At 38.6% G+C, this 110,129-nt stretch overlaps 3 protein-coding genes across 7 annotated transcripts; 1 reads left to right on the top strand and 2 right to left on the bottom strand.

Moving 5' to 3' along the window:
• Nucleotides 1–2,838: 2,838 nt before the first annotated feature.
• On the bottom strand, nt 2,839–16,238 carry BPNT1 (3'(2'), 5'-bisphosphate nucleotidase 1). Its single transcript, XM_075088844.1, has 9 exons — nt 16,098–16,238; nt 12,704–12,828; nt 9,551–9,655; nt 9,207–9,314; nt 8,637–8,685; nt 7,561–7,652; nt 6,360–6,557; nt 4,830–4,935; nt 2,839–3,480 (listed from the first exon to the last, which is right to left on the bottom strand). Exons 2-9 carry the CDS (start codon nt 12,818–12,820, stop codon nt 3,332–3,334), a joined length of 924 nt encoding a protein of 307 aa, XP_074944945.1. The 5' UTR covers nt 12,821–12,828; nt 16,098–16,238; the 3' UTR covers nt 2,839–3,331.
• Nucleotides 16,239–16,339: 101 nt separating this feature from the next.
• IARS2 (isoleucyl-tRNA synthetase 2, mitochondrial) lies at nt 16,340–45,967 on the top strand. Its single transcript, XM_075088843.1, has 23 exons — nt 16,340–16,705; nt 17,149–17,271; nt 18,314–18,470; nt 19,644–19,792; nt 19,879–19,928; nt 20,027–20,136; nt 20,222–20,312; nt 20,673–20,788; nt 22,429–22,598; nt 23,500–23,590; nt 23,801–23,952; nt 24,954–25,114; nt 32,742–32,844; nt 33,735–33,828; nt 39,346–39,454; nt 40,226–40,328; nt 41,360–41,485; nt 41,885–42,016; nt 42,655–42,761; nt 43,644–43,789; nt 43,959–44,143; nt 45,311–45,455; nt 45,599–45,967. The coding sequence occupies exons 1-23, from the start codon at nt 16,463–16,465 to the stop codon at nt 45,748–45,750; spliced, it is 3,015 nt and encodes a 1,004-aa protein (XP_074944944.1). The 5' UTR covers nt 16,340–16,462; the 3' UTR covers nt 45,751–45,967.
• A 226-nt stretch (nt 45,968–46,193) lies between these two features.
• Nucleotides 46,194–93,917, bottom strand: RAB3GAP2 (RAB3 GTPase activating non-catalytic protein subunit 2). 5 transcript variants are annotated; one of them, XM_075088841.1, is made up of 36 exons: nt 93,591–93,617; nt 84,057–84,124; nt 82,746–82,833; nt 80,596–80,719; nt 78,943–79,024; nt 76,720–76,767; nt 76,528–76,603; nt 76,279–76,380; nt 75,078–75,177; nt 72,408–72,506; nt 71,405–71,553; nt 70,372–70,451; nt 70,172–70,261; nt 69,205–69,344; nt 68,015–68,231; nt 67,556–67,699; nt 67,222–67,304; nt 66,610–66,674; nt 66,079–66,169; nt 63,762–63,889; nt 62,823–63,036; nt 61,245–61,342; nt 60,316–60,421; nt 59,147–59,307; nt 57,443–57,659; nt 56,900–57,073; nt 56,663–56,769; nt 55,546–55,612; nt 54,647–54,717; nt 52,502–52,537; nt 51,856–51,930; nt 51,393–51,611; nt 49,558–49,647; nt 49,255–49,473; nt 48,418–48,576; nt 46,194–48,134 (listed from the first exon to the last, which is right to left on the bottom strand). In XM_075088841.1, exons 4-36 carry the CDS (start codon nt 80,633–80,635, stop codon nt 47,988–47,990), a joined length of 3,894 nt encoding a protein of 1,297 aa, XP_074944942.1. In that variant the 5' UTR covers nt 80,636–80,719; nt 82,746–82,833; nt 84,057–84,124; nt 93,591–93,617; the 3' UTR covers nt 46,194–47,987. The 5 variants fall into 5 exon arrangements, with proteins under 5 accessions (XP_074944942.1, XP_074944938.1, XP_074944941.1 ...); XM_075088837.1 differs by lacking the exon at nt 82,746–82,833 and having other exon boundaries at nt 93,591–93,917; XM_075088840.1 differs by lacking the exon at nt 82,746–82,833 and having other exon boundaries at nt 72,408–72,500; nt 93,591–93,917.
• Between the last annotated feature and the right edge of the window lie 16,212 nt (nt 93,918–110,129).

Here is a 110,129-nt window from a genome sequence, read left to right as displayed (position 1 = left end):
GCCGTGTGGGGGCTGCGCTGCCTCTGGGCGCCCCCCGCTCCTCTCTCGGGCTGGCGCTCACGGCGGGCACAGCCCGGCGGCTCGGCAGAGCCTTCCCGGGAGCTGCGCAGGAGCTAGCTGTCAAATCACCTGAGCTTGGTGTTTCCCAGCTGGGGTAGAGGTGGCTTCGCTCCTTTTTCTACATGTAATGATATGAACAAATCAAGCAGTGCAATCTATACTGGCCTATTTGAGAGCAGCTTCAACGCACTTGTTTTCGTAGAATGTCACTTGCTACGTTCCTCACAAACATGCAGATTTTGCAGTGGGTCAAGCTAGTCTTGGAGTGAATTACGACAATACTGTGTCAGCAGTTTTTCCCAGGAGACGCTCCAGTTCACATTGTTACAAGGACAATGCGGTGTCACTGTGCTGCTTTCCCCCCCCCCCCAGTCTATTTTATAGGCGGTACTATAGCGCCTACTGTGCTTGCCAAGAAATTCCCAAATGCTTGATTGGTGGGCTGGTGCTGTTTTGTGCAGTGGGTGTAGTGGTGTAGCCAGAGCACGACTGCATCTTATGTGCTGGCTTGTATCTTTGAATGCTGCTGCCGGATTTTATCTCAACTTTCCTTAATGTTTTCCTGTGTTAGCAGTTTTATGGTTTCTGTGAGCAAGGAAAGTGGTTCCATACATAAGCTGCTTTATGCATCAGGTAGAAGCTGGTGCATGCCATGTGGCTTCTGCTTTCGTTGAGGTAACTGTAAATGAGCAGAGAGATAAATCACAGCAGAATTAGAAAGGGGCTTATGCTGAGGAAATTTTCAAGTATATAGCAAGTTTCAGATGAAAATAAGAATATAGAGACATAGATGAAGATTACTACCAGTGGGTTTTGTACTTGACTTTGTATTTTAATGATTACATGAGAAGACTTATTAAGGCAGGCTTTGTGTTGTCTAAGCCTTCTACATTTTATTTCAATGTATTTTGCAAATTCGCATGCAGATTTTGATGTGAATACCAAAGCATGCATATCCAAGAATTCTGCAGAAGATAAAGGTGAGATGTATAATTGAGGTAGTGAAATTAGATTATCTTTTACTCGCTATGTGGTTCAAACTTCAGTCACAATGAATATGTGGAATGATGAAACTTGAAATGGGTTAAAATATGAAACAGACTCAAATTAAAGCAGGCTGAACCTGTCTTCCATGTTCTTCCTAGTCATGCTCTTGAGGAAGAAGAAGGTAGGCAGGCTATAGATGAAAGGATTAGAAGCATGCTTTGTTCGTATATATGCAGCTTTAATCCAGTGTCATGATAGCATTAGGGACTGGCTGATGATGATAGAATGAGGCAAGTGATAATCTTTTATAATTTACCTGTAAATGTTATGGTAAGATGACCTCACTAAGGAAAGAGCTTTCTTAGATCCTTTTCTATGTGTGCACGTGGAGGGACTGGGAACATTTTAGCAATAATTGCCTCATTCATATCTTTTGGTGTCAAGATGTGCCTGCTTGCTGGAAATAGAGCCTGCTTTAAGACAATGAAGTCACATTAGTGTTACCCTACTGTGAGGAGAGGATCTAATCTAAGGACTCTTAAGTAAATCAGATGTTAAATACCTTGTGTGATGAAAGGAGAAAGAAATAACTTGAGCACAGTGTTGAAAACTGAATTCTGACATTTTTTTCTGTATGGAAAACAGCTTTTTGTATCTTGACGTTCAGTGCTAGCTTAAAGATGGTCTGAGTGGACCAAGAGTTTAGTTGTTTGTAGGACTTAATCTTGTGAGCAGGGAGGAAATGAGAACAGGTGCAGTGCAACTTGCAGGCTACTTTGCCATTCATAGTGTCAGCAGGGATAAGGCAAAAAGAAAAAATCATGCTGGGAGAGCTTAGGCATTCAGTCTTTACCTAAGCAAGCAGCCAAGTTCAGGTACCCTCCCTGACACCACAAGCCCAAGAACCCCACATAAGCCACTCTTCTATCCACACAGAGAACAGGAAGAAAAGCACAACTATGTGTTGTCCTTTGAAACTGGCATCTCTTCATGGCATGCCTCAGTATGTGTCACATTGTTAGGGAAAGGAAGTCCGTAAGACTCCTTAATTTGAGGGCGAGAGACTTGGGTCACAAAAACTGGAGAAAACAAAATATGTAGGGGCCCCACTTGTTCAAGGCACTCCAGAATCCCAAATTCAGCTTGAAGAGACTCCATCTATTTTGGCTAAGGTTGCCAATTTTAGCATCATATGTAATTTACTACTTGTTCTCTTTTGTGTTCAAGTGGACTGAACAGTTGAATGCTGCTATTCTAACCCCCACACCTATGGGAAAGCTGACTGAAACAGGCTCTCCAATTTTTAGGTTTATTTTAGGTGATCTTGTCCCCTGCTCTCTCCCCTCCCCTGTTCCTGTTCCACAGGAAGGGGAAGTGTATCAGGTTCTTCAACTCTTGGGGCTGTTGGAAAGGCACCTGAACTTTGTGGCTTTCAAAATTTGGACATGAAAAATTTCAAGTTCTGGCATTTCTGTTGTCCCCATGTATGACAAAGTGACCTAGGATGCCTAAAGCTCTCCAAGACTGAGGTGGCATAGATGCTGACAGAGGCATTCCAAATAATCAGAGAGGAGCTGGAAACTCCTCCCCCTGTTGCAGCATCCTTGGGTTCTCTTCAACTGAGGTGCACTGAACCCTGCCAATGATCCAGGAACCCCTATTTGAGAGGTCAGCAGCCCAGGTGGACTGTGTCCTTGCTCCTGCAAAACCCAGGCAACCTAACCCACCACCACAAATAGCAATCTCTGCCATCCCAACACTCAGTGCAGACCAAAAAAACAAGAGATTCACTTCTAAGAATCAAAACTGTCAACTTTATAATAAATGGGGTAATCCATCCAGGCAAATTCTTAGTCCATTTGTATTTAACACAATAAATCATTGTTGACTACAAACAACAAGAAACATCAAGCAAGATCAGGTAAATGACTGAACATGATTTTGTGCCCTGATTATTAAGATGATTTTTTGGATTGTACTGTTATGATTAGCAGTATTTGAGCACAGTCACACCATCTGAAAAATGAATACTCCCAAAGAATATAGAAAACTACTAGGGAAGCAACGTGACTTTTTTGATGTTGTCTGCTAAACACAGCAAAACAATCTGATCCATCATCACCTAAAGATTCTGCATGGAATTTTGAAATTACTGAACACCTTAGTGGAAGAATTCAGTTCAGATTCTATAAAACAAAATTTCAAGCTCTGTTTACTTCTTTCTTTCTTATTCTCCAGGGTCACTTTCTCAGCCTTCCAGGCCAGGTGAAAATGCTTTACTGCTTTAAGGCATAAGAGATTGTTTAACGGTGTTAGGAATACGACTGGCATAATAGTCATAATTTCTCAAAGTGGCAAGGACCCCAGCTGAATTCATGTGTTTCACTTCCTTGTTATACTGAAATGAATTTCCATGGATATCAGTTATTTTACCTAAAAAAAAAAAAAAGAAAAAAGTTAATCCAGCAAACAAGATTTGGAGAGAGAATTTATTTTATTAGTACAAGGGATATAACTAAAAACCGAGACAATCTCTGGGGTACACATGTCTGTCTTCAGATGTCAAGTATCTTTGCTCCCAGTTTAAGTGCAACAGTTTTTTATTGACTGAAATCAAATAACTAATGGTTTCCTTTTCTTTCAGCAGTACTTAAATTCCTTGTGTTTCAGGAAAAGGAAAACAACATCTCTCTCTTATGAATTAACTAAAATGCTTCCTGAGTAGTTTATACATTGGCCGTTGACAAGAAGGAAAAAAAATCCTCAGTTCAAGTAAAAGCCAGGGCAAGTCTATACAACAAACACTAACATAATATAGAAATACCCCAGCTGGTTTTAAATGAGTTTCTAGAAATCACTTAGCAAAAACAACATAGATCTTTATGCAAGCTTATTTAACCACGAGATTCCTATATAACAAGGAGGCTAAATACAGCACTGTGCTGCCCCAGATTGGCTATTTTTTTGTGCCTGAGCTAACCTGTTTAAAGCTATCCCAGTTATCAACACTAGAGACTGCAGGGGAGTTAAATAATGACATCATGAAGCCTGTTATCCTCACTTGACAGAATTTAGGAGATCAAAACCCACAGTTTTAGCACATGATAGCAAAAGGTCTATCAACGTGATCAGCAAAGTAAGTATAATAACAACACCTCTATTCAGATCCTTGTCAGGGAGACTTTTCATAACTTCTCTAACCCCTTACCCCCTAGAAAGGTGAAGTAGCTTAAGTTGGCTGGAAATGACTAATTTTAGTGAATTACATGAATGGCTTAGTTGTGGAGTTTGTACATCTAAGAAACAACTGCATGATTTGGCCTATTTTTGTTGCTTTAAAGAATTCAATGTCTATTTATAACATATTACATAATACATTACTAATAATAAACTACTATGTTCAGATAGTAGGACAGCGTGATTTTACTGTGAAATAGTAGCCAACAGAAAAAAAGCCATTTGTTTTGAAAATATTAAAATTAATATACCCAAAATTTTGGAATTCCACTTTTTTCATTATTTGACAGTTATTGACTATATTAGTCCAGGGCAAAACAGATCATATCATGCTTTCCAGAGCATAATTTGCTGTGCCTTTGGAGTCACTGTTGATTTCAGAGGGCTCAAAGCTCATACTGAATTGTGACTACTTAAATATATACGTACTGTAATTTTTCTTTCTAAAGACCTGTTTGGAAATTCTTTTTTTCTATGAAAAGTATACACAACTTTAAACTGCTGCAGTTTCACTTATCTTGGCATTTTGAATGCTATTAACTTACCTCCCACAGCATGTAGAATAGCTTCAGGTGCACATGTATCCCATTTCTTGCACCCAGGACTGGCAAATACATAAGCAGATGCCTTCCCTTCTATAAGTTGAATGATCTGTTGTGAATAGAGAGTGGCAATTATTGCAAAGGATCTGGACATTTAGAAATGGATAAAAATAACACCAGGAAACAGGGATTAGATCAGTTTATTCCATGTACTTACAGTCAGAAAAGGAACACTAGCCATTTCCTTTCTGATATTACATTAAATTATATTAATATTTAGAAAGCTATACTGTATTACCTTTCCAAGTGATCTGGTTATGATTGTTATAAATACAATCTTGTCCTGGTTTCAGATGGGATAAAGGTAGTTTTCTTCCTAGTAGCTGATATAGTGCCATGTGTTGGATTTAGGATCAGAATAATGCTGATAACACACTGATGTTTTAGTTGTTGCTGAGCATTGCTTACTCTAAGTCAAGGACTTTTCAGCTTCTCCTACTGTTCTGCCAGCTAGTAGGCTGGAGGTGTACAAGAAGCTGGGAGAGGACACAGCTGGGGCAGCTGACCTAAACTGACCAAAGGGATATTCCACACCATATGATGTCATGCTGAACAAAAAACTGGGAGGAGCTGGCCGGGGTGGGCGTAGCTGCTCCTCGGGAACTGGCTGGGCATCAGTCAGCAGGTGGGAAGCAATTGTATTGTGCATCGCTTGTTCTGTACAGTCTTTTATCATGATTATTATTATTTTCCCTTCCTTTTCTGTCCTATTAAATTATCTTTATCTCAACCCATGAGTTTTCTCACTTTACTCTTCCGATTTTCTCCTCCATCCCACTGGGAGCGAGTGAGCAAACAGCTCTGTGGTGTTTAGCTGCCTGCAGGCTTAAACCACGACAAGTCTATAGGATGAAAATCTGCTTTTAGTTTCAGAAACAAGAATTCCCATCTTGTGCAAGTACTAAAAAAATAAAGCGGAAACTCTATCCATGTTGTCTTGGTGCCATTTTGGGCCTTGCACATGTCGGAGAAAAGAGATTGGAGGGTTTGGTCTTGACAGCAATGCCAAAACTAAGCTTTAAAACTGTAGCAAATGAGTATTCCCTGTATGCAGAGAAGTTTTGCACAGGAAATACCAGTATGTGCTTCTATTTTTATCCTTTCATATGTGCTGCTATATAGTTGGAACAAAAACTGTACTAACACTAATAGGAGGAAATGTCTAATAATTGTGATTAAATTGAATTCACATTTAGTCCTTCTGGTCTTATAACTTTTTATTTTCTCCGCTAGGAATAGAATACTGGGGAAGACAGACCTCAGCCATGACCAGCACGGCCACTGTTACAAACACATCTGTACCAAATTTTCTCTACCTCACAGCAGACTGAATGCTAGGAAGCGAATTTGTGCTGGGAAAGGAGGAGAAAGTCTCCTGTACATTCGTGCAAGTAAGCAAATGACTTCTTTAAAAAAATACTTTTCCAAAGGTAGCACCTCCCAGCAAAAGCAAAAGATTTGGAGTTTTCATACCTTGTTTCCTGCTCCTCCGACTCTGATGACAGTGTCTGGATTCAAGGCACTGATGCAGTCATTTACCAGGGTACTGCTGTGAGAACGGGTGGTAACGATGATGTGTTTCCCAGCAGGTGCTTCTGTGAGCTGAAATCCAAAGGCACCAATGCCCAGGACTCCCCAGATTGTCCTGCCCACCACAGCATCAGCTCCTGCCTACGAAAAAGGTACATGGGTCCAGGTGATGGTTAATCATAGTGATCAGCATTTAAAGCACAAATTGAAAGGAGTACCTAGAGACGTCTTTGCATATCAACAAGTATAATATTAATACTGGGTTATACATTTAAACACTGGCACTTAAAAAGAACTACTATAGAGCCCAGAGTGAGAAACTGGCTCTCTTTCTCTCTAAGGCAATGACATCATTTACCCTTTTCTGATCTGTGACATTGTGGTGGTATATTACATCCTGCCTCCAATGACTGACGAATTAGTATTTCTATATTCCTGTACTTCAGGCACAATCTGTAACTGAAAATATCTTGTCATTTTAAATGTTTCGTCATACATATCACATAGAACATATAGAATCAGCTGATGATGTGCATGACATCAGCTCAAAAGCTTTTTCTTTAAATTCTAGTAAGTTTAATTAATCAGGATGCATCAGGAGCTTTTTCTTCCCTCCTCACAGATAATACTGAAATAACCTCCAAATGTGTAAATGCCTGTAGGTTGGCCATCCTGGACTTACACCTGAAACCTGGCCTGATGCACTCTAATCCAGCTGTCAGTGACAGGTACGCTTGGTTTATTTAGGGCTGCACATTTATGGCAGTTACCACACATCACAAACACACCTATTGCATGGATTTACTAAAGAATTACTAGCAAAAATGCCAATCTGTACTTGTCTTACAAGATGTACTTTATAGGTACTGTAGTAATATGTACTGTACATATGTAATATATGCTGTATTAGTGTATCATACAAGCCTCAGGATTCAGTATGGCTGTTAGTAGGTCCCCAGAGATTCAGTTCCTGGAAACCAACATTCAAAATTGTATATATTTAATAAAAACACCACCACCTTATATTACAACATTAACTCCACTACACACTGCTTTTTGGTTGAAAGTGTGCTAACTGGAAATGGCTTAGAAGGGACAGTAAGAAATCACATAATGCTTTTAAACAAATCAACGCATTTAATACCTCATAGTTGTAATACGGCTGGTTAATAACTCCTGCTATGGCTTTGCCTCCATAAGCAATTCCAATAAGAACTGTTACATGGTCAAGGAGACCTGTACAGAAATAATATTAACGTAGTTATGCTTGAAAAAGTATATATAAAAAAATAAACCTTCAATAAAAGTCCACAAATTGATGTGCAGAGTGGTATCTTAAAAATGCAAATACTAATCAGGATTTGCAGGTGTAATAGGTTGGTTGATATAATTTTTTTTTTGTCATTTAGCCTCAAAGTCTGCCAAAAAAAAGTCCCAGATAGAATTCTCCTAATAGAACTATGCTATAATTAATATAAGAAGTTTAAAGATACAACTAAATAGCAGTAAATGATTACATTCTTCTGTAATTGCAGAGTGAATTCTTTAATGGTATTCAAAACTAGCAATTTGTTGACAGTTAAATGTATCTTTCCCTGAAAAGGGGAAAAAATCTGCCTAGAAGATTTTAACTTGAATCAACTAAAAAAGGCAGCAGGAGGCTGAAGTGAGGCTTTGGCATATTGTTTTTGGAGGTTCCCCCTCCCCTTCTTCATTTTAGGGTCTGTTTCTATGGACACAAATTAGTCTTTGCTGAAAACAGTTTCTGCCCATAACTTAAGAATTATGATTTAGGGGAAGATCTTAATTTATTTTGAAAGGGCTACAAATAACAGCTGTGATATTTGGGTTGTTCGAAGAGGAGTATGTAAATATAATTGAGCATTTTCCTGCACAAATGGAAGATTTCATCCCCCAATTCGAAGTATATGCAAAATTGTAAGTTTGACTAAAAACTCAAGACAACCTGCCAGCAATTAAAGGCAGCCCTTTGCTCCCTGAAACGATAAAAACTGGTAAGCACTCAGTAGCCTGTCAGGAATATTCAGTATTGGTTAGAACTGATTGGAATGATAAAAAAATTCCATAGAACTCAAAAAGTACAGAAACAACATCAGCTTTATGAAACAATATTGTATAGAACTTCTATCATAAAACTATTTAGATTTATTACATTGGTGTAATTTTCTTTGAATCAGCAGAATTAAAAGAGAAGCCAACCTTCAGTGTACTCCTTGGTTCCATCCAAGGGATCAACCCATATTACAAGCTTTAAAAATAAAAAAAAATAAGGAAAATTAATACACACAAATCATGGAAATTACCATGCAAAGTATACTTTAGTGCTTTTATTTCCTTACTGGAGTAATGAAATAAAAAGATTCAAATTTTTAACATTATGATATGACTGAAGCCTACAACAGTTTTTTACACAAAAAAGCTTAAACTGTCCGGAACTTCTCAGTGCAAATCTTAACAGAAGCATGAAGGTTTAAACTAAACATGGAAATGACATTACTTTCTTATGTCCAAAGTAGATTCCTTCCAAATAAATTTGAATCACAAGTTGTAAGAAGCAAATTTCCATTTCCCACTATTCCACACAGGGATATGCAGCATTTCCAGCTCTGGAGGTGTGATTCGCATGACTACATTTCCGTTTTCAAACCAAAAAGAAAAACTGGCAACATTGAAATAACCTTTTTTCTTAATACATTCTTAGCTAAAGTCAGTAAGTAATGCAGATAGAGTGTAAAATATTAAGAGATATGTATAGCATTACCACATTACCTCTTCCTCTTTAATTTCTGTGTACTGTGCAGGACAAGTTTTCTTCAGTATTTCTTCACAGTGACCATCTTCAATTAATTCCTCAGTTACCTCATCAGTGGGCAGTTCCTAACAAAAGGATTCTCAAAATTATTAGAAAAAGGTGTTGGAGTCACCTTGATTTTCCTTAGAATTGTGGATTTGCTTGCAGATTACTTGGCAAAGCTAATACAATGGAAAAATGAAACGGGATGGAAATAATTTAAAAAAAAAAAATCCCATGGTTTTCTAAAACCTGCAAAAGTAAATTCCACTGCAGGTTACAGCTAGTTAAACTGTTAGTATGAAATAAATCAGGTACGTACTTCTTCTCCTATGATTGTCACCTTGGGAAACTTCCGTGCCAGGGAAGCACAAATGCTCATTTGTACCAGTCGGTCAGCTTTGGTCTGCAAGTCATTGGCTCCGGTCTGTCAAAGGACAGATAGGAATTTGTGTATTTCAAAACAACAAAAAAAAAACCCCAGTACAATGGCCCGTATGTCACTCTGAACATCTACCTTGTAGTGAAAAAGAAGCCTGATTTGATAAATCGTCAACCTAATAAGTGATCTTGAGAAAGGCAGGCTAAGAACTGAAAGAAGCAGAGTTTCCCTGTACAACCCAGAGCTAAGACAGAGTGGTGCAATACTAAACAATATTTACATGCTGTGTTCTTCTCATGCACCGGTGCAATTCTACTGAAAATGTATTTGTGCAAATACTACACTATGGTACAGAGTAAATTAATACAAGTATGAACTCGGATATAATACAATTAGTGGACAGTTCCTTAGTCTAGCAGAGAAAGGCCAAGGAGGGCCAGAAGCTAACCAGTGAAATTGAACTGGACAGTAACACCCATACATTTTTTCCAGCAGAAATACCAGAGAGGTAACAGTGGATTTGGCATCTCAAGATGACACGAAACAATGAGTGAAAACCTTCCCAAAAGATGCAGTGTAGCCAAATATATGTTGCCAGATGGGTTACAGTGATTTCTTCTTAAACATTAATAACCTGCTATATAGTGAAGTGGGTAATTTATTAATACTTTTTCGCCTTAATCTTCATGTATCCATGAATAAAGGAGCCCTTTAGGTCTGGAGACAGAATCCCGGTAAGAAATACTTCTCTTAGCACAGAAATTAAGTTAGTTTGTCCAAGGATTTGCATCTTAGTTGAATCAAACAAAAATGTTATTTTATCTCCTTGTACCTTCTTTGGTGACAACCTAAAAACTGTTTTTTATCCAGCTGCACAAATCAGCCATAGAAATGGAATATTCCATTCAGAATCATGTTATGGGTTAATATATGCATGCTCAAAACCTCATCTGTCCCTTATCTAATTGCCTATTTTTATGAAACTTGGTGTTTTTCTTCGGAAAATTTCCCTCTCATCTCCTAATAAATTTGGTTGACTTTGGCACTGAGCGTAGACTCAGAAAGATCAAAATATTGCAGAGAATGTCTTTTGTTCCAGGACACCAACCTAATAAAACAGAATAAAGTAGTTCTTCAGAACAGTCATCAATAAGGTAAGAATGCGGGACAAAATGTCTACCTATCAATTGGGATTAAAAAAAAAGGTAAAAACCCTACAAGGAGAGCCAATATAAATGGAGAGCTTAGAGTTGACTGGGGGAAAGACAACACTTGACACCAGGAGAGGAGCTACCTAAAAATCCAACTGTCCGTGAACTATTTTTCTTCATCTAGATAAATGGTTGGGAGGTCAATGTGTTGAGGGAAAAGATGGAACATTGCCTTCTTAGCTTTTCTAAAGCTTTCAATAAGGCCAGGTGAAATTGGTCTTGATGTTTGCTGACTGCAGAAAGGGGATAAATGATGAGAAGCAGCACTTTTCTGTTCTTGTGCATCTCTTCCCTCCAGACTGTATAGCAGAGGCACACAGGTTCTCTCTCTTGCATTATTCCTTTCTTCACCAGCCACCTTTCACAAGAAGCTTGCAGGAATTCTGAGATTGCTAGTCCCTCCAGCAGGAACCTCTTCTGTTGGTCATTGTTTTCAATCTAATTTTGTCTGTAGTAGTCATTTAAAAAAATATTTATAACCAGTCTTATTTAAAACAAATATCACCTGTTACTTTTGATCATTTTTGTTATACTGAATTTACAATTAGTTACTTAATTGGTTACAGAGCTTAAAATGTGTTCATTTGCTTTTTTTTAATATTAGAAAATGGTTGAGCGATGCATTTCTGATTTACTGAGAAATAATATTAATACATATGCATTTTTTAAGTGAAACTGAATTAAATGGATAATAGCCAGCATTTAGTTAAAATCATTTTAGTTAAAATTACCTTAACCTTGATGGACTCTTAAAAAAGAAACTTAATGAAACTTGTTTATGCATTTAAAATTAACTGTTCAATCAAACAAAGTACAGACAGTGCTTCCTTTGTACCTCTGGATGCAAGTATTTTAAGGCTTTCTTGTAGTTAAGCAGCATTAGTTTTTCCAAGAACCTACAAGCAGGTTGTGTGGGAGAGTTTAATATACTGAGAATCCTGCTGCGCATCTAAGTACTTCTGAAAATACAGATCATTACTTTCTAGGGTTTTTAAAATTCTCTCCCCCATACACCTGACTTTAACTGCTTAGAAAAGAAGGGATTAAGAACAACTTGCAAATGTTTTTGCAGTGGTGAATATAACTGACAAAACAGGGAAAAAAATCTTTTTGCATCTACTGTCTGAACTGACAATAAAAGTCATAAAGGATCAGGCTTTTCTTCTCAACTGGCTGAAAGTGCTTATGATCAGAAAAATATAAATACCAGCAATTACTTCAATGTAAAAAACAAAAATAATATAGTTACTGCAGACCATAATATTGTGACATACCCGTAAAGCAAGAATTGACTCCAAAAGTTAATTCCATCTATTCCAGCACTGTAGTCAAAACAAAGATCCTGGCTCATCAGCGGAGCTTACTAATTTACAGCAAATTAAGAACTTCATGCAGGTGATTGTAATTTCATTTCTGTTTTCTATTTAGAATTAAATGTGAAGCTCCGAATTTATTCTGAAAACTGATTTACAATAAAATCTAATGTTCTTTTTTGGTTTAAGAGCTAAACACTGATTTATCCTAATCCAAAATTCATCTAGGGCATGGTACTTTAAGCTGTACTACAGGACATAGTGTGGAAATTAATGGGAAACATACATCATTAAAAATTCTGACATGCTGTCCTAAGCTTGTGTTTTGTGAGGAGAGTCAGGACAAAATTATGGTGTGTTTCTTTTAAGTGTCTGAACATTCTTTAGAAATACTGGTCAAAAGACAGTGCTCCAGCACTCTCTCAAATCTTTTAATATTTGTTGTATCAGAGTAGTGAGGACTCTATTTCCTTCCCCAGTTGCTGATCATCAAAAACACCACTTTGACCTGTATCTAACTCGGCATTAACAAGAGAAATTAAACTGAAACAAAGTAAAAGTAGTAATACCTTCTCCACTATCCCCAGATCTCCTGCAGCCAGTACATTTCTAACAATTGTTGCAGCTTTTTCCGCAACAGAATACGCAGAGGCAACCACACGCATGAGGAGAGCTGGAGAAGCCATACTGAACACTGAAAAGAAACAAAAAGCAAACTTGTACATTTCTCTCTTCAAGAGAAGACAAGAAGGAAAATATTTTACATAACATTCCAAACAGGTACAATTTAGGCTGAGTAGGAAGGGGAAAGTGGGTTACTGCCAGTGAGTAGTAATGAAGTGAGCTTTGACTTTTTTAAAAATACAATTAACAAACACAGGCATACAAAGCTATTTTAGACAAGATTTTTGAAATATCCGTGCTCTGTCTGACAGTGAACCTAGTTTTCCTCACTAAAATAAAATCTGGCATTAAATAACAACAAGAGCAGCAGAAATCATTATCATAAATGTTAAGAAAAAGTATAGTTTACACAGAGTACTCATTTTTTTTGTACATTTTGAACATAACTTCATTTTTTCAGACCTGAACCTACAGAGTTGGTTTGTGCCCAGACTCAAGTACAAGGCTACCAGACAGGATCACAACCCTTCTTACTATTTTTATTTGTTTAAATATAAAACAGGCTTTTGTGGATCGTCTAGTTGTGGACACAAAATAGGCTAATGATATGCAGATACTGCAAACACTGCACTTGTATGCAAAAGCCTGTTCGTCTAAATTTTACCCCCCTTTCTGTATTTCTTTAAATCCTCTTGATTGCTTTAAGGAAATCTATTACATCCTCCTTTCTCCCCCCGACACTGCATGTCCTGTCATTCTTCCTACTGTACTGTCTTCTACATCTGCTCCCAAGTGCACACCAGTGCAATTCCCTATGCCTTCGGTTCCCAAAGAGAGGAACAACTACCACTCCTGCAAAAGGCTAGCGATCGTCCATTCCTCCCAGCTTTTCTCTACCCCAGGAAAAAGTACTGATAGCGACGCTGTATTCTTTAAAATGCAGTGCTAATTGCTTTTTATGTTCTCCCGTCAGTTTCTTCTGCCTGTGTAGATTACATGCTTTTTGGGTTGGGCTCACATGTATGTGTACATCTATGATATACTTCCAAGTTAACACTTGAGCCCAGAGCTAGAGAAAATACAGAGGAACTCATTAATCACCACATAGAACATGATATATTAGGCTTTCCCCGCAATCAGTATTTGCGGCAATTGCAGCAAGTATTGCTTAAGTAGCAATAGGTCGTTATATGACACCTTTCCTTTCTTGCTTGAGAGATAAGTCTACTTGATAAAGTATAACATAATGAGGTGATAAGACTAGCTACTGTAGATGATATTGATGTGACCTCAAGTTCACATCTATTTACAGCAAAGGCAAAAAGTAATATTAGAGGTGTCAAAACCCCAAATTTAGCTGGTTTAAGAACTTTTTCAGTATTTTAGAAACACTTTACAGGTATATCTAAAGTCAGAGGATCTCTGAAGCTAAAAGAGTGATTGTGTAAGTACCTTTGCAAAGCACAGTTGCTACTGTTAATTATTATTTACTGCTCACAGATAGGAGCAAAGTGCTCTGGAGTCCCATAAAACAGCCAAGGTCCATACCCAAGGGGCACGAGGGCTGCCTTGGACTGGTAACAATGGTTTAAGGAAATTTTGGAAACACTACCTGTGGCAAAAAGCAGCTCTCAAACACAGCTGAAAGTCACGCAGCAAATATGGGAAGACAGATACTACTTTAAGTATATACCATCAGGTGAAACAAGTTAACAGGAAGGAAAATTGAATGTAGTTCATTCCATACTGAAAATATCTGGAATATGAGTACTTCTGAGAGTGAGTTAAAAAAAGCATATTAGATGGGAAGTTTGGGTTAAAGAATTGAGCTCAGAAGAAGATAAGATTTTATGCTCAGCTTCTTCTTCATTTGACCTCCTACTGCACATTTGATCCTGCTTTGTAAAACGAGGATAAAACTTCCTGAATTAAAGGCTCGATTTATTTAATGTTTGCATAAAGTTTCAAAAGACTCAGAAAACAATACAGAAATACTCTCTTGCATTCTTGAAGCTTGACCTGAGGCGTTTCTTGGGCACATTTTTCTTGGCTGTTCCTAAGGCAAGCAAGTATACTTCCTTCCTCTAGCAAACCTATACCTGCAATCTCTGAGCAAACCTTAAAACTAAGATATTCTTATGAAAACCAAGATTTATTAAGAGAAACTGAAATGGGAGGTTCAACACCCCCCTTCCCCAATATACAGTAACTAACTAATGAAGTCCAAGGTACATTATTACTGCAGAAGGAGCCTTGAATTTTTACAGGGCTGCATCTCCTGTGAGGCACATTTTCTGATGCATTGGACCTTTTTGGTTAGGTAAGTGCGTGTGCTAGTTGGCCATAAGTTTCTCATCTCTCTAACTTTTTGATCTCAAATTACCTAGTTTGTTTATAAGTTCATGGCATGTTCCTTCTGATGAGGGCAATGTCAAACATATAGTTCCACAATACATTGAAGAATATATTGCTTGCTTTGGACAAACAAGTTTGACTCTTACAAAACTGTACAATTTACAAAGATTGCACAGCAACTATCCCTCAGTTTAAACGTGTATGTTATTTTCAAAACACACCTTGTCCTCCAAAGACCACCCATCCTTTCTCTTAGCCTAGCAACCAACTTGCTGAATGGTCTCAGCTCAACAAATAAATCAGCCTGCTCTGATACCTACCAAAATAAATGAGTTCTCCAGTTCTTGTTACATATTTTAACTTTGAAATATTTAAATATTACAGGATAGTTACAATTAATTTATCAAGTATGAGGATTTGTTGATGTTGCTAGCTCAGTGCCTTTTCTGCAAACATCGTTTTCCAAATCTAGAATTTCACCTGATGAAAGGAGCAAAGGGACATCACGCACAGCATGCCTTCAAATGCAAGTGCTAAGCTAAGACTTCTGAACTCTTCACAGCCCAAGTGAGTAGAGCTCCCTATTTCTTTACAATAAATTTTGGCTGGCATTTAATCAAAGGTAAACTTTTCATCCTGCGTAACGTAAGGAAACAGTATTTACGCAGCCGAAGCGGGCTACGAGTGGGAGCGCCTGGGTCCCTCCGCTGTGGTTCACCTGCGGTCTTCCAGTGGGAGAGGGCTGCACTACCTCATCTCACCAAAGTACTTTGAAGCCCTCTAAATTTGTATTGAAAAAGAAAAATTAAAGCCTGTTCCTGATTCTCTCAACTAGGATTCCCGGTAGTAAACTGCCCGCCCGGCAGCCCAGGGCAGCGTCGCCGAGTGCGCTCTCTTCGTACAGAGCTGAGCGTTGCATAACGTAAAATAGGTGGTCGCAGATGACGGAAGAGGCTCTTCTGGCTGATGCCATAGCTAACTCACCGTCTCCAGCCTTGCCGCCGGTAGTGACCCTTTCGCTCCTCCGGCGACTGAGCTCGCCCGGCACCGCTCACCCGTGGCGTGCCGGCGGTGTCCTCGCCAAACCAGGAAGCCGCCCGAGCCCCGCCGGCAGCTCCCCGGCGGCCCCTGCGCCGCCTGCCTCAGGAAGGACCCGCCCTGACCGCCTCCGCGGGACGCCGTCGCGTTTGCAAAACAAGCTCGAAACGCCCCAAATCCTTCCGGGCCGAAGCGGCGGAGAGAATAAACGCGTTGCTGCTCAACGTGTCCCTCCTCGCCGCCCGTCGCCGCCGCCGCGCCGCTTGCCGTAGCGCCGGCGGAAGTGCCTCCTGGGCGGGCAGGCCGTGAGGATGTTCGGGGCCTGGCGGGCGCCGCCGCTGCCCCGGCTCGGGGCGCGGGTCGGGCTGCGGGCGCGGGTGGGCGCCGCCTGGGGCTGGCCGCGACCCGCCGCCTCGGAGGCCGGCGGGCAGCGGCCCGCGGCGGAGGGACGGCGGGACGCCCCGTACCAGGACACGGTGCTGCTGCCGCGCAGCCGCTTCCCAGCGCAGCTCCCGGGGCGGCTGCAGCCCGAGGCCGAGCTGGAGGCGCAGCAGGTGGCGGCCGGCGCCGGGGACCGGGCCGGTGGGGCGGGGGTTTGTGTTCGGGCCGGCCTTTGCTGGGGTTAACTTTGATAGGTGTGGGCTCTCGCGGGTGCCCGGCCAGGCCAGGCCTGAAGCTGGCTTTCGGAGGAGGGTGGGGAGCTCCGGATCCTTGTTTGTTTATTTACTTACAGTCTGGATGCTCCTGTTGTGGCTGCGTTTGGAGGAATGGTAACGGCCCTCCTGATACTGCAGAGCCAGAGTAATAATGTTAGGCTTGGTGTTACGCCCGTCTCAGGCTTTTTAATAGTTTTAAACTACTGGCATCTTCTGTTACAAAAGTTAATTCTCCATGTTTGTTTGTTTTCAAGATACGCCTTACCATAAAGCCAACATTCAGGCTTTTTGGAAGTGCAAAGGCCTATGATGATTTAGGTGTTTTCTTGTTGTCTCTTCAGAAATGTGGGTTTTCAGAACTGTATTCGTGGCAAAGGCAAAGGAAGACAAAGCAGGAATTTTGTCTTCATGATGGACCACCTTATGCCAATGGAGACCCTCATGTTGGCCATGCATTAAATAAAGTAAATATTTACTCATTTGTACTCTACTATTTTGAAGTGCTCTGTGTTCTCCCTAGGATAATAAAGAATATAATACAACAACACTTGGTATTTGGTATTTTGGTAGGCAGGGCTTTTAAAAAGTGAATGACACGGTTACGTAGATACCGTATGATACCATGGTGGCATAGATACCATACCATGACATAAATACTATATGCCAATGAATGGTACTGGCGTGCTGAGTGCTCGTTTATTTGACTGAACATTTCATTAAAAAGAGGACTTTTTTTTTTTTTTAGAGAAAGCATAGCCTTTGTTCCTAAGCACAGTTTACTTGTATTGAATATATCGCACGTACGCATGTGGGTGAGTGTATATTGCTATATGTGTATAGGTAGTATTGTTACTGCAATGCATGACAGCTGTGCCTTGCCATTGTTTTTTCCTTTGATATTTTCTAAGTTTGTTTTATTGCATGTATTTTATTTTAGCGGGGTATCTTCAATGGAACCACAATGACTAAATGTTGATGGTTTTTAAAATGTAACTTTCAGCTTCAGAATAATATTCCTAAATATGTATGGGTACATTTAGATTCAGTCCTGAGAATCACAGCATTACATATGCTACAAAGCAGGAAAGACTAAAATGTGACCCACAGCTTCTTAAGGTAATAGTGCTAAAGCTTGGACGCCTGAAAATGACAAGTGTTGTTAGGTGATCACTTATGTCAAAAAGCAATAATGTGCACTAGGCCAACACTGTAGATACAGCTCAGTGTTTAAAAATGAGAGCAAGTAGGATTTCTTTGCTTCAAGTCTTGCAAGTTTATGAACTGCATCTTTCAGTTATACTGAATGTGGATTCCTTTGATCAGAGATCCTTTCAGGTTCTGCCAAAATACGAAATGATGGGCAAGAAAAAAATCATAAATGGATGGTCTTAAATGTAAATGTATCATGCAGACTTTTTTTGTTTTTTAATAGGAGGATCTTAATTAATAATGTAGCTATTCCACACGGGGGAGCTAAAGTGATAACTGACCCTTGTGTCTGTTTAGATCTTGAAAGACATCACTAATCGTTTCTACATGATGAGAGGTTATAAAGTACATTATGTGCCAGGATGGGATTGTCATGGATTGCCAATTGAGTTGAAGGCATTGTCAGAAGTCAAAGGAGCCGAAAATCTTTCACCAATGGAAATTAGACAGAGAGGTAGACTACTGTTTCCAATATTTTTATAGAAGAAGTTGGCTTAAGTGTTTGTACATCCTACTTGGCATATTTTGAATTTTAAATGCTTTATAAATAGCTTTTATACTTTACTGGGTGCTTTTCTATTAGCTGTTGGTAATATTTTCTGGGATCACTCTATGTATTTGCCAAGCAGATTGGTTTCAATGTAATCTTATGAAGTGGGGGTGATCGAACTCGGGCTTAATTTGTTGCTGTAATGAACGTGCATAGCATCGACCCTGGGTTTAAAAAACCAGAAGGACTGAGGATTTGGATTTCTGCTTTGCATAACTCTGTAGGAGCATGAAACAGGTATTTGTCAGATCAGCACACCTTTGGGTTTTGAAGACTGAATTTGCTGAGCAGCTATACAGAAGCTCTTGATAAACTGGGAGTCCTGGCTTGAGCAGGAGGTTGGGCCAGATGACCTCCAGAGGTCCCCTCTGACCCCAACTATTCTGTGATAAAAATTGGGCTTCATCAGGGCACCGTGGCTCAATGTCATAATTAGGGATATATTTACTGACTCTGTTTCTAACAATACTACAAAACTATAGGGGTGATTCTTTCAAAGAAAGTTAGTCTGCATTATATGGAAACTGTTTTGAAAAAATAATTTCAAATACCCTATGTATTGAAAGACAACAACATTCAGCTGCAAAACTATTTGTAATGAGCTATTTAAAGTTTAGCTGGAAATTGCAGCAGTGAAATGGGCTAACTTATTTTCAGATGCATGTTGCTTTGAAGAGTTTGGATCAGCATCAACAGAGGTGGTTCATTTTCACTCTTGCTTATGATATTTGAGAATGCATTTTAAGAAATTTTCTTCATAACTAAATATACTTACTTTTTTCCCTCTTCCCTAAAAAGAAAATTTACATTCTAGAGACAGTTGTGCTTTATGTCCCCATATTAGTCAAAGTGTGCCACTCCTGGATCTTTTTACTCTTTGTAGTCATTTTATGTAACTACTTCTCTGAAATATATAGGTTTTTTAGCCAAAATAATCTATTTAATACACATCAATGAGTGCACAGTTTCAATATGTTTAGCCCAGACTTTAAAAAAAAAAGTCAATAGCATATTTTAAATGGTATTATGTTGATTTCTGTGGTCTAAACCATTACTTAATGGAACTATTCCCTTCAGCCAGAGAATTTGCAGAAAGAGCAATTGAGAAACAGAAATCCGCCTTCATTCGTTGGGGTGTAATGGCAGATTGGGATAACTGCTACCGTACATTTGATCCAAAGTATGAAGCGAACCAGCTGAGAGTCTTCTACAAAATGTATGATAAGGTATATGGAACTTTTGTTAGTGTGTTTTGTTTTGTTATGAATTTCAATTCCTCTAACTCTCTTTTTATCTTTGCTTTCCTCTTCAGGGTTTCATTTATCAGGACTATAAACCTGTGTTCTGGTCTCCTTCAGCAAAGTAAGAATCAACTTACTATTTTGTCTTCAAAATTTTAGCAAGGTTATCGATAGCTTTTCATGTTCAAGTGTGTTAACTTACATTTGCTATCTACCCAGAACAGCCTTGGCTGAAGCAGAGCTTGAATACAATGAGCAGCATGTCAGTCGTTCTGTGTATATGAAATTTCCCCTGTTAAAATCACCACCTAAGCTGACCTCTGTGATAGGTATGACTTCTGTATAGATTTTAAAACGGATAGCTTTCATTCTTGTTATAATAGAAAGTAAAGTACTTCTAATTTATATCTGCAGATGGATCATCACCTGCTAGTGTGCTAGTCTGGACCACGCAACCTTGGACTGTGCCAGCCAATCAAGCGGTTTGTTACATGCCAGATTCAGCGTATGTGTCTTTAACTTGGTTCAGTGATCTGTCTCAGTCCTTATCAATATTTATCAGTACAGTTAAAACGTTACATTTTATTTAAGGCATCTTTCTCGTGGGTGTTTGGGGTTGTTTTTATTTTATTTTAAGTGACACAATTGTAAGCTTTGTTCTATCTGTCTCAATATATTAATTTCTACTTTCTTTTTTTTTTTTTTAAAGTTATTTCTTCTTCCTGATCTTGAGATTTAGGAGTGAATTGGACATGTAGACCTTAAAACATATTTTGCTGTCTTTTAGAGGTGGAGCATTTAAACAATTTGTAGCTTTATGGTGTTTGTAATTATCTAGTATCACAAATATATATTTACGTTGCAGGTATTCAGTTGTGAAATGTACAACTACTGGTGAACACTTCATTCTAGCTGCAGATAGAGTTGAATCTACAGCTGCTGTTTTGGACACGCAGTTTGAGGTTATATCGACGTGTAAAGGTAGGTTTTAGTATTGTTAATCTCAAGTTTCCCAGAAATCTGCTTGCAGGTGTCTGAAAACTGCTTCAGTTTTGATGTATTACTGTTTGTTTATATTTTGAGAACACACTTCACTAAAATAATACAAAGAGGACTAGTAGTCTGTCAGATTTAGTATTGGTGTATTGTAGCTCAAATTTTCATCTGTAGATTTCAAAGTACTTTTTAAAATCTGGATTCACACTTGGAAAGCTTAAACACAGAGTTGGAAGTTCATTCCGTATCAAAACCTTAATTACACTAATGCTGTTTGTCTTTCTCTCTCATCCATTGCTGATGAGAACAAGGGGCTAATTACTGGTACGCTTGCTGATTGCTAAATTCTACAGAAAATATTGAAATTACCTAATGTAGCACAATCGGTAGCACTGTCAGCTGTTGTTGTTGTGTTCTGTTACTTTTCAAGTTTTTCATTATTAAGAAGTGTCTTAAGCCTTCCCCATGACCATAAAGAATATTTTGAGGTACCATAGGTGACTGTTGTCTCTGTGGGCAAACTAAAGCGGTTACGTTTCCATCCTAATAAAGTGCATAGTGGTATTTCTTAATAGACAGACTTCTGATTCAGTGTCATGAGTTGGGATTTAATGTGATGTTTGTGAACTTTATTCATTTGCCTTTATCAGTGATTCAGTGCTACAAATGTGCATATCTAAAGGAGGTGAGAATGGTGGTTTCTATGATTCTTTCAGGTTATTTTGTGTCTTTCCATGCCCTCTTTTTCAGAAAGGAAAAATTATCTGTTTCTCTGCTTAATAGTCGTGTCTTTACCTAATGATAATATTACCTGGAGGTGGTGCTCTCCCAGGTTCCACCTTCCTGAATCACATGATTTGCAGATAATATACAACGATAGATTTGGACTTTCTTGAAAAGAAATGTAGTATCAGAACCCATTCTTTTTATGTTCCTGAATATTCAGTAATTAGATCTGTTACCTTTCTGTATTTGTGTACCTAACTGTGTGACAGCAGTTCCTAAATATGTTCCTTCTAGGGAGAAAGTGTTCAATGGAGGCTGTTTTGCCATGTGAAATATTCTTCAAGCTCTGTGATTCTTGACTTTCAGCAAGGCTTTACTAGAAAGATTTCTTAGTTTTGTTCAGTCTTAAACTGTCACTAGCTTCATTCGTGCTGTAATCTCTTTATTTGTATGTAATTTTGGGAATTTAAATTAATTGTTCATTATGATATTGGTACTTAGTAGCAGAACTAGGAATAGCTCCCAAATTCAAGGTTTTTAGCCTGGTAAATCAGTACTGAGATCTGTTTCCGAAACACTGAGATAATGGTCCCCAAGAAATGGGAGTGTGTGGAGCATCTCTAGGTGGAATGTCACTACTAACAGAATACCATTGTCTAAGGTAGGAGAAAAGCTTTTTTCTACAAAATAAAAAAAAACGTGTGCAAGATTAACAATGCAGAGAATTTGAAAGCATTTGGACAGGGACCCACAAACAAGATGAAGTAGTAGTACATCTGAATAGTATTCTGTGCATACACTTGCTGATTAATTGTTCCATTTCTGCTCTCTCACAAAAAGAAGCTGAATGCATTAATGTTTTCTCTATTTTCTCTACTGTTTGTTTTTTTCACCCCCAGGTGTAGATTTGGCAGATGGTTCTTGTGCTCATCCCACAATTCCTGGCAGAATCTCTCCTCTGTTACCTGCAAATCATGTGACAATGGCAAAAGGCACAGGATTAGTTCATACAGCCCCAGCTCATGGTATGGAAGATTACAGCGTAGCTTCCCACCATCAGCTACACACGGTACTTTATTGTTTCAGCTGTTGCTCTTGATTTCCTGCAACTGTTTGATCACGTGCCACTAAACCAATTGTGATTTGTGCATAAGACTTGAGAACATTTTGAAGCATTCGGATAAGTGTATCACTAATGGCCTGCAGGAATGCAGGACTAACCTTAAAAAAGTGTGTATCAGAATAAAAAGTTGAAGTTTTTCATCCATCTGTTAATTAAGGCTTACAGGGAAGTGGTAGAATAGAATTGGATTTCTCTTCTCTGTGTGCTTGTTTTTGGTTTTTAAAGGATAACACAGACAGCAATTCCCAGAAACTGGCTCTCAGTACTCAGAATTGGTTTTTAAAGCTGTGTCTTGCACACCAGTAAACCACCAGTTATGTAGGTCGTTATAACTACTCTTTTTTCGCAAAGCTTGTTTTAAGCACATAAATCAATACAGTTCAGTTATGCATGATCACTTTGTGTTTGGTGGAAATGAAGATGCAAGGTATTCTTTTTTACCTCTTTAAAGAGGAAACTCTTGAGCTGTTCCAAAACCTGCTTATAGTCATGTTTCTGGGTCAGTTTTCTTGAGGGTAGGGTTTTTCTTGGGCTTTCATTTGTCTGTTTTTGGTTTTCACTGTTAATTTGGAAAGTCATTGAAATACTAAGCAGTGAGTTGATGTGAGGCAGCGGCGATGTATCTGCGGACATAATGGTGCTCATTTCTTCTGATAAGTAAAATTCTCTTGCCTGGTAGATTACTAAATTGCAGTTCACTAAATTCTGAAGTGTACTTAAATATAACTTACTTTGCTATTCAGAAAAGTAGTTACTCAACAGACTACTTAATTCACTTTGGAATACCAAAAAAATAATTAATTGCCACATGGTATTTTATTGACATGATTAACATATTTATTTTAAGGATTGCCTTGTGGATGAAGGTGGTTTTTTTACCGAAGCTGCAGGTCCTGAACTTCAGAATAAGAATGTCCTTGAAGAGGGGAATGAAGCTGGTGAGCATTTGATGTTTAGCCATTTGTTACTTCATCAGTTACATTCTTGTGGGTATGTTTTGAGGGTTCATGTAAACTGAACACATTCTGAATGTGGATGAGGTGCAGGCACTTCTTACTGTGTTGATCATGGAAAGGAATGAATTGAGGTTAAAAGTAGCAATATGTTCAAATCAGATTTTAAGCTTGCCTCATTTTTTTTTCTCTCAGTCATTCAGATGCTTCAAGCAGCTGGGAGTTTGTTAAAAGAGGAGAAATATGTACACAGTTACCCATATGACTGGAGGACTAAAAAACCAATGATTATTCGTGCCAGCAAACAGTGGTTTGTAAACACAGCAAGTGTGAAGGCTACGGCACAGGTATATTATTTTGCTTTCTTATAGGACATTTAAAGATAGCTGATGCCATTTGGAATCAGCAAAAAAAGCTTGCTGTAGCTCCCTCCAGAATATGTTCTTCTCTAGGGTTTACAAACACTAGTTGAGAAGTGTTATTTATTTATAGAAGTGATGAATATTCGTTGGTTTTTTTTGTAAATACTGATATAATCCAGGATAAATACATCGACTGACATATTTGTTCATTGTATTTACAGGAGATGCACATATTTCTTAGAGCTACTGAATATTTTTCCCTGAAATATTTTTAAAAATACAGTGTTTCAAGGAATTAAATCAGAATAAGCAGTTTTATCACTGTTATAATTACCTTTGTTGTTATGGTAGCCTTGCATGGCCAGACAACTTTGCTCCCTATTAATTTTGCCACAGTCCTATTTTAAATAACTTTCAAACTTTTTTTTAAAATGAAATTAAAAAAAATGAAATTATGTACATCCACACTGAAAACTCAGAGAAGCACCTTAGGCTGTCTTGGGTAACAGTGATTTCATTCTAATTCGGGCATGAGGTGTTTATTCTGTACTCATCTTTATCTAGAATGAAGGAAAGTATGATGATTATTCAGTGGGATTGGGAGTGAGTGTTAGCCCACAGTAATCCAGGCAATATGTATCAAGATGTGGTTTCAAAGCAGACAACAGCACAAGACACAATGAGCTATTAAACTTCAGATAGAGATACTGATGCCATTTCTAACTCACTTTAAGGTGTGTCTGCTAGAGAATCAGAGCTGGCAAAAAAGCACTGGTTGCTCTGTGGAGACATGTACTGCATGTACAGGGTTTTAAGTATGTTATTGAAGAGCAATGTGTGGTGAAGTAAATGTGAGAGTTGCCTGGGAACTTGTTACTCAACACTGGAAGTGGGAGTGTAGACCCGTAACTTTTTTTACTGGTAGTATAAAACAGTGTTTGTCTGAATGCTGAAGCAAGTTCAACAACTCACTGTCTACTTCATAGGAAGTGCTGAAAAGAGTGAAAGTTATTCCTACGTCTGCAGTGAACAGAATGCTCGAAATGCTGGACAGAAGGACATTTTGGTGTATATCACGACAAAGATGTTGGGGTGTTCCAATTCCTGTTTTTTATCAGAAGGACACAGGAGAATGCTTGATAAACAGGTATCTGTCTGGCCGTATATACTGAAGAATTGAAGTATGAGCACTGTCTGTTGTGCTGCCATTATACGGTATTATAACACTTTTGACTATTTAAGTATAAATATATGCTTTTACTTGTAGCTATTTATACACAGAACTAATTCAGCTATAAATTAAAACAATCAAAACTCATTGCTGAAGGTGACTTGTATGTAAGTAATAGGAACCCATTTACTTAGATTTTTAGGTTACCTGAAAAGTCCCCTTGATAGTAATTGCTGCTTTCATCCCTCATCTTCAAGTTGAGCGAGCTGGCAGTAATCACTGGCTTTTACATTTAAGCAAGTATTAAAATGCAAGTTGTGGTTAGAATGGATTGCAACTGTAATTGTAGCACAGTAAATTGAACAATACAGGTATTTTGTCAAAACAGCTTTTTGCAATTGAATAAGTGACCATGAGATACCTGAAGAGGAATAACCAAACTGGTTGTTTCAAAACAAAATTCGAGTGTTTTTGAAGAGCCAGCCTTAATAAATGTAATTAAGTGACCTTTAGCTATATGATTTGGTATGACTAAAGCTTTAGATGCTGGCCTTATTCTGCCATCTTTTGGTTAAGTTAATAGTATCCAGATCTTGCAAACACTGCATTTCAGGAATTCCAGACAATGTAATGTGGAAGAAATCCAAGCTATGCTTTAAAACAAGAAACCTCAGTCAAATATGATTCTTTTCTGTCTTTTGAGGAGTAATGAGAGTTCTGGTTTTACCCCTTTGGGGAACAGAGTTTTTCAATTGTGAATATCGTCTACAATACGTTTTCATAAAATAATATTGTGGAGTTCCACATTCATAGTTTTATTTCTATAATTGTTTTCTCTCTTGAGATACGCTGGTGTAACTCCATTTTGTACATCTTAACCTTACAACTGTTTGTGCAATTTCATTATGGATAATAAGATTGCTTAGCTGGAGATGAACTTAAGTAGTGTTGCAGAACTTTTTCTGTTCTGCTGTGGAATAGACACACTGCAGAGTCTCCAGCGTGTTTTCCAGAGGCTGGACTGAGCACATGAGTATTGTCATAGGTGAGGCTTAGGGTCTGGAGGGCAGGGAATGGACTTTTAACTAGTTAGTCCTTAGCTTAACCTAGCGTGACTGGGTGTGTAGGTGCACAGATATGTACTTTGACTCTCTCACAGTAGGCAATAACTGTAAGAAAAGACCACAGTAACCGTAGTCGTTTATAGTACCTGAATAATGCTGATGCAGATCAGGAAATAAAGGGATGGAGGCTCGGTGGGGTGTAAAATAATTTTACCTGCAAAAACTGTTACTGTATTAAAAAGTAAGTGTAAGTTCACATTAAAAAAACCCACAGTTTCTGAGGAATACTTTGTGTAGTCTGTCTGCAGGGTAGCCTTGAGTGTGTTACTTGTGCTTACTTAGAATTATTTTGCTGTTAAACTACATATTTAACAAGAGTGTAATGAAAAACAGTTCAGCAGTTGGCAGTCAAATGTGAAAAGCACCATGAAGCAATAGCATCTTTGGAGCATAGAGGAGCTGGTACAGAAAGCATTTGAAAGGAGGGATGCATGGGAATTCCTTCAGTTGGTAGTAAAACCACCTTGACAGCCAGTGACCTGGATTAAAAAGCATGTCTTTCGTAAGTGCTTGAGCTGCATGAGATTATTGCTGGAATTGTGCGGTATGTGGCAATCAGGGAATTTTGGTGTGATAAACTCTGCAGTAGTTTAACAATTCATCCTTTGTGAGTAGGTGTTGGCCTAGCAGTCAATGCATGTACGTGACTGAACAAAGAGACAGTATGGCATGTTTGGTTAGAATTGATCTGGGGGAAAAAGAGACACATTTAGGGAAAAAGAGACATATCCAAAGTGCTTGAAAAGTAGATTTATTTAATTTGACTGACAGCTTCTGATGCTCGTTTATAGTCAGTACTGTTTACTTCTAACATTTTACAGCAGAGGTGAAATTTTCAAAGAAAAGTAAAACACTCATTAAATATCTAAAGCTAGCCATAGCAGACTTCCATAACCAGAGTAGAAGTGCACAGAATATTGGCCTATAGAAATGACAGGCAGATTTAGAAAGCAGTCTGTCAATTCATAGGTCATTTTCCTGGACACCAGTTCTTACTGAAAAAAACAGCTACGCCTAAATATTTTGTTGCATTTGCATTATCATTTTGAAAATTATATCACAATAGGTTGCTGATGTATTTCTAACACTTAAGAAGGTTCATATTCAGATTTTGTGAATAATTAATATCATTAAACAAGAGTAAATGACTTAATTTTCAAACCAAAAGCTGTTTTCTTATTCTGAATGCCGGATAAATGTGCTTCCAGTAGCAGCTGCTGTGGAGTTTTCGAGTGGCTATCAAAAGTAACAGCATCTCCACTGGAAGTCAGTGTAGTCCACATGGAGTTGCTGTTACATATGAGAGCACCAATGGTCAATCTTGAGTGATCCTGTTGATGTATCACCTGTAAAAAGACTTCTTTTTTTAATAAAAGTCCCTGAAATACACTGCTGTATTTCCCTGAATTTGTAATGAAAGAGAAGCTTTCTGCAGCCTTTTGCAAGATGCAACTGCTTGTCTCTAACAGAATACTTTTCCCATACCAGCAATCCTGTCTTTCTAGCTTGAAAGCCAAGAGTTAGATTGTACTCTTGTATGCAACAAGTTTGATGCAGGATCTCCATGAGCCTTTGTTTGCTGCTGTGGCCGCCCCATAGCCCTAAATGACATTTGATTGTATGACACTGTTGTCTACAGTTATAAATTTAATACATTACTGATGATTAAATTCTTTATGTAAAGCATCATATTGCAATCAGGAATTAAGAAATTATTATAAAATAACAAAACTCTATATGAGAGAGAGAGAAAAGAGAGAACATTTTTTCATTATTGTCGTTTTAAGTAAGAATACACAGGTAGGTTTCAGCGTAATTTTTCTGTACGAGTGGAGAAAGAAGACTTTAAATGGAATACATGCACAAATAAATGCTTATACTGTTAGTCAAATTCAAAAAATTTAATAGATTTCAAGATAAAACATTGTGATTCTAGGAAATTCTGTAACTCATGGAAAAGAAGAGAGAGCGAGCTCCAAAAGTAAAACTAGAGATCTGTATTTCTAGTAGTAGGTCAGACCAGGTAATAAATGTGAACTACATACTTCTAATCTGACCTCATGCAATAACTTCTTTACAAATTCACTGTTTGGAGATTGGTCATAAGTACTATTACAAAGGTTGCTCTAATGCCTGAGACCTTTTGTCCCCTTCTCTGTGACTTTGATTAACTTAAAATTTCTGACAAAGAAAGCCCCAGTCTGTTTTTGAAGTATATCTACCCTGCCCTGTAATTTGCTTTTTAAAATATTAAGGTATTTCAGTGACTTGTAAGCAATAGCAACTTACCATAACCTAAATACTTACCGCTGCAGTATCAATGTTCATGTACAAAAGAAGATAACTTCCTCTCTGTACTGTTGTTTGAAAAGAAGTTGAGAGAACATCAGGCACTGTATTCTTCTCCTCCCGATTATATCTTAATGCTGTCTAATTTCTGTTAACACATTAAATAAGTGTTCAACGTAATCAATATCAGACTTCAGAGTGATTGGCTGCTGTTGAGGTAGCGTGAATTGCATGGGGTTTCAGTGTTGAAACGTAGCGAGTGACACGTAATGCAGGTTCTTCTAGATAGTGTATGAATACAGGGCAAAGTTTTACAATGGTGTTTATTGCTAGTTCGCTGAATTATCATGCTCATGTCGAAGCCCACAGATTATAAAATGATGAGTAGTTATTTGAGAAAGGTGGTTTTCACTTGCACCTTACATAAAAGTACTTCGTAAAAATCTTCCTCCTTACAATACAGATACCTTAAATATAGTTGTTTCTCTCTCTCTGGTAATAGTTGATCATAAGGATCCTGGGAAAAGATTAGAGGAACAGGGTTTTTTGGGGATTAGTTTTGTTAGTTTGAAAACCCCAAACAAACAGTAGAAGGGGAAAGTATTTGGTGAAATGGTATCCTGGAAATCTTTGGTCTTAACTGTCTCCTCTTAAAAAATACCTGACTGTTAACGTTCACTTACATTCTGTACAGAAGCAGAATGTAATGGAAAAAAAAAACCTCGCACTTCTAAAATGTTTTTTTACTTGATTTGAGACTATGACAGGATTTTGAGAATATTGGTCAATAATAAATTGACTTCACAGTCACTGACTCTATTTCTTGTAAGTGATTCATGACACAAATGTGACCTTCTCTTAATTATCTGAAAACTTTGATCTGTAGCATAATCTTATCTGTTAGTTCACGTGTTGTGAAAATGTGTCTTTAAAATAATTCAGCCCTTCATAAATTAACAATATAAGCGTGTGCACTGCATAGCCATACACTTGGCAAAAGATGAGTCCATAGTGTGTTTTGTTGTAATGGTGTATCTACAAAAGTAGACGACTGTTGTGTGGCGTTGGCAATTCTTACTGTAAATGAAGGCAGTCATTTCATGATGGTTTCCCAAGGCAGTTTGATAGCAAGGTTTTATTTCCTCCTTGTCCCTCCCCCTGCCTCTGATGGAAGGGAGAACAGTTCATCCTAACTACAGGTAATACAGTTTGCACTAACACAGTGTTTCAGGTGTCTTCCCCCTTGTTAATGTCTCCAAGTATTTGTGTGATATGCCTGACCTTGATCATTACCTCTTCCATTGAGGAGAGATGTCATTGCAGTTAACAGTTGCAATGTCAGAAGACTGGTGCTACTTCAGGCTGTATCTCCTTTACTTAAAACTTAGAACATCTCACAAACTGAGTTTTCTGCTGTCATCAGACTGAATCCAAACAGCCCCTTGAAAACACTTTTTTGTTACAAGTATATTCCTACATGTTGTTCAAAGTAGCTGTTAGCTTTGGTCTGTAGCGCGATTTATCACCGTTTAAAAATCCCTACAAACACTGATATCGTCAAATACCTGTTGAATGCTTTAAAAATGTATAGGTCAAAAATGAATACATCACTAGAGTTCATGTCCCTCTGCTGAAGTGTATTTGCAATACAGAAAAGTTATGTGGACAAGCTTAATTCCTGTTTGAATTTTCTACTTGCCTTATAGGGCATGCTGGTAGCTTTTCTATACTAGAATATACTATATAGCTTTCCTATACTAGATTCTTGATTAGAAAAATGTTCTGGCTCTAATTTGATGGTAGAGACATTAGCTGAGCACTTCTTCCATGAATCGTGCAACATGCACTAACGTTTTATCTGGTAATAAGCATGTTTTAGGGTAAATCATCCTCTTTTTAAATTTAGTTACTCTGTCTTCCGCTGGTGACTTCCATGGGTAAGACTTGGCCAGTAACAGGAGGGCATTGAGACTGTGGAGAGAGCTCTTGAAATATTCACTTCAAGTCAACTAGTTATCCATAACCCTCTTAAATACACTGAGAGTATATTTGAGGAGAATCAAAGATGGAGCCTTATTTGGCAAGGAGCAAAAAATAATGTTGTGTATTGCTTTTTCTAAAATGTTCCCAGGTACTATGGTCTGTGTCGTCATTGAAGGTCTGGGTGTAAAGCCAGCCTCTTCCGTGGAAGGTACTGACCCCGCAAGAGAGAGACAAATTGTTTAGTCTGGGCTGAGACAAACAAACTTCTTGGCTTATTTGATGATTTTTTTTTTTTTTTTTTTTTTTTTTTTTCCCTTGAGAGCTTTCTGAATTTGAAGATTTAGCCTGAAGGAGGCAAGGCATAAGGTATACTTACCAGCTCTCTGCTAGGAACCTACCAGGACTGGAGGAGTTGTTTGCTTTTGTCCTGGAAAAGTGACACTTCACAACTAGGAGTATAGGCAAATAGGCCTCTGTGCAAATATTTCTGAAAGGTAAGAATAGCATTCAGAGCTAGAGCTCCTGAATGTTGTTTTACCGAGATAAATGTTAGCAGATATATTGCAAAGCCATAAATTGTGTCCTATCACCATTAAACCGGAAGGTGAATGATACCCATTCTAGTCTGAAAGGGTAAGAATGGCGGTGGTGTGCTAGCTGGCTGTTGCTTTGTGAGTGCTACTGGTTAGTGGGTTCTTTATCCAGAAAGCCTACTGGGATGTTCTACAGGAATTTACTTTGAAAAGTAAATTGATTAATTAATGATTGATTAATACAAAACTGTTGGTCTATCATTGCGATTTCATTTCCACAATCAAGAGCAAGACTCCATTTTCTTCTTACTGTTGCACCTCATGTCATGTAATTAAGTAATAATTTGTTCTACATCTTCTTGGAGAACATGAGTTTTCATGCTTAAACTCTGTGTGTAAGAGTCCTCTAAATGTTGTAGCGATGTAGCTCAACGTATTAGCACTGAAGAAAAAAAATACTGTGCTGAAGTCCAAATACAAAACCGAGTGATGACACTAAAGAAGTTAGATCATCTGCCTTTTGTGTTTTCAAGATAATTACGCCAGATCATTATTTTACTTTTTCCCCTTCCACAATACTGTATCAAGAAGTTAGTTGATTAAATCTTCATTTCTCGAGTTAAAAACTGATCTCTGGTAGACAGGGTAACACAGCGGCTTTTAAGTTGGCAGGTCATGGTGATCTGCACTATTCCTTAAACACAGCAGATGTCTTAAAAATCATTTCTTTAGTAAGTGCTCTGTCAGTCAGCAAGACAAAGTATGTGGGGTTTGTTTTGGTTTTTGAGCTACCTTAATTTATGTCTAGACTTGGCATTAAATGATATTAAAAATCAATTCGCTATAGCCTTACCTACTGGGGATGACTGAATGTGTCATAGATAGTGCACAGAACTGCACGCCTTGTGGTTGCATGACATCAGAAAAAACAGTTAATTTTTTTTAATTTTTCTTATTTCCATAATATCTGTTTATTTTGGGACCCTTGTCCTGGCTGGTGCTATACCATAGGGACTCAGTGTATGTTGAATGATTGTTTACATCACTCCTCTACTGAGTACAGAAGTCTCATTTCCCACATTACCGGGATTAATATATTTCTGTACATGTTTCTTACCATTTTGCTAAACATATTGCTAAAAAGGGGGAAACAGAAGTTCTTCTAATAGATATATATACATGTTACTCGAAATGCTGCCATTTCCTAACTCTCTATTTCCACATGAGTTCTCAAGGTCTTTTTATCCAGTGGAAGAAAGAAGCCTGTGGTCAAAAAGAGCATATATTTTGGGGGGAAATAGTTGTTTAGTTTCTGTAAATTCAAGGTCAAGAAATAGCAAGTGAAATGGATTTTAGAAGTTTTCAAGCTGGCGGCATCTTTTCTGAGTGCCCAGTTATTGAGTATTTGCAGAAAAAGCTATTTGGAATACATGCAGGTTTCTGTGTGTCCAGGTTTTATACAACCTTGCCCATCTTGCAAGATAGAAGTAGGAAGTCTTTTTAATACAGGCAGAAGGCTCTGTGGAGTCTTGTCTGAATTAGAAGCTGGAAAATCACAGGTTTAAATGTCTTGATCTCTCTATCAGTTTATCTCACCACTTTGGATCTGGGATACTTGTAGAAAGGTATGATTAACGCATCAATTCACAAACCCCATTTTTCCTTCTAACCCAGTGAAACTACCACAGATGTCATCAAAATAGTGGAGCAGCAAGGAACAGATGCATGGTGGACCCTTCCTATTGAACAACTACTGTCAAAAGAGGCTGTAGCAAAGGTATTTTTTTTTTTTTTTACTTCAAATACAGAAGGTGCTTTAAACAGTTCAGTGATCGGAAATAATATAAAACCTTCATATATTCCCATAAGCCTTTAGAATCTTGTACCTCCACGAGGAGGTATCCTGTGAATCACAGAATCACGAAGGTTGGAAAAAACCTCTAGGATCATCAAGTCCAACCGTTAACCCAACACCACCATGCTTCCTAAACTACGCCCTGAAGTGCTGAGTCTACCTGTCTTTTAAATACCTCCAGGGATGATGACGCCACCACCTCTCTGGGCAGCCTGTTCCAATGCCTGACGACTCTTTCAGTGAAGAAATTTTTCCTAATATCCAATCTAAACCTCCCCTGATGCAGCTTGAAGCCATTTCCTCTCGTTCTGTCACTGAAAGGAATATTCAGAAAGTGAGATCCGAGTATGGCAAAATACACACAATCAGATTTGTGCCATTAATTCAGGGCAGAGATCTCCATCCTCACTTTTGTTCAGGAGGAAAGTGACATCCTAATTAACCATATTATGAGCTCAAATTATATTAAGCCTTTGTCATTAAAGTAGATTCAAATTTTCATTTAGTTATTCCTAACTTTTTATTGTTCCTTCAGCAATTGTGTTCTTAAGCTAGCACACGAACTGTAGTGTTACTTTGTCATGTCAGTGTTTTTGGTGATTTTTCCTTATTCTGTTTTGGGTTTTCATCAGTAATTATCTGAAAACTATTGTGAAAATGTATGTAAATTATTTCGTGTTCACTCACAAAGTTGGTAGTAGAGCCTCTACAAAACTGGTCCAGAAACCAAATCTACTTTATTTCTAGCTTTGAAAAGCATTGATGATACGGAGTATTCTAGTTGCATTATTTAATAATTGTTTTTTCAATAGGCTGGTGGTCGTGATGTTTTGGATTATGTCAAGGGACAGGATGTCCTAGACATCTGGTTTGACAGTGGAACTTCCTGGGCTCATGTTTTGGAAGGTACAGAATTAATACATTGATCTTTCTTTTAAAATACTTGGAGAACAAAACATAACTGTTTTGCATGATGGTAGTGATGTCAGCAAAACTGAGTTAGATTATGCCAGCAGCAAACTGGTTGTGGCTTCTTGTAAAGCTGCTTTTGCTTGTAAAGATAAGGATTTAATGTTGGCAAACGCATTTTCAGCATAGTTGAAGTTGAGATTTTTCTAATATTCTGTTCTGACTGGTTCTGCCATACGTCATCTAATCAGAACCGATTTGGTTTAAGTGTAGAACTTCCATGACACAAACAGCCAGGGCACTCTGCTGCTAGTTGGTAACTCTTAAAATATTTTCAGTTTGTGCTTGTGCATGCTGTTTGAAGCAGAAAAAAAAATGGAGATCAGCTGCTGAATCTAAGTATTATAATTTTAATAGTGTAGGTGTACTTTTCCACTTCTGATTAATTTCAGTAACTAAAGCAGTATACTGTGGCTTAAAATATTTATAGTTGCTATACACTATTTATAGCTCCTACTGTCAGTAGTTGCTACTCAGCAGGTAGCAGATATATATTTGTATAAAGATATATAAAATATACACTGTCGGAAGTCAGGACTCCTTTTTAAAGGAGGAGCCTGGTTCCATACATCAAGGCTGTTGGACTTTAAACCCTCAGTACACAAATGCGCGATAACAATCTTCTTGAATTATAAAACACGTTAGCACCACAGGTTTTATTTCTTAGCAACGTGGTCAGGCAATAGTACCATCAGCAAACATTCATTTTCGAGAAGACCTTTACATATATTAAAGCTCATACTCTTTTAAAATGTTTCTAGTTTGGTTTTGAAAGGTAGAACAAAGTAGTGGTATTTTATGTGCACAGTTACATACTTGCATTTTTAAGGGCTTAACACATCAGTATGCAAAAACTACCTCTAATCCTGTGTAGAGGAAAGGCATCGTGTTTAATAAGGAACAGCAGAATCAGGACCCTTAATTCACTGTTAATTTGTGTAAGGGTCCCATATGGATTCCGTAATATCTGATAAATGTTGGGTCTTTCACAGTACAGACTACTTCTATGGAACCATTAAAATGTCCTCTATCTAGTCATCCATTTTCATGAAACTTGCTGCAACGTGGTGTGTGTAAGGCATCTTCTTTCACTGTCTGACATAACTGGAGTGGCCCCCAGTTCAAAAGCAGGGGGAAGGACTAACAAGCAGTGTGATCTTGCAAGCCTCTTTATCTTCAGAATCACAGAATGGTAGGGGTTGGAAGGGACCTCTGGAGATCATCTTGTCCAACCCCCTTGCTTGAGCAGGGACTCCTAGAGCAGGGAAAAGATCCAAAAGTTGCATTACTTTCTCTCCTATGTAATTGAGGCTTCCAGACATTGCCAGAAGTGGAAGTAGTCTCAGTGATTCATATGAAACTACTGTTTCAACTCACCCTTCATGAAAAATGCACTTTGCAAGAGAAGTTGTTGAATTCATAGTTTTGTCTTGTGTTTCCTAATATGCTCCAGCTTTTAAAAATTTTGCAGAACTTTTCCTGTGACAATAAAAATAATTGGCAAAGCTTACAAACAGGCTAACTGATAGGATTCTTTTCCAAAGTACTTTTGGGGAAAAATGGGTGAAATCCACAGAGAAATCCAAAATTGCTTAGAGAATGTCGCAACAGGAAGAAGAACTCCCCATGGCTTAAACTCAGGAGGGCACAGAGGCATGTGGAAGCTGGTGTGCTACCTGTTAATTTTGTGGTAGGAAATCAGTGGTAGCAGCAGTTATTGCTTGCCTTCTGATGACAGTGTTGGTCATGGCAGTCGTTCTTTTGCAGCACATGAGTTAATTTCAGGGCAGCTGGAGGATGTAATAGATGGCTAAAACTGTGACACTATGTTTGTAATTGTTTCACTCTACCATGAACTCAAGTTATTGGAAATAGGTCAATGATTATCTGTCTGCTAGTAACCGGCAGGAATAAACAGCATTACAAACTTCTCTGCCAGTTCCAGTCTTGCAAAAATAAGTAATTCTCTTCAACGTCTCTGCAGGTTGGGGAACTTAGGCCTGAATTTTCACTGGACTTGAACTAGCTGTGTCCAAGCTTATTAAATGAGATGCAGCAGTTATAAAATTCATCCCTTTAGCTGATGACCGTGCAGTTTGCTTTCAAAAAACATGGCAGGTTGGGAAGGGACTGGGGAGGAGGAAGAAGAGAGAAAGATTCTGCAATTTGAGGGTTTTGAACAGGTTAAAGGAGTTGCTCAGTGGCAGCAAGCTCAATGGACTAAATCATAGGTTGCATGGATACAGTCATATTTCTAACGCTTGCCCTGCTGTGTTTCCTACCAGAGACAGGGCATAGTTCTGATGGAAATGACTTAAAGTTGCTCTTTTTTCATTGAATTATGGTTGGCTTCCTTTTTCCAGCTTAGGTGTGCCAAAGGTACCACTTCTAGCTAAATGACAAATTAACCAAACCGTTCTACATCAGCGGTGTGGCAGGTAGGAAGGTGTGACTTACACACTAAGGTCAAAGATCTAGCTGCCATAGTCACAAAGCCAAGAATGTACAGTTATAACTAGATTGTGCCTAAAATGAATACTAATTCCCTTGCACCATTGAGAGCAGATCCACAAGTGCAACATGCTCTGAAAAACCCACAAACCCACTGCCACTGAAGTTTTCTGGGGGTACTGTTTGCTTCGTTAACGGTCTGTTTGCCTAACACTTTTCACAGGACAGTTTATTGTTGTGCTATCTAATCCTGTTTCCTTCTTGCTATACGTGCCTCAAATATTTTTTGAAAGAACTGTTTCCATATTCTTCTATGCAATGTTAAAATTCAAGTCTGAATGCTTCATACAGTAATAAATTCATTTTCACAGTACTGCTGTGGGGTAGAAGAGTGTTAATACACTGCCTCCAGAAAGAAGGTGTGGTAAAAGCAGAATTTGGTTCAAAAGCATTTGCTAATTTTTGAATACTGAACATGGTGGTGCCTAGGACTCTTTTTAATTTTTTTCCTTTTTTTTTTTCCCCCTCCCTTGAAGTTCAGTTTGTGTTCAGCCTTTTGATAGTGCTTATTTCAGTAGCTCTCTTTAGAGTATCTATTTTAGAGAATTCTTTTCTGTCTTGAAATTCTCCTACAGACTTGACATTTTCCTCATGTGCAGAGTGCCATCTGCACTACAACCTTGAGATTATTATTGTTCAAAAAATTTCATTAAAAAAATGTGCACTGGGCTCTATCGCGATGTGATATGCCATTGGTAAAAGTCATGCGGCTTCTTACCTGTAGTTTTGTTACGCAGTGATGGTAGTTTTCAACATGGTAACTTTTTTCCCTATCTTATTGGCTAATATTTAACTGAATGAATGTGATTATTTTACAACTTACCTATCTTAAGTGTGTAAACTTTTGTGCTGACTGAGGGACCTGACTTTATCTTAGCTGAATCATTCCTGGCATTAAAATTCAATAAGTTTAATCTAAAAGTCAAAGTCTGTAAGATCAAAGATATGGAATCTTGAAATCCAACCAGAAGGATTGTAAACTGTAATTCTCTTTAATGACCTATGTACTATACCTCAGTGTAAGATAAACAACGGAAAAGTCTTTTCTGGGTCATCAGACATACTCTTCCATTTACAAAGAAACATGTGTGTGGTTCTAATTAATTTATATATAACCATTACAGCTTTAATGAAACTGAGGCAGGAGAGCTACCAGTGCTCTTAAAAGGCAGGCTTTGTATATGCAAAACCCATCTTTGAATGTTCAGGCCTCCATTAACCTTGTGAGCTACATTAACCAGGCTGCCAGATGTACTAGTTCCTGTCAGAAAAGACCAACACAGTTTGCTGTTTGTAATCCTTTGGTTGTTTAAATTCTTCCCTCCGCTAAGTTGTAAATACTGGCACTTCCATGAAAAATTCACTCTCTAAACCCAGTGGCTAGTAAATTAGTTGTAAATAACAAGTGTGTTGTTACAGGTTTTCTACTGTTATTTTCTTCCTTACCGCAAATATTCTTTTTTTAATCTTGTCCTCTTAAGTATTTTTGCAGTCTGCTAATACAAAGGCTGATCCCTACTTATTCTATGTTTAAAGCCCGAACTCTGTAGATTTTCTTGAAGGAATAAACAAATGTGTTAAAACCATAACATCTACCCACACGTTTTTCCTGTTCTAGCTGGAACTGTATGGCCTTGACCTTTGTAATGTTGAACTTCCTTTTATTGCAGGATGGATCTAAATATCGAAACTTCCATTAAGCTAAACAAATAAATCAAGTGTGTCAGCAGCAGAAAGAAGCATTGTCTCAGGGGTCCTAGGAAAAGGATTAAAGGAGCTAGTAGATAAAAACTGAGCTGAGAAACTTGTTTCTGAATATCTGGAAAATTACACCACCAACTTTTAGAATCAAAACTAAGTTCCTGCCAAATACACCTACAATTTTGCACATTTGTAGGCTTTGACTTGCATGTTCTGCCATGCTCCACATTATCCTGTTCTTACTCTGATGATGACCAGTCTGGGACTGTTGGGGACAAAGAGGGACTTCCTGAGTCAACAAGACTTGTACCTTTTTGTACAGCGACTGAACTCCACCAGTAAAGCCACTAAAACTTTGCTGCCCTCTTTCAACCCTGTGGGAAAGCTGGATTTGCTCTTCTGCTTTTAATGTGCAGTCAGCTAATACCCAGTCTGTGTGCCTTGTAGCCCTTTTTTACTCTGATGCCAACAGTACTTGTTAGCTACAGTTGTTCTTCACCAGCATTCTTCTCTTTTGTGTATTTATAGGAAATAATATTTCCACTCCGTCTTCACCTGGATAAGCTAAACAGGCCAGGCTCCTCCAGACCCCTCTCTCCCACAACAGGCTTTCTGTTTCCCATGTTGTCCTAACCCTTTCCTGAAATTTTTAATCTTCCTGGAACACCAGTGACCAGAAATGTAAATTCTGTCACAGGAGAGCTGTGGTTGCTGCCAAAGACCAGGTTGCTGCCTGGTCTCCTCTGAAAATACCTGATGCCTTATGTAGGCTAGTCAGGCACGGTACATCTGTGACTTGTATTCTGAGTAATTCCCAACTGGCAAAGTTTCATGTTGTAGCGTAGACTTTTTTTTTTTGTTCATTCCAAAGTATGTGATCTTTTCTTGGGTCCTTCAGTTTGTTCAGGAGTGCTTGGAAAGTATTTTGTGAACTTCTTATGAAGTGCTCGGAGCGTGATAGCTTCTGGTTTTCATAATTTATTATTTTGTTTGGGGGAAGGGAAGCTTATTTGTTAAATTTTGGAGTTCAGTGAGTCTTGGATTTTAAAAAAAAAATTGTGGTACTAATGAACCACTTGTATCACGTTCAAGTAACCATACACCGTTTATAGAAGTAACTTACCAACTGGGTTTAAAGAGCAGAATAAGTTTCACTGATCACTTTCAGAGATTTTCTGTAAACTGTATTAATTGTTTGAAGATATAGGCTGATATTTTGAAGAAAATCTTCTGTTTTTAAAGGTGCAGAGCAAAGAGCAGATACATACCTTGAAGGAAAAGACCAACTGGGAGGTTGGTTTCAATCCTCTCTGTTAACCAGTGTGGCAGCAAGGAAGAAAGCACCATATAAGTAAGTATGTGGATTGCAAACACATTGCTAGTTCATTTATTAACTATTGGGCTTTTGATAGTGTGGACAGTAGTGTGTAAACAAGAGAAGTCAAGCCATTACTGAGTATCTGATTTATGTTCTTATTTTCAGTATTAAGTTTTTCTTGGATTAGATTGTAATGGATTTATTGTTTAAAGTTTTTCCACCTTAATTTTAATAGGTGTTTTATTTCCCAGTAATTTAGGCATATCCTATTACATTATCATGCATGGGTCTGTCTCTCCCACTCCCATAATCAGAGAGATTATTATGGGAGGCTCAGTATGAAAATCTCCTAAAATCATTGACTTGTGAATTGAACCTTAGGCTGTAAGGAATTCGGAAACACTGTGTGCATGTCTTACACTGGAGCTCTGTCCCCTGGGAGATGAAAAGCGCAGGGGAGGGTAATGTGGGTCAGTTGCAAGGAGGCTGTGCAATTTTGGGAAATGTATTGGCTTAAAGAGTAAGGAATGCTTTAGTCTTCAATTCAGCTGAAATGTGTGCCCTGGATCTCTGTAAACTATTTGTTGCTTGCCTGGCAAAATTAGGAGAATAAAGTTGTATGCACTACTTGGATGGTAGTACAGTGTATTCATGGTTGGTTGATGGAACTCAACAGATGAAGCCTCAGGCTTACCAAAATAGAGGAGTTTTGTGTATTTTGACTTAGGAATGTCTTCATTAGAAATCTATTCTTAACATAGATTTTTCACTGGGATTTTGTTTTCATTAAAATCTTTTCTTCAGGACTCTGGTAGTTCATGGATTTACTCTTGGTGAGAAAGGGGAGAAGATGTCTAAATCTATTGGCAACGTGGTTGACCCTGATGTAGTTGTCAACGGAGGCGAAGTAAGTCAAACTCTTGAGTTTCTTGGAATCGCTAGTTACAATTTTTCACTACTAGACTCTGCAGCTGTCTTGTGGCATGTTTTTCTCTAAACAGCTGTCTTGTAGCAGAACTCTATAAGGCTCTTCTAAAGTCTTTGCCTACACTGCAAATTCATTTGGCTGGAGTGAAAACAGAGTTGTCTTGCTTCAGCTGTAGTGCCAAAAACCCCCACACCTTTGTTCTGTGCTGAGAGAGAAGAAAACGCATTATATAGGTGGTGTAGAACTGTTCCTTTTAACTTGGAAACACTGTTGATGGAGTGATTTGGGGGGGAGGATGTTAAAAAAAAATTAAAATCATTAGCCTTTGCTTTCAGACTGACTGAAACCTAAAGCTGGGCCTAGCAGTAGAGCAGCCGTAGTAGTGGATGCACCCCAGCAATCTGTCTGCTCTCAGCCTAGGCTGTTTATTGACTCTGGAAACTTATATCATTCCACAGCCAGGGAGGCTGCACTGCAGGTGATGCTCTGAATTTTTTTTTTTTCCCTCCCTAGTCCTGTTGCTCTTTCTGAGGCTGCTGAGCAGATTTTGCAGCTCTCTAGGCAAAAGAATCGGTCCTTACAAAGACTTGCTTATCTGATTCAGTAGAACACAATAGCTTCTATTCTTCCAAAAGGGAGAGAAGCCATTTTCAGAGTTGAAAACAGGGTGGAAAACAGCCCGAAGTGGGGGGGGGGGGGGAAGTACATAGTTTAAAATAGAATTGTTAATATCTAAATATAAAGCATCCAAAAGATTCAAGGCTGTAAGATGAGTATCTCTCAGCTTACCTGAGTTCTAGCATTGCCTGTACACAGGCTGCTGCGAGTCTATATTGTGGGCCTGGCTTAACAGTGAGTCTTGCTAAAAGAGGGCGAAGGCCTCCAAACACAGGGGCCCTCAGGGCACGCTGACAGGTACATTCACCACACTGACAAGATGGAATTGCACAGCTCACCGTGCTGCAGGACCCCCAGCAGCTTTACTCGTGCGCCTTTCTGTCTCGACGTAGGACCACACCAAGGATCCTCCATATGGTGCCGATGTTCTCCGCTGGTGGGTGGCAGAATCCAATGTTTTTACTGAGGTGCTCATTGGGCCTGTTGTGCTTAATGCTGCAAGAGACGATATCAACAAGGTAAAAGCCAAATATGCTAACACTCTTCATTCTAGTGACAGGTCCTCATTATATTTGCATTAGCTGGGCAGAATTCATTGCAAAGCTTTTCAATCTTTAGACTAAAGAAAGCTTTTCTGAACTCCTTTAGGTAGGTACTGCTGCATTTTGCATCTGTGGATCAAACAGTAAAGCGCACTGAGGGAAAGACTAGTTTTTGCAGCGTCCTTTGGTAATAGCCAGTCTTGTCTTTACTTTTCTGTAGGTCCTTTTGGCATATGTTCTTCATGATGCTTTTGTAACTATTCAATCATTTTGAAAAACAGCCAACTTTAGTTAATTCACTGTAGAATGCTGTAATTTTGTATTTCATCTAAAGCGCAGACCATTACTGTTTAATTTTTCTGGTTTTGCTCCTAGCTTCGGAATACACTACGCTTCATGCTGGGAAACATGGCTGGCTTCAATCCAGAAACCGACTCCATCCCTGCTTCCGAGATGTACATAGTAGATCAATACATGCTGCATTTATTGCAAGATTATGGCAGCAAGGTAGGGGTAAATTGCATTTAGGGGAATGTGTGTGTGTTTCTTATTGGTTATACCCTCTAGGGAAAATTGTCTTAAGTGCATGAGTAAAGAGGGTGTGTGAAGTAGACAAATTACCACCACAAAGGTTTCTTTGATGCAATGTTGTACTCCCTTAAGCCCATTTCAACTCTTGAGAGGAAGGCTTTGTTTTTAACGCTCTTAACTTAGTTTTGACATCTGACTGGTTTTTCCCACTCCCCTGCCCGCCCAAGGCCTCAAATTAGAAGTCTTTAGAAATTGTTAGAATAGGATATTTTAAAAAGAACAAAAAAAAACTTTGAGAGCTCTGGAAATCTGCTGTGGTCCAAAATTTAGCCATTTCTGTCACTCAGAACCATTCTGTTGAATGAGAAACTATGGGCATAGTTTCTGGGGTTCCCCCTGTCCTGTCCCCTCAAATTTAAATTTCAATTATTTTTTGTCCTAATTGTTAACTGAATTAACTGCCCCACCCCCAACAACCTTTCAAAGAAAAGATTCACTCAGGCTTTGTGCCACTCATTACAGTTTCTGTAAGTTCAGGTTCATCAGGGGTTGTCAGGCTGTCATTGTGATGAAAACTGGTAACTGTTCTTATCTCTCTCTGCTCCCCGTCCCAGGTTACAGAAGCGTACAAAGAGTATGATTACAGCAAAGTTGTTCGATTATTGCAAGCGTTCTGTTCCAGAAACTTGTCTAACTTTTATTTCAGTATAATCAAAGACAGGTAAGTTCATTACAGCTGCCTTTAAAAGGAAAAAACATGTTAATCAGTCTGAGATGGCGATAGTAGTGTTCCAGGCGAACGCTGAGTGAATACAGATAACCCGGAGGACATTTCACAGTTATGTATTGTAGCTCAGTGCACTAAAGCTCACAGGTGAAAGCTTAGCTGCTTTAGCCTGAGTATTTGTCATCAGTGTGCTTCTATAATCTGTCCACTAGGGGTACCTGAATCATTTTGAAAGGTAATCAAGCATACACATTTAAAACTAAATAAAGTTTTAAAGATAGATTCTTGGATCTGTATTTCTACCTAGAAGGGTGTGCATCTGAATTTGGGAAGGTAGCGGGGAAGGGCTTACTTACCTGGGCAGCCTAATGGCTTTTACTGATCTAAAAAACACATAAAAAATCTTGAGGATGTGACTGATGTTTGTGAATTATCAAAAAGCTGTTTCACGGGGGAAGGAGGTAGGGTGTTATGGTAATTGGGGGTTATGCTGATCTTTGGTTTCTGGAATGCAGGTATGGGGAGGGGGGGAGAAAAGCCCTAGCGCTAAATTTTATAGATGAACCAGAACAAAGGGCTAACAGAGCTGCAGCCTCACCTCCCTGAGGAAAGATTCTCTTCTACACAGATGAAGCAAACTAATGTGCTATGTACAAAATCTCCTTTCCTATGACAAAATGTGGCTGCATATGCAAATGCTCCTGCACTTGCACCCCTGTGCTTGCCTAGGAAGGGCAGTTAAGAAAAGCTTTTCTTAGAAGGGCAATCTAGGTCAGACTTGTGTACTTCCAATGGCAGTCCTGAAAGTCTGGCTCTTGAGCAAGAACAGTAACATGAATGTAGGAATACTTTCCAGCTTTCATCTCTGGCTTGCAGGCTCTATTGTGAAGAAGAAAAAGATCCTAAGCGCCGTTCCTGTCAAACTGTGCTAGCAGAGGCTTTAGACATAGTAGTCCGATCCTTTGCACCAATTCTTCCTCACTTGGCAGAAGAGGTTTTCCAGTACCTCCCTTATAAGAAAGGTAAAGCATGTATAATTTCTAAGAAATTCTTTTAGTGCATTGTTTAATTGCACAGTTAAAAGGAATGCAAATATAGAGAGATGCCATTCTTTTTATTCATTGAATAAACGCTTGAATGGAAAGATACTAAATTAAAAATTCCTTTGCTTGCTTTGCATTTATGACTCAGAGGGTGTGTTTCGTACTGGTTGGATTAATGCAAGCTCAGCGTGGAAGAAGCCTGGCATTGAGGAAGCAATAGAAGGTGCATGTGCAATGAGAGATTCTTTCCTTGGGTCCATCTCTGGCAAGAATGCTTTGGAACATGAAGTTGTCATTGTAATTGAGCCTGGATTGCTGTTTGAATTAATGGAGGTAAAAGATGCAGCTAAGAATAGCATTGACTGTGGAAAAATACAAGTTTCTGTAAACTTCCTTCTGCTTTAACCTTGCCAGAAGATCACAGAGTAATTGAGGTTGGGGGGGACTGCTGGGGACTGCACAGCCCCAGCCCCTCACTCAGGCAGGGTCAGCTAGAGCCAGCTGCCAGGGTTGTGTCCAGCTGGGTTCTGAACACTTCTAAGGATGAAGGCTCCACAACCTCCCCAGGCTGCCTGTGCCAGCCTCTGACCACCCTCACAGGAAAAAAGTGGTTTTGTGTTTTCTCAGAATTTCCTCTTCCAATTTCTGCCTGTTGCCTCTTGTCCTGTCACTGGGCACCACTGAAAGCGCCCGGTGCCATCTTCTTTACACCCTCCCATGAATATTTACAGACATTAATAAGATGCCCCTGAGCCTTCTCTTCTCTGGGCTGAGCAGTCCCCACTGCCAGCCTCTCTTCATAGAAGAGATGCTCTGGTCCTTCATGGTCTTCATGGCCCTTTGCTGGACTCATACCATAAGTTCACGTATCTCTTACTGGGGAGCTCAGAACAGGACCCAGCACTGCAGCTGTGTCTCACCAGGGCTGAGTAGAGAGGAAAGAGCAGCTCCTTCAGCCCACTGGCAGCACTTTTCCTAATGCGGGATCCTGCTGGCTGCCTCTGTGAGTGTGTATCTGCTGGCTCATGATCAGCTCCTTGGCCACCAGGACCCTGTCTCTGCTAAGCTGCTTTCCAGCCAATTGGCCCCCAGTGCCTACTGGTGCCAGGGGGTTATCCCTCCCCAGGGGCAGGACTGGGCATTTCCCTGTATTGACCCTCCTGGCAGGAGTAAGTAAATTAGACTCTTGGTTCAAGTCATTCACTCTGATTAGGAACCACTGTCTTAGCCTTTGTCTTTAAGCTGCTCCATTCTTTGAGCTTGCAGTGGTAGACCTCAGTTTTGATGCTGGATTTCAACATAATTACATACATGCATATATTTAGACACACAGAGGCATGTTTGTGTGTAAACAACCTTCTGCTCTCTTCATGACAAAGCTATGACAGCTCTTGCAATTACATAGACAGTAATTCTACTTTCGCTTTAACATTTTCTAGGAGGAGGATGCTGAGGAACAAAAACAGGTTGCACATCTGAAAAAATAACTCTCTTCCATAGGCGCTGCAGGCTGAAGAGACTTCTAGTGTTTCACAGCTGAATGAAATAATGATGGCTTCTCAGACAACCCTGCTGAGTGAGCTGCCAAAAGAAACACCTGCAGATGCAAACATCATCGAAGGGACCTTTCTGATTAACTTGGAAGGTAAGTGGCCTGTCTGGAATTGTTCTCTGTGCTTAATAGCTGGTTCTTTTCTGCACTGCAACATGCGCTGTTGCTCACTTCATATGTAGCGTTGAGAATCTTCTACACCTACATGATATCAGTAATAATGCTTCCTTTAACAGGTGGTGATATCTGTGAAGAATCTTCATATAAAGTTATAGCCCTACCAATTGCCAAAGCAAAATGCCCTCGCTGTAGGAGATACACTTCCACTTCCTCAAGCACTCCCTGCCCACGGTGCCTGAAAGTCCTTGCTGGAAAAGGGAGCACGTGAAAACGAAACGCCTCTGTGCAAGCTGGTCCGCAGTCATGTGTTGAAGTATACAAAAATGGTGGCTAATGGGAAGGTCTGTGTACCAAAGCCTTGTAGAACCAGATGCTTAAGCCCCAGCCCGAGCAGAGTTATCATGTGTTCTGGGGGGAACCTTATGTACATACACCTAATTGTGTATATCACTTTTCAGCTTAATAAAAAGGGTGGTTCAAAATAACTGGCTGATTGACTTGTTTTTAGCAACCTGTGTTCTTTTGAAGTTCACTTCCATTTAAGTGGAACTCCACAGAAACAAGAGCTGGTTTGAAGTTTTATACTGTCAGAGGTAGTTCTGCAGAACCCCAGAGAAGCAGTCCTCTCTCCACTGGAGCATCTGCTCCTCTGGTACAAAACAGAAGAAAAGGTGGTGACCACCATTTCCTAAAAAGAAGGAAAAGACACAATGAAACCTCAAATTTTATTTAATCAATTTACACAAACCCACAGCAAATTAGACACAAAATAGCACTATATACAGTGTTACTTACAGTACATTACAGATTTGATTGGTGTAGTGCCAGCTCTGACATGATACTCAGTTACAGTAAAATCCTTTACACAGCTGTACCAGGATACAGGAACGTAATGCAACTAGGAAAGATTTTGGGTTTTCCTCAGGTTCCAGGATGACCCAATCTCTCATGTACTCATTTCTGCAGAAGTCCGAAGTGCTGTCAGGCAAGGTGGTAAAGTCACCTGTGCAATCTTGCCTTCTTTCCCTACAGCTGTTTTAGCCTCAGTTATGGAGCCTAAAACAGACTAGGGCTGGCCACTTATTCTTGCTAGAACTTGCACTGTAGGAAGTCAAACAGTATCAAACCCTGTCAAGAAGCCTTCATCAGCTACACCACGTGCAGTGATGAGGAACTGGGGGTGCTGACGAGGTGAAGGAGGCTGTGTAGAACAAGCCACCTACATAATGTTTTTTAGGGAGAGTCTCACCCTTAGATGACATACTTCAGCACATACTTCAGAAAGATAAGAGCAAATTCTGTCTCCAGCAAGGCAGAATACTATGAATGTTTCTTACATATGATGCAAGAAGAACAGGTTACAAGATGGAGCTACTGATTTCAGCTGACTTGAAGACAAAACCAGTTTACACCAATTTCATTTTTCTCTCCTAGCTTCCTTTAGGTAGAAAGTAAATAGTACTAGCTGATGCAAGATAATCATGTTTAATACCACTCCAGTAGTGAAGATACTTGCTATACAATTCCCTGTAGGTACCATAAATAATAGTGGGTTATTTAAGGCTAAAGTACTCAGTACTATAGTTCTTCAGTGAAGTTGGGTCAACTATTTAAGCAGATTTTGACTACAAGTGTGTGCAGAGATTTTGACTACAAATGTGTGCAGAGATTTTGACTACAAATGTGTGCAGAGATTTATAGCATACTACATCTTCTACAGTGGTAAGATGGGGGAAAAAAATCTTACAGTAAGACATTCCTTGACCTACTTAAACTCAGCAGAGCTTAACAGTAAAGGAGAGGGATGTAAATCCAGTTTTAGCTGAAGCCCAGCTAGAGACAATACTGGGAGACCTGGACTAAAACATGAGTCCGTATTTGTGTCTGGAGAGTTGGATTCTCCTTCCCAAGCTCTTTCTAATGTGGACTGTTCTCCCTTCGCATAAGGCCCCAGCACGATTCATCCTACGTCGAGCGCAGTCGTCACCCCCATGTATAATGCAGTTTCAAGGCATGAGCCCAACGCCCTCTCTACCTTCTGAAAAAGCGGCGTTGGCTTTACATGGTAACTTCAGAGACTGAATTTTTTCTCGGGTGTAATTCTACAGCTTGTTTCGAAAAACAAATCATACATGGAACATTGAAACCACAGCAGTTACTGCCAGCATGAAATACAGAATTTCACAAGATGTGATTTTGTAAATAGACTAAAACTGCTGTCAAATATATCCAATTTAGACTACCGCAAGAAGCACTCAAGTCAGAAATAAATAACAGAGCATTTCAGATACTGACAAGTGTACTAGAAACTAAACGTCTTTGTACTAGTGCAGAATTTAAAATATACTCCAATTTAAAATTACCGTCTGAAATTCTGGGGTGGGGAGCACTGGTTTTTTTCATCGTTTAACAAGAGCCACGCCAAAGTTTCTTTCTGTAAAGTTCAGCCTCGTGTAAAATCATGCATTATACCACTACATAGCAGCACTGGGCTAACCCCAACTGTCACGATGAGATGGCTTCCACGGCCTCTATCAGGTTCAAGGCCAGGCTGTACTGCCCATGATTCTCCGGTAAGTGCTCAATGACTTTGTTAACCAGTTTGGCTGTTGTTGCAATTGGCACTTCTACATTCTGAAGTTCCTGGGGGTCCTATGTAAAAGGATAAACACAGCATTGGAGTAATTTTACAGATGGATCTTCTGCATATAAGCCCTCCCAAACTTGTATAAAACTAAGGTTTATTAACTCAATTAAGCTGATGCTTTGACCCATGAAACTGCTTTACCCTTCATGAAACAGAACCAGCACCAGGAAAAATGAGAACTAACTCTTGTTTCCATTAGCAAGAAAGGGCCATGCAAACATAATCTCCGTCTTGGTGAACAGAAGCTTCTGATAATTAACCTGTTTTCCTAAATTGAGCTTAACTTACCATAGCTTTGAGCCAAGTACATAGCGTTGGAGGAAGCCTAGCAAGGAGTTCCATACCCTCCTTTGTCTGTGTATGAAGTAAAGCGAAGGCCAGTCTCTGTCCAGCCAGTATCAGCAGCTGCGACGCAAGCACTTCTTTGTCACTCACCTGAAGAAAGGCCTGAAAATAAAAACACACAAGGAACTAGCAACCATTTGAGCATGACACAGCTCACTTAACTGGAGGCTTGAAAAGCGGTATCAAAAGAAGCTTCTCAACACTGATATAGTTTTGAGACCGTTTCTTGCGTTACCTGTTACTGTAACAAAGCACATTATTAAAAGCTTCACAACAGAAAAAGAGTGAACAAAGGCAGATAATTACTCTGTACTTTACACAGTGATTAGCATGAGCACAAGCCCTGATTTTACAGTTCAGCACCATATTCCTAACTTCCATCTAATCTCTGGTTTGCTTTTCCCCTCAAGAAAGGGAAGGATTTTCTTGTCCAAGGACATAAACTTTTCCTAAAAGAACAGATTACAGGCAAAAAAGCAGATTCCTGAAACAATCAAATACACTATCATAAAAAAGGCTGTACTGGTTCAGACTAACAGTATGACTCCCTCTCATGTTTCCACTAGTTGCTATACACAGACTCTTGTTGGGAAAAAGGAAAAAAATGAGGGTAACTATCGGTCTTTAAAAAGTACTTTCCCAGCCTCTGACTTTTTCAGCCTGGGGATTTTTTGAGCCTGATAATCCTTGCCTAACACCTTAAGTAAGTGAAAAAGTAATTTTAGCAGAATATCTGGCTTAATGCTGTATTGGTTTAAAATTGTTAAAAGCTGTTATTACCTCTTCACCAAGATGGTCCATCCCGTAACTATACAGTTCACAGACATAATGCCTTTTGACCACATCCTCAGAGATTTGAAGGTACTGAGCCAGGTCCGCAGCCAAGGTTGGCCAATTCTTCCCCTTTTCAAAAGGAAACAATTCCTCTTCTGAGGTTTCTTCGGCCTTTTGTGATGTATACAGTGTCTGAACTGCTGCACTCACAACTTTGACCAAGAACTTGGAAGCAAAAATTGCAAGTTACTTCACTATTATTTGAAATTTTAGAAGTTTAAGAACTTTCAGGACAAAACTTATACCTACCTGTTGTCGTATGGATAACACGTTTGGATCCATATCTCCACTAGGTAGCAGCTGAATTGAAGTAAGGTCTTTGAAAAATGCATTTTTGCCCTAAAATTGAGAACCAAAGACAGCCCTCAGAGATACAGCGGAATAAAAGGAATCCATTTTCATCCAATACTAAGGAGCCTACTTATTTTTCACATTTAATTTGTACTGCATCTTCTGTTTCTCTCTGGGGATGAAAATTAATATTGTAAGTTAAAACCACAGAAGCAACACTTTCGTTCACGCAGTCCTAACACGTCAAGGATTTGCTTTCAAACTTAAAACTACCTGCCTACTAAATTAGGTTTCTGATATGCTCCATCTGGAGCTGAAACTTGGATATATTTTCTGGTCCCTGACTTATCATTCTGGACCAACATACCAAGCATAATATGTAGGAAGAAACACAAACTAGCTGATAGAGAAATACACTTTATCTGTTACTTCTGGATATAGTTGGCGCCACTTAATTTTAAGGTATCTTGAAATACAGATTAATCAAATTTCAGGTAAACCCCTGAATCATGGCACATGGTAGCCCTTGTTTCAGCCCACCATGTACCAGCAGTGACATACTCGATGCCAAGCATCTCCAGCAGTCCTGTTCCGTACTAACGCAGGGAGTAGAGAAACTGGTACAAAAAAAAAAAAGCCTATGTTAAACAGGTCTAAGTAGTGATTTGTGTTGTCAGAAATAAGGTAATAAATGGTCTTCGAAACTTTTAAACGCTTTTTCTGTCATCAGCTAAAATACTCTAAAGACCTGTTGGAAATTCTCTGATAAAGCTCACAAAACAAATGGGAATCTTGCGTGAGTGAAGGCAAAAGGGCGGCGAGTGAGAGAATAATACTTGTGTGTGAAAGAAAGGAGGCACAGGAACAGGGTTTAATTTTACTCTTGAGACTTAATATGCATTTCTAAATGACAGCAGGTAGTATATTAATGCTTTCTGCTACAGGTAAGCCAAAAAACCAACCAAACAAAAAAAGCATAAAAACAATGGAATTTGATCTATGGTAAAGTGCTAAAACCAGACCCAACTTCTTCATCAGAGCTTGAACACAGACAAGAACCTATGGCAAAAGGAGAGTAATATTCTGTGTTTATAAAATTCCAGTAAATCATTAAGAAGTCTTCTGCACAGAGTTACAGGACTAAATAATTTTCTCCCCAGCAGGAATTAAATTACAGTCTACACCAGTACTTTGTGTTCAAATTTTTTTAGAATTGTAGTGTGGTAGGGCTAGGAGGAGGGAATCTCAATGTGTGGTACTGCTTTGCATCAGGGTCAAGCTCTGACTGGAGACATACCGCATTTTAAATGCAGTGAGTTGGGTTTTTTTTAAAGTGCTTTATGTGCATTAAAGGACAAGCTGTTTGTTCTCTTCAAGATGCTCAGAACTCTGGAATAATCATCAGCAATAATGGATACAAGAGTGACCCTAACATAACATTTCTGACCATAAACATTTATGTTTTCTCTGATCTGGCACTTGTCAAAGCAACTAGAAAAACCTGTCATACAATGTTCTTACCATGAGGCATTTTCAGGCCAGCTAATAATTGAGGAGCTGATTTTCATGCATCTGGGGTCACTACAAATCTTTTATTTGTAAGAAAAAGCACCAAGTTTGGGTCTCAGCCTGCATTCCGGTGACAACTTCATTAATGCACTGCAGCGCGCTAAGTGTCTTTCATAAAGTTATACAAGAAATGTTTAAAGAGTGAAAGCTAGCATGTATTATAGGTAGCAAGAGGAAGGATAGCAATATTAAGATGTGTGCACATAAGCTTTCAAAAGCCATACCTTGCTATCAAACAGCGAGAGAGGCTTCACACTCTTCAGAGAAAATCTCATGATGGCGTACAAGATAGTACATAACACAAACTGGTGTTCAACAAGCGGGTAGTGAATGCGTTTCTGCTCAAGGGCTAGTTCTACTATTGATACTGGTCCTTCTACCGACACCCAAGCATCTTCAGTATCTAAGACAGGAGCCTGCATTTCGTCACTATTAACGTCAGCCTGCCAGAGCAACACAGAAAAGTAGTCACACACAAAATGTCGTCTATACTGGCCTTCTATGCAAAAGACTTGGCTTTAATCACAAGTTCTCAGCAATGAAATTAAAAAGAAAATTTCACGTTTTCTAGAAGTTCATTAATATTTGCCTGAACTGAACAGTACAGAAATTAGTATAACCATATTCTTTAAAATTAAATTTGAATCAATTAGTTCCTTACTTTCTACAGGAAAAATAAAAATTTACCTCTAGCAATGTTTGCAGAAGATCTGAACAGCAGCCAAGAAAAGCTGTCATTGCTGTGTCACCCATACCTACGTCCTGTTAACAAAGAATATGATTTAAAGTGTTTCGGTTGGAATTAAAACAGGCTTTTATTAGCTCTGTATGTTTGAGAAGACAATTGTTGACATAAAACACATTGTTAATCTCCGTTTATTAACCTATTATATTTAAAGGTAAACAAATATTCACTTAAGTACACCAAAGAATTAGAAATAACAGGGAAAAAATAGGAACGAAGCTAAATGTAGCCATTTACAATACTGTGTCTCTAAAGATGACTGAATTCCTCAAGTAATCACATCTAGTAAATTTCATTTTCTGAGCCTATCAGTTGTCTTCCAAAAAAGATTTAACTAATGAAATTACACATGAAAAATAATAGTAATTTGTCATGTTATAGTCTCAAGTCTACCTTCTATAATATCGGAAGTTATACTACTGTTCTTGTTTGCTTTGTTAAAGATTAATTTAAATTTCTTAAAATTCATAACATTTTCTCTAGGGCTGCATTCTGAATTTTTGTGAAACTCAAAAATAAACCACAAGCTAGTATTAAAATAAAGGCATTTTTCTTTCTTTCCATTTAGACAGAACTAGTGTTACTTGCCCTCCTGCATAATCTGTCCTTTGGAGCTTTTCCAACCTGTTTTGAAAAAAAAATATTTCAGCACAATTAAATAGTTTTCATCATAAGGTATCCATTACCCCATGTTTTAAACTATTACTTTGTATTTGCCCAATATAGAATGAGAACACAGTTCACTGCAGCTACATAATGCAACACTGCATGGCTTGCTTTCAAGAAAAGTTTTGATACAGATCATACAGCTCAGAAACTGACATCGTTGATGCCAATATTTAGTTCACCCTTCTTGAAGTCTAGGATTAGAAATAAGGCCCCAAAGTCCTCATTCAAATCTCAAAGGCAGCTAAAAAATTCCCAGTGATTTCTGTAACACAGAACTAGAGCTATAATACCAAGTGTGATATTAGAAAGAAATACTAGGGAACAAGGGAAGAGTAAAGGAAAAGTGAATGCTCCAGCATATTCATTGAGATGGAAAAAGTCTAATAAGAAAGTTACTACATAGTTTCCATGCTTTGCCTGTCTGAATTCTTCAGAAGAGAGACCTCGGTCATATCCTGTTTAGGAATGTTACTATGAGGCCCAATTTCTACAAGTGGGATCACATGCTGCACATGATGAAGCACATACACGAGTGGAAGTTCTCTCTTCCAAAGCACAAAAGAAAATAAAAGTAACGATTACAACATCATGGCAGAGCCTAAACAATGGCTGAAGTGAGATTCCATGGTCCCGAATTATGGGATGATTTAAACTTGAATTCAAGTGATCCATCATGCTGTTTCAAAGTCTGAATTTAAGACAAGTTTCAGCTGTCAATTTTGGGACCGATTAAGCACCAGCAGATTTGGAAACTGTATTTTTCTGGAAGTTGGTGAGAGATCAGTCGTGCTACTGCTTCTGTAACACAAACCCTAAGGACTAATTCCCAGCTTTCAAACGTACACAAGTAACTACTAAAAGTTAGCAACATTTGTTATTACATGATATTTGTTTGAGGTAACAGATGTGTGCAAAAACAGTTAGTTAATAAAAACCTTCATCTCTCCTCCTGCAGGTGTTAATCTAGGCAGAAGTAACAGTGGTGCATTTACATAAAGGCATGCAGAAAAACTGGAAAGGCGTTTTTGCAGAAGCAGCACCTACTACAACTGTATACAACTGAGCCTATTTGCTGAAAGGCACGAGGAAGATGATATTCTCCAATTCTTACAGAGCTAAACAAAAAGCAAAAGCAGAAAGTGAGAGAAGCAAAGGAGAAGGAAAAAAGAAGATGAGACAGCAAATTCTTGTGGGTTTTGTGTTAGGTGTTTTGGGGTTTGGGGTTTTTTTTAAATCACCATCAACACTTCTCTCTCTGCATCTGGACTTCTATGCTGAAAAACATTTAGCTTCTGCTCTACATCCGCACACCAATAGGCAGATTACCCTTACACAATTTAAACAGATCTATCACTTACTGGCAGTGCTCTTCCTAAACTGTCTTCCAGTCCTAAACAGAATTGTCTTCCAGTAAACAGATCCACCACATATTTATAAGTGTTAAAAACCCTGACGTTTTGCAGGGACAAAAGACTGCTAAAACTCATTGCAAACAAGCTGCATACTAGAACAGAAGTTGAATTAGAATGGTAGCGATAAGTTAAAAATGCTCAACAACATCCACAAAATGTTCTGCATTTTGCAGAGTAAGAGCTCATATGTGCAAAACTTGGACCACAACATTAGGAAAAGCTGCTGCTTGTGGGAACCTGAAAGTTTCATGGCAATAACTTACCAGAAAACAGGCACAAAGAAAACACTTTATTTACTGCTTTCTAACTTAAAATTTTACATACACACAAATATATAGTTTTAGAGTATTTCACAAATACCTTATTTAGCAATTACAAGCTAACACTACATGTAAGTCTTCAGTACACATCAGCCAATGCTGATCAGCTACCCCTTAGAGCTGCCTATACTTCATCATTCCACAGACTTGATATTTTAAAATATGCATTCCTTCATCAATTCCCAAAGTTAGCGACATAATAAACCAAATAAGCAGGGGATTTTGATCCAAATTTATTTTAAAAAACCCAAAACAATGGTATAAAAATACTAGTTTCACTAGTTAATAATAAAAATTCAGCCTCAAAAATACCATCACAACACTGCACTCACCTTGTCCATTAGATACGTAGCAGAAGAAAGCCTTTTTACTATGAATGTATTCCACATCATCAGAGCGATACCTAGAACAAGCACACACTTGTAAGCTCCACCTGAATAGAAAAGAGATCTTAAAAGGATGGAGTGAAAAGCCATGGGCCAAAGTTCCTTTAATGCAAAGGAAAATTAAAAAACAGACAAAAAAAAGGTTATGAATGAAACAAGGAGGAATTATGAGTTAGCCTCACTTTATACTTGGACTTCAGATTTCAAATTTTCCAGAAGACGACTAACTAGGTGATTAAATATAGTCAGAAATGCAATGAAACATTTGTTAAAATTATTATTTATGGAGACGGGGTTAAACATTGTAGGTGCACAGAAACTCTGTTGGTAAGCAGGAAGGTTTAAGACTAGTGCTTAAGGCACAGAGTATACCTTATTTGCACACATAAATAATCTACAAAAAAGACAACTGTCATCACATTCACTAAAACAGAGTATCCAGAAATGCATGAAATGCATGAAAAGTAACTGACTGCAAGAAGCATGTGCCACTGTTTAAATACAAATCAAAAAAATAGTTTCAGAATAATTTTATTTTAAAATGTTTTTAGTTAAACACGTGAACTTTATCTAACCAACTTATTTTCATGGTTCTGATGGAAACTCAGTTTCAACATGAAAAACAAAAGCTTGAGCGTCAGCAGAAAGTTTTGGGATGGTTATTTATTTTGGTTTGGGTTTTGTGGTTTTTTTTGTTTGGTTGGTTGGGTTTTTGTTTTGTTTTTTTAATAGAAAACGGCCCTCACCGCTACAAACTGCATACATTTATACTAGTCAACAAACAGCTATTTATTCTGTTGTTTTACAATTTCAAGGACCATTTTTAATAATAGCTTCATACTTACCATGCTGAACGTGAGCATTAATGATGCATCTTAGATGATCTATAGACCTAATGAGAAAACATGCTTCCTTATGTAAAACAAAAAAGTAAAAGAATAAGTCATTACATTATTCAAAACATTTATAAAATATAAACTATTGATTCTTAAAGGACCCAGATAGATTATTTTAAAGCTACTATTTTTTGACAGTTATAGAACTTGTAAGTTATTCTGATATTGCAATCTTCTCTGCTGCTACCCGACAAACATACATGCATGTGGCAAAGTGTGTTGTAGTATTCATGGAACATTATGATTTTGGCACTATTTTCAGGGCTTTGTTTTAGTATATATACTGCTAACATACTCTTTGCTGAAAGGTACCTCCACAAACTGCGGTTGTTTTTCAAATACAAAATCCATTTGTGCTAGAAAGATTAATTTTTACTCCATTTCATTACGATGGAGTAAGTTTTTAACAATCTCAGAGGAACTTTCCATTCTATAGCAAAGTGTTATGTTGCACAGATCTAAGGAGTGCTAATTTCAATTGTAATGTCATCTAAACTTAGGACAACATTTTCCAGTATCAGAGAAGCTCTACATGAGCAGTGACAAAAAGGATTCCCCGCCCCCCCGCCGCCTTCTGTCTCTTACGACAATTCCCAGAAGCAACCAGGGAATTTAGAATATTCAACAAATCTCTCTTTTGTCTTTAAACGGAATGGATTCTGGCCTAATAAATGTAGTAATCTGTGATCTGTTTCAGCATACCCAGAACAGCGGAAATGTTCATCACTATTTTGCAGTACTTGAACTGTTTCGTACTTGCACAAAATACAGTCAAAACCCTTCTTCACACTGTTTAATTGAAGCCAGTTTCCACACTTGCAGTTTTGAGAATCTAATAGCTTAGAAACATACAGTCCTGTCTTTGTACAGTGCCATTCAGCCTCAGGAACTGCATTTGTTTTCTCAATTCAATTTGCTCTTGCCACTTATCACAGAAAAACTGTAACGACTATGCTTTCAAAGTCAATCTTCTTAACAAAAGTTTTTATGAGCTATTACAAACTTGTGAAACTGCTTCTGTTGAGTTGGTCTTAACCATTACTCCCTGCAAATGAAATTCTTTTACCTCTGGGTCCTTATTCCACTGCACTACATATTCCCAACAGCAATGTGCATGGAGTACATCCACTTCAAGACTACATGGAAATTGCTGATATGCTAGTTGCAGCAGCTCTAGAAAAAATAAAATCTGAAGTTACAAGACAGACTTCTTCCCATTATAATTTCTGCTACTTCACAACAGCAGCAACTAAAACATCTCTGCAGACATTTAGAATTTGAAAACTTCATGTTATTTTCTTACCTAGGATTGTTTCCAAGCCTGCATCTGCTTCTGGTTCCTCAAGGAAGATATTAGTATGCATTTCATCAGATTCTTCAGTACTATCTGTATTGTTTCTGTGTTGGGCCAAATTCAGTACAAGAGGACTGAAGCCTTGCTTAAAAACCCACTTTGCTACGGTATCAGCAATACCACCTAGGACATTAAAAAAAAAAACAAACCACCTTATGAGGTATAGTTAATGTGTCCCAGAAGATTTATGATTCAGAATCAAAGGACAAGAGAAGAGACAGAGGTTTTAACTAACAGCATTAATTACTTAAGGATAACTTTGCCAATTAGAAAACCTCCTAAATCAATTGATTAGAGATTTACAATGCATCCTTTACAGTAATACTCTTACAATTTTAAAACACTGTTCTACTTGGTTTGCATTGTTTTTAAATTAAGAAAAGTAACCAGCAGAACAATTTCCAGTGCAGTGTATATCATAAATTGAGGTAAGGATGACTCAGAAGTCTATTAGAAAAACAATCAACCATCTTTCTGAGAGAAAAAATGTACCTTTTCCAGCTTCGAGCAATTTCTTTACAGAAAGCCTGCCCAAAGGCTCAGTCTGGAGTGATGAAACTCTTTTTGTCCTTTTGGTCACTTTGCTATGCAGTAGTGTTTGAAGTATCAAGCAATCCTCTAGCTGTTTCAGCAAAAGTTTCCAATACTCAGTATCAAGGGAAAGTGCTTCCCAGGATTCTGTGTCTGAACCTACAATTATTTGGGAAAACTAACAGAACATACGAACTGTTTTAGGCCTGTTCACTTGAAGTAGCACAGATTTGTTTAAAAACAGAAATGCATAGTATTAAAATGGAAAGCTATATCCTAAGAGCTACTGCATTTTAACGAATAATTTTGTTCAAGGTATGTGCATTAACTATCATGCAACCATCAATTAATATCCCACGCTGCTCACAAGATATACAGGTTCTTAAACAAAAACATAAGGAAATAAAAGGACCTGAAAGGTCATCTTATAGTCTCATTTTAAAGTTCATGTTTAGCTGAAAAGTGGGTTAGAATCCCTTCAAAAATATTTAATTCTAAGTCCTCTGCTATATACACATTCCCAACATATATGATTAATCCACCTACATTTCCATTTCCTATCATACTAAGAAACATCATTCACCCAGAAACACTGGATCACACCCTACCACAGTTCTGTGTGTTATTTTGACAATTCTCATGTTTATCAGCAAATGCTCTGCCAGGAAGCTCAAGTAGGGTGCAGATCTGATTTTTAGCTTTGTACACCAAGACAGCAAACTCTAGAGTTCTCAGAAGCCTGACCATTAACAATTTTAGGCTTTAAGCCAAAGGATGGTAGTAAAAAAAAGGGGGGGGGGGGCAGGGCAGGGGGAAGGGATAAATGACTTTATGGAAGGGAGATTTTGGGGGAAATAAAGCTGTTGCTTTATTCTTTGAAGAGCAGAAGAGAAGGTGACAAAGGAGAGACCATATGGGTAAAGCATAATATGTTGCAGCATACCAACATCCCTATGTGGGCAATGCTAACAATTTTAATATATGGAATTACAATACTTAAGGTGAATGTGCAAAAACACTAAAATGCTTCCCAGCAACCTAGTTATAATTTATAAGGCAGTCTATTTACAAGACTGCACATCACCTAAACCCCATGTAATCTGTTATGGCAAGCAGTAAAATACAAGCATGCCTAGTGCTATTTAGGAATGTAATAACTTTTTCCATTTTGAATGGCAGTGCTGTGTGGAGTGTCACAGTGTTAATCCCAAATCTCTTTGTGAAGAGATACTTATTGCTAAAAAAACCCAACCACCCATCACCTTAAGAAGTAAAGCATAGTAACATAATGGCTAAGAAAATCAACCAGTATCTAAAAAAACAAATCAAGATTGCATTAAAACAGGTTTATCATCCAGAGTTCAGTGAACTTCTCAAATTTTTGTGGAAACTGCAAAGACTTTAAGTTTGTCAACATTATTTGCTATTAAGAGAAAAATGCACTGTGCAGTTCCCATTCCATATGTAAATATGTTCAGCAACCAATTCTGATATTCTTCCACCTCAGCATAATATTCTTCAAATTGAAATACAAGTTTTCAGGCTTTCAGGATGTTAGAATGGCAACAAATTAACACCGAGGATGTTATTCCATTACAAAGACAGCAATTTCCATGGAACTGATACAGTAAATAAAATAAAAGGGCGAAGTCCAACATGACATACCTTTTTCTCTGTCACACTGTCAATTATCTGTGCAGTTACAGAATGTCCAACGTGAGCAGATAACAAAGCAGCTGCATTGTTTTCAGACTGAACACAAGCTGTACGCATCTGCTGCCACCAAGGGGAAACCGACTGAGTGTCCCATGACTCATCTATAGCAACTGTGGAGAAAGGGGGAGCAAGAAACTCAACTTGGGTCATTGGCTGTTAACATTAGTAAAGCAGCAGCCAACCCTGAAACCATCACTTACTAATACAGCTTGTATTAGGAACAATTTCCAGTTACTCTACATTATCTTTTTCTAGGTATGCAGCATACAATTTCTAGATTATAACTCAAATTTAAAATAATGAGTGGAACATTAATTACTTGTTCTCCAAGTTTCGTTTGTAGGAAATGGGCAATAGATCTAAATCACTAGGTAGTAAAACCTGCTGCACGTTTACTAGATATAAGGAATATTACAAAGTGATCCTTTGCAGTGCAGACAGCTTCTTTTGTGATTTCAAGATGCCACACGTATTCAATGTGCTCAAGCTGGCTCTCTTCAGGGTACCTCATGTTCAGCAGGATTAATTTATTCAGACAGCAGCAGAAGCATATTCACACTTCCAGTTTCAAGCTGACAATGGTGCCCTATGGCAAACTAGACATAAGGGAACCTGGCACAGACATTTTCATACAGCTCTGTGTGAGGCAGGAGAATCAGCATGTGTACATTACACAGCTTACTTCAAATCATGGCAAGCTGACTTTTAGAGTACCCCCAAATTAGAGATGTTAAATATACAAATGCTGCTAGAATAACAGTGTCTCAATAAGTTAAAGCAACTGGAAGGACTTCCGAGAGCCAGTCAGCACAAGGGAGAGGGGCAGGACTACACACCCAGAAAAGGGAGGAAGGGGAGCTGGACAGCCACCTTCTGGTGCCAAATAGGAGTTGTGTCAACTTAGTGGAAAGTGAAACTGCAGGTCATGAAGACCACCTTTAATTGTGATGCTTCAGATCTTGATTTTATTTTTGGTTAGTTCATCAACATGCACCATTTAGCTGTCAGAAAATTTGTGAGGAGAAAACCCTAAGTGATAATACAGGCTAGTCAGAGTAGCAGATTTCTAATAATAATTGGTATCAGTTGTGTTTACGTGTTCCAAATGCACATTTCACCTTTCATTTTGCTCAGAAGTGACAGCAGAGTGTGAAGGCAACTGACAGAACCTGGTTTGTCTAGAATATCTTTTTCCTTGGAAAGCCATAAATTGAGAAGGAGTGACTGTAAAAAAAGAGAATATGCAATTAAAGCAATAGAATGGAATTCTAATATTGCAATACACCTACTGCAAACACTTTCTTGAACAAATTTTGTGTCATGTAACAGAAGTGTTATATACATGAACCCTTATTATATTAACATAGAAAGTTAAAAATACATTGCATAAGATACCCCATGACAGACTTTGAAATGGAACAATACAATCTGTATCTTTCATTTAGAAAGATATCTTAGAAAACACCCTCATTTGAAGGCACAGCCAGCTAATACCAGTATGTTAGCAAACTCAACTTGGTAAACATTAGTAGTTATTAATATCACAGCTGAAAATCTTAACACAAGCAAGTAATACTGAAACAGGTGTTTCCATCATTATGTAGTGGATGGAAAGAAGTAGCAAAACACTAAAGTTACATGCATATGAAAGATAAAGATGGTTGTCTGAACACTACTAGTGACTCTGAAAACTTCACTAAATTATTTTTAAACTTCCTTGCTTGCAACAAACGTATCAGTGCCTGAAATTAACTACTCATAATTCTTGCTTCTTTGTAGAAGTCTTCAGCTAATCTTCTTGTAGTCCTAAATGAATACTCTAGACATTCCCACTACAAAACCTACATTTTCTACTAGATTCTTTTTTTTCTTTGTCATATCTTAAGTGGGAAATACAAATATCAGCACCTAAAACACTGAATACGGGAGTATTTCAACACAGTCTGAACACAGCATTAATTCAGAGGTCAACATTCCGTTTTTCCTTTCAATATTCTGTTTTCAAAACACTAAATGAAAGTTTTAAAGTATGGAATAAATATCTTACCAATAGGATTTGAGGGCTAAAACCTGCCGATTCCAATGCTTGGCACATTTCCTCTGTGGAACTCTCCCCACACAAACACTTCCAGAATAAAAAGCTGCCTGAAGCAAAAATTAGTTGCCATTATGAATGACATCTAAAGCCAGTGTCTCTCCCCTCACACTTACATGAAAAATCATATGTTGATCAGGTCCTACTGAGTGCAATACAGAGGACTAAGTGACATCCAGGATACCCTGATGTTTACCCTTAGTGGAGCAGAAGGTTCATTACAAAGGACGTAAGTGTCCCTACCACTACAGGGGGCATATGGAAAATGGATTTATAACAAAACAAATGGTATTGTACTGCTTGCATTACACATTTTGTTCAGTTCAAAGAATGGCTTGAAGTGTCAGACAAGTTTATCCATGGAGTAATCCATAACTCTGTGGCAGCATGTTGTATCTTATATAGCAAACTAATGGTACTTCAGCCAATTAAAAAACCCAGACAATTACACAATTCATACCTTTCCAGCAGTACAGAAAGTGTGAGTGTCCCTTTGAGGCAGAGGAAAACTGGAAAAACAAGATCTTCAAGAAACTATCTAAACTGTTCAGCGTGACATTGATACTTCAATTATATTTGTTTCCAGCTGAACACCCTCAGAAGTTACTGGTGATCCCTGCCCAAGATGGTGGGGAGAAGAGTACTTCTACCCCAGTTCTGAAAACCAAGTGTAGTGTTATGGTAGAGAAAACGCAAATTCTAAAACTACCTAGAAACAGCCTTTGATCTTCATACAGATGAAAGCCAAGCTCTTCTGCCTAACTTTTCAATCCCAATTCCTCTCAAGTTCTGATGATTAAAGCCAAAAGAAGCAGGACGCTACAAAGTGAACACCATGCAATACCTGTGCACAGAACTCTGTTTCCACCAAAATTTCCCCAGAAAAAAAACATCTGGAAAGACTGTACTTTTGAAACAGGTTTAACTCAAGCTGCTTCCACTTGTTATTTCCCAACAACCCCTCAAGCACAGATCTGCAAACTAAAGCAGACTACAGACAGTAACCCCATCCCACACCCCAAGACACCCCAGACACTCTCCCCATCCATAATATTTCAGATCAACATTGTCCAAAATCTCCTCAACTCCACAAATGAGGGGTCCTTATTCCTTCACCTAACGGTCCTGTGCTGCCTCTGGTCAGCTCCTCCACCTCCGAGGCTAAAGTCAGTCCTGTCATTAACTGAACTCTTGAGGTGCTGCAACCACAAAAGAAATGGCTGGATACAACTGCTCTGTAAAGTACCTAGTTGCTACTGCCCAACTCAGCGGTGTTAAAAAACGAATGAGCAGTGATAACATGGCTCTAGGGTAATTATAGCCACAGGTGTAGTTAACCTGTATTAATATCCATCTAGTTAGAAAGACTTGTCCTATGGCTAAAGGTAAGAGTCTGGAACTAGCACTGTCACATACCACTTCAAGGCAAGCCAGCTTGTTAAAGCCCCCAGATTAAGGCTAAAATATTAAGACCATCTGAGATTATAACCAGTCTTTAAGTAATTTGACAAACAGTTCAGTAGCTCTTACCTAAAGCCACATATTCTCTGTCTTCCATATTTTTCACATTAATCACATCCTTTTCATATTCCAAATAATCTAAGAACACTTTCACAGACAATACGTCATCCTTCTCATCAGCAAACTGAACAGTAGTTCGGGTGTTTTCTTTCTTGTAGTTCTCCAGCAAAGTTTGGAGCCTATGAAAATCTTTTTCTTCCAGCCGAAGCAGCTTAGCCAAGTCCTTAAAAGAAAAGCGCAAAGAACTACACATCACAAGGCTAGTGCAAACATATGTTTTTCAAAACACAGTAAAAACTAAAACAAAAGTCAGAAGAGTCAAAATACTGTTTTGAACATTAAAAAAATCTTTTAAAAGGGCCAAAATGATTGAATAATCTCAAAATGAGTTTTTCATATAGCTCAAATGAAGACCATCCCTAGCTTCATTTTTAAGGAGTTCAGCAGATACATTTCCCGTATTTAGTTTCTGCTCATAGTATAGCAATCACCCATCAAGCAAACAAGCCAATATAACACCACTCTACATAGTTTTTATAAGTGTATAAGCATTTTCACAAATAATATCAAAAGCAAGCCAAATTATGATACTACACAAACAAGTATCAGAATTTGTAATTTCTACTGGTTTCAAAACATCCCTCCAAAACTAAACAAAGGTAAAAACATGCTGGATAAAGGATGGAAACCATGAGACCCTGGTTCTATTTTCACTTCTGTATCAACTTTACATGACTACTGAAGAATATTAGGCAGATGAATTACTAGGCATTTGTACTGGGGAAAGAGAGGGGGAAGCATTATAAAACAATTACTTCATTAAAAGTTCCAGGCCAAAAAACAAGTAACTCACTCACCTACTTATTTTATCCGAGGCCTTGAAAACATATTTTTATGCTTAAATCACCACTTGATTCTACAAGAAAACTGAATTTTCAATTTACTCACATTATCTGATGGTGGAGTGTCTTTCTGTATGCTTTGGGAATTTAGTTTGCTAACGAGTTCATAAAGATGTAACAGCTTTAACTTGTTCGCGCAGAACTGCAGTAGCCCTTCATCCACACACTCAAGCTCTGAGAAGAAATAAAAACTGCATGTGAACTTGAATATACAGCCTGGAATAATGAAACATACTTCGCAGCTGCACTAAACTCCTCCTTTATTAGAACTGGAGGACTTATGTGTCTCAGTGTAATCTTTTGATGAACAGCTGCTTGGAATGATTATATTTAATTCATGGCAGCATAAAACAAGATTTATTTATTTATTTTTTCGAGAAGTGTTAGAGAAAGATATCAGATTCATTTTTAAACTGAAGGAGGTTGACAATGGGGAACTGAACAAAGACAAATCCCTTGGCTTTTTCTGGTTTAAGGCCAAACCAAAGACTGCCCAAAATTTAAATACTCTAAGTCTCAAACATATTAATACCAAACTATAATCTTTTATTCTTATGCCAATATTTTAAGCATATTCCTTGTATCAGAAGAGAGATTGATATCTAATATCAGTAGATATCAATTTCATTGCTGCAAAACACTGCCTTTTGTATTTCCACAATCTCAGTCTCAGAAATTGGACGTACCTATTGACATTCAAATTTCAGCAACAATTAAAGCAGTCAGAATATAGGAAGCTAACACCAATATTGGAAAAAATCTATTCCAACTCCTCTGTTTTAAAAGAAAGCATTTTACAGATGTCCTAAAAGGACCTTTCTATAGAAAAGATATCTCTGAATACGTTATCTTCACCAGAAACAGTTTCTAAATACGATTTTCTCCCCATGAACCCTTAAACACTTTTGATACATTGCTATTAAAAATCCTACAAATAAAACAAATGTACAGAGCTTGCTGCACAGTTGCTTGACCTTTTCTTCACAACCACAGCATTCAAAGAGCCCAGCATCTGCTTCACATTATCTTTTACCTACTAAGCACAAGTGGAAGGATATGCCACTACTCTTCTGAAATTAGAAGGCTGGAACATCAGCCAAGTTTGTTCTTTATTGTGACTGTGAGGAAATAATGTTATGTATTACAATAAAAGATTAATGATGAAAAGACACACTCAAATAAACAGACATAAGTGTACAGTTCTGTCAATCTCTCTTCCACGTAAAAGGGCATGTTTCCATTTTTCCTTTGATTTTTTTTGGAGTTCTAATAGAAATGGTTAATGCTAGTGATTTAGAATGACAGAGACCAAAATTAAGTAGAGGACTGCCATGTGTGAAGCTCTCCATCACCTCCATGAAAATAGGAGGGGAAAAAAACCCACCACCCCACACTAATACAAGTAAAAGACAGACTTCCTCTCAAGGCTTTGAAACTATGAAAACGTGTTGTTACATTCTCACTGAGGTAGGACAAGGGGCACAGCCTTCCCGATTGACAAATGGTTTATTCAGGACTTCCACACAACGCTGGTAGGGATTTCTTGACCCCTATTGTTAAAGCCTCATCTTCTAACAAGCTGAAATTAATCCAAAGAAAAATAATAAAAAAAAAAAACCCCAGACTTCTATTGCTGAGAAGTCCCAACACATGCAAAGGAAGTAGCAGGCGCATGCTTTTCCACTGTATTCCTCAATACCCAGCTGGGTCTCCAAAATCGGGTCACCCCAACCTCAAGCACGAAAAAGTTTCTCCCAGTTTAGAAATATTCAAGCATATCATTTCAAAGAAACAACCTTACAGACTTTCAGCAACAACATTTTGAATGGGTAATGACATTTCCTGACGTTGGCTCTGAAATCTCTAGCAAAACGTATGAAATGTAACTTCAGCAAAGTTTACCAAGAAAAGATACCAGGCGTCTGGCCAGAGCTCAGATCCTCAGTAATAAGGATTTTGTGCATTAAAATTCACAGACCCAAAGTACCACATCCTTACTGCCTTCCTTGGAGGGAGAGAAAAAACTAAATTTTCTACAGGCAGAAGTCTGTGTGACCTTCTTTCTGAAGAAAGCTTTTACTGGATGCAAATACCCAGCCCAGTTGTTGGGTGTTTTTCTTTTTTAATACAATCACAAGTTACTAGGCACATAGGAAGCATAGCAAAGCATACTTACTAGCAAGCTATTTGCAGTCTGCATTAAAAAAAAACATGTAGAAGCAACATCCTGTGATTTCTAGTAGCAAAACTAAGCAGACTAAGTCTGGTCTCGCTGTGGAATAGAATAGTTCTACAATAGCTTTATAGCACTGCAGACAAAGTGCAAATGCCTCTTCATATTTGCAAAATAAATATCCACCTACCCTGTTTTTTTAAATTATCCATTAATGTCTGAGTGGTGTTTGTGAGAGATGAAAGTGGCACACGTTCACTTGTCAATATACTTTCCAGAGCCTGTTAAGCAGACGTTCAACAGAATTAAACATTTACTTAATTTTACTGTAAAAACATGTAAGGTAAGCCAACAAAGCACAACTTTCACAATGATTTTTCATCTGTATTTGTCTTTGCATATACTTGTGGTGTTATCTGATCCTATGGATCAGTCTGCTCTCTTTTTATTATTTTGACTTTTACCACGGAAGATGCCTTGGGGGGGTCACAACTCAATTCCAGTTGATATGTTGTAAAATAAAAAAATATTAAGAAATTTTAAAAAACCCAAACCAACCAAAAAAAAAAACCAAACACAAAACCCCCCACCAAATTAGCTCAATTATTTTTTTCAAGTAACTCTAGGAAAAAAATAACATACTTTGAAAGATTTAGCACTCTAATCAGATAACACAACATTTTTTTCTAATATTAAAGTATAATGGCTTCTAAATACTCACCTGTTTCTTTGTAGCAGGGTATTTGATATCAAGTATTAATTCCTTTGCTTCAGCTTCAATCAAATCTGCAAGCAAAGACAATCACAACTTCAAGTCATATTTCTCAAATGCATTCTGAAAAACAAGTCAGCCTGCACCACAGTTAAGATGCACGTTGGTTCATGCTATAGACATGAAGACACTACTATAAAAGTTGCCAAAATAAACTTGGGGAAAATGAAACAGAATAACAGCTCAGTGGCATCTCTTACTCTAAATCTGTCTTTTGTAAGAAATATGTATTACTTACAGGAAGATGGATATCTAGAGTCAAATGCTGAACTCCATTATATAGCATAATGGGCTGCAAATAGACCATGTTTTATGCAAGCACTCAAAGTACAGTTTAGTTAAGATTTACATGGCAGGCAAGGCTTATACGGGATCCCTGTATAAAATAAACTTAATGTGGTAGCTTAATTAAAAAAATACAAGCTACCTAAAGGTCATAATTCACAGCACATACAGTTGTCAGAATGTACCACAATCATACCTGTGTTTGTACACTTACAGGACAGACAATACAAGAACAATTTGATAACATACAATCTTAAATTATACAAGAGAACCTACCCAGGTCTGAGGTTTTAGCTTTGAGTAAAGCATTTAACTTCTTCACTAGATGCATATCCTTTGCTCGCTCACTCTTTTTATCACTGAAAGGAAATAGTTTTGGTTGTATGAGTGAAGAGAACTAAAGTGAATGATTCAGGAAAAAAAAAATTATTTATGCTACTTCAAGATAACATCACATTAATAAAGTTAATGCATACAAACTAATGAGACTATTACCAGAGTACTATTCAGCTTGAGAAGGAACACCAGAATTGCTCTCTCTAAATAAAATATTGTTTCCAAAAACAATAATGGAAGTCATTTGGTTATACCAAGCACAGAAAGTCCTTACCTCAGTGCTAAATGGAAAGGTACATGGACAGTTTTTATGCTTCCAGAGACTGGATCAACAAGGCATATCTGATGAGTCTGAGGCTGCCATCCCTGACTGGTCACATTGTTTAGACCCATTATTTTATAACCAGGATACAACAACCTGAAATCAACAAAAACCACAGCCTTTACAGTGAAGAACAAAATCAGCAACCTTCCCTTTCCACACACTGAATAAGAAGATGACAAATTTTATAAAGCTGAAGTTTAACTACTGCTAAATGTGTTTATCAGGAAAAACTGTAGAGTGACATAACATGACAAAATCTCCTTCTATAAAACCAGATGCATTCAGAAGAAACACTGTGAGCAAATAAAGCAGCGCCTGCCAGCATTTCCGCTTTTACCGCTGGCATATTCACATATCACTTTATTGCAGCAGCACAGCCGATATGCCTACCTGCTAACTGTTTCTTACCTACAATATTTCCCCACATTGAAGGCTCCAACCCGAGGCCCTTGTTGTGTGCTCCATACTTCCAGAATGCCTCTCCTTGGAGCATAGATCACAAGGAACTGAGCCACTCTGCTTGGACCTTGTGCATTTCCAAAAGGAGAAAAATCCATCTTCTCAGTTTCCCGCTCATTAAGGTCCTCTACAGTCTGTATCCAACCAACTTCTGCATCACGGTATCCTTTGAAAGAGAAGAGAGAAGTTCACTAGTGTACAGAAATTAATACATGATTAGTACACATCACCACCCACTTAAAGTTCGATGCCAGCAGCAAGCTGTCTTTAACTTCAGTTTCAAACTGTGCAAATCTGGCCAGTCACCAGAGTCCTATCAAGAACTGTGGTCCATCAGCTAAGAGCAAGGCCCACCAGAGGACTCCTCAGAGCCAAATGCAGCCTCCTGCAAAGCTTTGGGGAGGAACAAGTTCTTCTGGGAGAACCCACAAAAAAAAAAAATAACCGCAAAACTCATCAGGTCTGTACTCTGGACATTACATCAATGCAAAAGCTTCTTGGAGAAGAAAGATCTGTAGTAAGCATCCAGATTTCTCACGTTTCAAAACAACAAAAAAAATAAGATTCAGGGAATGAAATTTGGATAACCTAGGATACGTAAGTTTTTATTCATATGTTTTCATTCATATGTTTTCACCATTAAAATGCAATTTTTAGTAACCCAATAAAAATATTCACCTTCCCTCTCTCTCTGGGTAACGCAAACACTTTCCCTCATAGAAAATCTTCCTAAACAAAAAAGGCAGAGATGCTGTAATGGCACCACTAAACTATGTAATGGCTAAGCAAATGCAAATGTAGAATTGAGCTAAAGCTTTTCCAAAAAAATTATTAGGCCAAAAGCTTTCTGTAGGGGTACAGTCAGGGCCAGGGTACAGGGAGACAGGGCAGGGAAATCTATACAATACAAACCCAGAAGACTGAATTTTACTATAGACCGTTTCAGAATTTCAGGGATTGGTACCACAATACCCTTATGGACTTTAAGTTACATCTGCCTTTAATATTTGGTTTGTAATAACACAATGTACTAAAGTCTTTCTTAATAATGAAAAAACACTTTGAATTCTGAGTCTGAATAGAAGAAGCCACAGTATTTTGAACAACATTATTTGCTAGACTAATATACACTATAATACCTTTCCACATGCGAACTGCAAGTCCTCTTGTAACATCCAGTAAAATAACCCTTCCAAAATCATCTGTTACTGCTGCCAAAGTGTTACATGGAGAAAGGCATATTCTTTCACCATGGCGACGGGAATCTGGAAGTCCAAATCTTAAAAAAAAAAAAATCAAGCAAAACCACTAGATACTTATTTACCTATTTTTCTTCAGAAATAGTAAAAGAGTATCTTTTAAGGACTAAGATTTCTCTTTTTTTAAGGTTACATAAAGGTATCAGTAAAATTAAGAGCAAAGTATGAAAACAGTTTTTTGTACTGTCTACTGGGAGATTTCATAGGTCTGTTAAAGTCCTACTTGAAAACCAAAGTTCAGAAACTAGGATAAGGAATTGCCCTGTCATGCATCTCAGAGCAAGGATCTCAGAGCAGTGGGTAACTTTATAAGCCCTCTCTTATGGCCAACTAGTCTTGAGAATACTTAAAAAAAAAAAAAAATCAGGAAAACCAATCAGGAAATTAATTTTGTCTTTCATCAGTTTTCTTGAAAACATGAGGCTACAACCTGTTGTTCCCATTCTCCTCTCTCCACAATCAAGAGGGAAACAGGAAACCTCCTAATTTCTGTGAGGGACTTTAAACTATCTTACGCAGCACACACTTCATGCAGCTTCTTCGAAAATCTTCAGTGATAAACTTCAGGACTGACTGATATTCATGTACTTGTACTGTCATTAAACTGTGCATGTTGTCCTTTTACAGTAACAATGAACCCACACACTGGAAGTGAGAGAGATGAGTAATTTGTCCAGAATGATAAATTGAAATGAAACAAAGCTTAAAACAGATGACCTGCAAACTACCGTCGCTGCTTCAAGTCAAGAAAAATAAGCACGTTCATCAATTCTGTGCCTTTCAAAATAATTCAAACAATTAAAAACACAAGAGATTTAAAGCGATTGAGATAGTCCATAACACTTACCTCACTGCCAATGGGGTTGCAGGTTCAACTTTGGGTTTCTGTTTTTGGGCAGGTTCTTCTTCATGTTTACTCTTCCAACCAAGCCAGCCACTTGCAATAGAAAAACACATTAGGAGAATCATACTGATGGTCCTAAAAATCCTCAAACTACTACGTAGCTACTAAAACAAAAATAGTTTAATATAATTTTTTGTTATTACCTGGCAGCATTAAATAACGCTGAAGTCAGTTTACTTGCAACTGCTAAGGCAACATGAGACAACAGTGGCTGTGAGCTACCCTGAAAGAAAGGAATAAGTGTTTAGGAAAGTAAAGAAACAGTCAGCTGCGAGCCACCCTGAAATGAAGGAACAAAGTGTTTAGAAAGCCAAGAAATAGTTCTTACACTGAACTCAACTGCAGAATAGTTTTTCAGGCCTCCTATGGACTTTCAGCTCAGAAAGCATAGCTTTAAGACTCTGCAAAATTTTAATTCATTGCCCCCAGAAAAGCCATTCTGACATCTCTTTACCATTTCAAAATCCTCCTGCAAGTCACTGGTAGCTCAGTATGTTTGTCTGCAACAGAAGTTAAAAAAACCCTGTGTATGATTTATCATGGAGAGTTAGCTGGTGTATGGCTTTGGCATCCTTGCAAATATCAACGTAAGCAGTCTTTTTCATAAACATATTGGAAAAGCAAGTACAAAATCAAAATTCCAATTCTAGCATTTTCAGTCAACTTCTGATTCAGGGTCTGAATGTTCAAGACACACAGCTACACTGCCATCCTTATCCTCCAATACAACAGAAGACAACCTAAGTGTGCTACAGGCATCATTAAGCATAAATTGCAGTTTTCTTCCACTATATAAAATCACCACAGAATATTCAGGCCATATGTGTACATGACCAAAGATCCCCAAAAATCCGCAATATGCATGTTTACACAATCTCAAAGTAATTTAAAAAAAAAAACTTACACTACTTAATTGGCAATAAATTAGCATCTGAAAAATTAAAAATATTACTTGACTATATTAATTTTAAGATAAAAAAATAAAATTTCTCATTAGCAGGAACCTGTGGTAGACTTTACTACCACATCTACTCCAAATCATTCCAGCTTCAGACAATCAAGAAGACAGGGAAACGTCAGCATAAAATCACCACAGGAATACTTCAGAAACACCCATGCAGAAAAGAGAAGGATTAATTATTCAAAGTTTCAGCAAGCCAGCTTTCTAGTACATACCTCCAGGGCAAAAAAGAAACCAGTGAAAGGATTGGATCCAACAGTAACATACTGACACATAGCAGGTGGGCTGTTTTTTATAGCTGCATTATATCCACCTATATTGGAGGCGGTCTTCATTTGATCAAAAGGAGACAGTGTCATGATGCCTAACAAAGACATTAAAGTGAATGTCTTATACTTTCAGAACAAAGGTATGCAATTGCTCTAAAAGTCTAAATATATTCCTGCCTTCTTGACTGACCAACCAACGTTCAGAGTGAAGGCAGGACAGCAGCTTTAACCACAGAAATTCCAAAGAACACAGCAGAAATAACCTAATGTACTTAGGTTAATTATGAAGCATAATTGGTTTGTTTAGAAGAAGAAAAAACCACTTCAGCACAGTTCAGCAGGAAAAGCACATCTACCAAATTCACTTCACCTGCCCCATTAGCCCCCTTCTGACCTCTTACTGCTTCTGTGAAAAGGGTGGAAGAGAAATGAAGCTTACTGTCCCTCCCATCTGCCTGTCAGACAAGAACCTGGGACTCTGCAAACTCCTAAGGAGTAAAAGTCTTTGAAAGCCTAGAAGTCAGTTTGACAATCTCAAATTGCTCAAATCTGAGCAATCTCACATTTTTATTTCTTTATGTGCTAGACTCAGGAAAGACCCGTATCAGACTTAACCTGCCAGACAGCTCTTTAACCTGGCAGAAATGGGAATAACTGCATCTGATCTAGTCTCTCTTGGCTGTTTCTTACCAAACAAGAGAGGACAAGAAAGATAAAGCTGTAACATCCTTTCTCCCCTCCAGTGGAGAGGGGAGGCTCAATCAGACTAGAAGAGAAAGTAAATATATTTTTGATGATGGTAAATGAGATTGTTCACTAGGACAGGCTTCTCCCACTATTATATTTCTATCCAGCCAGTACCACTAATTGCTCTCACCCCAAATTTAACAGCACAAAAATATTCAGTTTCATTTAAGCCAAATATTTGAAATTAAACAGAAATGCTTACCAATACTAGCATGGTCAACAATTGTATCCACATCTTGCAAACCCCATTTCTTATAAGCTAATGGTGGAGGCTGAACATTCTCATTGCCAGATGCTGCAGCTGACAAAAGTTCATAAAACACAAAAAAAGTCCTACTGAGTAAAAGACAAAGTAACAGCATAACAGAGGGGAAAAAAACCCTGATCCAATCTGAAGCCACAAGATAGCCTAACTTTAACATACATCTAAACACCCACTGAGCTAAAATAGCCTTTTGAAATACATACCTTAATGAAATTAAAACATTTTTAAAAACTACCTGAATAAGATTGCACATAATATTCCATCACACTGTATTTTGTACTTGGAGAGAGCTTTGTTTTACTAGTCATTTATGGTTTAATATTCTGTACAATTTTAAAATCCTACTGCAATTCATTTCTCTGGTCTGGGCATCTTTAAGTGGAAACTCACCTGCCAAATACTTGCGAAGTCAGCACATTCACTAGGTATGTAACAGTGTGAGGTAAGAACAGTGGTAAAACTAAAGCGGTGATTGAAACTTTCAAAATATCTATTACGATAAATATAAATGATCGAGAATGAAAGAAGATACAGCACTCTGGCTGCAGATATTACAACTAGCTGTAAGTTCTCTGCAAATGGTGATCTCTCATCGAAAGAGTAGAGCACATTCTGGTTGTGAAAGTAGATGGATATTTCTCATTATGGTGTCTGTCTCTTTCTTATTTGTTGCATGATTCACTGAACATCAGTTTTTAAAGTTCTGGTTTACAAGAATTTTGCCTTCTCTTATATCCCATGGAAATGTTACCTTTTCATTAAGAGGATAAGAACAGACATTATTAGATAGACCCAAGGACCCATTTAGCACACCAGATCAGGATCTGAGCACAGCTAAAACCAGATGTCTAGGGAGGAACATTAGAACAAGGACACATATCTGATGCTTCCTCTAAACCAGCTTCTAAAGAGACCTTTTCAGCCAGAGGTAAACTGTAAGCACTTATTAAGCCTCCCCAGCTTTTTTCTCCACTAATTTGTCCATTTCCTTCTGGCCCAAGCAAGCTTTTAGCATCCACATCAACCTCTGGCAAAGAATTCCACAGTTTATCCTCACACTGCATAAACACCCATCTACTTTTTATTTCAAATTTACTATCACCTAGTCTCATTTCATGCCACTTCATCCTGAACTGGAAGAAAGAGTGAGCAATCTGTTCCTACTGGCCATCCCCATGTGATTCAGCGAAAAGTTGTCACGCCACAGTAGCATTTCTCAGTTCTTTACCACTCATCCCTTCTACGTAAGATTCAAGCCTTAGTTTAAGTGCTGCTGTCCCAACAATTCCTAATGCTGTCATGCTGGCAGACCCATTGTGCTTCCCACCTTTATCCAGCCTCATGACTGATGTGGTCTGCTGTGTAGGAAAAAAGAATCTGACAAATCCAAAGTTCAATGAGAACAACCATCAGGAAATTCAGGAGAACAATTCAGCAGCAGCACTTGCTTGATGTTTTATTTTCCAGAATTGTAACAGCCCCATACTTATGCAATCTACGACACAATACTGTTACGTGGTTCTCCTCTCACACCAGGAAACTGACCCTGTTTCCTAATTAGAGTATGAGCAGGCACTATACTAAAGGAACAGGATCAAAGGCTGCACAATCAAACAAGGTATCAAAAGCTCTCGGGCATTAGCACAAAAAGCAGGGACCATTACCAATGTCTTCATCGCAGCATTATCCCTTCTCACAAAGTCCTTACTGGGAAGAAAAGCATTTCACTGACAGTCAGTGAAATCAGCAACCTGACATGATAAGCAGCACCTTAGCAGCATGCTCTGGGTTAACCCCAGTGGGCGTCTAAGCACCGTACAGTGGCTCACTTGCTCCCTCCTAGGGAGATGGGGAAGAGAATCAGAAGAGTAGAAGTGAGAAAACTTGTGGGCTGAAATAAAGACAGTTTAACAGGTAAAGCACAAGCTCTGTATGCAAGCAAACCAAAATGAAAAATTAATTCACTACTTCCCATCAGCAGGCACGTGTTTAGCCATTTCCAGGAAAGCAGGGCTCCATCATGCATAACAGTTACCTGGGAAGTCAAATGCCATAACTCCGAACACTACCGCCTTCTGCCTTCTTTCCCCCAAGCTTTTATCACTGAACCTCATATGGTGTGGGATATCCCTTTGGTCAGTTGGGGTCAGCCATCCTGGCTGTATCCCCTCCCAATTTCTTCTGCACCCCCAGCCTGCTTGCTGGCAGGGCAGTGTTAGACACTAAAGAGGCCTTGAACACTGTACGCACTGTTCAGCAATAGCTAAAACATGGCTCTGTTATCAACAGTGTTTTCTTAACAACTCCAAAACTCATGACCATACCAGCTACTATGAAGAAAATTAACTCTATCCCAGCCAAAACCAGTGTACAGTATTGTGGTGAGAATGTTCAAGGCAGTCAATGCTACTTAGACAACTCGTGCTCCAAGAATGTTTTCTATAGAGGAAGAAGTTTCCTTGTATGCGGTAGATGCCTATATATTGATGGACAAGCAAGGAAGATCCAAACTTCACCTTGAGCAGATATTTAACAAACAAAAAATAAATTTCATGTAATGTAAAGCACTATTAACAGTCAGAAATAAACATATCCTCTCAAACCTACCTCTTGCTACCTGATTGCGACACGCACGAAGGGACTGAAAGAGGCTGAAACCATCAATTGTCACAATTGCTGCTGGGTACAAGATACTTAGTTCTTCATTCTGTGGAAGCAAATGAGATAAGGGAGGGAGACAAAAAAAAAAGAAAAAACACAAGGTCACTCTTACTGTTGTAGCAGCTTTTTTCCTAGCTTTTTATACTATTAACTACACGAAGATGAGGATTACATCCAGAGAGTTAATATCTACACACCCCAGGCAACAGAATAAGGCAAAACTACAGAAATTCAGTACTAAACCATCCAATATATAAATGATGAAGCTATTTAGGCACATGATTTTATATTTTTATCTTCTTGTGATGACTTTTATGGTTGCTTAATATATCTTATGAGTCAGGGAGAAAACACAAAAGCAGCTTGTTAAGGCCACAGAAAAACAGGTTCATCCAGAATGCAAGTATCAAGGTCTTATGAGCCAAATTCAGAAACTGGATTAGTGCCTGAACTACTACTTGGGGATGTAAGTGTCAATTTGGTGATACAAATTCAAGACTCAAATTCCTCAATGCTTCTGTATTTCAAAACTGTTCCCAAAACATGCTAAATCACATGAGCATTTGTATAAAGCAAACTTGGAAATTTCTGTAACTTCATTAGTTTTCTGCATAAAGCATGCCAACTCAGCAAAGAGCAAAGAAAGCTGGCTTTTCTATGAAATAGCTTGAGCTCTGCAAGAAACACTCAATGGCATGCAGGTTCCTAGCACTATCGCCTATAAAGATTGCTTTAATTTTCAGCTATCTTCTCTGTGAAATAATTAAGGTAAGTTCTTGCAAATGAGCACATACAGCTCTTGGCACCTGTCAAGTTGTATTTTCTCCCTTCATCCATATATTATTGTATTTTGTGCACATTAATGAATAAACAGGAAATGAATGAAGACTTCTTTTGCAAGGTTACCAGAGAAAAACACAGAAAAAAATCTATAGAGCTAACTAAATACAGCAAAAAATAAAAATAAATTCTGAATCCTCAAACTATACAGGCATGAATACTTCTAGAATAAGAAATCCAGTGTCTCTTGTTCTAAGGAATTGTCCACCCATCAAAACCTGGTAAAGGACACAGAGGATTCACAGAGAAGACTCCCTTCCATACCCCATAACACTGCCACTTCGCTTTTGAAATAATCTGACAAAACCTGTTCTGTGACACCAGGATGTCTGGGAATTTCATAGGTTCTGCACTTAAGTTGCAGGACAGGATCTTCATTCAAAAGCTGTGCAAGCAGCAGTACTCCACTCTAGAAGAGAAAGAATAATAAGAATGAACATTTCCGTCCCTTTTCTGAGCGAAGGCAAAAAGCTCTATCTGCAGAAACAGAAGTTTTATAAAAACAGATGCTTATTACAATACCTTGCTTGTAAGCCTACCATGCTGAGAAACATACCTCAGTGTAAAAACGAACATAGCCAGAGGTGAAGCCAACGACAATGCAGGTCCAGTCAGGACGGCCTGTGGAACTCCTGTTTCATAAAAATATACTAGAAATTAAAAACATATCCTGCTCTAAATTGTAGATATACAAAAGTGTAATGTAGGGAGACCGATGATGCATATACATACGAATATCAATCCTTACCTCTTCTGACTTGCCAATGGGATACACAAAACACTACTCACACATTCACTAGAAACAGAAAGATAAAACTAATGAGCATTTTTTAATCCAGTTGTTAAATTTTGCTCTACAAAAGAGATCTTGCAAGTCAGCATTTTAAGTACTTTAACAACATATTAACGCAGCACACAATTTATCAAATTCATACTAAAAAGGCAGCAACTTAAAGACATTTTTAATTCCAAGTTCAAGAGTGCCCAAATAGATTGCATGAGTGCTTATTACACCTTGTTGTCTTTCATCGTTCACAGACTGATTATTCTGCCAGTACTCTTCAGTACAGATTCAAGTTAAATCTCATGTACCTAAAGGTAAAAAATCTGTTCTGACCTATCATCATATACCAAGAACAACCACTTTTTTAAAAAAAAAAAACACAACTGAACTATACTTATCAAAATAAATTTTTAAAATATGTTACACAATTAGGTAGATTTTATATCCATTTCATTTCACTGCTTTATAATTTGAGAGCATTTGAAAAGCTAACATGGTCTTCCCAGTTAATGCAATAACTGAACATGCTCAATGCATGGCAGGCAAAGCATACAGAACACAAGCAGATGAGCAGGTCTCAATATCTTAGATCAAAAGTTATTTGTTACCACAATAGAGAGTTTTACACTGTCTGGGGAAACAGAAGCAGTACAAAGGTTTTCTGAAAGAGCATATAAAATCAAGACGACATCCTAAACAGCACTTAAAGCATATATGCCTGCAGTACTGTTGATTATTTGCAGTTCAGATCACCTTCATTCCCCAAGGAGTGATTAAATAATCAGGCTAGACAATTGCAGAAAAAAAGCTTCCTAAATGCAAGTCTGACGTGAGTTGCAATTCAATTACAACTTCAAAGCAACGTTAAGTATCTCAGTGAAATCTCATCTTCCCATAGCAAAGGTTAGCCACCACAGAATGTTATCAGTTGAAGCCAACTTTGAGCAAAAAAAGAAGTCGTGTCTTTCAACAGTCTGACAGTAACTGCCATATTCACACTTTCACAGAAATAGAACCCTCCCCTACAGGAAACATTCAAGATTTAAATCAAGAATAGTGAATATAACTGTGTCTATCTAAAGAAAGCTACCTGCTCCATATGATAGTGTCTCTGGCAGTAGTAAGAAACCAACCTCCAAACAATTTATTTTCATTTTTTTAAATAAAGGATGAAAGGGCAATTTCAGTGGTAGAATGGGGGGGGGGGGGGGGGGTGGAGAAAAAAATAAACTTAGAGATGCACATAAAACAGTTCAAATACATGTGTGGCAGCAGCAGGCTTATAAAAAAAGGTTATGGTTTTTACAGATTGGAGAGAGGCTGATTAAGTCAAGACCTCCTGCAGCATAACAGAAGTTTGAAGCCAATAGGGAGTTATGTTCAAATACAGACAACAGCTCAAGGCTGCAAACTTAATAACGAAATGCAAAATCCTCTTCCATATGGGAGATTTGACAGAGCATCTGTCTGGTTATTTGAAGAGAGATCAAGCAGAAATATTGTATAAATACCAAATATATGACCCAAGCAAATTTCCCAAGTCCGCTAAATGACTTGGAGCCCAAAACCACTTCTAAAAGTGACTGAAACATGTAAGAGGATATTTACGAGGGAGGTAAAAAAAAATTAAAAACATAGGTGAAGTTCACTGCATCTCAAAAGATGAACACTTTTTCCATCACATGAATGCTCACTGGAGTGACTTCTTGATCGGAGAGATGACTTTATATCTGCTTAAGGTTTTGAAAATTAAGAGAAGTTTTACTGAAACAACTTCATACATTTCCAGTTGCAACATCCCCTAACAAAATTTCATCTCTACTATAAAAATAGATTTTCAAAAAGGGCACATACACTTTCTTTTTCCTTTTAGAACAGGAACTTATTAAAAATGTGATAGCCCAGATCTATTAAAATGTCTACATAATATGCAAATACACTAATGTGCACACACAATATCTCTTGTTAATTTGTCTTGATTTGTCCTGAGATATCATACTATGCATAAAGAGTTTGCAGACAATGTTTCTGACCACCCACGTTCCTCCATTTCTGTTTTCAACATTAAAATGTGTAATACCATGAATGCACTTGGACAAAAGAAGAAAAAAGAAAAAAGAACAAGTAAAACGCTAATTAATAAATGTTAAACTGACATTTTAATCACAGTTGCATTTCAACACCTACCCTTCTTCAACATTCAGAGAGCCACTCCAACCAACAGCATACTGCATTTCCTCTTTTCCCTTGTCACTGTGCTTCCATTTAGCTGCCATTAAGAATAAAGACACCATCTATAAAACTGTAATGTCTTGCATCTCACAGATGTAGTTCTATTCCTAATCCACCTCTTCTGTACAATACATCCCATCACACTTAGATGAAGTATCAATTACAAACCCTGAAGACCATAAAAATAATACTACATTTTTTATTGACTTCTTTAGAAACTCCCACATTTCCTTAGAAATTTGCATGGAACAACACACTACTGAAATTCTGAAATGCCTAGTTTCATTTAAAAAGATTTACACAGCAATATGTACTTCAGCACATTTTAAAAGGTTCAATTAATGAAACAGGGATCCTTAGGAGAAAAGTACTAAGCAAGGGCAAACTTCTTCTGGGACGATTACTGAAGATGAGCTTAAACAAATAGAAAATTTTCATTTTAATCCCCAAGAAACACATGGTAATCTTACATTAAATCTGACAATTTTTGATCATCCCATCATAATCAAGGTTAGAAAAGACCACACTTTGTTATTCACGGGGTGCTATTACAGATTACATTTGATTGTTGAATCATCTCCCAGGTGCCAGTAGAAAAATGAAAAAAAAAATTAGCATTGTGTCATTGGTCTGACACATAAAACCTGAGACACAGGGACCATTGTGTGGTAAGTTGCCACTGTGCAGTTCAGCAGAAGCAGTTCTCCAGCAGGTCAGCTAAATCATCTCCTTATTTTGATCCAATAGGAACATTCTGAGGAATATTGCTATCTTTTAATTTTCTGTGAAAAATTAGTGACTAACCTCCATCAGTTTTAGAACACACAGCTTTGCAGGGAATGACACATGCAGCACGACAACTCAATGCAATCTGCCTAATTAGGCACCTCTGAGCTTCAACAGCCTGGCTTTGTTTTAAAATGGTATAATATTCCCCACGTCAGGAGGTTTCCCTTCACCATGCTCACGTGCCACCAACTGCAGCTGTTAATAGCACCAGCACCCTAGGCAACAGCACATATGTAAAGGGCAGCTGGCTGATCAATGTTCATATATTACTAAGGGTACCTTCAAAAGAGTTCAGAGCGCCCTGCTTTAGAGCCAAATATAAAGCCACGCATTCATCAAGATGAAGAATAATTTTCTACCAAACGTGGAAACCTTACAAAAGCATTCCACCTCTGTACTCCTTCCTCCAAGTGGCTCAAGTAGCTCATTTTTTTCAAGGGAGAAGAAATATAAGGTCAAATATTTAATTGCTAAAATAAATACAACAGTTTTGGTTTGCTTATCGGGCACAATTAATGTCTATATCTCCGAGGATCTCAAAAAACTGTGCAGAGTATATATTAAATTTAATTATTCATAACAAAATAGTTTTCTCAGATCAAAACATAGCTGAGAAGTAAAACCAAAACTATTTATTGCCAAGCAATACCTAGAAAATGCATGATGTGTACTATAAAACACTCCACACAATTCTTGAAGGTATGACTTGGGAGTAAGTAGGCGGGGTGTGGCATGACGACACAATCTTGTCCCGATTACTATTAAATTAAATTACTATTAAATGTACCAGTATATGTACTTAGCAGAATGCATACTTACGCACTAAAAAGACTGCTTTCTGTTCATTAGCTATCACCATCAGGTCATTTGTTGGTGACAAGGACAACACACAGTCCTGAAGCCAGTAATTTCTCTGGTTCTTGGAAACAGATTCCTCTTCTTCCTACAGGTAAAGCTTTAGTCAACGTTTGCAACAACTTTTAAATACAGCAGCACCTGCAAGATTTGTGACGTTTTGGCTTGCCCTCAATACCAGCGCCAAATGGACTACTACCTGTCAAGTCACTAGAGCTCCAACTTGCATGAAAAGCTAAAAGAAATGCAACAACCTTTCACTAATTCTATCTGCGTGTTTACAAAACAGAAAACAAGCACTCATCACTAACTTTTCTCTAAATCTTCTCCTTTCACCAAAGAGATGCTAAAAGAATGAGACTTAAAGTTTCATTATTATTGGTTAGAGACTGGAAAGAGTATCTTTAGTTATTCTCATTATAATCCACACTCAAAATAAACAATTCATCCAAGCTTATACGTTGACCAGCATTGAGTAAATATATGACTACAATAACTAAGCTGGCATTCACACTAAAGCCTCAAAGTAACGTCCAACCGGGTATCATCATATGCCTTTCCACAACAAGGAACTTTACAAAGAAACAAATTCAAACCAAAAATTTAACAAGTCATACTAAGAAGCGTCAAATTTTTCAGGGTTTTATGACAGGTAAGTTAGATACCATCATTACGTATAAAAGCAAAATGACTGCATCTTTTTTTCCTCTGAGCAACAAGCCAAATATTTGACTGAAGAACAAACACAGTAGCTCCTGCTAATCACAGCTCAAAGGCAAGAAGTAGGTAATAAGTTTTGAACAGGCTGCTGCAATGTATCTCAGAGATGCTATTCCTGCTTTCTTAGTTCCATCATCTTACCTTAATCACAGCAATAAAATCACTTTCCCCTGTCCATGTTATCCATTTTCATAGCCACATATCCAACCCTACCTCCTCCTAGCCCTCCAAGTATTACTCCACCCTCTAGTATCTCAAAGCAGCTATACACAAAGCCCAAAAACTTCACTTCATAGTAGTGATCATTTTCTGATCTGTACAATTTATTCTGTTGTAATAAAGTTGCATGGACTTGAAAATATACACATCTACTCCAGGCAGAAAAAAAAACTGGAGGAAGAATTTATATAGCATACTCATAATCAACTATTAGTTATATTCCTTTCCTTTTAAAGGGTTGTACCATAAAAACAGTTACTCTGTGCATACTAGAATACCCTGTGTGTCCATCAAAGTCTACCTTAGCACAGTACAAATATTCAGCTACCCACCTTTGCCCGCACTATCACTTGCTTTGTGCAAGACGACATCCCATTTTCATGTCATTTTTGTCTGTCAATGGATAGCAAGTTCTATAGCAACACATTTTCCCTAATAACTGACATTTTGCAAAACTTTTATAAAGAGGTGATGAAGTAGACTGGAATACTCGTGACAACTTTAACTGCTCATGACAGAGATAAATGTATCGTGTGTAAAAACATATAACCAACACCCAAAGAAAATCCTTTTAGAAGTTTTTAATGTAATGATTTTCAAACTCAGGAAAAAGAAACAGAAATTAAAGGCCTCTCTAAGGATTAAAAGGAATCAAAATTATATCTCAGAGAATTTAAATGAAGTTACCTGCATGCATAAACAAAGAGCTTGAAATCTGAAGACAAAATATGGCCATCTCATGTTAATGGCAAAAACAAGCTAAGAGTTAAAACAGGAAAAGCACCAAACTTGCAAAAGAAACCACTTTAGAAGTTGAAAGACAGAATGATTAAAATCAGGATTTAAGACAGGATTTCAACATCACCATCCCTACAAAATAGCTAATCAGTTCCATTAAAAGACTCCTCGTGGAAGAAAACTTTTTTAAATTTTAATTTTTCTTTTTTTTTTTAATTTTCAACACCTTCTCAAAAGTTGCTGTGTTCCATGAAATACTTTTACAGATGACTTGAATAATTCCAAGAAAAGATGCATTCTACACCAGCTATAATGCACATCAACCAACAGTTAAAAGTTTTAAAAAGGAAATTAATTGTTACATTATACTAATAATTCTCAACTCTGCACTAGACTGATGCACTCATTTTGGTATGTGTTCAGACATTCATACTCACATATTTATATGCTTCTACACAGAATGACCTGTTTGCTGTGGATGACAGTTCTTTCTTTCTGAAGTGTTTGACCTGGAACCATTAGCAACTTTGGAGGAACATAAGGAAGCAGAGAAGAAGGGGGATTTAGCAATAAGGGTGCGAACTACCTAGCAGAAGAGTTTGACATTTTAAAGAGTGAAAAAGACGACAATTTCAATTTAGCAACACCTGCTGGTTCTATCAAATTACAACATAAGTAGTAAGCAAACCATTTGTTACCCTCATTAAGTTATAAACTTTACAGCACATCTTACAAAGATGTGGCCTGAGAAACACACGCATTTCATGGCAATTATACAGGAGCTGAATACCCATCCTATTTAGAAGTTTTTATACTCTTGGTATTCCCTGGTATCAGCATTAGTGATTCATCCCTGGAAGACACCATGCTCATTTCAATTTGTTTCTCACCTCAGCTGAAAAAAATCTGCTTCCCTGCTGAAGTAAGTACTTACAAGGATACTGCCCAACTCCTTGGGCGTACTTCCTGCATACTGAGATAAAGATAGCAGATACAAGAGGTTTGTTAGCAAAGTGCGGTCTGGATTCCTCAGTCTACCCCCTCAGCTCTAACAGGGAATTAATCAAGTAATTCTGTTCAGATGATTCATTCAGGTGCAGAAGATTTCTACACAGACAGTTTCCCTCACATTTTATGCAAGTCAGCTGGCAGCCAGAAGCCTCAGACTTACCAAAAATTACAGACCAGCTGTGTTATTCTTAGTTGAACTAGTTGGACAGAGAGATGTTTTTCCCCCTTTAAAGAGCAACTGTGCTGCCCCATCCTACATATGCAATTTGACCCCTCCTGTAACACCATCCACATATCACAACGTAAAAGGAGTACTACGCCTTTTATGGAGATGCTTGCACCGGTGGTTCCTGATTTAGGAGTCCTTGATTTGTATTAATGGTAGATTATTATAACTCCACTGCTATGCCCTACTGTCTCTCACTAGCTATAGGACAAAAAAGATAACCCCAGCTGCAGCAGCCCAGAAAGATATGTGTGTACTCTAGTGAGAAAAAAACCTAAAGAATACAAGAATAAGTAATTATCACAATAGGTAACATCCAAGCTATATTTAGAAAAATTTACAGGACAAGGGAAAAACAGCCACAATTAAAACACTGGTCAAGACCCCTTCTTGCTCAGGTGATAACTATTTAGGAGGGAAAAAAAAAAATCAAACCACCACCACACACACAATTGGAAAAGTCTTTTAGAATAGGCAAGTTAGCAATGAAAACTTATACATATGAACTCACAGGTTCTTGTAATTCTGCTTCATCCCAGCCTCCCCAGCCACCATCTTCCCAGCTCGTTGATTTGCCTGCTTTAAATGAAAAAAGATTTCTCACATGAATACAGCATAGGCCACGAAAAACAATCAAAAAGGATTGCTGGTGGTTGTTTTCCTTTCCCCACCAATGCATTAGAACTTCATTCACAGCAAATACTAAATGAGTTCTACAGAAAGAACCATGAAGTGGTAGAAATGGCTGTCTTACTTCTCTGTATTTACTTCCATTTTTGACACTACAGAAAAGTAATAACAGAAGATGTAACCTAAGTACAAACTGGAAACAGGTGTAACACCTGTGTCTAATTGTGACAGAACTCAGGACAAGTAACATCTTACAGTGCCCAGTATAACACATCACTGATCCCTCAACAGCGCCTCTCTGCACTTTACGAGAACAAATTATTCAATTAAATTTGTCTTTTCCCAGTTTCTCCACAGACATTTCAAGAAAGTCAAGATAGATTTCTAGTTTTATACAGTAAACTGAAGCAAAGAGTGAGGGCATAAGAGGGGGAAATGGTATGTGTCCACTTGACAAAAACTTTCCCCAACAGGTACAGAGACCTAAGACCTCATGGCAAAATTCAGGCTTTAGCTCAATATATCTAATTGTTACTATTCCAAAGACAACAAAATCTTGTACATATCAGGCAGATACAGAGGGAAAGTGAGCAGACAGCAGGCTCTCTCCAACCCTTCAGGACTTCATGCACCTGTCCCCAGATACCTTACTAACTGACGTAAGAAGACCTGAAACACACCACAAGAATGACATACACATATTTTTATGAGAAATAATATTTCTACACATAAGTAAAATATCTTCCTTTTCATAATGATGGATTTTGGATTGGTTTAAGTCAATTGCAGAATCAGCCAGTAGCAGCATGAGTTCATTTTAACAGGACATGGAAATTAATCTGTTTGTCAGATGAACAAAACACCTGAGCCCAGGATAATGCAGATCCCACCACCACCACTCCCAAAGCAAATCTGAGCTGAAGCTGTGGCCTCTGAGGGGAAAATGAGCACCTCTTTATAAGACAATACAGAGGAAAACTAACAAGACACTGATCAGTTTCAATTATGTCATTCAGAAACCTCAGAGAAACCACAAGCTTACAAAATACCTCACAAATACCTTGCAAACCATCTGAGAAAACAGAGATTCACAGAGGCAGGCCTACTTCTGTTGTCTTATCAGAGTTAATATATTGGTCATATAAAAAAAATCTGAAATTCTTTCATCTAAAAACACAGGATTTAAGGTGAATGTAAAATCCCATGGAAAAGGTAATTATACACAGTCATTTAGTAGTAAAAGACGTACAATTCTCAAACACCACCATCATTGGGACCCTCAATAAGTCGATAAGTATCCCTGTAGTTCAGTAGAAAAGCCAAGTAGTGCTTCTGGATGGAAGTCAGCAACATGAAATTTGAAGCAGTAAATCAATAAGAGTTCAATATATTTCTTTCAAGTTTTCATTAACTGATGTCATGGATACATTTACTTTAAGAAGTTTAAATGCCATGTCTCAAATTAGTTTAATTTCTGTTTTAAACAAGAAAGCTTTTGCCATTTTGGATGGATAACGAGGTTTCCATCACAAACACTGCAATTTTATTTGGTCTAAAAACTCTGGCTCCTTTGCTACCAAACAAAGCAAGGCAGAATCCAGGGCAAGAAAACAGAAATCTGTATTCTGTCTGTTCAGGTAATTTTTTTTTTAATTTCATATGGCTAACAAAGAGAAAAAAACTTTAAAAAAAATATTTTAGCTTAAGAAACTTTCCACCAATGCTGTTGAGAAGGTATTTCACAAGACTGTAGAAGACAAAACACCCACCCTATGAATAACCTTTGCTAAAATTGGAAGGTCTATACCATCTACAAAATGGTTGAGTCAGCCAGTTTTACTGCATCATCATTAATACAGATCTGACTGCACTGTTATTTCACGCATAGCTATATATGCAACAAGCTTCCAAGGGTCACAGTCTCATTTGAGGTTGAGAATGTTCCAGTGTACAAATATATAAAGGAGAATTATGGCAAATACTTTTGAATATAAACTGCAAGAAGCAATAACTAACTTCAATGTTTAGTTTAAGATAGCTAACAAAATTCTACTTCTGTTTGCATTTTATTTTCTCAAAAGGCAACAAAATCTCCTTCCTATAAAATTCATTGGGGAAAGAAATCTGCCAGTGTGCCACAGCCCAGAGAGAAACATAACCATATCCAAGAAACACAGTCAGGGCCAATGCCTTCCCCTACAGCTCAGGGGAGACCAACCTTTCCAAGAAATCTCAGACACTTCCATTCTGAGACTGAACACCCAACATAAAATTTTAACAGCGAGGATTCTTGCTGCCCCTTTGTGAACAGCTACATTGTCAGAGTGGTTGTCATCTTCCTCAGGTGAAGCTAGATCAATCAAAAAAGGATGGAAAAATGAGGTAATGCTGAGGCACCATCCCACTGATGAAGCTGCAGACATCTTTCAGAACTGTGACCTGTTCTGCAAAGTCAGCAGCTCCTCCAGCTTACAAGGGCTCACAAGCTTACTCCTTCATATCCAGCCTCCATGCTGTATAGACTGCCCCGTACACACTAATCGTGTATTTCTGAAGCCCCTGCATGCATTCCTTCCTTGTTTTGATACATTTTTTAAGAGATTAAATTAAAAATAAAATCGTTTCCTTACCCATTTCATTCAGACACGTCACCTATGCAACGTCTAGTGAAGCAGGGTATTAGGCAATATGTAACTAACCTCTGAAACAATGGACAGAGATGCAGAGGGATACACCTGTAATGCTTTAACTCAAAGCACAGTTATTCACCTGTGCCAATGAGTTACAAAACATCCCATGGAGGCTGCGGGCTTGCAGAGACTTTCCCATCCACCAGCACTTGACAGTGTTATAATGTAACATAATGTAACACATAAGTGACATTCAGAGTAACAGCATTTGTTTTCCCAGGTATCCATTACACATGATGGAGGCCTGCTTTCCCAGAGATGGCTGAACACCTGCATGCTCATGGCAAGTGGTGAACTAATAATTCCTTCTTTTGCTTTGCTTGTGCAACTTTTGATTTACCTGCTAAACTGTCTTTATTTCAACCCACAAGTTTTCTCACTTTTACCTTTCCAATTCTCTTCCCTACCCACTGTAGGGGGAGTGAGCAAGTGGCTGTGTGGTGCTTAAATTGCTGACTGGGGTTAAACCACACCACTTGTGTGTGGTTTGTTGTGCATGTGTGTAGTTTGTTGGGCTTATGATCTTCCACCTTGTTTCCCAACCATGCTTTAAGGATTTATAAAATTAAGTAATAGTGCAAGAAATGATTGCTTATTAAGTGCAAGAGTTTCAGGTTTTTTCTATGTATATTTACTGCTATTCTGATCCCACTGGATTGCATAATTAGTGAAGAAATAGAAGCAGTTTCTCCTCTCTTCAGGCCAAGGACTTTTAGAAATAGTTTAGAATCTTCTTGCTATTCAGTAATCATAGGCCATTTATTTCCAAAGCTCCTCTAACATGGAGACTGACAAATACATTAGGTTGTTTTGCCAGCATTACTAAGATGCTCCTTTTGAGACTAGTATTATATTTGATTTCTCTTATCACTTCAGACATCGTAAGTGGAAAAAAGTTGACACTCAAACTAAGTTAGCTCACTAATCTGACAAAGAACCACTTGAGCAATTCCTCTTCCTTTAGGTGGTCACAGCTGCTCCCAACAGAATAAAAGCCAACCAAGTTAAAAGTAATCCAGGTACTACAGAGATGCTTTAAACTGCAAGTTTCCATGGCTTACAGTTGTAACTTAACTCCAAAAACAAAGTTTGAGGTACCATGGGGAGGGGGGAAGCTTTGTGATGCTACATAGCACAGGAAATAAATGAAACAGACTGCATACAAAACATAGTATTTCAGCTTTCTTTCAGGGGCAAGTGACAGCTTAAGTTATACCAAGAAAAAAGGAAGCCTATCCAGTAAAGAAGGTGCTAAGGCAGAAAATAACTCAAGTGTGAAGATAATTTGGACAAAGTACTCTGACACCATTCTGTCATCTGTGTTGAAAGCATGTCATTTAGTCTTCCCTACATCTCAGAATGTATTAAATATTACAGATGTAACAGTGCAGGTAGAGTGTGTATTTTTATATTTTAGTGAAAACTGAATGAAGTGAATCTTAAATGTATATAATGCAATCTGAAGAAAGAGGATCTGATTAAAGAGCCACTACAAGAGAGCTTGTCAGAAGACTCTTCAGTACGAATATACCAAATTCAGTAATAGGGATACAGAAACAGTTAAGAACCACCCTACTGTTAAATGCAATCTAGAATTTGATTTTGTAATCGGGTTTTTTTTCCTTTATAACCTTGTCTGCAACCCTGAAATAAAAAGCCTGGCCTTCTGTTTTTCTGAGTTAAATTAATTGATCCAGATAAAGGAGAGCATGCAAGGACAGCTCTGAAGATGTTGTTCAGAGAAACTGGGCTGAAGAGCATTTTCAGGATGCTGTCAATGTAACAGGGCTGGATTTTGGAGAGTTCCTTCGCCAGGCTTAAGCCATCATTCCTACTGTAAAAAGAAGCTGTAAAGTAACCCCTCATAGCTTGGAGCAACCCCCTAAATCAGGGGGTTGATTTATTCACACACACACACCCCCTCCCCAAACAAGCAGCAGCATCTGAAAGCTGTGTGTTGTGCCACGTGCCACTCTGAAGTTGTCAGCTCACTACCACTGATGCGGGTATAACTGCTTGGGAACTCCCAAGGACAAGTTTGGGTTTGGGTTATTTTTTCTTATTAATTTCATTTAGGTAATGGGAGATAAACACATGTGGGGGAACTAAAAATATCTGCACACCAGGAAAATACTGATTTTTTTTTATTCCATATTATACCCCCAAAGTTCAGCTAGCAGCAGTCCTACCTGGCTATGTCACTGAATTGCTGTCATGAAGCCTATCAAATGTTTTAAAACACACAGTTCAAGCTCAGAGTCTACTGGAAGACCAGAGACATATCAATTCAAGTTGTTAAATTCTTCAGATTATAAAGATTAGAGCAAATGTTGTCTTCATTACTCAATTTTCTGCTCTTTTCAGTTAAATATCCATTAATTTCTTACTGCTAAAATTCTGTTATGACTGTGAAGCTTGATCACATTTTGCAAATAAATGGATTTTTTTCATTCATGTGTACGCCTTATTATAGACAGCTGTATAATGGAGTTAACTGGTACAGCTGTCTTCTGATCCAGCCAACATGCATCCCAAAACATCTTCAACATAGCAAGCTGTCAAATTAAATGTAATGGAAGCACTTCTATTCCCAGTGTTTGCACATTTGAGACAGCGGTTCTCAAAGCCACTTCGATACCACTAGGCTCAGGCTCCACAGAGCATTTGTGCCTCATAATTAGCATTCAATTTTCCCAATAATTTTAAATTCTCATGCTTTATTAGTCCTGTTCATTAAAACATGGAAAAGCATTCAACCCCTTTTTTTCCTAGGGAATAAAGGAATGGAAATTCCATATGATGCATCCTTAACCAGTTTACTCCATAATACCGTTTTTATTTATTTAAGCCACGTGAGGTAAGATCTACCCCAACACCTTTTATTCTAATACATATAACTAAAAAGTAGCTATATATTTCTATCACTACAGATCAATGGTCACCTTAACAGCCTATGAGTGCTTCTTAAATTATCTGAGCATTGTGTTATTAGCAATCTTAACATGCAATTGCATTAACGCAAGCAAGGAGAACAACATGAATACTTCCTTCCAGTGTTTCCTGACCTGGGAGGAAACAGGCACCTGCAGAACTGATTTTACATGAGGATCAAAGGAGGAGGACACCTTTTTTTTCCCTCCCCAGTTTAACAGACAAGTATGTCCTTTGCACAAACTAGACAAACTGTTGGGCTACAGGAAAAGATTAAATGAAGTTGAAGTTGACAGGATGCTTTCCATCATCTTTTTCTACCATTGAATGTGTTTAAATATTTACCTCTACAAAGGAAAGAAAAAAATAATAAAGTTCCCTTTAGAATAAAAATGCAGGTTTGTTTTTTTTTAAGTCAGTTACCTACATCTATATTTTTAATATACATAGCACTTTGATAAGCCTTTTCAAATTAAAATTGAAATTGACAGCTTCGCTTACCTTCTTGTAACTAAATTAAATATGTCGCTATGTCAAATACAACTAGGTGATAAGGCACAGCCTTTTTATTCATACTAAAGGCATCTAACTTCAAACTTTAATAAAAGTCACAGTATCATATAGTGATTTAGAAACGTAAACTGCTTGTATTTTCAGAAGCAAATTATTTTCCTTTAAAATGTATCTACAAAAATGCTTTCACCTTAACCACCCCAGAGTGCCGTGAGCCAGACTCACAGAAAATATTATGATTAGAATGAAAAAACGACCAAAGCTAAAACAGCAGAAAAAATTCTCTGATCTATAACTAAGAAACCAAAAAAGATAAGACCTATAGCTTCCAACAAAAACCCAAGAACCCACACACTGAAGAACATGGAGGCACCTTTTTAAAAACATTTGTTATCCAAAATCTGACTGGCACTTTTGAAAATTCTACAAAGCACCTAAAACATTAAGTTATGACTAACCAATTTGTTAATTAAAACACTTTTTAAAAATAAAAATATTTAATAAGAAATTTTCCTAAGGTAGCTAATATTTTGTACTTAAATCTGAAGTTAAATACTAGTGAAAGGGTTTCCATACAAATGCAGTGTAAATTTAAAAAAAGCACACAAGAAACAAAAGTAAATAAAAGGTGCCAGTTCTCCAGTTTAAAATAAAAAAATACTTTTAATTTCGACATACATTTATTAAGCTATGCTTGTTCACATATAATCAATTACATAGATATTAAGTTTAGTACAAAAGTTGTATTTGATAGCAAATGAAGATATTTTCGTTGTTGAACTTCTCAGTAAAAAACAAACTACTCATTAGTTTTTTCCCCATAAGAGTAAAAATATAAAAGCAGATTAAAAGCTAAATTTTATTAAAGTTGTATGTTTAAAAACTTTATAAACTGTTTTAAAACCGTGCATTCTGCCGATAGAACAGTTTTTATTAAAGCATTCCTTGATAAAAAAACCCCACGTTTATATCTTGCTCAGTTAAAAAATATTTGCCTTGGCTCTTTGTGCCATAAAATGCAATATGCAGCTTAAGTATTCAGTTGGCTAGGCCGCAAAGTAGCCGCAAAGCAGATTTGGAGAAACAAGTGTAACAGGAAGAGAATCTCCTGCTGCATGCAGCCAAATCCGTTTTTTTCTAACTTAGGATATCTGCACAGTTTACTCATTTCTAACTTAAGATACCTCTGCAAGTTGTAACAATGTTTCTCCCTGTCACAGACCAAAGCACTAAGGATTTCTGCTTCAAAATCTTATGTAGAAGTCACTTTCGGAACTCTTACTTGCTTATGTTCACTTACATCCTGAACCATGAAAACAGCTGTAGTATCAAAAAGTTACCAGCACAAATCCAAAAGATTTCAAAAAGCCTAAATCAGCAGTATTTTGAAAAATACTCGATTCTGACACTCTGCCTTGATGACTGAATGAGCAAATATAAAAATAGTCCAGAATACAGCCAACTCATTAAAATGGAAGAACAGCACATTTTAGAACATGTTCCTTCTTTCCTTCTATCATTTTTGTGGTTTTACAACATACTAAATGTTTTCTCTCTTTACAGATGCCATTTGATAAATCTACTCTAACAAAAATATCCAAAAGTTATTTTACACAAACTTCTCTCACATGTGCCACCAAATAGGAGAGAAATTTTAATATTTCTTTCAGCATATACTTTTAGAAACACAAACACATTGCAATCTTTTGCTTTTATCTTCAGTATTCAAGAGGCACTAACAGAACCCTAATGGTTCCAGAATTCCTCCTTTAGATATGGAGGATACCAAAAGAAAAGCCATATGAGCCATATGGAATCTCTATGCATTTTTCAGAACATTACTGCAGTCAAACAACAAGCAGAAGTACTGTCACATAACTGTTTTCTACCAGAAGTTTTGGACAATGAAGACTGGCTGTATAAAATTCTTCCAGAAATACTTTCTTCCAAGCGCATCTCAAGAACAGAGTAAATTAAATTAAATCCTGAACACAAAAAGAAAGCAATAATAAAATATAAACACGCACACAGAAGTTTTAGTGGCAAAGTTAACTAGCTGAGCATATAGGCTACTTTAAAAACCAATTTCACAATTGTTGTGTCATCTTTTTAACCAGGGCCTGTAGTGACAGGACAAAGGCCGACAGTTTTAAAATGAAGGAGGGTAGATTTAGGTTGGATATAAGGAAGAAGGATTTTCCAATGAAGGTGGAGAAACACCAAAACAAGTTGCCCACAGAAGTTATGGGTATCCCATCATTGCAACTGTTCAAGGTCAGGTTGGTCAGGGCTTTGAGCAACCTGTTCTAGTGAAAGATGCCCCTGCCAGTGGCAGGGGGCTGGACTGATGGACTTTAAAGGTCCCTTCCAACGCAAACTATCCTATGATGCCCCCCTCCTTAGACTCACACACACACCCCCAGACCTTTCAAGCTTTTTTAATAAGCACCTTGCTGCTATCTCTCATAGCTGTTTACAGTTGAGAGGACTTTATAAGCACCCTCATTAACCCCCTTCAAACACTTCCTTTCCATGCCGTTGCCAGAAAGCCAAAACACCATCCAAATACAGTTAACCCAGCACAGCACTAACAACACACAGGCCAGCATCTCATTTCCCTGTACTGTCTACCCTGGGCACAGATCTGTTGGCCCTTGTTTGTTGAGAATACAGCTTCTGTTCCAGACAGCTCCGCTCGCTCTGTGCACTGCCTCACGCAATGGTCCACATCTGGTCCACAACTTTGGACTGTAGTGGCTGTAAGACTTACTGTCTTTTAATTTAATCTGCCAAACTAAATCTTCAGTATACTTTAAGTGCATTTTGCGTTATTAGATGATCCTGCGTGCACAACATTTGTTAACTTTACCAGACCATCTTCAGACAACTGCACCCTCTTAGGGAGAAAATCAGAAACTTTCATCTGGAAGTTTGTGGCACACATGGTCTGTGGCCAAAGAGCTTCACCTACATACTGCGGGATAAGGGCCGATATCTGAGAACATCTGAACACCTGAAACGCCCGGAAAATCAGACGCTGTGGGTGAAGATGTGGCACCTGTAGGATGACACCCGCCTTTCACAGCCCTCTATCACAGGAACGACGCCGAGCACTCGCCCACCCGCCACCACCCCCTGCGGGCCGCCGGCACCTCCTCAGCGGGCGGGGGCTGCGGCAGGGTGGGGGCTCCCGCCGCACGGAGCCCCGAGGGGGCCACAGGGAACAGGCCCGCCGCTGGGCCGGGACGAACCGGGCCCCCAGCACGGCGGGCTGGACTCACCGCTCTCCTTGCCGGCCGCGACGCCGCCTTGGCGGCGCTGTGGGCAGAGGAAGTCGCGAGCCGCCTCCAGGTCCTGGAAGTGGCCGAAGTGAACCAGCGCGCACGACATGGCGGTACCGCCGCCAACCCGGAAACGGTGGCAGACTTCCCTCACGACCGGCGCCGCGCAGGCCGCATGCGCGGCCCCGGCAGCCGGCGGGGCGGGGGGCGGCCCCTGAGGCGGTGGGGTCACTCCGCCTCGGGCCGGGGTCACGCTCACGGCCGTCCTCCTCCTCTTTCTCCTCCTCCTCCGGCCAGCGACGTGGCCGCTCGCGGTCGCAGACCGGGAGAGGCGGCGGGGCCCGCCCTGAGGAGGCGGGGAGGGTGGGTGAGGGTGCCGCCTCCCCGTCGCCGTTCCTGAGGGGAATAGCTGCCTGCGTGTCCGCCTTTCCCCTGGCCCCCGAGCCTGGAGCGGGATGGGGCTGCGGGGGTACGTGCCTGCTGCCCGCGGGGCTGGCTCTGCCCACGGCACGGGCACCGGCACCGAGGAGCAGCCCTGGACGCCCCGTCTTGGCAAACCCGGGAGGAAGAACAGCTGCCAAATCCCGGGTTGTGTTTTCAGGGCCAGCTCGTTACGCCGTCAGTGGCAGTAACTGGCGTGTGAGAGTTGCATTGACAATGGCGGCGTACTTGGCGGGGAAGACGTGACAGCTCCCCACCGGCCTGCGTCTAAGGAAGGTGCTCTGAGACACCGATAAATCTTCATCATCCATGCCTAATGGTGAACCAACGCAGCCCTAAACGCCTATATGACTTTAATGAATAGGGGACACCTTTAATGGGTAGCGAGGACAGGGTTTCTCTCAGTCTTAATTGCTCTAGTAAATAGAAAGCTTTTGTTTGGGTTTAATGTCAACCAATTTCTATTCCTTCTCTGGACACTGAGGCATCTTAGTGGCAGCCGTGGCTATGAGGAGTGAGACTTGTGGAGTGACATCAGTATAGTGTTGACAGCTGATCCACAGCTCGAAAAACTCCCCTTAGGGCAAGGAGAAAAACACGGGTGGGAAGAACACAAGGGGATGTTTTATGGGCCCCAAAGAAACAGACATTGCCCTGTCCACAGGCCTTAACAATTTTTTAATGGATTCTACTTTATCAGGCTTATTTTTTAGTATAAATTCCTCTTGCTTGTTTTCACACAGATGTCTCTTATTTGGTAGATAACAACATGCCTGTGTCTTTAGTAGTTAAAGCAGAAATGATTGAGCAAGTAGTCTCAGTTATTCTGAAAGTTTGGTTTGTGGTCCAGGGTTTTTGGGTGGTCTTTAAACACCTTCTAAGACTGAACACGTTTTTTACTAAGTGAAGTTTCATTCCAAACTGGATTCCATTTAGACTTTCCTGAAGGCACTGACTGTAATGGGCTATAAACTCTAGAAAATCTCTGTCGGATTTTCAAAGAAACTGGGTTTAACTTATCCTGACAACTGTTTAATGTCTTCGGCTGTTCTATTTGGTTGCAGTAATCTGGACCGCATAGCAGTTTTTCCCTTAGCAACAGCAGGGACATTTTGTTTTTACATTTAAAATCGGGGGCTCCTCAGGCAACACAGAGGTTAGACTTGAAGTAAAGCAGATGAATAATCCTGTGCCTATTCAATACAGAGCTGTTAAATCCTATTTTTCTGAACGGGTGTAAAATTACATGCTGTGTACCAACAGAAAGGAGGTGCTTCAAAAATAAGGCCCCAGTGTGGGAAAGGTTGGAAGCAACCGGTGTTGAGGAACGGCTAATAGCTCTGAAGATGCTCTAATTAAACATGTAAAGCCTGTGGGGGAAATGACGCTTTGGATGTGTAACATGTGCAGTCACTAGTAATGTCAAGTGAATAAATAAAGAGTATGCAAGAAATTAAATTAGCAACCTGGTCTGTCATTCTTTAGCGACACTTTCATTGCATTATCGAAATTCCTTATTTAGAGAGTACTGAACAGTATAAGACGCTGTCCCATCCCCGCCTGGTTTGCTGTACACAAAGAAGCCAAGTTACAAAACTGCCAAGGTACTAATTAATGCATAAAATAAGTCAATTAATAATTCAGCAAATGAATTAATCTTTCAAGGCAGGGTTGAGTCCTGATGCACTCACATTATCACTTTGGATACTGAATTACCTTTTGTGTGTTTGTTATACCTCCTTCAGTATATTCATTATAATTATATGGGCAGCTATAAAAAAAACTGCTTTGAAAAACCTCTGTCATAAATAAAGTTCTTGAAGCCATTCCGATAAATGCTTAATATCCAAAGTTAACAATACTTTGCGCTTACATAGGTCCTGTCATTTGGAGACCTTAATGCAGTTTACAAAAATGCATAATTGTGGATGTTAGGGGTTTTCACTTGGGGAAATGATGGTAACAAAAGATTAAGTTTTTGCTCAGGATCAGTCCACAAATCTGTGGGGTACTGCCAGTAAAACTCCACTTTCTTCACCATCAGTGAGGATCTCCACCTGTCACTCATTCATGTTAGTTATCATGAATGTGATTATACTATCATATGCAGAGTCCTGAATTTGGCCTTGGATAATAAGTGCAAACAAAACCAGCAACTTAGTAATAGTTATAGCAGACACACCTATACTGTAATTCCAGCTTGATGAAAACAATCGCCTTGTCAGATACATGGATATGTGGCTTCCAAGTAATGCAGTCAGCACTCATGGTGAGGGAACAAGAATTAAAGAGTGTTCAATACAATGCAGAGAACAGCAGGGAGAATATGGAGAACCTCAGTCAAGCATTTGTGCTTGTACCACATCTTTCACTGCTGTCTAATCACAGCAAAGCATAGAACTGCATCCTTAGATGCCTGAGTAAGTGACATCTGTCTCACATGTGCCAAATACCCACTGTTCCCAAAGCTTCAATATAACCTACAGTGGTTTTTCACCTCTGAACATCAATTTGCATACTTATATCTTTACATAACTTTCTAAATTCAGATTTATATGAAGATATATAAAATACAAAGGTATAAAAAGAACAGTATGTCACAAAATGATCTCTCTTGGGGTATCTGTAACAGACCTTTCTCTCTATCCAGTGGACAAGGCATTGAATTCTTTTGTCCCGAGCTCCCACGCAGGCATGAGGCAGAACTGGGACAGGGCTAGAAGCATGAAGATTCATTATTGCTTTTACAGACAGTTTATGAAATTTAGTAAAGGTTGTATTTGAAGAACAGAGGATGGAAAGATGCCCTTGATATTAACCTTTTCCTATAAATTACATTTACTGCATATAGAAAAATATCTGCTAAGCCTGAGTTTGTGGAGGGAAAACAACATACTGAAGACATTACTTCCATTTTGTCCCTAGACTAGATGTTCTGACTCACAGCAAAGGCAGGACAGGCGTGAACATAGAGAGGGCCAAACAGTACATCTCTTCTGATCATTCTCAGTTGGGTTAAGTCTGGATTTAAGCAACCTTTTTTCCTCTCTGTGCCCTTAGGCAGGCCGCTGCAGGCCAGCTCCAGCTGAAATTTATCCAAAACAGCCTGTAAGGATTAACAAGATTGTGGCTGCGCTTGTTCCAAATTCATCACTTGCAACTTGAGGTAATGTGGAAGGCATGAAGACTAGTGTCTCCACTTGACTAGTCTTGAGATTTTATTCACAAATCTTTCTGGAGAGACATGTTTACTATCCTGGCCTTCAATTGAAAGAATATTTTCACCTGAACTCCAGATAATCTGAATCCTAAATTCATATTCCAGATTTTTGTTTTTGAATTAATAGAATTTCTAAGATAATCTGGATGTTTTTTCATCATTGAATGTCCGTGATTGATGCTGCCCAGAGTCTTATCTTTTGCATTTCTTGATTTTCACCTAAAGATGTGGTTTAAACACTGTTTTAACAGACAGCCCACATACAAATACCTATTAGAAGATAGCAAAAACCCCCGAAGTTTTCTTACCACAGTTTGTTCTTCCCACAGTTTTCAGAAGGCATTTTGGGACAGAAGTAATCTGTACCTACATACCCATCTTGGAAACACCAGGCCTCCTGGTTGGAGATTGCAACATTTAGTCCCCTAATTTCTGTGTAATAAAGTTACCTGCATTCCTCCATGGTACGCTTTGGGTTTACGTGAAGTTGTAAGTTCTAGGATTTGATTCACTGTAATCCATGCCTAATGCATAATAATTGAATATTTTAGGTCTGTGTATATGTACCCAAAGCATAGTCTGTCATGCACACTTGATTCCTGTCCTGCATTGAGCCAGTATTTTTTATTTTAAAAATAGGGTCTGGAAATGAAAGCAAATCCTGCCCTTCCAGCTTATCTACCAGCCTGTAGCAGTACCATGTGCAGCACCAGAGCCTAGAGGGAGACAATCTGTCTTGCTCCTTTTTTTCTCCTCACCTTCCTGGGCCAAACTCAGACTAGCATCCCAGCCAGCCCGCCTGTTATCTCTGCATGCAGCAGGTAGCTATTGCTAAGCAACTGGGGACTAGGCGCCACAGCCTGCTTTTAAAGTGGAGAATTAACTAAATTAGTTTTGATGAAGACAAGATACAGCTGAAGAGAAGGCAGGAGTGAGAAAAAAAAAATCAGCTGTGATTTGCGCTAGAGAACAAAAGGTGTCCAAGCAGAAAGGGGAGTTTTGAAAGCAAAGAGGGAGCTATGTATGTGGCCCAAGTGGAAGAAATAAACAATTAGGTGTTCTTTAGGGAAAGTGCTGTCTCTATAGTTGTACATCACCTAACAGAGCAAAGCTCCAAATCTAGGGGTCTGCAAGAACACTATCATAACATAAACAAGTGAAGAAAAAGTGCTGCCACAGAACCTTCCACATCTGCCTCTTACTGGTCCCGATCTAAACACAGCCTCACAGCTACCTCTAATAGGAGATAAAGAATATGGAAGGAAAAGTGAGGGAACTTAATAGTTCAGTTTTCTGTCCTGGAGAATTGCTACCTCTGTTGACTCCTTGAGCCACCCTGGCTTGCATGACATCAAGCCTGCAGTGGCCTTGGGTGACTGCGCAGTGACTGGGGACCCACCATATATTTTCTGTAACCCTAACAAACAGTGTCACTACTGCATTCATGCATAGCCCATAAAGAATTTTTCTTCCAATAAGGACATTTTGTGCTAACTAAGTATGGCAAATCCCATTCTTTTGTATTGCCGAGTTCCCTGACCCCAGAATTGAAATCGTAGCATTCCATGAAAAAGCACATTGACTAGTGGGCTCGATATCTTGCATTATTCTTCTAGAGATATAAAGGCCAAGCAAAACATATGCAAGTTTTTCTGAGCATATTAATGTTTTGTCATTAATTCACTGCAATAACACTTATTCCCATCTACACTCACTTTTCATGAATATTTCAGCAAATAATTTCACAGGCTGAAATAGTCTCAGGAAAAAAAGTAGGCAAATGTTGAAGAACGTTGCCAAAAAAACCTTGTACTACAACTGTGATTCTACCAGTTACACGCCCCCAGTCATGGAGCATATGTATATCCCATTGAATTTTTGGTCTAATTATGACAAATCAATATGAATGAGAATTCAAATATTGAATATTTAGACTGGAAAACTTACAGACCAATAATTCTTTGTTACAATCAATTTGTGAGTGAATCTGAACAAGCTGAACACAGTTTTCTAGTATGCAGAACGTTGAAAACAAAAGCAGAGAGAAATATGTAAGGTGATTGCTTTTCAGCAATGCAGCTTTGCTTGTAGTGGGTGTCAGTCAATCATGTGTTCTATTTCTCTCCTGCTCTTAAATGACAGCAATAGATTTTACAAGATCTTAGTTCACAAATATATCTTCAGACAACTTTCAGATACTACTTTGAGTTTTATGTAAATTGCATAGTTAAATCTCATAGGCTTATTCAGTGACAGAGCACAATAAGATGGATTTCTTACATAATTCATATCTCTGAAGTACATTCTTTTTAATAATTGGTTGTCTCAGTATATTATTATATATCTGGGTTTTCAGCACATAAGCTAGAACTCTCTAGAGAGGGGCTTAAAAGCTAGGGACATCTCTTTTGGTTTCAGTATTGTTAGGAAAGCAGCTGACATACATAGGTGCTATATCATTCCTACTTTGCTAATATGCTATCAATCAAGCAAAAAAATTACTCATTTTCTGTATTAGAAGTTCATCTCTATAATGTCTTTATTCATTACAGTGAGACTTTGATGTCACAGATCTGAGAGAAATATCAGGAAGAGATATAAACAAAGAGAAGAAAGGACGCCTAGTCTCCGTGATTCTTAATGAGAGAAAACCTGAATGTCAGCAAAGCAAATTTACCATCTCAGAGGATGAGCTCAGACTGCCATCTGTGGGATTTAGGGCTGATAAACCTCGCTGAAGGGCTGAGAAATTTAGCTTGTGTGGTGGATCTAACTGGATACCTTCCAGTAGTCAAAGCATTCATTGTAAATATCTTATCCAGTAAACTTTTCACTCAGTCGTTCAGTTTGCAAACTCTTTGCAAACCTGGCCTGATTTCTAAGTACTTGCAGAGTTGTTTGGAATAATAGTTTTTGATCTACAGCCTGTTCTCAAACTTCCCTTCAATATGTTTCTGATCTCTGACTGCTTACTTAATTTATATGGGATTTTTTTCCAGTTTTGCTTGGGTTTTTTGCCCTTTGTTTCCTTTTAAAGAGGGAAGTAAAATATACTGAACAGTAAAAAGTGGTTAATTAAAAAATCATGCTATCATAGATCACCTGTCTGTGATCATCACCCGAAGACAAAAGGCCCATTAGTCTCTATCCAGGCATTCATAAGAAGTTGGGGAAATGCTTCCCTAAAGTTTGTGCATACAATATTGGGTTTATGTAAAATATTTATGACTAATGTAACACAGACGCCATCTAATGTAACAGCTGGCTAGAGTGCTAATTGCCACCCACAAATGCTTGTAATGAAATTGTCACTGGAGTGCAAGCAGAAGGCAGGCCTGAGCTGTCAAACCGCAGTGGTGTGGCAGGCGTTGGGGGTGCAAGACAGCTTGACATGCGTCAGCACAGCTATTCACCTGTAAGAATAGGTCAAGCTACATTCATCCATGTCATGCTGGTTCCAGGTATCACCATAATTCCTTGGAGCAAGAGAAAATCTCTTATTCCAAGTAATGGATTATTTTAGTCTTAGAATCATAGAATGGTTTAGGTTGGAAGGGGCTTTTAGAGGCCATCTAGTCCAACCCCCCTGCAGTGAGCAGGGACATCTTCAACTAGATCAGGTTGCTCAGAGCCCTGTCCAACCTGACCTTGTACATTTCTAGGGATGGGACATCTACCACCTCTTTGGGCAACCTGTTCCAGTGTTTCACCACCCTCATTTTAAAAAATTTTTTCCTTATATCCACTCTAAACCTACCCTCCTTTAGTTTAACACCGGTGCCCCATGTCCTATCACAACAGGCCTTGCTGAAGAGGTTGCCCCCATCCTTTCTCTAGTCCCCCTTTAAGTACTGAAAGGCAACAATAAGGTCTCCCCGCAGCCTTCTCTTCTCCAGGCTGAACCACCCCAACTCTCTCAGCCTGTCCTCGTAGGAGAGGTGCTCTAGTCCTTGGATGATTTCTGTGGCCTCCTCTGGATCTGCTCCAACAGCTCTGTGTCCTTCCTGTGCCGAGGGCTCCAGAGCTGGACGCAGCGCTGTAGGTGGAGTCTCACTAGAGCGGAGCAGAGGGGCAGAATCACCTCCCTCGACCTGCTGGCCACGCTGCTTTTGATGCAGCCCAGGATACAGTTGGCCTTCTGGGCTGCAAGCGCACATTGTTGGCTTATGTCCAGCTTGTCATCCACCAGTACCCCAAATACCCTTGTTTGGGTATTTTAGCTTATTGCCACGTATTTGTCTAGAGAAGCCCTAGGGCAGGGGAAGGCACTCCTGGATCATTTCCTAGGGATGTTGGGATACTGCAAAAGTGGCGCAGTGGCATTTGCACTGTCTATACATGTTTCCAATGTCCCTAGTTTCATATACTGTTTGTCTTATCTTTACTCTTAATATATGTGTCCAGGCAAGACCTCTGAGTGACAGGGCAGGTTTTGTTCCTAATAGCAATTGATTTAACACAGCTTAGGCAATACACTTTATTTCTTTGCATCTGCTTTCATCTTTCCTGAAGGGCAATAACAGTAATAAGAAAATATCCTAGGTCTCTGCATGCAAATAATTCTTCTTTTATCACACTTGAGGCAGTTCTGTATGGTCTTGATAAAAATGGAATTCCCTGTCTATCAACCATCAGCTTAAAAGGTGATTCTAGCTAAAGATCTGTAAAAGCTGAATCTAGTTATTTTCTGCAGTAGCTTAGATGACGACATGAACTGAACAGGAAATGAAAGTATGAGTGATTGCAGATTCCTCTCTACATAGATGTAAGCAGGCTGAGACTGAGTAAAAAGTAGATCCTGAATAAATACATCTATATAATGTGTTTCTGAGATTTTTCTGAAACAAATATATCTGTTCAACAGTCATTAGACATGTTTTCCTATACATAGAGAGAAATCTCAACCTCATCTGTGCCAGAGTAAGCTTTACTGCCAAGCATTACCTTGGGTTTTCATCCACAGTTCAAGAACAGAAGAGCTCAGCGCTAAGTCTCAGCAGTGCTCTTCAGTGATTTTTTTGAGAACCACGGAATTGGTGTTTGTAAGCCAGACAGCCCTTTCCAGCTGAGATCATGACAGTGGTAGTATCAGAAAAGTTTCTGCAAAACTGGAGCCTGCGAACTATAACTCTTTCCTTAGCACGTTCATTTTATTATTTTACACATTCAGAAACATGAAAGAAAAAGTAAGAGAGGAGACTATAAATAAACTAAACTAAGAAAATTATATCTTAGAGATGCACACAGATACACAATGTTGTCTGTAATTTCTCTTCCACATTTCTGAATTGATCTCTGAATTGTTTCCTTTTTTTCCTACGGAGGAAGCACCCCATCAGCAGGAAACAAATAACTCAATTTCTCTTATCAACCTCAGAATAACCTTTCTTCCTAACAATTATTCATGTAGCAAGGGGCTTATCCACACATGCACAGGAGATTACAAATCTACCGTCAGACCCAAAGAGACTCTCACAGACATCTTAGAAAGGAAAAAGTTTTGCTAGTCCTCTTGAGTCTTTAATCCATGGCAGTGGTTATTCATGACCAGAGTAGAAACTCTGGTCATGAAAACTTTTATTTTAAATAGTGTGGATGTGATCGGTGTGACTGGACTTGCAAATTGGATTAAGGCTGTAGACATAACATTTCTGTTGAAATGCTTTCTCTATCATTATCCCACCAAGGTAATGAATCACATCAAAATCAGAATGCCATTTATTAAGGCGTACTTAAAGATCTGTGAACGTGTCTTCTGAAATGCTAAGCGAATAGTAATTTGTCTTTTAAATCCCCAATTAAGACCATCAGTAGATAACCAATCTGTTTATATAATCATGGAGAATTAATGTCTGTTAAGATATGACCATTTATATCCTGCTGTCATCTGTTCAATTCAGTGGGATTTTACTAACTTTTCTTACATCTATGTGTACCTCCACAGAAGTAGAGAGACCAAAGTCAGTCTCTCATTGTTAGAAGACATAAGGAAAGGAAGCACCCATAAATACCTCTGAGGTGATGTACTGCATGCACAAAGCAAGCAGCTAAGTATTGCTGAGCTGGATGACATGGTTAGGAGTCCAGGTCTCAGCTACAACTATGAAAATTGCATGATTTGTGCCTCCTGAGAGAAATAAACAACCTCTAGATAGAGAAGGGAGACAGACTAGCTGCTAGCTTTAAGCTCTCTGTAATTTATTGAACTTCATAGTGCCATGGGCTTGTTAGATTGGCCAGTGTCACCAGCACCGAGTGTGCCAGTGGGCTAACAGTTAATCCCATTAGCATTAGCTTCTTAGTTTCTAAAACTGGAATATAAATACTGGATGACAGTCTTATTCAGCTTCATTATTTTAGCTAGACCTCTCCTTCAAATCTGAAGACCTACACAGCATGAAAAATAAATTCTTAAAAGAAGTTCAGTTGGCAGGGAAGGAGTTTCGTTTTGCCCTTTCAAACCGTCTGCACAGAGCAGCATGTATTTATCGTGCAGAAAGAGAGTGCAATTACACTATTTACATAAACGGCTTTCTAAATTGGCATTTTAAAGAAATGTTTTGAGATTATCCTGTCTGGTTATACCTATTATACTCATTTCAAATCATAAAAAAATGCTAACCCCCTTTTTATGCAACTGTACTTGTATAGGTTTCAGGAAGAAAGTTTTATTTCCTGTGTTTCTATTTATGTTGTTATCCTTTCAAGAGTCGATGAGAGCATTGCATTCATGAAATGGAAGCAAAGTGCTAGTGGAAGCTAACACAGCCACCTCTTCACGATCTCATCTCAAAACCAGCATTATTTCTTTTTATACACCAGCTGTGTGGTTCTAGGGAGAAGATATGCTGAGTTCTGTAACATGGACATCCATATCTTAGCATTTACATTTTTTCACAGCTTCAGGAAGATAACATGCTTTTGAAATTTAGTTTGGGAGGGTTTTTTTGGTAAATGCAACTGCAGTTGTGATTCACTTGGTAGCAATGGGACTTTACATGTGAGCAGGAGGCACATTTACAGAGGGAAGGAATAAAAAAAAAATAAACCCAAAAGACCCTTTCTTCCCTAGAAGGACTGTTCTGGCTTGTTTTTAAAGTGTGATAGTGTTGGAGGGAAGACTCCAAGCTACACATGTACTGATAGTCCCTTTGTATTTCTGATGGCTGATTAAAATCAAAGGAGTGATGGCTGATAGGCAAAGCAGCATGCAGTTTGTCTTCTAAAGCTATAGCAAAACAGAAGCAGCACACGAATCTGGAATTACAGAGGACAGGAGGGTGTGTGGCTCAGATCAGAATCCAATCTGTGTTTTCTAGTTTACTAGTAAAAAACAATATGTGATTCCTACGTATTGCTGTTAGAGGGCAGCAGATATCCTAAATAAGGTCACCAGACCGTAAGAGCTAGTTCTGCCAGGGCTTTGTGGCATCTGCAATGGCAGAGAAACGTTGCCCCACACTCATTTCAACCTCCGGGTCTAGTCAGCTATGAGTTTTCTACGTTTCCATTTTTCAGGTTTCATGCTCCATCTTTCTTAGTGCAGGCTTTCTTGAGTGTGAATAGTTTTACAACCATCTTCAGGATGGCAATTAATCTAAAATCTATCATTCTGCTAATGCCAAAAATATTCCTACCAAGTATTTCTTCAAATCACCCAATGTTTCTACTATTTGGGAGTGGAATTTTTAGAAAAGTGTAATTCTGGACCCTAGAGATTTTTAATTTTTATAAATATACTGAACTCTATTATAAAATTCTGATACAACCACTTAAACATGTTGAATATCTGCTTTTTAAGCTTGCAGGTATTTCATCAACACTGTGCTTTTACTCTCTCTGTCATGATACCTGCTTCCCCTTCTCCTCCTCCAGCTCTCACCACGCACCTGTGATCTCAGGGTGGGGGAAAAGCAAACAAAAAAAAAATGGCCTAGGATTCTGGATATATTTTAAGTTTCAATTCTTTCAATGATGGCAATTTACAATTAGTTAAAATGTTAAGCAAACCTGCATATCCTGACCTAGGAGACCATCCTGTGGCAGCTGAGTTAAGTCCTGCAGATTCAATTCCCCAGGATAGGAACTATATCTTTAATTTAATTTTTGTCCATTTAACTACACTACTTTCCAAAGGAAACTCTCTGTACCTAGCTCTGATACCTATAAATACTAGTCTAAAAAAGGCATTTAGTTGGCCTCTCTGGAATTTTTGTTTAAACAGCAGGAATTTCAGACCTGAGCCTTCAAAATAATGTCTCGGGAAGTGTAGGATCTCCCTGCAAGGTGGCATGCAAAAAAAAAAGGTAACAGCTTATTTCTTTACTGACTGCTTGAACTCAACAGCCCAAGAAATCTAACAAATGAATCCAGGAGTCACTGTTGTCATTTCACATCAGCACCATGGAGTTAATTCTGTGAAAGCTCAGTTTTCTTTCAAAAATTGTTCAGGCAACAGCATCAAGATCGAGCTAGTTTTTTTTGTTATTACTTTACATAGATAATCAAACACCAGATATCTGGAAATGCCACAATTCAGACCTTATCCAAGACTTGCAAGCACACTTCTCCCCATATCTCACGACCCATCCTCTGCCAACCAAATTTCCTGTGTGAGGTAAGAAGGATATGCAGAAACCAACTCATCCCAAACACATTCCTGCATATTCTCTGACTGTCCCATACATCGGAGAGAACAAGCGTCTCCTGGAGAAAGCAGAACATCATTGTGTAGGCTGTATTGCAACGCACACATGTAAAGGAGAAGAAATGCCTTAATTCTGGCATTTCTGACTGCAGGTACTTGACTTTTAAAGTGCTTGAGTTACATCTTCTATTAAAAAAAGGACATTGCTTTACCTTGTTGACCCAGGATTGACCTAAGACCTCACAAGTCCTGATTCCATTTAAATAAACATCAGAAATTCTCACCGATTTGAAGAGAAGTACGGCCAATCCAGTATTAAAATAATGGAGTGCCTGAGCCACCTTGGAAGCTACTTCTCAAAGCTGGTGGGGGAAGTCACACACCCTGTGGATTCTTCTCCGGCCACTGCAACGCTTTGATGGCAAGGGCGGCAGCATCTCCTCTGTGTCTCACAAAATTGAAGGTGTTATTAATACTGTACCCAAAATAATGCATATAAAATACGTGTTTTATTCCTTTCTGGCTTCTTGTCCCCTAGAAAGTACCACTAAACAGCTTACAATTAGAATTTTAGTAACTCTGAGTTGTATTAAAAATTCAAGGGATTTGTTATTACACAATCTCTTCCTAGGATAAACACTCAAAATAGCAGAAAAGTCAAACTGTAACTTGCTATTTTAATAAAGTAATACTTTTTTTTTTCAGAAAATGTAAATAAAAGCCATTCTAGCATCACAGATGTTTATAACTATAGGTCCCATTAAAATTTCTGAAGGCTTGTGCATAAACAAATCTAGGTTTGCTGCTGATATAAAAACACTTGCTTCAGTGCAGTTTCTTCATAAAGTCCAGTTTCAGCTAGAGAACATTTCCCTTTGGAAGCTCTTTACTTACCACCCATTACTCATTGCTGGATTTATTTAAATAAATTAATTAATACATCTTGTGGGTTATGGAGCATCTTGTTAGTGAAGAAGTTATATGAAAGGAATAGTGTTGGACTACTTTTCATTGTTTATGTTGAGAAGAAAGAAAATTCAGCAACAAGCTGATAGAAAACTTTGCTTTATACAGGCCACATTTTAATTTGGAGAAAACATGCAAATCATTTGAAAATCTATGCCTGAATCAGAAGTGAACAGTAGCATTAGTTAAGCAAAATACAGGAGTATGGCAAAGGAGTGAGCCATTTTAGTACACGGTCGGTATTCAATGGATCTCGTACGGGCACTTGTAACTCCTGTCCACGGGGCCCCAGCTGTAGCACCCCAGCCCATGTTGCTGTGCACTGCTGGTTCCTCCTGCTCAGGGTCCTTCACAGGAAACTGTTGAGGACAGTGCTTCTGCTGATCCAAGCCAGTATAAAAGGGCTAAGATAAGGAAATGAACATCTGCATTGTTCCACATTTAGCCCTTTGAGTTCAGAATCTCACCTCATCAGGTTTTGGGGGTATTTTTGTTTGGTTTTTTTTAATACAAACTTAGGATGCAAACTCTGTCTAGAAGCTCAAGTTCACTGTTAAATTTAAATAGAAATGTGCATGTTCAGGAGTCATTTCTTCTTTCTTCTCTTTCCTAGTAAGTCTGTTTTGAATATAGGTATTGTTCCTTCCTGTGATTTTGCACTTCAGAAAATGCTGTTGCTTTGGAGCAACTAATCAGAAGGTTTATGCTATACAAATAATTAGTGATCTGTACAAAGAGACAGTTACTTAGTTTCAGATTGCTTCCCTTGGAAATCCTGAATAAAAAGTATCAGCGTGATTAAAGGTACTGAATATAAATGTTTCCTCATAAATCAAGAAAACTAAGACAGTCAGAGGTTTGCACGAGCAATGTCCACTTGCACCTTTGATATTTAATAAATGCTTGTCGCAAAGGATGTTAGTGAAGAAAAGCATAGGCTGCAGAGAGGACCGTGCTGTGAGGAGTTTTTCATCTGGACAATAAGTGGGGGCCCTTTTACAGGTTCAGCCTAAATAAAAGTAAGGTTTAGTGTTGAGAGAAGGAGAGCCTGGAGAGTGGCAGCTGCAGTGGGGCTAGAAAGGGGCACCCAAAGGGAAGTGTGGGCGCTGGAGAGACCTGTGTTGTAAGAACACTTTTTCTGGGTAATGGCTGGTTGTCCATGTGGAAGGATAATCCTCAGATTATGGTTATTTTTAGGGTTAAGATTCAGGTTTGTGTTGAGTGAAAGCCTAGAGCTGCAGTTGGTGTGGGTCTGCAAAGGGGCTGCCAAAAGAAAGCATGGGCTGTGAAGAGAATGGGCTGTGAGAAGTTTTTCTAATGGTAAAGATGATATAGAGTGGACATCAGCCAGTCCAGTGAAAACTGTCTGCTCTCCTGTTGAATGAAGATAACACTCAGGCTCAGCAAAATATAATCTAGTGTTGTCTTTCTTCCCTTTCTGATATGCATTTCTGCGGATGGTTAATAAAAACAGCCTATTTAAACAGAACATCATATTGTTCAATATGCCAACATCCAGAATGCCCAGGCTCCTGTACCAGTTGTATTCTAACTGGTTAAATGAGTTATTCATTACTTCATTAAATATCTTACTTTTCTCTTAAGCATTTCTGCCTGACCTGCAGTAATTTAAGAACTCATTCCTTTTTCCCAGTCTCATATTTTTCAAGTCCTCTTCTTTTCTTTCCTAATCCACTTGTTTTTCCCATGCACAGGTATTACACCAAGGTCACTAGCAGCAACACTGAACCATATTTTTGATATGCATTTAGTTCTATTATAGAAATTAGCTCCTGACTGCGGAAACAGATATTAGTAGGAGGAGTAATTTGTTTCAGCTGAAAGCAGAAGACAAACATGCTTTTTTTTTTTTAACTGAAAGAACAGGGTAGCTCTAGAAAAGAAAAGGTTTCTTTCTTTGTACCAGTTTCTTAGTGTAGAGTCTGAAGCTGTCCAGGAATAATTCCCTATCTGGTTCACTGAGACCAGCCTGCAGGTGGGGAATTAACAATGATGCATTCTCAAATAAAAGCTTCAGCCTGTGATTGGATACAAATACCCTTGGATTTTCATAGTATATCGAGCTGCACCCAGATGTTAATATCACTTCTGGTACTTAACCTCCTGTATAAATAAAAAAAAAAAAGGCATAAATCTGAATAGGGTAGATAGCAGAAACTTTAATGCTTTTTAGCCAGTGGACATCTCATCAGAAAACTTTGGAGATGTGTGCAGGTACCTGCGGGCATTTGTAGAATGCAACAGACCTTAAGAAAACAATATAATACAAAACAAGAACAGCATTGGTTATTCATTTTCAGAATCATATGAACAGAATGAGAATATTAAATAAAGAAAACTAAATATTAAATAAAGAAAAAAATAAAGAAATGTCCATTACCTTGAGATGGATCCAGGAGCTTTCTCCAGTGGACCCATTTCTGCATGCAATCTAAGCTGCAACATGCCTGCTGCTGCAAGCTTTGGGGGGCTTCAGCAGACACAGAGAGGATTCTTCCCCCAGAAAAGCTTTCTGTGAGGTGTTTTTGTCTTGGTTGTACATCAGAGAAAGCAGAGGATGAAAGCCTGGAACACACAGCTGCTCTTGGGGTATGGGGGAGCCCGTTGGTTCAGGAGCGGATCCTGGCCCGAAGGCTGTCTGGCCTGGCTGCTCTCTTCTGAGGTGTCCACCTACACCTCTACCTACAAAATTTGTTCAAGTAATTTCTGAAAAATGGCTGCAGTGAGGTTAAAAGAAAAGTCCATCATGACTTTTCGTGAAGATATTTTTATTGTTTGGATACTCCGACCTAGCTGAATGTAGAAGTATAATTTGAGCAGACAGCCAAAATACCTGCTGTAACTTCCTCCCACGTCACCCTAAGAGCAGGCTGTAGCTGGAAATAATTAGTTATAAGAGACCTCTAAAACTTTACTCTTTCATTTTTTAACTACTTTGTCCTAGGTGAGCCCAATTTGCAGCTAGAGAAATGAACCTGTCTGCACTTTGCTGCTAACACTGGTCTGTCATGGAGAGCTTTCTATAGCTGCCTCTCTGCAGATGGGAGGAATGTGACTTAAATGTCAAGTCATTATATCAGATTAAAATGATAGACGCTGAGTTTTGCAGACCACCAGTAGAATAAAAGCCTACAGCATACAAATATAAACCAGCAGATGAAGCACTTTGCCTCAACCCAGGGAGCATAGGCTGAACTTTGCAAGCAAAGGCTGAAAAACACTTTTCATCTGGAATTCGAAAAGG

This window comes from Phalacrocorax aristotelis, chromosome 3, assembly GCF_949628215.1.
Source record: "Phalacrocorax aristotelis chromosome 3, bGulAri2.1, whole genome shotgun sequence".
NCBI lineage: Eukaryota > Metazoa > Chordata > Aves > Suliformes > Phalacrocoracidae > Phalacrocorax > Phalacrocorax aristotelis.
The sequence above is the reverse complement of the archived record's forward strand: the minus strand, read 5'-3'. Positions and strand labels throughout refer to the sequence as shown.

Coding starts and splice junctions, on each gene's coding strand:
- IARS2 (XM_075088843.1), top strand. CDS start 16,463: ATGTTCGGGGCCTGGCGGGCGCCGCCGCTGCCCCGGCTCGGGGCGCGG. Junction 16,706..17,148: donor CCGAGCTGGAGGCGCAGCAG/GTGGCGGCCGGC, acceptor TTGTCTCTTCAG/AAATGTGGGTTTTCAGAACT. Junction 42,762..43,643: donor TTCAGTATAATCAAAGACAG/GTAAGTTCATTA, acceptor TCTGGCTTGCAG/GCTCTATTGTGAAGAAGAAA.
- BPNT1 (XM_075088844.1), bottom strand. CDS start 12,820: ATGGCTTCTCCAGCTCTCCTCATGCGTGTGGTTGCCTCTGCGTATTCT. Junction 9,656..12,703: donor ATCTGGGGATAGTGGAGAAG/GTATTACTACTT, acceptor GTCCTTTGACAG/ACCGGAGCCAATGACTTGCA. Junction 4,936..6,359: donor TCGGAGGAGCAGGAAACAAG/GTATGAAAACTC, acceptor TATTCACAACAG/ATCATTCAACTTATAGAAGG.
- RAB3GAP2 (XM_075088837.1), bottom strand. CDS start 93,699: ATGTCGTGCGCGCTGGTTCACTTCGGCCACTTCCAGGACCTGGAGGCG. Junction 75,178..76,278: donor ATCCTGGTGTCACAGAACAG/GTTTTGTCAGAT, acceptor TTGCTTCCACAG/AATGAAGAACTAAGTATCTT. Junction 51,931..52,501: donor AGGACAGATTATGCAGGAGG/GCAAGTAACACT, acceptor CTTTGTTAACAG/GACGTAGGTATGGGTGACAC.